The sequence below is a fragment of the Saccoglossus kowalevskii genome, chromosome 21 (genome assembly GCF_978046115.1).
Source record: "Saccoglossus kowalevskii chromosome 21, keSacKowa6.1, whole genome shotgun sequence".
Classification (NCBI taxonomy): Eukaryota; Metazoa; Hemichordata; class Enteropneusta; family Harrimaniidae; genus Saccoglossus; species Saccoglossus kowalevskii.
In genome coordinates, this window is record NC_140661.1 from 27402720 (window position 1) to 27515243 (window position 112524).

At 33.9% G+C, this 112524-nt stretch overlaps 2 protein-coding genes and 1 long non-coding RNA gene across 3 annotated transcripts; 2 read left to right on the forward strand and 1 right to left on the reverse strand.

Annotated features, from left to right (window-relative positions):
* Nucleotides 1-10664: 10664 nt before the first annotated feature.
* LOC144364034 (uncharacterized) lies at nucleotides 10665-14546 on the forward strand. The gene is made up of 4 exons (XM_078014314.1): nucleotides 10665-10713; nucleotides 11220-11292; nucleotides 13369-13508; nucleotides 14377-14546. The coding sequence occupies exons 2-4, from the start codon at nucleotides 11244-11246 to the stop codon at nucleotides 14497-14499; spliced, it is 312 nt and encodes a 103-aa protein (XP_077870440.1). The 5' UTR covers nucleotides 10665-10713; nucleotides 11220-11243; the 3' UTR covers nucleotides 14500-14546.
* Nucleotides 14547-28386: 13840 nt separating this feature from the next.
* On the reverse strand, nucleotides 28387-91968 carry LOC102801582 (uncharacterized). Its single transcript, XM_085495344.1, has 17 exons — nucleotides 91883-91968; nucleotides 68005-68056; nucleotides 54393-54460; nucleotides 51922-52276; nucleotides 51456-51708; nucleotides 50305-50363; nucleotides 41327-41353; nucleotides 40620-40664; nucleotides 40398-40471; nucleotides 38307-38393; nucleotides 37889-37948; nucleotides 36879-36974; nucleotides 34833-34934; nucleotides 34191-34295; nucleotides 33441-33578; nucleotides 29264-29356; nucleotides 28387-28698 (listed from the first exon to the last, which is right to left on the reverse strand). The coding sequence occupies exons 1-17, from the start codon at nucleotides 91952-91954 to the stop codon at nucleotides 28633-28635; spliced, it is 1752 nt and encodes a 583-aa protein (XP_085351470.1). The 5' UTR covers nucleotides 91955-91968; the 3' UTR covers nucleotides 28387-28632.
* A 140-nt stretch (nucleotides 91969-92108) lies between these two features.
* On the forward strand, nucleotides 92109-110894 carry LOC144364037 (uncharacterized). Its single transcript, XR_013422808.2, has 2 exons — nucleotides 92109-92240; nucleotides 110839-110894. It is a non-coding gene; the product is annotated as an uncharacterized LOC144364037 (long non-coding RNA).
* Nucleotides 110895-112524: the final 1630 nt, after the last annotated feature.

Here is a 112524-nt window from a genome sequence, read left to right on the forward strand (position 1 = left end):
GACTTTAAAATTTATAAACATTTCAACCAGGAGGATCACACATTTTATTATGCCTGTTCGCATTATTATGTACTATCAATAGCCCTACACGGAGTTCAGGATTCTGTAGAGAGAGTGAAATCTCAGATATTGGCAACTTTCAAGTCCAGGATGTAGTGAGGTCAATGTCATGTTATGTCTCTGAACGTCAAAGACAAAGTCATGGGCATAGATATTATCATAAGACAAAATTCAATAGTGATATCTAGTGAAATAAATTCAATATTTTGTTGGTACACTTTTGATCTTCATCTCATATGCACCTCACTATTTTCTCCTATTCAGAGACTCAGTGAAGCATTTTTGAGATTATGTATTTGGATTATCAGATTCATATACACTAAGATATACACTGACTGGTGTTGTTGCTGATATTTCACTGTGCAGACGTTTGAAACGTGTTCAATCAAAACCTAATTTGATAAAAAAAAGGTACTTTATGTACCCTTCTTTTGCAAATAAGCGAATCGATTTTTACACATCAACAATATACAACACAATAAAAGATCTCCATCATACCCATTCCATTTTATACAAGCAATAGATTTGTATGCTCCAGATTTACTGATTCCATTCAAACATATATTTGTCGTAATATTTGCCCCTTTACATGTACGATTTATTAATTCAACTTAGTGCAATCGTTACTAAAGTAAAGTTCCCTGATTATTACCAAACGCTTCAGCGTGGTATTAAGAGTTTGTTTTCAGGGGTGGGTGATACCAAGGTGGGAAATGGATGCAAATATGGGGTTAATTCCTTGAATTGCAATATAGAGGGTTCAGGCCGAAATACAATATATAGTGTTTTCATGTTTCGTCTGATATTTTTGTGGTATTCTGCTGCTGTAAGTAATGCACGATTTGTTCCGAAATTCAGTATTTTGTGTGCATTCCAGGGTTATTCGTTTTTTGCTGAAAACACCCCTATTTTTTAATGGCAGAGTCGAATAGTTTCACTCCCACTGGGAAATCTGCATTGTTGCTTGAATGAGAGCTAATTAAACACATTTCCCAGACCGGCGAAAGAGTATGCAACAGCCAATTTTAACAGCCTGTCACATGATTTTAGTCTGAATGTCAACATGAAAAGAGGCTAGTCCATTATACGCAGGAGTAATTGGGAGTAGAATATGTGAGGGATAGTATTAACAGAGATGTGTATACTGGAAAGTAATAACTATCATACTTTTGCACTCTGAGCATTCCTGTTTTAGTATATTGGTTTGAAAATGTTGAACTTGCATGATTTGCAATGTGTTTTTTTTACTGAAACTCCCCTATTGATCGAATTCCGGGTTTGAACGAGAACGACACACCACGTGATTCATTTGAATACAATGCTGAAGGCAAGCATGCCGTGATACTGTGGTACTCCACAGACGGGATGACTTACTAGTACTGCATGCTACAACTTCGCTTCTGATGTTGCTTGCTAGCCGTGGATTGAATGAATCTTGATTACCGGTTAAAATGTTGCTCATTTGGTGTTGGTAATCTTTATTTGGAACTGGGTAACGTCGCCAGCAGAAACCTCCTGGTACTTCGTACTATGATAAAACTCAGTCAACATACACCAAGTTCTGTCAATCGTAGTATTCCATGTGATGTACACCTAATATGCAAAAAATGTTGCTAAACTGGATAAAAATAGCAGACGAACATTTATTTACAAAATAAAAATACTTCGGTTGCCAATGAAAACAAGCCGGTAAAAAACAAGCAATATGTTTTCGGCTGTTACCATGGTAGGACATGAACGTGAAGCTAACGTCGGTTTATAACTAAAACCAGGCACCTTATACGAGGTTCGCAAAATAACATTCAGTCTTTAGAAGTCACTTTATTTTATTGCTAGGACGTATTCAGTCGTTAAATGTATTATTTCCAACCGTTTTGCGATAGTATTTTCTAGATTGGAGGCAGCATTTAGATTTTATTCAAAGTTCAATTGGGATTACGTTGACAGTGTAACAATGTCGGCGCCAGTGATCTCTTACCAGTGCGCAACGTAGCCAGAATAAAAGGCATGATCATTTGGCCACTGCTATTACAAGACTGGTAGGAGGTAATAAATTTGGGGCGAAAATATTCAAAAAACAGATTTTGGCTGTTGCCATGGTAGCGGTGGGTCAGGATTGTTTTTCCAATTAGTGATGGTACGATCTGCCTATCAAGTTTGAACAAAATAAGCCAAGCCAAAAAAAATTACAGAAGAGTTAAAAAGCCATTCCTGGTGAACAGTTACTCTAACTTTGGGGTCAAATTTCTCATTAATGAAAAAAGATATAAAAAATTCAAATAGTAACTTTGTACCCACACTCAAACAGAGTACAATGAGCTATGTATGAGGTGTTGTATCACAGGGAATTGGACAAACTTATGTATTTTAATAAATTATTGAATAATAAAATGTTACATAACTTTTCTTTTACCACCTCCCCTTCCTGGTATCTAAATCAAGTAATCACTATTTTTATTTTGTAAACACATTTCCGTCTGCTATTTTTGTCAGGTTCAAATCGTTCACCAATCGTTCATTTTTGGCATGTTAGATGTACATCACATAGAATACTAGGATTGGGAGAACTTAATGTATGTTGACCACCTGGAAACTGAGTTTTATCAATCTTGAAGGGCTCTCTGAACATCCACCCGCAGCCTGGACCCGCAGTAAAATCAGCCTTTTCACTTTGGCGCGTAGATGTTTTGACTTGACAAGTTGTTTGACAGCTAGCAAAAAGATTGTGCGACGCGCATCGTCGGCGGCGTCTTTTTTATGACGTTTTGATCACTTAGTCAATTTGAGCAGTATTTATTCGGACAATGACTCAAGTTTAGACGTCTGATTATTTTATTTTCACACGTACAGTGACACGCGTTCTACACTGACACGCGTTGCTAGGTCGCAGCACTGTCTTGGAGCATATTAATGGGCAATTGGGTTCCCCGACCTAAATTTCTATCCCGATTTGTTGCACGTTCTTTCTTTAATATGAAATAATCAAATATGGGACATATGTAATAATAACAGAACCCCATACCCTCCCAGTGGCTTCGCTCGTGAAAGTACGGCAGCAGGATACACCGCATCACTCGTGAAAATAACTTCCATACGCAATGAAAGCCACGGGGAGGGTATGGGGTTCTGTCATAATACTTCATTATCACTGAAAACATTTTCCCCCTGAAATAAATTCCAGTGAAAATGCCATTTCCCTCACACTCTATTGAGACACAGCACAGTGAAAATTGGATTCACATGTAATGCTTGAAAACATGTCAGCACAAATAAATTAAGTGAAATTCTACGTGACTTCATAAGAGTTGGAAATGAACAAATTACACCCGACCCTACCACTCCATACACAATGTAAACTACACCCCAAAACATCCTTTCGCCCATGGGTACTATCGTGTTTCACCAGTGTATTCTATTTGACTTCAGGAGAAATTGAAATAAACAAATTAATTATAATTTCAGCCTCTAGTTGAGCACTGATTAAATCATAAACTACCTCGTCTTTATGTCAACTTTAAGTTATTCATTGCCTACATCAGTGACTTCAAAATATATGTTTCAATCCCAAGAATTTAACTCGCTGTTAATTGCATGGAGTGCCAGTCTTTCATGAATTTCTATTGTCATGTCAATTTCTTGCGATTACTGGGAACATGAAGCTGTAACTAAATCCTGGTATAAGCACCGGTTAGGCAGGCTTGAACTATGCATCTGAAACCACCTGAGAGGTATATTCAATCCAATAGATTTCTCATTGTTTGGTAACTATTTGCTGCAAATGCAGCAAAAATCAATATAAAAATATTACCCACACAGCATTCTACAGGTTACTTGTATAGTTATATCTGTTGTTTGTCAAAAGCGGAATAGTTTTCAAGCTTAGACTTGAAGTGTGGCTTCTGGATGACTGTTAATTATGTATGAGCAAGACATCACATTGACCGAGTTCGCTACACTGGAATCAATCGTGGGAGCTACATGTCAACACAGCGAAATGTTTTATTATTGGGTTTTGTGGGTTAGTATCAGTTAGAAGTAACAAGCTATTGCAACACTGTTACATTGGGTGAGCTGATGAAAACTTGTAAGACACAAAGTTTAGAAAGTAGACAGCTGAATGCCAAGAAGCATTTGAAACACTCTGAAACTGTGTGCATCATACTGACGTGAACATTATGTAAGTTGGAACCTTCAGCATATAGCCAATCAGTTTTGGTTGGTTATCAAGATAACATGGAACATCTGGGTAAAGACTGCACTATTGATGTGATAACAGCAAGTAGCTAATAGCATAATGTGGTTACGTAAACCACATTGATCCATAATGAAATGATCATGGCGCCGCGTTGTGTTAGAATGGTTTTGTGACTATTCTTCATTTTACCATGTTAAAGATGTGAATTACCCCTAGCATATCCCTCCGTTTGAAGGTATGAATTATGTTTAACATAATGGTTACATTGTAGAATGAACAGAAGAGTAATTGAGAAGCACATCTCCTATATTGATTCAACAGGCCTCCTACGCAATGTTCACACGAGGAGTATGAATAGCATTGGACGTTCAGTTTGAAGACTCTAAAAGTAGCGAGTAGTTGACAATGCAATGTGATGTGATAGGATGAAAAATACACGAAATACGCACACAAAGCCACAAGCCCAATAAAAAGGTTTGAAAACTTGGACTGCGAAGACACTACAATAAATTAAAGTCAAGGCCACGGTGAACCTGAAACGACTATTCATAAACATTTAATTAAGCTTTGTTATGAGTTGTTACAAAACCATTTAAGAACATACTTAGACTAATGACAAGGCTAAAGTCATGTTAATGGCGAACCCCAAACAATGTAACCGGGGGGGATTTATGTTGGTGCACAGTTGATGAGGAACTTAGGCAGTCTGCTGACTAGGGTACAGAGAATGCAGGGAATGGTTACCTAAAGAAGAAGGTACAAGAAAGTGCTTATTATCACAACACTTTTAAAAGTACTTTCACTAGACACACATTTTGTGTGTTCATGATCACGACACGTGGAATAGTGTCTCAACCAGGGACATGTTTGATTGAAGTGTTTATTATTACAACACTTTGAATAGTGTTTTCACGCAAAGCATAATCTGATTGTTGAAAAGTGCTTGTAACAGAAACACATTTTAAAATGTATTTATACTGAAAACATAGTAAACAATCATTTTCATTGTCATTTTGGGAAGTGTTAATGAGCAAAATATATCAAATGATGCGTTTCGTTATCAAGCACTTTTAAATTACACTATTGAACATTAACCAAAACATACAATAAACAAATCACAAAATCTAGTAAGTATTTATTGCTAAATATAAATATTAATAAGGTTTAAAAGAACAGACGTATATAGTTGTTGTACTTATGTGCAGCTGAATAAGTGTGTTTACATAATGTATTTATTGTATTAATGACATTTCTAAATAACAGTTAAATGGTTATGTATTGTTAGAGACTTAGAGGAGCTCGTTTAGATTATACGCAAATTTACACAAGTATGTGTTAATCACCATATTAGATGAAATCAACATTGAGGCTCCGCCATTAGAATAATAGCTATGAAGGAAATGCATATATTCATTAGATCGCAGGGAATTAACGTTATTTAATATGTATAATATGCTGCACCACGGTTACTAAAAACCGTTGTAGTAACCGTGGCTGCACACAGTCGATAATATGCATTGTGGTTATTACTGATGCGTGCCGTATACGGCATACAATAGTGTCCTGTATAAAAATACTTATAATGTCCGTGTTTTAGGTTGAAACATTACATGTGTGTTTGTTTTCTGAAGTGCTTCACAATAAAACAGTTTGGAAAAAAGTGTTTTAGTCACTTTTATAAATCTGTGTACAGGTCGTATACATAAACACTTGAAACATTGCATGTGTTATTGATTTAGAAAGTTCTTCAAGATAAAAAAAAAAAGTTTGAAAGAAAAGTGTTGTAGATGCTCTCATGAACACATTTATTGTCTGGTGTTTTGGGTTAAAACATCGTTGGTGATTTTGTTTTATGAAGTGTTTCAAATTGAACAGTTTTCGAAAACAAATGTTTAAATCACACGTGAAAATGCGTAGATATTATTGGAACTACAACCACCGTCCCCCAAGTGCGGAGTATCAAAATCCATTTGGTCACGAGGTACTTAATTCACCACATGTCGATTTCGAGTTGTACCTATAGGTTGGTAAGAACATATAAACGTACTTACAATTAATTCATTCACTGCCTGGTATCACATAAAACTATTCTCTGAAGGTAAAGTGTTCGTGTCAGTCCGAGTCCCAGAATATAGTTCCACCCTTTTCACTAAATTGTTTTGCATAAAGCTGGATGCATTAATGACACATTCATGTCTCCGTAACACACTTACTTTTGTGTGCTTAGTTTCCATCACAACTGTTTTAATAACTCCCAAAAGCACTTTTCTAAAAATATTAAAACGCTACTATTTTGATAGAAAATACAGGTATTTTAATATATATATCATATGTTTTTAATTTGAACAGTGGAAAAGTGTTCCTAAGATTAACAGTGTAATTATAGCTGGTATAAATGCCTGCAACCATGGCTACAGCAACAATAATAATATAAACACCAACATCGACATTCACCAAGGTCACCTCGGCTGTCATATATCATTATAAAATGTTCTATACAACACACTGGCAATTTATCATTTAGCTTCTCGTTTTAACTATCATATATACAACCCTATTATATAATAAATTATGACAATCTGTTGACAAACAATACAACATATAACCAGCTACAACAAATCATATATCATGTATGGTTTGAGTAATGGCATTGACGTGTCATGGTGTTATAGGAACCCATCCATTCATAGCATTCAATGTACGAAGGCTGTCTTGAATTTACCAGTGGGCGGTCATACAGTAACCTAGTTACATATACAATACATTGACAACAAATTTAACTACAAATACTCACAGTGACAAATTAATTGGCCAAAACCTCACAAATTCGCCACAGCTGTGGTACAAATTATTTAAATCATAATCACTTGATGATTATGTAACGGTGACGTAATTATTTGCACCGCATAATATCTACCACTGAAGAGATCGCGTAATAATTGTACACTTTATTACGAATAATGATCTCGGTTATTGGGACACATGGTCGGCGATCGGTCGTCACTGACAGTATCAACACACTTCGTTGACTTTCAAAAAGCTTTAATAACAAATGGAATGTCCGATTGAAATGAAACTTTAAATACAACATATTAAATAATAATAACCAGATTGGTGTATGGAAAAATACATTGTGAAAACGTCAAATTATGGCAAAACTGTTCTGCAGGCATTATGAAATTTACTTTTGTACACCGTGACATGAACGCTCTATTAATGTTTGGTCGTACGTGATCAAGTATTACATTGGAGGGGAACACAGCGTTAACAATAATGTAACAAATTGCGTTATTTTTGAGCTTCATAAAGCGCCCAATCGAAAAATGAAAACCAAGCATCACTAGCTTGGATTACGACTATCACACAAATACATTATCTTAGAGCATTTAATATTTCCATAAATAAATAATAGTGTACAATTCCGAATGCAAAGAATTGCCGTCCCGAGTGATTCCGATTATACACGTAGTTGTGCTACAAAAAACAATGCCATGAAATATGTAGTGTTAAACATATATGAAAGTGTGTTATCCGCTGAATTTTATTATTATAGCAGTGAAAATATGACGTGTTACTGCAGTATTATATCAGTCACGTGATTGGTGTTATTTTATAGTTTCACCCTGATTGTCATGAAAACAGAATAGTTGGGTAGTGTAAATATTACGTAATCCATTCAGGACGAACATATTCAAATATTGTTCCCCAATTATGTGCAAGTATTTCAGATGTGCTTATGTCTAGTGTGTCGATGTCGGCTAGCTTTCCCTCGCTGCTCTTGCTGTAGAAGATAACATTGGAGAATGAGGGAGGTCGTGGTGTGTTAATTACACTGGAAGCGAAAACAATAGCAGTTGATGGCCTACATAGTCTCGGGATTTAGCCAATGAATACGTCACAAACTTTCGCTCATGTACGAGCAGCGCTGTGTCGACCTTATGTCACGGGCAGTAAGTTAGCTTCATCACCCCGGGGTATGTGATAGTCTGCACTTTTCCTCCTTCAAATTCGAACGCTATTTCCAACACAACGGTACAATATCACTGCTCCTTAAGTCGTAATGTCCGGAACAGTTAATGTAAATATTTCTTCCAATTTCAACCCTATCGAGAAAAAGGGTAAATTTCTTTCGCCCAGTACAGAAGGAATGCGACTTAAATACGTACCGCTGACTGACTGACGCTGAATATTTTGACAATTTAATTTCTCATTCAAGTATGAATAAATAACAATTTGAATGCATCTGTTTAGAAAATACCTGATTGCCAAAGATAAACTAAAATGTTATTAAACTCCAGACATCGGTTATGTCACGACTGCGTTATGTCAATCCGAGCGTCGGAGATCGGGCGTCTTCATTCAAGCTTTATTTTATTTTTAACGCTCTATATAAGCTGTCGGTTGTATAATAAAGAGGTTATTCAGCACCAACAAGGATATAACTTTTTTGTGGGCGGCGAATAACCTCTAATTTTACGACAATGTATAACATATGGTTCTATTATATTAATGATATGATTTGTTTGGCATCTAACTATAGGATGTAGGAAACCATTGACCTCACCTGAGGTACAGGTGGCGTGCAAATTTATTCCGACATAGTGTTTTTTTTAATAAATAATAAAAAAAAAACATTGTATTAATATTTTACTGCATCATAAGAAAAAGTGTTATCGTGTTGTTAGCAATATAAATGTGACAACAATTTTAAAAAAATACATGTGCAAGTACAAAAAATATTTCATTTCGTTTTATGAAGTATCTGTTTACAAAACTTTCAATGCTTTTGATATTTTATTAGATATTCAAGTTTCTCCAATGTATTTGTGATTTAGCAGGGAATACAATAACTGCCATGATTTCTTGTCGAACTGATATTAAGAACAAAAGTAAATATTATGATTATATGAGCATTTATCCAGTACATTGTGATGATATTGTTTATAGTAAAACTTAATTATCATAAATATAGGTTAGTTTAACAAAAAATTGAATATTGTATTCGGAATCTATAGATGTGTGAATTGGTTCGATGTTTTTGAAAAGTATACATTTGAAAAAATGCATATTTGTGAAAACGTCAAATTAGGGCAAAATTGTTTTGCAGCCATTATGCAATTTACTTTTGTACACCGTGACATGAACGTTATATTGATATTTGGTCGTACGTGATCAAGTATTACATTGGAGAGGGATACAGCGTTAACAATTACGTAAAAATTTGCGTAGAGCTCCATAAATCCTATAAGTGCCCAATCGAAAAATGAAAAGTTGGGAATAATATACTTACCTTGTTTTTAGAACTAAAAGTATTGTAACTGGCGTACCTGATTGCCAATTAACACTAAAACAAGAGTGTATAACTGTTGAAATAACTCCTTTGTGAACAAAGATCATTATAAAATTGATTTCAAATTTTAATATTTTTGTTTTGCCGTTTTTTTCTAATATTTCTGTTTTGTTTTATTGCTGTTGTAATCTATTAGTTGTAGCATATGTCGTTCAGTAAAAAATGCGACCGAGATATGATACAAAATGGGCGGAGCATTCACCTACATCAGTTTTTAATGAGATTGAATTAAAGAGACAACCTTTCATAAAACATATGGTTAAGTATGTGATACAAATGTTGCTGAAGATGTTGGTCACAATAGTGTACGACTGTCAAATAACGCATAAAAAAGTCGATGAAGTCATTTAACATCCGCTCACCGGAAATGGACGAATAATAAATACATTTTTGATAATATTCTTAAATTTAAAACCGTACCGAGTATTCATTAAATCTTAGAATGAATTTATCATATATATGTAATGTTTTTGAGTTAGATTTGTGACAAACATTTTACAGTAACTGTCCCAGTTGTACAGGAATAAATGCGCGACGTTTTCCAAAATACGTTGCATGTCATGTGGCGACACGAAGAGGCGGATGAATACACACATGCCCTCAAAAGTAACGTATGTTCAATGTTCATGCATGCATTAAATATTCAAGCAATTGAGTCATTCTTGCTTTGTATCCCCTAACTACGAATAAAGCACTTATGTTATGTTCAACAGAATCAACAATGTTGTTTGAAGTTGCTTTTATAACTTCATCACGGTTCTTGTATCTAAGATCTATAGTTCTAGCTAGTTGTAGTTGTAGTTAAATGGTGGTTTTATGAACAAATTCAATAATAATTAACTATTACACACCAATACACAGAGGTCAGGTGTGAAATAAATTAATACACTCGCTAAGTGATGAACAATTGACACTAAGTATTCGCCATAACTCCTAGATTATATTACTTATATCTTTGTTCCACTGAATGCCATATGGTCGCTAAAATATGACTTTATACAAATGAATTTTGAAGAGGATTAAAATTCTTTAAATAGTGTTGGAAACAGCTTATTGACTGTAGTGCGTTTTACCAACGGGATACAGTCACGTTTATAACTCCGTACAGGTATGTGTGTTTACATAATAGTTTCGGAGAACGTCCCGATTTTGTTATATATTGAAAAGCTGCAGTGTATTTGTCTTTTCTAATTAGGATGTTGGGAAAACATATTCGGTGGCGACTACATTAATTATATTCAACAACTGTGTTGTTACAAATGTCGCCGCCATTGGCGACGACACCTTCAGTTCTCAATCACGAAGAATCCGGGTAATGTACAATGAACAGCTACGAGTATGATATTAGGCTCTTCTGTTTCACCTATGGGTTTCATTGCTTTTTCCTCAGCACGTGAACTGATAGATGAAAAATGTCAGTTCGCGGTCTAGAGAATAGTTAATTGGTGTGGTTATACTAAAGCCAACGAATTAGTAAATACAATATGTTGCTTTTGTTGTTGGCTTGTTACGTTACGAAGGTCGAGTTGAACAGAACAAAGTGTGTAATTATAGCTTTTTATCACGTAATTAGGTATTAATTAGCAATGTGTCATTATATTTTTATTGTAACAGTTTTGACAAAGTCCAAGTGCAAAGATGAAGGTTTTTCTAATAGTTGCCTGTTTAAGTGTAGCGTGTTTTCTTGGTAAGTTGAATTTCTCGTTTTTAAGGGTAATTTTGTTATCTGTCGCTTTCCTGTTTGATGGAATTCCGCACTATGAAAACACATTTTTGTAGGAATAGAATAAATATCAGTGTGAAACGAAAACACTATCTCATCGCATTTCTCGCATGTATTAAATCCCTAAGTAATTTCGAGATTAAGTTGAAAGACTCCTGTTACGACGCTCCGTATCTGTATTGCATTCATCTTTAATGTGTAAGAAGATCAAGTTGCAACTCAAATGTTAGACACCAAAATTCCACTAAATATGCCTGAAATGTTATATTACACAGACGATGACATTGTAACACTTTTTACTGACATCAAATTTGTCGAGTTGGAGTGAAGTAATTTTCAACAATATGTGACACAATTTTTTTTGTTTTTGGCTGATATGTGTTTGTGGAAATTGATTGAAAAAAAAATCGATTTCTCAATTAAAATATATTGGTGTCGTCATCTAATTATTATATTCCAAGGGTATATTCAATTGAAATTCTTCTTTGTACATACTTCTAGTGGCCTTGAATTTGAATGGACAGTTTACGATAATACTATTTGGCCTTTATAGCAATAATTCAACAGCAGCATATGAGGTGTCGGTATCCAAGGTTATTCGATCTGCTATGTCACATACAACATATGCAGATATTTTAAAGTTTCTTACCTCTTCCAAACTAACGGTTTTCAAACGGGTTTGTTGCTGATGACCCGAATGATAAAAAAATAAAAAATACTGTTACAAACTAAAATGTTTATAAGATGTTATCAGCGACATTTGTTTGATGTAGACCTCAGCTCCCCTAAAGGAATTATTTGAGGGTGTGGCTTGAACAAATTCACAATGTCCCGTGGCGTTACCTACATATACACTATGTTTAAATTTATTAAAAATAGTAGGCGAGGTCAACATCATACACCCACAATTATTTCTTTGTGTTTCATCATCTGCTGGCACTGACCACTGATTAAATTAATATTCTTTTCTAAACGCAAATTTTCGAGGTAGCGGGGAATTATGACCAGTAACACTATTTTTTGGCTTGTTTCTCATCATTGCTGAAAATCACCAGCTGTAACGCCACCGCCGATTATATTGCCACAGTCTAAATATACTCACATCATACGTAAAATAAACAAATAACAAAAACGAATTACATCATTCAGCCCCACATGTACATGTGTCTTTCTCTCACTACTATTTTTTTTTGTGATACTTGTAATATTTAACTTAACTTGAAGAATTATGAGTGATGTTTTATATCTAATGCATGTAAATACTAATCTAATGCAAATCAACGTCGAAGGCAAAAATGATCTCATCTTGAAGCGCGGTGGTTGTGTGCATCGCGTGTTAAAATTTCATGTAAATAAACAATGTATTTTACACGCGTTGTATACGTCGCTATGAGTCCCATATCGAACAGGACGCGGCACGACGACCGCCGCCCTTTAATTTCACGTATGTTGCTCAGATATATTTCACAATACTATCTCTAGATTATTTAATACGCTTAAAATAGTTCATGTCTGTTAAATTTCAATTAAACATATGCCCATACTGTTTTAATAGCACTTTAAATGTGTATATTGTCACCCATCACATACAATAATTCAAGACTCTTGTTAACAATTACAGAGACTTGTTGTTGGTGTATTATCCATATTGAAATAATTGAAATGGAAAATGTTGACTAAAATGACTGTATACATTAGTTCTACTAAATTATTATTATTATTATTATTATCATCCTCGTCAGTTTTCTCTAGAGGCATGCTTTTATTAACAGTGTATCTACCTTCACATATTGTTGTTGAGGAACCGGGCTTTATTTTACATGTATTTTTGTGACTGTAAATAAAAAATAGATTTGCAGGGGGGGGGGGGTACGTAACGTACGTAACCATTGCCGGAAATTATTTACATTATCGCTGCTGGTAGAAAAGAAATGTAAAGTATTGTAAACATTTCACCGTTTTTTTGTGTGTGATTTGTTATCATTATTTTGGCCGTGTTAAAACAACAATGCTAATGAAATGTAACATTACACATTACAGTTGCCGAAGCTTGTAATTTTCCTTACTTTATGATACATGGGCCGGCCATCGATGATATATACGGAGATTGTAGAAACAGTGATCGACACAACGATGCTGAGGACATTGAAGATGTTTGCGCCCTCGCAAAGCAGCAAATGGTAAGATAATATACCGAGTTGTGCTAAACCATACGTCATTATATACACTGTAGTAAACATGTTTATGTTTATAACGTTTGTAAATCGAAATTTGAAATCAGTAAAACAAATTGTGATTGGTCAACATATTCCCACCTCACGATACCTACTTTATTAGTCCGCCAAATCTGTGACGTTATTGCGCAAGTTTATACACATTATTATTATTATTATTATTATTATTATTATTATTATTATTATTATTATTATTATTATTATTATTATTATTATTATTATTATTATTATTATTATTATTATTATTTTTATTATTATTTTTATTATTATTATTATCATTATTATTATTATTATTATTATTATTATTATTTTTATTTTTATTTTTATTATTTTTATTATTATTATTGTTTTTATTTTTATTATTATTATGTTAGATGTGACTCATACAGCGCATGCAAAATGTTTTGTATCACAGAAATTCGTGCACAAGTGAAATAGTCAGGGTTGCTTCAAAAGTAATATGAAACATTGATAACAGCGGTTTTCTAGTTTTTAAAAATCGGTGTACAAAAAAATCCTTGTTATGCTATGCAGTTCATGGGTGTTTTTTTGGTTATTAGAATTGAATCCAATTATAAAAACATTTACACGTTTACAGCCAGGCCTAAAGAGCCTTCGATTTCTTTTGAAGTTTTCTTAGTTTGCATATTTTTCTTCTATATTGTCTATGATTATGTAGCGCACTCATTGGTGACTTTTTCCCATAATTTTTTGTTGTCGGACCACTGTGGTGTTTCGCAGACATTTGATATGAGAAGCATGATATTAATAATGATACTCAAACTAACATTAGACTGTTTTGTTTCATTTTCAGTGGTATTGTCGATGCGTCGATCCTCAGATAAAGGCTTGCATGGCATTATTTCACAGCCAAGCCACTATTGACACAGAATGTGCTAACGCTGCGGACGTCTCTGACAATTTTGTATGTCCATAGACAAATGCCGTCATAGAAAATTTATTAATTATTCGTCAAAAAGTGAATTACACTTTAAATGAAATTTAAGAAAGTATGATTTTAGTTTCAAAAGATGATGTGAATGGTGTATTACCATGCATAATGCGGATTCAAATTATTCCATCCTGCACCAATGCAAAGTAAAATTATTCCTTCATTCATCGAAATCAAATTAACCCATCTTGCATTATGGGGGAATAAATGCTTCCATGATGCCACACTGGAATTTATATTATCCCAACATGGATCATGTTGCATTCAAATCACCTCACAAGCATCATGATTCATTCAAATTATCTTATCAAGAACCATGATAAATTCAAATCATCCCATCAAATATCATGATGCATTCAAATTTTCTCATCAAGCATAATGGTTCATTCAAATTACCTTATAAAGCATCATGGTTCATTCAAATTATTTTATCAAGCACCATGATAAATTCAAATTATCCCATTAAATATTATGATGCATTCACATTTTCTCATCAAGCATAATTGTTCATTCAAATTATCTTATCAAACATAATGGTTCATTCAAATTATCTTATCAAGCACCATGATAAATTCAAATTATCCCATCAAATATCATGATGCATTCAAATTTTTTCATCAAGCATAATGGTTCATTCAAATTATCTTACCAAGCATCATGGTTCATTCAAATTTTCTCATCAAGCATCATGGTTCATTCAAATTATCTTACCAAGCATCATGGTTCATTCAAATTTTCTCATCAAGCATCATGGTTCATTCAAATTTTCTCATCGAGCATCATGGTTCATTCAAATTATCTTATCAAGCATCATGGTTCATTCAAATTATCTTATCAAGCATCATGATAAATTCAAATTATCCCATCAAATATTATGGTGCATTCAAATTTTCTCATCGAGCATCATGGTAAATTTAAATTATTTTTTCTTTCATCATGAGAATTTTGCGGATTTTGATTCAAATAAACGTAAGTGGCATTGACTCTGCATTGTTGAATAAAGTGTAATTTCTTCCAGTGCTACTGAGTGGTTTATTTCACACAATATTCCTCATCTGAATGGTTTATACATACAACCGGTATCGTACACTAAGGGAATCACCAGTTAATCTGGCCTGGGGGGTGCCGGGCAATTCAAGGGGGGGCTTTCCATTTTCTGTATATGAAAAAGGGGGGGCTTGCAATTTTTCCAAGGGTGAAGGAGGGGGTGTATAATTTTCTGGGTTTATTCACATATATTGTATAGACGACGGCTGCTGTGATGAACATACTGCAATGAGAAAGAGTTATTGTTTGTTTGTTTTATTGCACAACAATAACTTAATCAAATTAGTATAAAACATGAAATATGAAACTTCATTTGTAAACAACAGTATAAACCTCTGTAAATGGCATGAAAAAAACTTACTGCACTTTCCACTGTATGAAGAAAAACAAATCTTTTAAACAAGTTTGTGAAAAGCAAACACACTAATATAACACAAAATATAAAGATAAAATATATTTATATAGTGTAATATTTTGTATGTATATAAATAAAATATATATAAAAAAAGTTTTCATATTTTTTAATAAAACACAACTTTCTGGGGAACTGTAGATATTGAACCTAGGCATCTATTTTTGATCTTCTCCATTCCCATCAATATCTCTATCCTCATCGCAAAGAATGTCAGTATCGGCACTATCACCAGGATCATTAGAACCACTTTCACCATCCTCATAACTCTCTCCACTGGAACTATCAGACAGGCACTGATATTTTAACTTCAGTTCTTCATACAGCTTCATCATCTGCTGCTTAGCTGCAGCACAGAAGACATTGCGATGAATGAGGTATTGCAAATATACTGCATCCATCTTTGACAACTTAAAATTGGCTTCAGTTTGATCTGCGATTTTAAAATCTACTGAACCATGTATACCATCAGGGAAACATCTTTGTACTACCTCAGTGGATGTCATCCTTTGTAACAAGGCTGTAACTCCTCTTGCAAAATGTTCTTCTTTTACTTACAACTGACAGTCCATGAAATACATTTCTTAACCAAGTCAGTGTTTTATCAAGATCTGCCATGAACTCAGTAGACTGGTTGCTAATTTCTTGCAGTTCACTCACCATGCTGTCATTGTAAGCCGTCTGTTCAGTAGCCCACTGTTTAGGTGTCTTCCATCACTGGTAAATAAGTCAGAGTAACTTTCCACAACCAGTGACAAACAGTGAGAGGCCGTACCACTTCTTAAGCGTGCATGAGACCCCATGTGTGAATAGTAATGGTGAAAGAAGACAGCCAGATGATTGGCAGCCACGTTTCAACATCACGCAGAATTTCAAAAATGGGCTTTTATCTTTGGAGAATACTGAGAGCATCAAAGAATGTTCCTCTAAGTATGCAGTGGAAGAGCAATATGTCATAGACTATTTACAACACCTTACCACACTAAAGGAAATGAAAACCATTAGGGAAAAAGGTAGAAAGAAACAACAAAAAGAGAAGCAGGAAAAAAGTCACAGTGATTATGACTGGATTTTTTTGGTGTTGAATGAGACACTAAAAACATTGACAGTAGCTGAGTTGGAAAAGTACCTGGACCATAATAAGCTATCAAAAAAAGGGAACAAACAAGACAAAATGAAAGCAATTACCAGTGATGTAATCAGAAAATCATATAAAGATCAAGCAAAAAAACATAAAATCACTGAACATTTACAAACTGTAAAACCAGAATGTGCAACACTGACGAAACTGACTCAGAGGACTCTGATGGTGATGATCTCGTTGACAGTGCAGAGGAAATAGAGACTGATGACTTAATAGTTCCTTAAACTGTAGTGACGAGGTCAGGGAGAAGAGCTGGAACCTGGAAGCATGCAACGATTCATTAATGTAAATCTTTATTGTTTAAAAAAAAAATCATGGGGGGGGGGGGCTACCATATTTTGTCTTTTTCTAAGGGGGGACAGCCCAATTTTTAATATACACCTAGGGGGGACTTGTGATTATTTAACAATAACATGTGAAATTCACCGGCACCCCTTCGGTCAAATTAACTGGTGACTCCCTAACTAAACGTGTATGTTTTCTTTGCCTTGTTCATCGTGTATGATAAGTCGAAAATATATCTGCAGGCAGCGATTAATGGGCGCCTATTAGACACAATTCACTATGTCGTGTGCTTGGGCATGGACTGTTATAAAACACAACACCCATATATTAGCAATTGTTTTGACATTGGTTTAGCGTAGCTTTAATGACGATTTTGTATTGATTTATGTTTGTATTGGAGCAAGTTTGTTTTAGATATTAATAATAATAATGGAGCAAACCAACACAGTGAAGGCAGACAGCTAGGGACTGCATACACTTTATACAATCTCATTTGTTGTACGAACTTTTCACTCTGTTGTAACCACAAATTATCTTATGTTAAATAAGACAGATTTCGTCACTGTTTTATTTGGCATTATTCTGACAGTATCTCCTATGTGTAGTTTGGTCCCTTTGATGTCGTAGTAGGCATGTCTGGCTTCGTTTTTTATCTGCTGTCACGATACTACTATGTAAAACAAGTCACATTTCTGAATGCTGTTCTTGAACTCATATATTATTTAGCTTTCTCTAAAACATTTCTCTGTGTAGATGTGTGATGAGTGAATACTGTGCATCATATCGATCATTTCTAAGTGACTTCGGTGTGACAGCTCTTTCACTTTTGAGGATTATACCATCTTATACACTTAAATCATTGCAAACACAAAAGTCAAAAGTAAAGAGATATTTTCACAGTTGCTGCTTTTATCGTTCGAACCGCACGGTTTCGCTAAAGCCGGCCATTTTGAGGCTTCGGCCGAGTAAATGGTCCTTTGCTGGCGAAGATGTGCTGCTTTGTGCTCAAAGAAGACTTTATTTATTGCACCTTTTTCAGTATGCAGTTTAATATCTTTGCAACTAGGCTCTGAAATGAGTATATCTGTTAATCAAATTGACCATCTCAATGTCTTTCTGTATACTACCTAATTGATTAGGTGAATATGTACGGATTAATGCACAGTCAGCTGGCGCACACTTGATAATAAAATAAATACGATATTTACTATATGGGGGCCGCTATCTTGAATGACGCATAAAACTAAATAAGAGACTCTTATTTAGTTTTATGCGTCATTCAAGATGGCGGCCCCCATATAGTAAATATCGTATTTATTTTATTATCACGTGTGCGCCAGCTGACTGTGGATTAATGTGCAACTAGATGCATTTGTCTTTTCTTGGTTACCTGTACTATGAAATGATTCTTTTAAAAGGGCATTTTGCTCAGACTTCGAAGTTCCTGCACAATAAATCTTGACGATGCACTCCTTTCTGATGTTGGTCTCGATGTTATCATCGAAAACAGCCTAACATTGGATGCCTACATTGAAAAGTAATGTGAAGGGTTAACCGGCCGTATTGAAGACTTGCGTAAAATTCGGCACTGTTTAAGTCTACTCGTATATGTAAGAATGCTTGTACTATGGTACGTTTCAGACCAGTAAACGAGAACAGTTGCGTTGTTAGGGCAATACAATTAATACTGGCGGATCCAGAAACTCATTTTTGGTACGGCTCACCTAGATCTGTTTCAGATACATTTGCTTGTAAGGTTAGCCCCAATCCATGTTATAGTATTTTAACAGCATCTGCTGTCTCCTGTTGTTGCAAGGCCAAAGTGCCCCGCACAGAGTTAAAAATTATTCAAAACGACCGAATTTGAGGGCCTTTAGCTCAGCTCAAAAACCAGAGTTTTCTCCCCAAACCGCTCAAATTAAATGGCAGAGAATCGGTCAAGAAAGATCAGCTCGACCGTGAAAACGGGGTTTAAAACTGATGCTTATGCCCGTACTCCAACTAAGGCCCAGTACATATGCTAACTAGAATGTGTAACCAACAAATCTACCAAATGACTTGGCCCAGTACATATGCTAACTAGAATGTCTAACCAACAAATCTATTATATGACCTGGCCCAGTACATATGCTAACTAGAATGTGTAACCAACAAATCTACCAAATGACTTAGCCCAGTACATATGCTAACTAGAATGTCTAACCAACAAATCTACCAAATGACCTGGCCCAGTACATATGCTAACTAGTATGTGTAACCAACAAATCTACCAAATGACTTGGCCCAGTACATATGCTATCTAGAATGTGTAACCAACAAATCTACTAAATGACCTGGCCCAGTACATATGCTAACTAGAATGTGTAACCAACAAATCTACCAAATGACTTGGCCCAGTACATATGCTAACTAGAATATGTAACCAACAATTATATTAAATGACCTGGTCCAGTACATATGCTAACTAGAATGTGTAACCAACAAATCTACCAAATGACTCAGCCCAGTACATTGAACATATTTCTTAATGAACAATCTTAATAAAAAAATATGCATCATTTTTCAATTTTCCCTGAAATGAGGAGAGATATCTGTGAAAAAGGTATCTCATTGTCGCATACGACTTATTTACCACTTCCGTGTCACTGAGAATGTTCTAGAACCGTACTGTGTCTGGGTGGAATATTCTATATTTTTTTAGAAAATGGTTGATTAGATAATAGAACACTGTAGGAGGCAATAGAAGGTAATGGGACATTCTAGAAATTTGTAGTAAGTTCCAGACTCATTATGTATGCTGATGTAATGGTCTATTTATAGACAGTGGGGGTATATATAGGGGAGTTGTTCAGCACTGAGATCAGATCGGATTTCTCGTTGAATTGTATTGGAGTTTAAGTATCTAGTTATTGGAGTAGTGGAGTTTTACCGCGTTATTGTACTTGATGTTTGCAGAGTATAATAATACCAGTACCAGTTGAAACCTCATCTGTTAGCTCCGTGTTCGTATGTTATCATCGCCGCCAGGGAAGTCTTTATGTTACTGTTGCCATTTTGGTATTTGAACCATCACACCTGTACTATACCAATTACGGTAATATTACGTTGCGTGTGACACTCATATAAACAAATGTTTTATTACCCATTCCTATATGTTAAAGAGATATTTCAACTCTGGAATATGCCTCAGTCTGGTTATACTATTTCAAAGTCATGATTTTCCATCAGTTTTGATCTGAAAACTGTATTGTGTTTATGTAAATTTCTTTATTTTGTTTATTAAATTGTACAATTTTTTTCTTATCATATGCAAATTAGGCACTCAACAATTTACCACTTGAGTATTGTACAATAAGGACACAGTATGCAGTGCATTGTGGGTAAATTTAATTATACATTTCAAACAAGACTACTTCTAGATATGAATAAATGCATTTACAGCAAAATAAAGACATGTACACACTGAAGATCCATCTTTTATTAAAACTGAAGGCTGAAAAAAAAACATGATAGGTGACCAGAGCAGTGTTTCCATCATCATAAAAATTGCAATGTGCTCATATGTGTCCAATGCAGTTAATACCTGAGTGAGACCTCTGACTACAAATGGACAATCATTTGTACAATCATTATTCTACATTCTACACCTTGTGATGCTATCTTTCAGACCTCAGTTTTTGAGAGAATAAATCCTGAACAAAACACAGACCAGACAATGGACCGTATTTGTTATATTGTTTGGAACCAGAGAACAATAAGACTTGTTTTTCATTCTCAAATAGTATTTCATTTCTCATCATCATGCCTGCTCTTCAAAATACTATAGTTACATAGGTAAAATAAAACAAGTCATTGTCAATGACACGTCCCTGTTCCGTTCATATTTGAGTGACATATACATTCAAAGCAGATCATGACCGAAATGCACCTGCATATGTACAACACATTGTGCTAAATCTGAACAAAATCCATCCATGCATGACTGAGATCCGGTTCTGGAATTGTGAAAATATGTGATTTTGATGCATTTTCGGCCTTAAAATGGCCATCATTCCGCTATTGTTAAGCAGATCATGAAACAAATGCACATATCTATTTGTGACATGATGTACCATGTGTGTGTGAAGTTTGAACTTGATCAATCCAGACATGTCTTGGATACGGATCCAGAACTGAATTCTTTAACAAAATGGCCGCCAGTCGGCCATTTCGAACTTGATCCGAAAAAAAAAAGACGTGCATCAAGGTCCTATTATGTTTAATGTATGTACCAAATTTGAACAAAATCCATCCATGCATAACTGAGATACGGGTCCGGAATGGTGAAAATGTGCCATTTCAATGCATTTTCGGCCTTAAAGCGGCCCCCATTTGGCTATCGTTAATGAGATCATGAAACAAATGCACATACATATTTGTGACATGATGTACCTTGTGTGTGTGAAGTTTGAACTTGATCAATCCAGACATGTCTCGGATACGGATCCAGAACTGAATTCTTTAAAACAAAATGGCCGCCAGTCGGCTATTTCGAACTTGATCCGAAAAAAAAATGACGTGCATCAAGGTCCTATTATGTTTAATGTATGTACCAAATTTGAATGAAATCCGTCCATGCATAACTGAGATCCGGGTCCGGAATGGTGAAAATGTGCGATTTCAATGCATTTTCGGCCTTAAAGCGGCCGCCATTTGGCTATCGTTAATGAGATCATGAAACAAATGCACATACATATTTGTGACATGATGTACCTTGTGTGTGTGAAGTTTGAACTCGATCAATCCAAGCATGTCTCAGATACGGATCCAGAACTGAATTCTTTAAAACAAAATGGCCGCCAGTCGGCCATTTCGAACCCAATCCCAAAAAAAAAATGACGTGCATCAAGGTCCTATTATGTTTAATGTATGTACCAAATTTGAACAAAATCCGTCCATGCATAACTGAGATCCGGGTCCGGAATGGTGAAAATGTGCGATTTTGATGCATTTTCGGCCTTAAAATGACCGCTATTCGGCTATCGTTAATGAGATCATGAAACAAATGCACATACATATTTGTGACATGATGTACCTTGTGTGTGTGAAGTTTGAACTTGATCAATCCAGACATGTCTCGGATACGGATCCAGAACTGAATTCTTTAAAACAAAATGGCCGCCAGTCGGCTATTTCGAACTTGATCCGAAAAAAAAAATGACGTGCATCAAGGTCCTATTATGTTTAATGTATGTACCAAATTTGAATGAAATCCGTCCATGCATAACTGAGATCCGGGTCCGGAATGGTGAAAGTGTGCGATTTCAATGCATTTTCGGCCTTAAAGCGGCCGCCATTTGGCTATCGTTAATGAGATCATGAAACAAATGCACATACATATTTGTGACATGATGTACCTTGTGTGTGTGAAGTTTGAACTTGATCAATCCAAGCATGTCTCAGATACGGATCCAGAACTGAATTCTTTAAAACAAAATGGCCGCCAGTCAGCCATTTCGAACCTGATCCAAAAAAAAAAATGACGTGCATCAAGGTCCTATTATGTTTAATGTATGTACCAAATTTGAACAAAATCCATCCATGCATAACTGAGATCCGGGTCCGGAATGGTGAAAATGTGCGATTTTGATGCATTTTCGGCCTTAAAATGGCCGCTATTCGGCTATCGTTAATCGGATCATGAAAAAAATTCATGTGCATATGTCCCATATAAGGTGTGATGTATGAGTGAAGTTTGAACTTAATCGGTCCATGCATGTTCGAGATACAGGTGATCACGGACGCACGGACGCACGGACGCACGGACGCACACAGGGCAAAACATAAGTCCCCGTTTTCGGACTGCGTCCGAACGGGGACTAAAAACAGTAAACATGATGCCAGGAAAAAAACAAAGGCACAAGATTCTATCATTCTCACAAAAATCTCTGCATCATTTGCACAAAATATAAATTGATATTCAGGCCTTGTCTAGTGCACAGACATTTGTAAAATATTCAAGAATATAATTCAATCATTAACTTTGTTAATCATACAGGGTCTGAATTTATGTTCAGGACTTGTCTGCTTCAAAAAGAAATGTGTGAATCGAAAGTTGTGATGATGGTTTTGACATTATCATGTTCAGAAAAAGAGAAAAACTCTCATAAAAGTTATCAAGTTCAGAAAAAAAGAAGAACTCTTCAAAAATGTCATAAAAGTTAAATGGTCAGATACCTGGCTCACTTACATAGCAAAAAGGCATGCAAGCAATCAAATTTGAGTACATAATTGTCTGAAAGTGTCACTTTGTGTCTCAGAATTCAAAATATCTTCATGCATTACAAAAAATACCCTATCATTCATACAAGTAATTTAAATTATACCATGAAGCATCATAAGTTTTGTTTTCAAATTTCCCAAGATGTGTCAAAATAATTCAAATTTATGAATTCAAAACTGTAATTTTCCCACTGTGCATCACAACACTTTTATATGCATGTAATTCAAATAATCAAATCAAACACAGTAAGAAATTCAAAATGCATCACAGTAATTTAAAATTATACAATTGTGCATCATGGGAAATTTAAATTAAGGAATCATGAATACAGTAAATGAGAACCCAGCATGCATCAGAAGAAATTTGAATAATCATAAAAAAATATGAACCAACAATGCACCACTACATTATTTACATACAATATCTTAGTGACATAAAATATTAATATTATTAATATAGTTCTATTTATATATATATTATACCAGTATGTCTTCTATAAAATGGGGTTAAAGGTATTGTCAAATATCAGCTACAGTTTATATCATAATCTTGCCATGTTTGGTTTTTGAATTTCAAATGATCTTTTTTCAAAAACTAATTAAGGCAGGAGGCACCATGTTGTATCGTATTCAATATGGGATCCAAGAGAATTATGCAATAAATGGAAAATACAATAATTATGATATTCACAGCCTTTAAAAAAAGTTATCATTGATTTACAAGGATGACTTTTTGGGGAATGTATGACACAATCGAATGGACCTAGGTGTAAAAAGTGATTTCAAAATATGAAACAAAACTACTATGAACTATTTATTTTTTGTTGCTAACCGTGTTCACTATTTGATAAATCTATATTATTTATGAAGACAAAATTTCACGAAAGTCTCAGACACTCTGTGTTGTAGAGCTGCTACAAAGTTTCATGATTTTAAGTGACTCACAAAAATAAAGGAGTATTCAAAGCACCAGTTGAATAAAAGAAAAAGAAAGTTACCCACATACATCACATAATGAATTTTAAAAAGTTGTTATTCTATTTAATGTAGTTTATTGCACCCATAATGCATCAGTGGTGTATATTTACCCCACAATGCATAACCGAAAATTAGAAATATGAAAAACATGCAGTATTTGGTATATCCCATCATGCATTACCAGAAATAGTATGTATCCCATCTTGCATCCTATGTAATTTATTATCCCATCATGCATCACATGCAGTTCAATATATCCCATCATGCATCACATGCAGTTCAATATATCCCATCATGCATCACATGCAGTTCAATATATCCCATCATGCATCACATGCAGTTCAATATATCCCATTATGCATCACATTCAGTTCAATATATCCCATCATGCATCACAAGCAGTTCATTATGTCCCATCATGCATCACACACTGTTCAATATATCCCATCATGCATCACATTCAGTTCAATATATCCCACCATGCATCACATGCAGTTCATTATGTCCCATCATGCATCACATTCAGTTCAATATATCCCATCATGCATCACAAGCAGTTCATTATGTCCCATCATGCATCACACACTGTTCAATATATCTCATCATGCATCACATGCAGTTCAATATATCCCATCATGCATCACATGCAGTTTATTATATCCCATCATGCATCACACACAGTTCAATATATCCCATCATGCATCACATGCAGTTTATTATATCCCATCATGCATCACACACAGTTCAATATATCCCATTATGCATCACATGCAGTTCATTATGTCCCATCATGCATCACATGCAGTTCATTATGTCCCATCATGCATCACACACTGTTCAATATATTTCATCATGCATCACATGCAGTTCAATATATCCCATCATGCATCACATTCAGTTCAATATATCCCATCATGCATCACAAGCAGTTCATTATGTCCCATCATGCATCACACACAGTTCAATATATCCCATCATGCATCACATGCAGTTCAATATATCCCATCATGCATCACATGCAGTTCAATATATCCCACCATGCATCACATGCAGTTCAATATATCCCACCATGCATCACATGCAGTTCATTATGTCCCATCATGCATCACACACTGTTCAATATATCCCATCATGCATCACACACAGTTCAATATATCCCATCATGCATCACATGCAGTTCAATATATCCCACCATGCATCACATGCAGTTTAATATATCCCATCATGCATCACATGCAGTTCATTATGTCCCATCATGCATCACATGCAGTTCATTATGTCCCATCATGCATCACATGCAGTTCATTATGTCCCATCATGCATTACAGAAATTTTGAGGTAACCCATCAAGCCAGAAAACCTCATCATATGGTTGTCATGGCAATAATGGTAATGGTAATCAAAGTGGTGTATACAGTATTATTGATTGCATGGGGATACACAAAACATTTATAACCAACCTCACATAGAAGTTGGTATCTACAAAAATCTATATGAAATTTCAAAAAATAAAAATAAACATAGTTGAACTCTGGTGACCTTGCCCTTTGTTATATAATATAATTCCCTTTATCATAGTTTGTTTCAATATAAATAAAAGTTTTGGGGTTGAACTAACAGTGGGGAATCAGTCTACCGAATGTCCTTAAAAGATGTAAATATCTTACAAAATTGTTGGTGCCTTATTTGTTTAATTATTTTAAGGGACATAATTTCCAGCTTTCTTCAAAGTAATTCAGATATTTTAGTATAAAAACAAATGTCTCATTGAAAAAAAAAGTGCTGCATTTAGATGTGAATAGATTCATAAAACATGCAAGATAACAGAACATTTTAGCTAGCTTTAGTCCAAGTATTTTGTACAGGTGTCTGTCAAAAATTAATGATTCACTAAGACAAATATGAACTGCCTCATTGTGTGACTACTGTATTATATAAAAAGTTAAAAAAAAAAAAAACACTCTTTATGAATAGCTATCATGTTGCAAGCTCTGCTTTGTAGGCAAATCAACTTAAATAGTTAAATAAATAGTCCAGTGGAGGGAGAAGTCAACAGTACTGTTGCCTCCTGAGAATCTACATCTTCAAACACTGCAATCTTTGAAGTGCGTTTTTAAACTAGTATTATAAAAACTCTATCATTCTGTTCTAATAGCTGAAACATATTCCTGTGAGTTTTCATTTGTCGAATGAACTGTTTGTCAAATACAGAATACATATATTTTAGAATAATTTTCTTTTTAAAATGTGGATGAAATGTTTTGCTTTTAATGTATTTTTTATGTATTGTTTTTGATTTGATAACTTTGAACTAAACAGATTTTCTATTAGCTTCAGATCTTGATCAAAGTTAGGCACCCAGTTCATAGGAGTGCTTATATTGATTTTCTGACATCTTGTTTTCTGTAAAGATTTTATTGGTAGGTTTGCAAATGTGTATCAGACTGTGCAATCTCTCCATGAGTTGGTTTTGAAACCCAGTGTGGGATTATGAGATACATTACCAAGGATATTATTACAAGATAAATCATTTGCTTCATTGAACACATACAACAATGCATATTTCCACTGAGATCAGTGACCTTTGATGTGTATCACCAGTGATCAGTCAAGTAGAAACAGTCAAAATATTTTATCAGATTTTCTCAAGTTTTGCATGATATTTTCATACAGGACATCTGTTGTTCAAACTCAGGGAAGACTTTATACTGATGAATATGGTGACCAAGTTTGATAAAGTTTGGAATAGAATTAGTAAAGTTATTATGCACACAATAACAATTATTAACGACGACGACGACAACGCCGGACAACATTTTTCCCTCAATATACCTTTCCCTTCCATCTATGATGGTACGGGCAAGGTAAAAACGAGGAAAAAAATATGATATAATGAAAGAGCTAATACATGCATTTTGGTTCTGAGTAAATAAAACTATATATAAAAAAAAAGTTACAATCGTTCTGATTGATAAACTGTTCGAATTTATACTTTGTATTATTGCTGATCTGTCCTTACACAGCTAAAATTTCTAACTACTTCTCGGAGCAGATCGCGATAGTGATCACTATTATATTAATCTGTCATCACAACTATCCTAAACTAAATTACACACTAATGTCAAGAAGACATGTGATATAAGCATTCACATGTATGTAGAATTAACATGTGCATGCTTATTCTGATTTATTCTGATTGCTAAGCGCATAAAGGACTCTTAAGTTATCAGTTATGATGTTAACTGAATGCCAATAGAAGAGTCTTGTTTACTAATCATTCAATAAATCTTTGGTGTGAACGTAATAAGGCCCCTGGAGTAGCTGGATTTTCAAATTTGTGCTTACTGATGTTTCAATTTTGTAAGCATGTGGTTCTGCAGTAAACATGATGATGAACCAATATACTTGAAAGTTGCAGTAACTGACCCCTTAAGCTTGTGCAATAAATACTGGTGACACTCAAAACGCAGTGTACTGTACTCTGTGTGCTTTGGTTTATGGTGGAAACATAAAATGAATGTGAACTATTCTGATGTGTATTCAATATGATTAATTCTGATATTTCCAGGGTCTTCAGTCAAGATCATTTGTACAAAAAAAATCATGAATATGTTTCTTTGATAGCAGAAGGCATTGCTATACATAGAGTCCATTTCTCTTAAGTTTCACTTATATTTCAAAACAGAAGCTTGCATATAATATCATAAGATGTCCATGGTTTCTGTCTTCTGTCTTTCTTTGAATATTTCAATTGTCTCATATGAATAGCAGAAGGCATTGCTATATGGAGTCCATTTCTCCCAATCTTGCAGCTTGTGCAAGTCAACATGACAATCACATGGTTCCCGCATGATAATCACATGATGTCTACATGATAATCACATGATGTCCACATGACAATCACATGATATCCACATGACAATCATGAGCATTAAACTTTGGTCACATTCCTAAGTTTTCTGAAGATATATTCCTCCCGGTTTGCTAGGATTTAATCAGCAAATTTGGCAGCATTCAGTCTTTTGACGTATTCGTCTCCCCATTCACGAATCAAACCCTGTAATATAGACAAATTTACCATGAATTTATAAAATATCAGAATGTGCTAACACCCATTCTTGAGTCATGTTCAAGTATAGTCTGTTTATAATATTTAAAAAAACAGATACCGGTACAATCACATCAAGTCCACTAAAAACGTGTTTAAAACACATATATCATCATAGTACTCCTTTGACCACATTTTAGGCATCGACAACATGTTTTTATTTTTCATCTGCATCAAAAAATGGCACTTTTAAATATGATTTGTAATGTATAAATGAAAAATTATTGAACAAAGCATTCAATCATACAATTTATAATAAAATTATCAATTTGACTTCAAATGTTAGGTAATAGAAAACAATCTTCTTTTTTTACATATTTTACATAATGTCTGCTATTGATGTCAACTTTGAGTCAATAATATGTTTTATTCAACACATGTGACTACGTTCTGACCAATCAGTGTGACAATTGAATATTAAGTATGATAATCTATTTTATTTCATCCCATTCTATACATATGTCAATAAGTCACATGACTATATGATCACCTGACTAATCACATGACACCTTACCTCAGCATAGTCTATAGATTTCTTCAATTTGTCAAATAAGTAGCTCATATCATCGTCACTGTACACCGAGTCCTTTAACTCAAGAGGCATATGCTGCAATGGAACACCACAAGTCAATAATTCAGTCACACAGAATGAGGTCGTCATTGCATGCTGATCACCTGATATATCTGTTTTTCATAGTACAGGTTGATACAAGTAACTTTCATATGTAAACACAAAAGAATATCTTTTTTGTGTCCAACAACAGATGAGACTTGGGTGCACCGATCATTGAACCTGATTCAACAACCATCACTATTTCAGTTTATACCAAAATTGCTCAGAGTTAGACTGAGGTCTATAATATTTCAAATATTGGATCACATGACCAATACAGTCATTATTATTTCAGTTTATACCAAAATTGCTCAGAGTTAGACTGAGGTCTATAATATTTCAAATATTTGATCACATGACCAATACAGTCATTATTATTTCAGTTTATACCAAAATTGCTCAGAGTTAGACTGAGGTCTATAATATTTCAAATATTTGATCACATGACCAATACAGTCATTATTATTTCAGTTTATACCAAAATTGCTCAGAGTTAGACTGAGGTCTATAATATTTCAAATATTTGATCACATGACCAATACAGTCATTTTTATTTCAGTTTATACCAAAATTGCTCAGAGTTAGACTGAGGTCTATAATAATTCAAATATTTGATCACATGACCAATACAGTCATTATTATTTCAGTTTATACCAAAATTGCTCAGAGTTAGACTGAGGTCTATAATAATTCAAATATTTGATCACATGATCAAAACAGTCATTATTATTTCAGTTTATACCAAAATTGCTCAGAGTTAGACTGAGGTCTATAATAATTCAAATATTTGATCACATGACCAATACAGTCATTATTATTTCAGTTTATACCAAAATTGCTAAGAGTTAGACTGAGGTCTATAATATTTCAAATATTTGATCACATGACCAATACAGTCATTATTATTTCAGTTTATACCAAAATTGCTCAGAGTTAGACTGAGATCTATAATAATTCAAATATTTGATCACATGACCAATACAGTCATTATTATTTCAGTTTATACCAAAATTGCTCAGAGTTAGAATGAGGTCTATAATATTTCAAATATTTGATCACATGACTAATACAGTCATTATTATTTCAGTTTATACATTTCATACATTTATATATTTCAAATATTTGATCACATGACCAATACAGTCATTATTATTTCAGTTTATACATTTCATACATTTATATATTTCAAATATTTGATCACATGACCAATACAGTCATTATTATTTCAGTTTATACGAAAATTGCTCAGAGTTAGACTGAGGTCTATAATAATTCAAATATTTGATCACATGACCAATACAGTCATTATTATTTCAGTTTATACGAAAATTGCTCAGAGTTAGAATGAGGTCTATAATATTTCAAATATTTGATCACATGACTAATACAGTCATTATTATTTCAGTTTATACCAAAATTGCTCAGAGTTAGACTGAGATCTATAATAATTCAAATATTTGATCACATGACCAATACAGTCATTATTATTTCAGTTTATACCAAAATTGCTCAGAGTTAGAATGAGGTCTATAATATTTCAAATATTTGATCACATGATCAAAACAGTCATTATTATTTCAGTTTATACCAAAATTGCTCAGAGTTAGACTGAGATCTATAATAATTCAAATATTTGATCACATGACCAATACAGTCATTATTATTTCAGTTTATACCAAAATTGCTCAGAGTTAGACTGAGGTCTATAATAGTTCAAATATTTGATCACATGACCAATACAGTCATTATTATTTCAGTTTATACCAAAATTGCTCAGAGTTAGACTGAGGTCTATAATAATTCAAATATTTGATCACATGACCAATACAGTCATTATTATTTCAGTTTATACCAAAATTGCTCAGAGTTAGAATGAGGTCTATAATATTTCAAATATTTGATCACATGACCAAATCAGTCATTTTTATTTCAGTTTATACCAAAATTGCTCAGAGTTAGATTGAGGTCTATAATAATTCAAATATTTGATCACATGACCAATACAGTCATTATTATTTCAGTTTATACCAAAATTGCTCAGAGTTAGACTGAGGTCTATAATATTTCAAATATTTGATCACATGACCAATACAGTCATTTTTATTTCAGTTTATACCAAAATTGCTCAGAGTTAGACTGAGGTCTATAATAATTCAAATATTTGATCACATGACCAATACAGTCATTATTATTTCAGTTTATACCAAAATTGCTCAGAGTTAGACTGAGATCTATAATAATTCAAATATTTGATCACATGACCAATACAGTCATTATTATTTCAGTTTATACCAAAATTGCTCAGAGTTAGACTGAGATCTATAATAATTCAAATATTTGATCACATGACCAATACAGTCATTATTATTTCAGTTTATACCAAAATTGCTCAGAGTTAGAATGAGGTCTATAATATTTCAAATATTTGATCACATGATCAAAACAGTCATTATTATTTCAGTTTATACCAAAATTGCTCAGAGTTAGACTGAGATCTATAATAATTCAAATATTTGATCACATGACCAATACAGTCATTATTATTTCAGTTTATACCAAAATTGCTCAGAGTTAGACTGAGGTCTATAATAATTCAAATATTTGATCACATGACCAATACAGTCATTATTATTTCAGTTTATACGAAAATTGCTCAGAGTTAGACTGAGGTCTATAATATTTCAAATATTTGATCACATGACCAATACAGTCATTATTATTTCAGTTTATATCAAAATTGCTCAGAGTTAGACTGAGGTCTATAATATTTCAAATATTTAATCACATGACCAATACAGTCATTATTATTTCAGTTTATACGAAAATTTCTCAGAGTTAGACTGAGGTCTATAATAATTCAAATATTTGATCACATGATCAAAACAGTCATTATTATTTCAGTTTATACCAAAATTGCTCAGAGTTAGACTGAGGTCTATAATATTTCAAATATTTGATCACATGACCAAATCAGTCATTTTTATTTCAGTTTATACCAAAATTGCTCAGAGTTAGACTGAGGTCTATAATAATTCAAATATTTGATCACATGACCAATACAGTCATTATTATTTCAGTTTATACCAAAATTGCTCAGAGTTAGACTGAGGTCTATAATAATTCAAATATTTGATCACATGACCAATATAGTCACAATTATTTCAGTTTATACCAAAATTGCTCAGAGTTAGACTGAGGTCTATAATAATTCAAATATTTGATCACATGACTAATACAGTCATTATTATTTCAGTTTATACCAAAATTGCTCAGAGTTAGACTGAGGTCTATAATAATTCAAATATTTGATCACATGACTAATACAGTCATTATTATTTCAGTTTATACCAAAATTGCTCAGAGTTAGACTGAGGTCTATAATATTTCAAATATTTGATCACATGACCAATATAGTCATTATTATTTCAGCTTATACCAAAATTGCTCAGAGTTAGACTGAGATCTATAATAATTCAAATATTTGATCACATGACCAATACAGTCATTATTATTTCAGTTTATACCAAAATTGCTCAGAGTTAGACTGAGGTCTATAATAATTCAAATATTTGATCACATGACCAATATAGTCATTATTATTTCAGTTTATACCAAAATTGCTCAGAGTTAGACTGAGATCTATAATAATTCAAATATTTGATCACATGACCAATACAGTCATTATTATTTCAGTTTATAACAAAATTGCTCAGAGTTAGACTGAAGTTTATATTTCAAATATTTGATCACATGACCAATACAGTCATTATTATTTCAGTTTATACCAAAATTGCTCAGAGTTAGACTGAGGTCTATAATAATTCAAATATTTGATCACATGATCAATACAGTCATTATTATTTCAGTTTATACCAAAATTGCTCAGAGTTAGACTGAGGTCTATAATAATTCAAATATTTGATCACATGACCAATACAGTCATTATTATTTCAGTTTATACCATAATTGCTCAGAGTTAGACTGAGATCTATAATAATTCAAATATTTGATCACGTGACAAATACAGTCACTCACAAGGTAAGTATTACATGACAGTAACATGTGGAATCTAACATACCATAATTGGAGACCCCTGTGGTACACTGGTTTTCCTTGCAATGTACAGTAGCAATGAAGCAACAACTTTCAGATTCCTAAGGGTAACTTCACCAAGTGGTTGCCGTGAGTAACCGTAATCCATAGGTCGTACAAGAAGCTACAAATAGATACAGGAGTCAACATTTTAACACTTCAAAAAAGTAATCAGATTCTCAGTAATTTTGAAATGTCGATCAAATTTTAATTTGAAAAATTTTCTTCAAATTCTGTTAATTTTGTAGCAATTAAGCAAAGAGAATATAATATTGCAGGAGTATTTGAATTTACTGTCTGGTTGCTATGTACATCATACAAAGTAAGTGTCGCTTCTGATAAGAATTATTTTTGTTGAACGTTGAAAAGGTTAATTATTGTAGGACAGTAAGTTTTAAACATCAAGATTGGTCAGAACGCAGTACATGTGTTGAATTAATATGAGAACATTATAAGGAAGGTGGACATCGAATCCATGTGTAATTAAATGGGTACGCATTTTGTGTTCTTATATCATGGTATGAAACCCATATTGAATTCATTGCCTTTCAAGCAAAAAACTATATCATAAATAGAATATTTTGTGGGTGAGTTTAAAGTTGGAACACTCTCATTTCCAATATATGTCATTTAATTGTTCTGTACATGCTTGATCCCATCCAGAACTCACACAAAATAATGAAATTCATAATCTCGTTTGCACCAGGTGATTTCAATCAGATTTATGTAGACTTACCGTTGCCACAAGACTTCTAGCAAAGAACAACATCACTATCATCATGTATGCCTTACTGTCATTCATATTTATATTACGACCGACATTGTCAAACTCCAACATATCCTGTCGAGACACATAAAATAAGATTATTTAGAAAATGTTTGTATAGTCAGCGTCTATGCCCCTAAATTCTAGGTTTTATTCAATCTTTTCAAAGGACACTGTTCTCAGTATTTTCTTTCAATGTGATAGGACATAATTTTTGAGTGCAATGGTCAAGCTAAAAACTAAACTGTTTACTTATTTGACTTAAAACACAATTGTTAAAAGTGTACTTGACATAATTTGTTATTTAGCATAAAAAAATGATGGCATTCAAAGGGTTATGTATCAAGTCAATAGCCAATCTTCACAATTTAGGTTACCGGTACTACTAAAATTATAAGAATTTTCTGTATTTCTGTGTTTTTTATGACAGAAACAAAGAAGAAAAGTTTAATTTCACAAGATTCTTAACATCTGGAAATTAGTTAATGGCCCATCCACTGGATATGTGGACTGAACCCAGTCACTGTTCATGGGTAGATCATAAAAGCAGAGCAATCTACTGCCATCAGTGTTTCCATGGCAATATTGTACAAAAGTTAGCATTACTCTTACCATTTCTGTTCCATAGAAATAGCCACTAGGGAATTGAACTCCTTCCTGTATCATTTCAAACACTGCCGCTTTCTTATGTGTTCCTAACACACCAGCTGCAGGCTATGTAAGAAACAAATAGTTTAGTTTTACGGACAAAATGGGAGCCGTGATTGCACCACTAGTGTAGGACATATGCATCATATATACAGAGATGGCGACTTCAATTGTTAGGAAGGTGAAAGAGTACAAAAAAAGAGACAAATGATTTCAGTGAGTTGATATGACACATTTTAAATGGACTTACCATGATTTCAGTAAGTTGATATGACACATTTTAAATGGACTCACCATGATTTCAGTAAGTTGATATGACACATTTTAAATGGACTCACCATGATTTCAGTGAGTTGATATGACACATTTTAAATGGACTCACCATGATTTCAGTAAGTTGATATGACACATTTTAAATGGACTCACCATGAGTTCAGTGAGTTGATATGACACATTTTAAATGGACTCACCATGATTTCAGTAAGTTGATATGACACATTTTAAATGGACTCACCATGATTTCAGTAAGTTGATATGACACATTTTAAATGGACTCACCATGATTTCAGTAAGTTGATATGACACATTTTAAATGGACTCACCATGATTTCAGTAAGTTGATATGACACATTTTAAATGGACTCACCATGATTTCAGTAAGTTGATATGACACATTTTAAATGGACTTACCATGATTTCAGTAAGTTGATATGACACATTTTAAATGAACTCACCATGATTTCAGTGAGTTGATATGACACATTTTAAATGGACTCACCATGATTTCAGTAAGTTGATGTGACACATTTTAAATGGACTCACCATGATTTCAGTAAGTTGATATGACACATTTTAAATGGACTCACCATGATTTCAATAAGTTGATGTGACACATTTTAAATGGACTCACCATGATTTCAGTAAGTTGATGTGACACATTTTAAATGGACTCACCATGATTTCAGTAAGTTGATATGACACATTTTAAATGGACTCACCATGATTTCAGTAAGTTGATATGACACATTTTAAATGGACTCACCATGATTTCAGTAAGTTGATATGACACATTTTAAATGGACTCACCATGATTTCAGTAAGTTGATATGACACATTTTAAATGGACTCACCATGATTTCAGTAAGTTGATATGACACATTTTAAATGGACTCACCATGATTTCAGTAAGTTGATATGACACATTTTAAATGGACTTACCATGATTTCAGTAAGTTGATATGACACATTTTAAATGAACTCACCATGATTTCAGTGAGTTGATATGACACATTTTAAATGGACTCACCATGATTTCAGTAAGTTGATGTGACACATTTTAAATGGACTCACCATGATTTCAGTAAGTTGATATGACACATTTTAAATGGACTCACCATGATTTCAATAAGTTGATGTGACACATTTTAAATGGACTCACCATGATTTCAGTAAGTTGATGTGACACATTTTAAATGGACTCACCATGATTTCAGTAAGTTGATATGACACATTTTAAATGGACTCACCATGATTTCAGTAAGTTGATATGACACATTTTAAATGGACTCACCATGATTTCAGTAAGTTGATGTGACACATTTTAAATGGACTCACCATGATTTCAGTAAGTTGATATGACACATTTTAAATGGACTCACCATGATTTCAGTAAGTTGATGTGACACATTTTAAATGGACTCACCATGATTTCAGTAAGTTGATGTGACTCATTTTAAATGGACTCACCATGATTTCAGTAAGTTGATATGACACATTTGAAATGGACTCACCATGATTTCAGTAAGTTGATATGACACATTTTAAATGAACTCACCATGATTTCAGTAAGTTGATGTGACACATTTTAAATGAACTCACCATGATTTCAGTAAGTTGATGTGACACATTTTAAATGGACTCACCATGATTTCAGTAAGTTGATATAACACATTTTAAATGGACTCACCATGATTTCAGTAAGTTGATATGACACATTTTAAATGGACTCACCATGATTTCAGTAAGTTGATATGACACATTTTCAATAATATATGTTAATTCTTGTATTATCTGCTTCTCATCTGCGGCACTGGTTGCTGACGTTATCTGGAGAGAAAATAATGTATTGGGTTATGACAATGTTTGAAGTTTCTCAAAATTACTTACAAGACACCATGTAACTTTCCAATTTTACCACCTTGACAGAAAGTTACCAGTCCTGCATTAAATTTCATTTTTAAATACTTCCATTCAAATTCAAAGTAAGCACACCAAATTACACATGAATTAAGTCAGTATCCCTCAGCTAATCATGTAATTGGTGAAGTTGTTCATGACAAAAAAAATGTGACCTGACCACCAGGCATGAAAGTTTTAATTGCTACAAGCCTGGCATACAAAAGACCATTGCAAAAAAGCTTTTACCATATTTTCTTATGTAAAAGAGAATGTAGGTCTATGTATGGTCAAACTTTGGCAGAGGGTTTTCAACCCACCTATTCACATAGTTCATACCCACCATAGACTCCGGTCAGTCAAAATGACTATTTTGAACTGTAGGCATTAATCTGCGATTCAGTCAATGACGGAGAGAGAAATGTAGGTCAGGGGAAGCCTCACGTCACTAACCACGTAAAAAAGAATGTGGGTCTCTATGTATGGTCAAACCCAGTATATATGAAAAGCAATTTTAAGTTTGAGTGCTATTTTTGAAAGATCTTTCATTGCCCTTTTATATATGAAATTTATATTTAACTAAATTTTCGACAGTTTTCTTATTCATGTAATACTAAAATGACACAATTACACATAAAATGCATTAACTGTATACTGGATTATTAAAATTAAAAATATGACACAGCTCTGTCATTTATCTAAGCACAAGATCTACCAATAGAGCAAATACATCATACAAAGTTTTCATTTATAATATAGAAGAAATTAAGTTATTTATTCTAATCTCAAAAAGTCAACTGCAAATTATTCATTTACTGTAACTAAGCATGATGGGAAATACTTACAAAATAATCAACACTGGTATTCTTGATGTCCGATAAAGTTTCGCTGATTTTCGTTTTATCCTGCAATGAAAAAAAAAATTAAAAAAGGTGAAAACAAACATTTTACTTTAAAGCGCACACACAAGAACTGAGTCCTGAGTGAGGACAACAATGTACGCTAATGCATGATAACAATGCAGGCATGCTATTCTGCAGAATATGCAGGTGATGACTTCCTCGCTTTAAGCAAAAATAAAACTCATTGAAATATTGGATGTTTTTGAATTTAAATGTTTATGTACAATCCCCACAAAAATAACATGAGAAAATTCTCAAATTATCATAATCAATTCAATAAATGAAAATATAATGGTTCACAGAATATTGATTGTAAAATAAATATATATTATATTTACTTTATTCTGTAATAAATACTCACATCTAAGAAGATTCTATGCAAAGCAGCGACGGCTTCTTTCAACATAATTCCAAATAAAAATACTTCTTTACTGTCACCATGTTTTCTCTGTCAAGACAAAAGCAAGTTTATTATTTCAGTTTGCTTTACAGCTTATATTCTTAACCCATAGGATACAATGGAATATTTTATATTATATCAAATATTTTTAGAAAAATTGTTTGGACATGCCACAATTATTTATTCATTTTATGTATCCGTAAATAAACTCAACTGAGATCCAATCTTATCATTGTTCCTGAGAAGATCTCAATGAACTCAACTGAGATCCAATCTCATCATTGTTCCTGAGAAGATCTCAATGAACTCAACTGAGATCCAATCTTATCATTGTTCCTGAGAAGATCTCAATGAACTCAACTGAGATCCAATCTCATCATTGTTCCTGAGAAGATCTCAATGAACTCAACTGAGTTCCAATCTCATTATTGTTCCTGAGAAGATCTCAATGAACTCAACTGAGATCCAATCTCATCATTGTTACTGAGAAGATCTCAATGAACTCAACTGAGATCCAATATCATCATTGTTCCTGAGAAGATCTCAATGAACTCAACTGAGATCCAATCTCATCATTGTTCCTGAGAAGATCTCAATGAACTCAACTGAGATCCAATATCATCATTGTTCCTGAGAAGATCTCAATGAATACAACTGAGATCCAATCTCATCATTGTTCCTGAGAAGATCTCAATGAACTCAACTGAGTTCCAATCTCATTACTGTTCCTGAGAAGATCTCAATGAACTCAACTGAGATCCAATCTCATCATTGTTCCTGAGAAGATCTCAATGAACTCAACTGAGTTCCAATCTCATCATTGTTCCTGAGATCTCAATGAACTCAACTGAGATCCAATCTCATCATTGTTCCTGAGAAGATCTCAATGAACTCAACTGAGATCCAATATCATCATTGTTCCTGAGAAGATCTCAATGAATACAACTGAGATCCAATCTCATCATTGTTCCTGAGAAGATCTCAATGAACTCAACTGAGTTCCAATCTCATTATTGTTCCTGAGAAGATCTCAATGAACTCAACTGAGATCCAATCTCATCATTGTTCCTGAGAAGATCTCAATGAACTCAACTGAGATCCAATCTCATCATTGTTCCTGAGAAGATCTCAATGAACTCAACTGAGTTCCAATCTCATTATTGTTCCTGAGAAGATCTCAATGAACTCAACTGAGATCCAATTTCATCATTGTTCCTGAGAAGATCTCAATGAACTCAACTGAGTTCCAATCTCATCATTGTTCCTGAGAAGATCTCAATGAACTCAACTGAGATCCAACCTCATCATTGTTCCTGAGAAGATCTCAATGAACTCAACTGAGTTCCAATCTCATCATTGTTCCTGAGAAGATCTCAATGAACTCAACTGAGTTCCAATCTCATCATTGTTCCTGAGAAGATCTCAATGAACTCGAATGAGATCCAATCTCATCATTGTTCCTGAGAAGATCTCAATGAACTCAACTGACATCCAATCTCATCATTGTTCCTGAGAAGATCTCAATGAACTCAACTGAGTTCCAATCTCATCATTGTTCCTGAGAAGATCTCAATGAACTCAACTGAGTTCCAATCTCATCATTGTTCCTGAGAAGATCTCAATGAACTCAACTGAGTTCCAATATTATCATGTTTTAAATAAATAAAAAATATTATTATAGCTCTAAAAAAATAGAATTTTGTTCTGTAAATATCGCTATTAGCACATGTCTCAAATTGTATCAGCACTCATTTTACCATTCAAATTTGTCCTTATATGGGGTAAACTATTTTACTCTCATACAATCACACTACTACTGTAAAGACTGTATAAGAAACCATGGCTTCCATTAAAATGATACAATGCACCATTAGAGCACCTACACATACGAGAAATGATGAATTTTGGTTCTCAATTATTCAAAAAGCATGGATGTGACTTCTATTAGGGGTGCGGCTTCTCATACAGATTTTACGGTACCTCATTCACTCTGCTTGTTAACATTTTGAACAGAAATTTCATTTCTCATCCATTCACTTCTAAATCACTTACCCTTGCCACCATTCTCTTAGCATGCACAGAAAACCAAGACATGTAAAACAGCTGTCGAAGTTTACGAGTTGCCCCTAGTTACAAGAAATAGATAACAAATAAGTGTAGAAAAAACAAGAGGTTTGTATACTAAATGAGTGAGGGCAGTATACTCTTTCTGTGCGAATGAACATAAATATTACCAATATTTGGTTGAGAACAAGAAACACATGATAGACTTACAATTTCCAGGAAATGGAATGATCACTTTCTTCTTTTTAACTGGTTCTGGAAATAATTTTGAAAATTAGTATGTTGCTGATAATGAATTGTAATCAAAATTATTATTATAATTTATGAGATGGAGTGTGATTAAGTATTGTAAAACATGTTGAAAAAGCAACATGTAATTTAAGCGAATTGTGGTAAAATGACATAATAGCGAAATGTTGATTTAGCGAATCTTTTTTGTCATTGTTGATTTCCTGTTTTTCACGATACTTGTCTGTCGCGTGCCAAAACAAATGTGCAGTTATCACCTCCAGAAAAACTGGCAAGTGTAATTAGGAAGCGCCACAGATATTTAAGTTCCGGATTACTGTATACAAATCCCCAAGCGTTGGCCATTTTGAATTTATAATGAAGTCATTAGTGACATCTTGATTTAGCGAATCAGTTCTTTCGCTAAAAAGACATGCTCGCGAAAAAGATATGTTTTACAGTATGTTTGGCATTGTGTCTAAATATTTATTGCACAGTGTTTGTAAGTTTACAAGATTCTTGAATCATGGATTAAGGATTAAATCAAGGTTTAAATTTAAAAAAATATAAAAAAATGTAACACAGATCTGTCAACAAGTACATGAAGTCTAGATTAGGTTTTCTTAACTAAGAAACTTCTCAAAAGGTTGGCATGACAACAATAAAGATAAAACATTTATGTGCCTTACCTGGGGTCACCGATTTCACTTTCTTTTCTGTTAACAAACAAATAAACATAGAAAAAAAGTAGCATGCAATCATCAGATCAGATATGGAAAAAAATGTTCTAATTCATTATAGCGCAGTTTCCTCAATTTAGTTATATATAATATAAGGGTTTGTACCAATCACATAAATGTTTTTTATCTTTTTGTCCAGTTTCAAATGATTATAACCAGGACCTGCTTTAAATTTATTTGTAGATCTTTAGGTGGACTCACTACTCATGAAGTGTGGAGTGCGCCCTCTATGGTCAGATTATTCCATTTCTTGTTTTACAATCTCACAACAGACATGTTTCCAAGAATCTTATGTGTCAGAGAAAATCAGGGAATTCGATAGTAGTGAAAATTTTCCCTAAGACAGCGAGCAAGTCCAGCAATGTTCATTGGTGTCACAGTGAATTTCACTGTGTCCTAGGGAGTTACAGCAACCCACACCATTGTCCTAGGGAGTCACAGTGACTTTCACTGTGTCCTAGGGAGTTACAGTGACCCACACTGTTGTCCTAGGGAGTCACAGTGACTTTCACTGTGTCCTAGGGAGTTACAGCAACCCACACCATTGTCCTAGGGAGTCACAGTAACTTTCACTGTGTCCTAGGGAGTTACAGCAACCCACACCATTGTCCTAGGGAGTCACAGTGACTTTCAGTAGGGTCCTTGGAAGTCACAGTAACTTTCACTGGGCCCAACGGTGTGACAGTGACTTTCACTGCAGACCTAGGTAGTCACAGACAGAAGTTTTCAATCAGGCACTAGTGATTCACAGTAACTTTCACTGTGTCCTGAGGAGTTACAGCGACCCACACCATTGTTCTAGGGAGTCACAGTGACTTTCAGTAGGGTCCTTGGAATTCACAGTTACTTTCACTGGGCCCAACGGTGTGACAGTGACTTTCACTGCAGACCTAGGTAGTCACAGACAGAAGTTTTCAATCAGGCACTAGTGATTCACAGTAACTTTCACTGTGGCCTGAGGAGTTACAGCGACCCACACCATTGTCCTAGGGAGTCACAGTAACTTTCACTGTGTCCTAGGGAGTTACAGTGACCCACACCGTTGTCCTAGGGAGTCACAGTGACTTTCAGTAGGGTCCTTGGAATTCACAGTAACTTTCACTGGGCCCAACGGTGTGACAGTGACTTTCACTGCAGACCTAGGTAGTCACAGACAGAAGTTTTCAATCAGGCACTAGTGATTCACAGTAACTTTCACAGTGTCCTGAGGAGTTACAGCGACCCACACCGTTGTCCTAGGGAGTCACAGTAACTTTCACTTTCACTTTCAGTAGGGTCCTTGGAATTCATAGTAACTTTCACTGGGCCCAAAAGTGTGACAGTGACTTTCACTGCTGATCTAGAGAGTCACAGACAGAAACTTTCAGTAACTTTTACTGTGTACTAGGGAGTCACAGACATTTATCAGTTATAGATAGTTGCAGCTAACACACTTTTCAGGAATTTCAAAAAAATTTGCAAAATTATTCGTTTTAATTAGTTGTTTCAGAAGAAAAAAAATAGCTTTTGAATTATGAACTTCAATTTGTATGCATTTTTTTTTCAAATTAGAAAAGGCCACCTAAGTAGAGTTTAATTCTTTAGGAAAAATTGTGTTGATTTGATGGATACAGTTTTGGGCTCCCAAAATTTGTATTTGCTTTGTTATTTATTTGATGGAATTTCCATCTGTTGTAGTGTAGTTGTGTTTTTAAATTTCCACCTTTTTTACTAGTTAGACTTGGAAATCTGGGAAGTCATTAACTTGATGTAGAGACTGTAAATAAAGACATGAACACAATAACAACAAAAATCAGGTAATTTGACAATGATGAAAGTTATTCCGTTTCTCATTTAAATTTTAAAATCTGCAATTATTTAAATACATAACTGACATCAGAGCCAAATCACATGACTCAAAAAAGATATTATTAGTAAGAGAAGAAAACTAAAATCAAGGGTAGGTGCACATGAAAGAAAGATGAAAGATGATCTCATTTAAATCACACACAAAACTATGGGACTAGAATAAATCCTGAATCTATGATTCTATTTTAATGTTGATTTGAACAAATAGAAATAAAAGTATAAATATAGAATATGTGTTGGAATAATATGAATGAACAAATCTAATACACTTTTCTCACAGGAATTTTCTGAAAAAATTAATTCATGACTGGATTTGAAAGCCAGAAACAAAAATCTTGTAACTGAAACAGTTTATGAATTATGGATGAATTATGAATTTCAATTGTATCAATCTCATCTAATTTTCATTTCAAATTTACAAGGGTTTTCAATATGAGAAAACTATTGTTTCCATGGAATATGTACAATTTGTAGTGCATTTATATTCTCCACATTTTTAGTGAGTCTATTTTGTATGTTGGCTCCAAAAATAGGTTTCATTACCAGAAACATTAAAGAACTTTTATAAGAAAAAAAAGTGCAGACAGATTTGGACAAGAAAGTCTGTTGGTTAAAAGGTTAAGAGAAGAAGTAGTGTTATAAAAAAATGGTTTTACTTATTATTATTGGTGGGTATGTCATGCATACTACTGAATATAATTAATTTCTTTTAGTTGATTTAATATTTAAGTTTGAATTTGTCCTTTTGTTTTTATAATGGTTCTTTTGTTTTTATCTAACTATAGAGGGCAGCATTACATATTGTATTTTACGATTTGGAGCACAAGAAATGTATCACAATTGTGGAAACTCTATATTCATTATCAACAAGTATAATAGTTTTATACCTCTGACAAATCAGACTACAAAACTATGAAATACTAAAAAAAGTCTTACAAATTTAATAAATACAACCATCACGTTTATACAGACAATGAATTCAGTATTTTTAAACATTAAATTACTAGCCATCCACAATAATTGTGCTGTGTGCTGTGACCATAGGTAATACTATGCTAAGATGCAGAAAAAAAGTTATTTCAAAGAATTGTCATTAAAATTAAATTTTTTTTATTTTTCAAGAAAATTGACTTTCTCTTTTTTTTTTTTTCAATTTCTGAAAAGGTGTCTAAGAGAATGCGACACACAAAATTAAAATTGGTATGAAAAAAAAATTGTCTGGGGCTAAAATTACATCATTGATAGTAACAGCATAGTTAGATGTTGCGACCTGAATTAAAGTTCATAATGCCAGCAGCAAAAAGTATGTTACTTACCGGTGAAAAGAGTTATTTTGTGCACTAACAAAACACAATGGATGACTTTCAATAGTATGCTTTAATGTGTTTTTATTTTCTAGCAAAAAGGAATACCATAGCGAGCATGGTCAATTGTTCAGACAAAAAACAGCAGTGTTTTAATCTTGCAAGAAAGTGTTAAGATACAAGTACGGATACCATCTTATTGGCAGGGTATAGTTCCTGGCATTTCAGAGCAATGTCTGATTTTATGAGTTGATCTTTACACGACATCTTGATTTTAAGGCAAGGCATGATATCACTGGTTTACATATTCATACATTGGGCCCTGAACATGCATAATCTTGAAAATGTAAATAATGATTAAATATACAGTTTCAGGTCAAAATAAGGTTGAAATACTTTCTGAAAAAAGTGTTATATATTATTTTTAGACAACAATTTCTTTGATAATTTTGAACCAATCAAACAATAGCTACTGTACTTATATCAAATATTTAAAAAAAAAAATATGAAACAAACGTTGACTTTGTTATAAAAAGGGTTGAATGAAAAGTCTTACCTCACAGTAAAACTTGAAATGACAAAATAATATCAATTAGTTTCTTGTGTTCATATAGATTAGATAACTGAATGATGCATGGAACAAACAGCCCAGGAACATGAATAAATATAAAACATAGCAAAAATTTGGGTAAGGCCAGACTTTTATTATCCCTTGTTTCACGAACCCGCCAAATGAACAGGAGCCGAAAATGAAATAAAAATAAAATTTTATTTCAGCGTAATTTCTCGCGCCCGCCGACTTGTAAGTGCAAAAAATTGCTAAAAAAAACTTATTTTTATCTTCATTTTTTTTTCGCCTGCCGCATAACAACCCCAAGTTGCATTTTCGTGGAAGTATCATGATCAAAGTACCAAAGTCTTGTGCAGATGAGAAACAAGGTTATACATGGAATGAAATTTTATTTCATTTCTTCTCTCCGATCAATGATCTCACTTACAATTCTTTGAGAATCACACAAATCTAATGGAAAAAAATAATTAATTTTATTTATTTTTCGCCCTCCTCAAAAAAATTGCCTTATAAAAACTCAAGAAACAAGGAATAAAAAAAGTCTGGCCTAACAAACAATGTATCTTTAATACACGCATGGGACCCACATCAAACACGAGTGCTGTATTTTGAAAGATTCACAGATTTATTAGCTACTGCGAGGCAAACTTTGACAGATGAAAGTACCGATACAACTGCGGTATACTCTTTAATTTTGTTATTTCACTTTTATGTTGTTGTTTTTTTAAGTTATACTTTCATCGATTAAACACATAAACATATATCTACTCTATAAACATATAACAATACTCTGCTAAATAAACAGGTACCGAACCTTTGACATGATGCCATCCTGCATATCTCTTTTCTCAGTGACCTAAGGTGTCATTACTTGAAAAATATGGCATCCTTTATTGGGGTTACTTTGTGCCATTTTATTGGCGCAGCATATTGTCCATAGTTCGTGAAAAGAAAAGACAAAAGTGTGTTTTTTTTAAAGTTTGTACTTATTGTAATAGAAAAGATTTGAACAAAAAGTGGGATGGGCTAAGAGTGAGAGTCTGAAAAGCTTTTCACCAATTTTTGGGATGACATAAACCATGTAAAATCCTTTCAATTTCCTAAATTTATTATTTCATTCATATGGTGTTAAGAAAGACCAAATAAATAATGCTGAATACATGTTTTATAGTTTTTCCTTGAATAGTTTTTAAAGTACTAATAGAAAAGAGTTCATTTACTATCTTATGGCATTTGTCTTTTTTTGTTGTTGTTCAAAATGGCTGACCGCTATTGACTATTGCTAAGTAACTCCTTGACAACCACTGTGGGTTAAAGGTCAAAAACCTGAATAGATGTGCTGTTCACAACCAAATCCTTTAAGGGGTTGACACGTAGTAGACAATGAACACAATTTATCCCACTTAACAGATTGAAATCTTAGTTTGTTTATTTTTATACAAAATTCTCCATGGATACAAGAAATTAGGTCCTTGGATTCAAAATGGAGGCAACAAAAACAAAATTGAAAATATTTCTGTATTTAAAATCATCACCTGAAGCTGCTATATGCAGGAAATATAGTAAAAAAAATGATCTTTTTTTTTTCCTTTAAAAAACATAAAGTGGAATACCTCTATCTTAACAAACTAACATAGTCTTCATGACAAGTTTAATGAAAATATACAAGACTATCAACTCATGCATTAATGGGAAGTGGGAAAAATATTTCTAAAAATATTTTCATTAAAATTGAAAATAATAATTTCCAAAATATTATACATTGTCATCGATATATTTACTTTAACGTCCTATCTTTGGCATTTTATTCTGGTATAAGGATGAATAAGTGAAGCAGATTGCGACAGCAATGTGAAGAAACAGATGATCACTTCTTGCAAAAAAAATACTAAATTAAATCACCAAGAAACAATTTTATTCATGAGGTGTTCATAGTGAATGTTCCTAAAATCCAGATTTGAGGAAATAGGAAATATGTTTTTCAGCACAAAATTCTATATATCGGTAAAATAAAAATTCACTTGCTTTTTTTATAGCAGTAATTTTATTTTGAAAAAGAATACAGAAAAATAAAGCTCTGCAAATTTTGGTGGGAAAACGTCTTTTTCATCTGTTGTCTGTCTGTCTGTCTGTCTGTCCGTCTGTCTGTCTGTCTGTCTGTCTGTATGTCCGCAAATTACAAATTTAAATACCTACAGTAACAGTAAGCTCATTTTATTTGTTTATGAAATCAAAGACACAGCAGTAATGAAGTAAACTGCAATGTGAAATTGATGAATTTTTCTACAGCAAAGAATTGGGGAAAATTTGCAGCGTGCAAATAATAGTTACAGCTAGTCTATTGTTCAGACATAATAGTTAAAGCTAGTCAATGGTTCAGGCATAATAGTTATAGCTAGTCTATGGTGCTAAGCATGTTCAATGATGAAAAAAACACAAGTGATTTAAACTAAATATTATATATTTAAGCTTTCTACATCAAATAAATAAAGTCGTCAAAAGTTTATAGAGGACGGATTGACCCTGTATATTATGATATTAACTGCAAAAAATGTTGGCAAGAAAATGTGACTACCACGGTATAATAAAATAATATATTTATTTGTCCTATTATGTGTAATTTGGTAAAAGAATATAATTAGGCCATATCACCTAAGTTAGTTAGCAAAATGTTTTTAATGAAATCTAAATAACCAGTGATTATTTATTTTTGAGCTAAATAAGGAGTGTTAGCAGCTTTATGGAGCAAAAGTTGAAGATAATATCTATGATTTCAAAATTTAACAGTTCACAATATTACTGGAGTAACAGTTTTCCTTTAAAGGTTGTACAGTCTGAAAGGCAGATACTTCAATAATGGTACCATCAATAATTAAGACCAAAATACTGATTGTCAGAAGTGGATTTTCAGATATTGAACCTACTGTAAAATACTTTATTTTCGCTTGGAATTAATTTTCGTCATTTTTGCTAAAGAAATGATTCAGTGAAAATAAAATCCAGCGAATATACCTTTTTTCCTATCTTTTACATTCAACTCACCAAAAATCAGTGAAAAAAATTTCATACAAAACACCTAAAAAGTCTTTTCAGCTAAAATTAATTCCAGTGAAAATAAAGTATTTCACAGTATGTAGTTTTCCAGTGTAATTAAGTTGGCCATTTTAGTATGCAAACCCTGAATATTATATTTTTATATATTTTTATATACACTGACATTTTTTTCAAAAAGTGATGGTTAACATAGTTGGTACCCAACAAAAAACAAACCCTCTTAGATGTATCAATCTTAAAATCCTTTGCCACCTATGGTAAAGTTTTCACTTTTTTTTTCAGAATTTCACTATGTTTGAAAAAGAAATTTATGTCCTATATGAAAAGAAAAAAAACCTCTTGCGAGTAAAATAAATGGCAAGACAAAAAGCAAATTTCAATTTTAATGAAAATGGATGGAATCTTTGATTACAAATATAACTTTGAATTACATACAATTCAAAATTTTAGTGTTCTTTCTGAAAGAACTATTTTTTATATACAACTATTTACCATACACATAGGGAGCTATGCTAATTTATGCAAATAAGCAAACTAGCCATTATCACATGACATACTTATTTGCATAAATTATGTAAGAGAAAAACATAAAATAGTAGAAAATGGACATTTTCATTTATGTAGTTTGAATATAATACATGATTATTTGAATACAGCTTTTGCCAAGCAGTAAAATTCACAGGTAGACTAACCTGAAATAAAATTGTATCTACAAATATCATTAGCATGTCTTGTCCTGTCTTACTATAAACACAAATCTTTTTTTTTATAATAATAATAAACCTGACTCATATTTTTGAGGGAAAGAAACAATAAATATATATTTTCAACAATTTCCTTTCAATGTTTTTATTATCAGTCTAGCAAGGACCATTTTCCTGATTCATGATTATTAAAGTTCAATAAACACAAAGCACTGCATTTTCACATCTTTCCATTTTATTAAAAAATATAGTTTTCTGTCATACCAGAGTATAAAACTGTTTTAAAAAATAGCATACTTCAATTTAGCCAGAAATATCAGGCTGTGTTTGGTCAATTTCTCTCTGAAATTTGAAATTTTGGAACATCAGCCGAAAATTGCAAAACATTTGGCTGTTACCTGTTAACTCCAATGATCAGACTATTCCATTCTACAAATAAGGGGTACAGCTCATTCAGTTGCTATGCCAACAGCAGCCACTATATATTTTGAGAATATGCTAATAACAGATTGCACAGGAATGATGTGAAACCCCATAACAGTGATTGGTGTTCACAAGTGAAAGCAGTTGAAGTATGACACAGCAGTGATATGTTTGTTTTCGTCTCTCTCCTCCAGTTATGTTATCTCTCTCTCTCGCTCTATCACACTTTCATCACTCGCTCTGTCCCTGTCTCAAAGGCATATCTTCGGCCCATGCTCAGTAGTAGTAGCCATAGTCTGAAAAACAAACAGAATTTCCAAAATGTCAGTATTCCGAAATTGGGGGATTAAACACTAATTTTTTAATGCCTTGAGCAGAGCAGAGTTGTGTGAGTGGTTACCATGCCGACTAGGCCTTGGCAAGTGCAGAGGAGAGAGAGAATTGTACAGCTTACATATGTGTTGCATTTGGGACTGGAGTCCGGTCGTAGCTGTGTCATACAACAACCTGAATAACTATAAAATTTAGAAATTAGTAGCGACACACAAAATAAACAAACATCTTTCAACTTGTAAAAAACTATTTTGTTCAGATTCAAAACATCAGACAGCATTGAAATATTATTATAAAAATTATGATCATTTTGAGATAAGAATGGAAACATTGTAGATGATGAATTAAAACAAAAAAATGAGTGAGCTACAATGCTTTGTGAAACGCCGATACTATAGCTACATTTTTTTTTTAAATTTCAATTAAAAAATAGTTTCAGAAAATGAAATAAGAGTTTCCTGTGATCGCATATTTGTAATCGATGTGCATGATAACCAGAAAAATGAATACCTTTTTAGACCCTAATTATTAATTTTCTAACGGCATGCATGACACGAAATGAGTTAGCAGAAAACGTGCATTGAGAAAGACAGGAATAAAAACAGAAGGACGCAGATAAGAAATATTGAATGATACCGTTACTGAGACAGAGAAATGGAGCAAGGCTTTTTGGAAAAGCAGTTGACTTACTTGGTGCTTTCAAAGGTTCAACTTCTTGTGGTCCCGTAGGAGGCGGCGGAACTCGATTCCTATTATATGTGCAGCATAACAATAAACAGAAAAAAAAACAGACTTATAATTAAATGATGCCTACCTTGTGGTGGCGGAGCTCTACGCCTATATCAAGTGAAAAAAAGAAAGAAAGGTGAATTGATGCAAAAGCATGACATAACTTTTAACCCTTTGAAGCCTTTTTCCTTCCTAAATCTAGTTGTGGCATTTTGCAAATTTTTATGAATTTTTGTAAACTCAGAGAATTTGTGAAAAAGTGGACATCATTTTCATTTGTCCACGGGTCTTGATGAAAATTGTTTAAAAGCGAAAAAAAAATTGATTTTGTTAAATATGACATCAAAAGTTGACTTTGTTATTCAAAGGGTTAAAAGAGCTAATAATTGGCAAACCAAACACAAATACCAGGGGTTTCATTAAGAGCCGGCCGCCGGTCATATGGCCTGCTACAAGCCCAAATTGGCCGTCTACTTTCTGTTCTCCATTGGCCGCATACACCGGTCTCGATGCAGCGCTTCCCACTGCCAAGTCTTTTTTTTTTTTTTTTTTTGCATTTATGAAACCCCTGCAAATACATTTTTTTTATTTATCAAAAATTGCATTTTGTTTCAGCATTAGAAAAACTATGAAAAATATATCAAATACCCATTTTGAAAATGGCTGATATGTATAATTACGACAAGAGCAGCATGCAGAAGCTGAAAAGAAAGCTGAAATTGAGACAATATGTAATGAACAGTGAAGAAGAACAAAGCATTTTTTCAGGAGTAACACTCAACATAAATGTAGTGACTCTTAAATAAGAATATTGTTGCAGTTTGTTCAGTAATTTTTAATTATTATAAAAATTTAAACAATTTAATAATTTTCCCTCCAAAAATTGTGCATGTTTTTATGAATATACAAGTACAAAAATTTCTTTCTTAATTTTTACCAAATAAACACTATTTTTACATTCTCCACAGGTTTCAATCCAAATTATTGTGGGTTTATTTTAAAGAAAGACACCAAAATATGACTTTCGTGTTTCCATTGTTTCAGAGTGACAGCATTTTATCCATAGTCTATAATTCAAAATTAGAAATATACCTCACCATCCTGATACTTACGTGTCTAAAGGAGGTAATTGATACATGGGTGCTCCTCTTGGCATAGAATAGTGGTGATGATGTACCGATGGTGGTCGCCGGGACGACCCGCCAATTGATACTATTTGTGGTACTGATGTTTCTACAGGTGCTACAAGAGGAACTGACGCTGTCGATCCAAAACTATGCGACTTCGGTATACTGCTTAACATCATTTGTTGCATTATAATTTGGTGCATTTGCGCATTTTGCATCATCATCATTTCCATCATATCTGGAAAAATGAAAAAAAAAAATATTGTTAATTCATTGATTGAGAACCACTCAGATATTTTCTCATTCTACTTTGTGTACTCAGGTTCAAACTTTTCAGTTTGTAAATATGATATTGGATTACATTTGTGAAAATCATGTTGCCATTGCAAATGATTCAAGACACATTAATGCATTATAAATGTTGTAAAATTTAGTTGTGTTTGAGACTCACCAGCCTTGGTGTTCGTAGGCATTGCTGGCGGCGGAATTTGTTGAATAATTGCTTGTGGGTGCTGCTGAGGTGCTGGTAGCTGCTGAATTATTGTAGGCATCTGATTAGGTGCGCCCTGAGGTGGGTTTAAAGACTGCAAATAGAGGCCATTTTGTTGTTGTCGAGAGGGAGCCGGTTGCGCCTGTCGTACTGAGTCGTTTCTTATAACATGCTCTACTATCTGCCTCTGAGGCATGCTGTAAATATTTTGATTATCTGGAAGCGATCTTGGAGATGGGAGTGGAGTGAGGTGCCTTCTGTGGTAGTTGCCGCCGTAAGAACGGGGTCTGTGGTTCATATCTTCACTCTGCTCAGCCTGTAAATAATAAAACAAACAAACAAATGAATAAACTAAATATTAAACTATATATTTATTTCGTTCTTTCAATAATAGAGAGAGGGATGAATGATTAATGAAGAGATTAAGTTTGTCTTGCACATTATGAGGTTTGGAAGTGATTCAATGAAAAATCTTTCTATCACCATGGAAACCTAAATATGTAGAACCCATTATTAACTAGTATGGGTAATTTCAGACTTAATTGGTTCATTGGTTGTTATTCAGTGAGTTCGCTACAATGTATATTTTTTGAAAGATGTATCCTAATGTTAAAGTCAACTTTAGGTACTTTTCATAGAATAAACCTGACAAATATTTTGAATAATTTCCAAAAACTTTAATCAAGATCTTGAGCCAATGGGAAACTATGTCTACTTGGGATTATGGGAATATGCATTAAAATGAGCATACTGTTGCACCTTATTCGTGTGAGAAAAATGTCACTCACAATCAAATGATGAATTTTTAACATCAATAAATAAGAAATAGAACTTTGCGATGTCTTAATAAATTAATTTACCCCCCCCCCCCACACATTTGTTTCATGTCAGCATGTACATCAGTTCGAAAAAAGCTTGCAACTTTTTTTGTTTCTGAAAAATGGTTAATAAAAAAGGGAGACAGGGTCATAGAACCTCTCAGAACTGGAAACAAATCTGTTTTTTTAGCCTTCATAAGATGAAGTGTAAAAACATCCATATCTAGAAGTTAACAACATCAGAAAGACGTTGGGATGAGTTGATAGTATTAAAAGTATAATTTCCTCTTGAATTGATCAACACAACACAGCATTAGATGCATCTTATCAACTTATCTACAAGACAAGATCACTAGTAATTAGGAATTTTAACCATCTATTATGTTAACCTGGAGATTTGATCAGTTTGACCGTTGCCGTGACAATTTATCTTGGGGCATTTAAGGTTCTCAATTCAGTGCGATTGGAGCGTGATGAACTAATTAGAAATTACTGACCCAACTGCAAAATAGCGAGAAAATACTTGATTATCATGCATGACCGCTAATGGTGTCACATCCTGGTATTTAATTTAAATAAATTTAAATTTTAAATAGTTTCTTCATTAAATTGTTCACAAATATATTTGTTTTTTGTTTTTATGCTTTAAAATAGAATGATCTTCCAAGTTAACAGATTTGCATTCAATTCAGCAATACTATTTCTTTCCCAAAAAGACAAAATTAAATTGGTCAGTTTTTCAAATAAGAGTTTGGTTTGTTATGAAATGCATGGAAACAAGAAATGTATTTTTGTAAATATTTTGCCAGTCACATTTATCTGTTCTATTTTTAGAAATTTGAAAAATGATGTACTACTACTCATGTTAAACCACACAAAAAAAGGATTCTCAAGTGTTACCTTGTAGCTATTAAGTGTCTGGCACTAACTAATGGACAACTAATATCCTCAGATAAGTTGTCACATAACACTAAGAACATAAATCAGTCGTCATGGAAGTGCTACAGAATAATTGGGAGTTAATTAATTGGACATCAGTTCACGATCGTTAATGTGTTTGGTACTAAAAAGACTAAACACGGGATGTCAATTATGTTTCGTGTGTGCAACAAAATTTAGAAAAATTCTGAAGAACATGAAAATGAAACAAAATGAAAGTATTGTATTCAACTTATAATTGATTTCAATTTTGTGTTAGTATTTGTTGCCATGGTAATAGTTCGCTCCTAAGAAAAATCTACATTAATAATAAATTTCTCACTGAAAAATAGTTATGCAATATTTAATGCATTTTTAAAACTTAATTTATGTTGAATATAAAGATAAAATGAAGTTGAGATTTTTTTAGATTATTTGTTGTTATGTGGTTACTATGGTTACGAGTGGTTGAAAAGTTTGTGTCAAGATGCTTGATTTCTAGTCATGATTTTTTTTTCCCGTTTCTACCAAAATACCGATAAACTTAAAAAAAATTGCCAAAAAAAATGCACCGTTCCATTTTGATAAAGTCCTAGGACCAAAAGCGAAGCCTGTCATTTGTTTAGCCTTAGTATACATACATTTGTATGTTAAAATGAATGTGTTTGTTGTGGTGGTGAAAGATGCAATACCCACCCTTATTTGGTTTAGTAAGGCCTGCCTTCTGCTCAGAGCGTTCTGTAAATGTAACTGACTGCCTGCTCCTAGGAAAATAAAAAAAAACATAAAAATGTTGAAAAGTTAATTTTTCATTTTGTTTATGATAAGTTTATTCTTGGATTGAATAACAAAATTTCAGTATAAGCATTGGAGAAGTGAAATGTTGTAAAATCAAACAAACTGAAAACAAAATTTAACTTAAACAGAGAGGATAAAACAAAATATTATTTCATCGCATAACTTTCTTTAAGAGATTCATTTTCATGTCGCACATAATAATTGAAATTATTGATTGAGTTTTGTAAACAACCGTCACTAAGCGTTTATTTGATGGTTGTTTACTTATTAGTCAACATGTAAACAAAATGTAAACTAGATTAATCACAGAAAACTAAAACAAGCCTGACCAGTAGTAACCAAAAGTTGACAAAAAGAAGAATGTTGTGGGAGAAAAAATACACAATTCATTTTGCATCTCTAGTAAATGTTCTATTTGTCCACCATGGTTGAACGGTTAAGCTTGTCCGCCAAAAAGTTCCCTTTTTCACATAACAATCTAATAACAAAACTGCAGATTATTGTGACAAAATTTTAAATACTTACTTGGCTAGAAAAAAAAGGCTTAAAATAACAAATATTGCAAAAGTGTGAAACCCACGACAGAACTTATGTCTCAAAGTGCTGCTAACTTAAAATGTAGCAAATACAAGTGACGCAGCCATAGAGACCAAGTCACCTTGGAAACCCCATGAAAACATGTGACCCGAAAGCTCTGATTGGTTAACACAGTCTCAGATCAACAGGTGTTACTCTGTTATAAATCTGTCGAATATCAACGCTCGCTTGTTTTGCTCCATTGAAAAATTTGTTAGTGATTGGTAATGGAGAAGACTGTCGATTCTGAGTAAAAAGCAATAAAGAAACTAAATAAATAAAAAAAGGTGGAGAAGCAGGGTCCTACCAAATCACTTTGTAGAATGTGTCACACCTGTTTCTGGGCAAAAGCTGTTCCAGTGGAACTAACACATGATAAACAAATTCTTTTAAGCTTCAGTCTTGTCAACATGATAAGAGTCAAGTTCTGTCACCCATCGATGAATAGAAACTTGTATAATCATTGTACTTGGGCACTCTTTGAAAACTTTCCAAACTTTGTAATTTTTGAGCAACATTGGAATTCAGTTATGTTCGGTGTTTCTCTGTATAACAAAAGTTATTCAGGGCATCTTAAGGTTACAATTAAAAAGTTAGGCTTATCCGTTTAATGTTTTGACTCCATGGCAAAAGTTAGGCTTATCCGTTTAATGTTTTGACTCCATGGCAAAAGTTAGGCTTATCCGTTTAATGTTTTGACTCCATGGCAAAAGTTAGGCTTATCCGTTTAATGTTTTGACTCCATGGCAAAAGTTAGGCTTATCCGTTTAATGTTTTGACTCCATGGCAAAAGTTAGGCTTATCCGTTTAATGTTTTGACTCCATGGCAAAAGTTTCTTCAGTGAATAACTTTTCATCAAAGTCATTCACAGAAAATGGAGCTTTATATTGATCTGACAGCAAAGACTTACCGTGTGCTCTCCGCCGACCCATTATAATGAAGGTGACATCGCTTGTTTTATAAAGCCTAGCTCACATTTTAGCCAATACCTGTGATCACTTTCTACACTGTGGTTGAGGGACAATTGCATTAAAAACATGTAATGAGGTATTCCAGTGTCAATGAGAAGCAATTTCGGTAAGCAATTCAAAATGAATGTCTGTCTTTCGTAAGACAAGAAGTTGACGATAATATAACATTCATAGCAATAGAAAGCAATTTGTTACGTAGCTACATGTATCAAAACTTTTCAGTCACTTGCTTTTCAAGTGACACCTACAACAAAAATTCTTAAACAAGGTGAAACGTTACTCCCCTGTATATTGAGAAATTTGTTAAGCACTGTAAACGAACAAATCTGATAAAATAAAAAAAAGAACATTGGCTTTTGTTCAGCAAATTTGATCAACAAAAATTTCAGTCCTTACCTCGTAAATGTCATCTCAGACTCAACCGAATCATAAAAACAAATGAATTTCAAATAATTTTAAAACGATTCCAGTGAGAAAGATTCCCCGTCATGATAACGCTTCTTTAGTTGACTCGTGTGTTTCCCTAATGATCAAATACCAAGTAACTAGGCATGATAAAAGAAGTCCCACATAATGGGTATTCAAATTAGGAATTTGCTCTACAAGCTCCAGTCTTTGTTGGCATGGTAAACAATGAATGTTGCTTTTTGTCATATCAAATCACGTTCACAATTGAAAGGGTGTGGAGGCTTGAGTGACTCTCAATGGAACACAATTTAGTAAATATAAGTGGCACACTATAAAACAAGAGAAAAATCACTCCACAAAGCATATTTAACTTCTTAAATGCCAGATTTTTTCCCGCCCAAAAAGTCAGTGCAAATATTGTCACATGTAACATTTTCAGTACATTTCATAACTAATTTAGGCCATATAGACAGTTTCAGATATTGCTTTTCACTTTTTGATAAAAGGTTGGTCAATTTTTATTAACATTTCATGTGGGGCAAGAGCAGACTATACAAAATCAATTTGTAGTTGATGCCAAAAGTTGACAATGATGCTCAAAAAGTTAACATTCGTAGACAAATAAGAAGTTAACGTAAAAAGGATCACTGTTGTTTGTTGAATGTATGACGGATCTTAAGCAAAGACGAAAGAGACAATTAACGCTTTTGAAATATTTGGCATCCATTGTGATTGTACACTAGGATTAGATGTTCAACTATTTAAAAAGGTTATCAGGTGATCGTAACTCAATACCTCGGGATAACAGTTATCCTTAGGTTGTTATATTTCATGGTCATCAAGAAGCCGCAGCGGTCTTATTTCTCATTCGCTGAAACAGATTTCTGATACAGAAATAAAAATAAAAAAATCGCTATTTTTTTTAAATTGCTGTGTATTGGATTTACACATCACAGTATGACATTTATTTTGACTTCAATTGAAACAAGTATTTCGAAATTTATGAGAAATAATCTTAAACTCTATAAAAATGGAAATATTAAAAAGGTTTAATTTTGGATGTTTTGATACTTCAAAGATATCAATAAGGTTTCAAATTCACTGGTGTGTGAAAGAAACAATAAATTCTATTGTAACAAATGAATATCTCTGATTCTTAATTTAGAATACTGTAAAATCTGTATTAGAAGCCGCGGCTTCTATTAAAATGGTACAATGCAACAGAGGGGATGCGGCTTCTATTAAAGCATGTACTCATATGAGAAATGATGAATTTTTTATTCTAAATTATTCAAAAAGAATGGGTGCGACTTCTATTAGGGATGCGGCTTCTAATACAGATTTTACGGTAATAGCTATCAGCTGAATAAGTGAAAATAAAACCAGCGAATGAATACGCGTAAGGCCTAGACAGTACTCTATCAATTTAATTTATAACGAAAAAGTTTTGTAAGTCAGATAACATCTTGTAGATCCTTGTATCAAAAATTGAAAAATATCATCAACAGAAACCAAATTTCCTGCCATATTTGGCACAATTTTTTTTTTATTTTCTATATTTCATATCAACTCATGTTGTTACTGATCATGATTATTACTTTTTTAAAAATGCTGCAATTCCGGTTACACTCTGCAAAAGTAAACAACAGCGGACAAAGCTGATGACAAAGTCAAGCAATAAGGAATGACATAGCAATAATATAGCTCAGGTAGACATGTTTCATGGCATTCATAATAAAGGCAACAAACCTCTTTTAATATGTCAAGTGTGATTAAAAGCAAGTACATCTGTTAAGCTGGAGAGTACAACTAAGTTGTCAGCATCATGACATTTTCATTCAAATTGGACTGTTAGCCCACTGGCGGATTAGACCTATGTATTGTTCAAGTTCGTTCAAGTTTATGGTTAAATCCCTCACACCCTGAAATGACCCCAATAAATCTACTCAGGAATCTTTTTGTCCTCCATTGAAATTTTTTGCCCTGAATTCAAAATTAGGCTGGCTAAACAAACTTGGGACTTCTGAAGATTAAAGTATTTTCACAGTAACTGAACCAGAAAATACAGCTCGGTATGTTGTGAGTCATGCTACGTCTTATCACGTAAAATACAGCTCGGTATGTTGTGAGTCATGCTACGTCTTATCACGTAAAATACAGCTCGGTATGTTGTGAGTCATGCTACGTCTTATCACGTAAAATACAGCTCGGTATGTTGTAACTCATGCTACGTCTTATCACGTAAAATACAGCTCGGTATGTTGTGAGTCATGCTACGTCTTATCACGTAAAATACAGCTCGGTATGTTGTGACTCATGCTACGTCTTATTACGTAAAATATAGCTCGGTATGTTGTGGCTCATGCTACGTCTTATCACGTAAAATACAGCTCGGTATGTTGTGAGTCATGCTACGTCTTATCACGTAAAATACAGCTCGGTATGTTGTGAGTCATGCTACGTCTTATCACGTAAAATACAGCTCGGTATGTTGTGACTCATGCTACGTCTTATCACGTAAAATACAGCTCGGTATGTTGTGAGTCATGCTACGTCTTATCACGTAAAATACAGCTCGGTATGTTGTGACTCATGCTACGTCTTATCACGTAAAATACAGCTCGGTATGTTGTGAGTCATGCTACGTCTTATCACGTAAAATACAGCTCGGTATGTTGTGACTCATGCTACGTCTTATCACGTAAAATACAGCTCGGTATGTTGTGAGTCATGCTACGTCTTATCACGTAAAATACAGCTCGGTATGTTGTGACTCATGCTAGGTCTTATCACGTAAAATACAGCTCGGTATGTTGTGACTCATGCTACGTCTTATCACGTAAAATACAGCTCGGTATGTTGTGAGTCATGCTACGTCTTATCACGTAAAATACAGCTCGGTATGTTGTGAGTCATGCTACGTCTTATCACGTAAAATACAGCTCGGTATGTTGTGAGTCATGCTACGTCTTATCACGGCATTATCATGGCATAGTTAAAAATGTGTAAACAGCATCCAGACTAATTTAGGAAAACCTATTAATGTTCGGAAAATTTTAATTTTTTATGTGTTCATGTGTAAGTAAACTATATGTAATATTGTTTGTCAATATAATAGTTAATGCTAATTTTTTAGAAAAAAACCACACAAAAAAATGTTCCCAAAATTTCAGAATTTTTTTTTATTTCCAAAAAAATGGGATTTGTCTTTTCTTGTTTTATGAGTTTTAGAACTGATCTGCTTATCTAGCTAGAACTTTCATAAACTACAGTACAATGCCATCTTATCATTAGACTTCCTATCATAAACCTTGACGATACTATATTTTGTTACTAAAATGACCCAAACACACCTTTGTATACCATCCTATTGTGTTGATATGTATACTGCCCTCTGTGGTGAAATACAGTCCTTCTATATATAACCCTGTTTAGTGTTATTTATTTTCCATCAGGCATTTTTTCATCATTTTAAAAAACAACTATTTTTCTGAGGTCAACATGAACTGCTAATTAACATAATTTTATAATTTAAGCAAGATAATGCACAAAAACGGATTACTACTTATTTTAATACTATATGTCAACTATATATTTGGATTGTCTTGTGTGATAATATATTACGACCTATGGAGCCAAAGTGGTAACTCATCACATACCTAGGGAGACAAAAGTGGCAATTTACCACTACTTAGGGGGACAGAAATGATAATGTACCACTGATTAAGAAGACAGAAATGATAATGTACCACTACTTAAAAAGACATAAGTAGTAATTTACCACTACTTAGGTAGACAGAAATGATACTTAGGGAGACAGGAGTAGTAATGTACCACTACTTAGGGAGACAGAAATGATAATCTACCACTACTTAAGGAGACAGGAGTAGTAATGTACCACTACTTAGGGAGACAGAAATGATAATGTACCACTACTTAAGGAGACAGGAGTAGTAATGTACCACTACTTAGGGAGACAAAAATGATAATGTACCACTACTTAGAGAGACAGAAATGATAATGTACCACTACTTAGGTAGACAGAAATGATACTTAGGGAGACAGGAGTAGTAATGTACCACTACTTAGGGAGACAGAAATGATAATCTACCACTACTTAAGGAGACAGGAGTAGTAATGTACCACTACTTAGGGAGACAGAAATGATAATGTACGACTACTTAGGGAGACAGAAATGATAATGTACGACTACTTAGAGAGACAGGAGTAGTAATGTACCACTACTTAGGGAGACAGAAATGATAATGTACCACTACTTAGAGAGACAGAAATGATAATGCACCACTACTAGGGAAACAAGAGTAGTAATCTACCACTACTTAAGGAGACAGGAGTAGTAATGTACCACTACTTAGGGAGACAGAAATGATAATGTACCACTACTTAGGGAGACAGAAATGATAATGTACGACTACTTAGAGAGACAGGAGTAGTAATGTACCACTACTTAGGGAGACAGAAATGATAATGTACCACTACTTAGGGAAACAAGAGTAGTAATGTACCACTACTTAGGGAGACAGAAATGATAATGCACCACTACTTAGGGAGACAGAAATGATAATGCACCACTACTTAGGGAGACAGGAATGATAATGTACCACTACTTAAAAAGACATAAGTAGTAATTTACCACTACTTAGGTAGACAGAAATGATACTTAGGGAGACAGGAGTAGTAATGTACCACTACTTAGGGAGACAGAAATGATAATCTACCACTACTTAAGGAGACAGGAGTAGTAATGTAATTGTCTTGTGTGATAATATATTACGACCTATGGAGCCAAAGTGGTAACTCATCACATACCTAGGGAGACAAAAGTGGCAATTTACCACTACTTAGGGGGACAGAAATGATAATGTACCACTGATTAAGAAGACAGAAATGATAATGTACCACTACTTAAAAAGACATAAGTAGTAATTTACCACTACTTAGGTAGACAGAAATGATACTTAGGGAGACAGGAGTAGTAATGTACCACTACTTAGGGAGACAGAAATGATAATCTACCACTACTTAAGGAGACAGGAGTAGTAATGTACCACTACTTAGGGAGACAGAAATGATAATGTACCACTACTTAAGGAGACAGGAGTAGTAATGTACCACTACTTAGGGAGACAAAAATGATAATGTACCACTACTTAGAGAGACAGAAATGATAATGTACCACTACTTAGGTAGACAGAAATGATACTTAGGGAGACAGGAGTAGTAATGTACCACTACTTAGGGAGACAGAAATGATAATCTACCACTACTTAAGGAGACAGGAGTAGTAATGTACCACTACTTAGGGAGACAGAAATGATAATGTACGACTACTTAGGGAGACAGAAATGATAATGTACGACTACTTAGAGAGACAGGAGTAGTAATGTACCACTACTTAGGGAGACAGAAATGATAATGTACCACTACTTAGAGAGACAGAAATGATAATGCACCACTACTAGGGAAACAAGAGTAGTAATCTACCACTACTTAAGGAGACAGGAGTAGTAATGTACCACTACTTAGGGAGACAGAAATGATAATGTACCACTACTTAGGGAGACAGAAATGATAATGTACGACTACTTAGAGACAGGAGTAGTAATGTACCACTACTTAGGGAGACAGAAATGATAATGTACCACTACTTAGGGAAACAAGAGTAGTAATGTACCACTACTTAGGGAGACAGAAATGATAATGCACCACTACTTAGGGAGACAGAAATGATAATGCACCACTACTTAGGGAGACAGGAATGATAATGTACCACTACTTAAAAAGACATAAGTAGTAATTTACCACTACTTAGGTAGACAGAAATGATACTTAGGGAGACAGGAGTAGTAATGTACCACTACTTAGGGAGACAGAAATGATAATCTACCACTACTTAAGGAGACAGGAGTAGTAATGTAATTGTCTTGTGTGATAATATATTACGACCTATGGAGCCAAAGTGGTAACTCATCACATACCTAGGGAGACAAAAGTGGCAATTTACCACTACTTAGGGGGACAGAAATGATAATGTACCACTGATTAAGAAGACAGAAATGATAATGTACCACTACTTAAAAAGACATAAGTAGTAATTTACCACTACTTAGGTAGACAGAAATGATACTTAGGGAGACAGGAGTAGTAATGTACCACTACTTAGGGAGACAGAAATGATAATCTACCACTACTTAAGGAGACAGGAGTAGTAATGTACCACTACTTAGGGAGACAGAAATGATAATGCACCACTACTTAGGGAGACAGAAATGATAATGCACCACTACTTAGGGAGACAGGAATGATAATGTACCACTACTTAAAAAGACATAAGTAGTAATTTACCACTACTTAGGTAGACAGAAATGATACTTAGGGAGACAGGAGTAGTAATGTACCACTACTTAGGGGGACAGAAATGATAATCTACCACTACTTAAGGAGACAGGAGTAGTAATGTAATTGTCTTGTGTGATAATATATTACGACCTATGGAGCCAAAGTGGTAACTCATCACATACCTAGGGAGACAAAAGTGGCAATTTACCACTACTTAGGGGGACAGAAATGATAATGTACCACTGATTAAGAAGACAGAAATGATAATGTACCACTACTTAAAAAGACATAAGTAGTAATTTACCACTACTTAGGTAGACAGAAATGATACTTAGGGAGACAGGAGTAGTAATGTACCACTACTTAGGGAGACAGAAATGATAATCTACCACTACTTAAGGAGACAGGAGTAGTAATGTACCACTACTTAGGGAGACAGAAATGATAATGTACCACTACTTAAGGAGACAGGAGTAGTAATGTACCACTACTTAGGGAGACAAAAATGATAATGTACCACTACCTAGAGAGACAGAAATGATAATGTACCACTACTTAGGTAGACAGAAATGATACTTAGGGAGACAGGAGTAGTAATGTACCACTACTTAGGGAGACAGAAATGATAATCTACCACTACTTAAGGAGACAGGAGTAGTAATGTACCACTACTTAGGGAGACAGAAATGATAATGTACGACTACTTAGGAAGACAGAAATGATAATGTACGACTACTTAGAGAGACAGGAGTAGTAATGTACCACTACTTAGGGAGACAGAAATGATAATGTACCACTACTTAGAGAGACAGAAATGATAATGCACCACTACTTAGGGAAACAAGAGTAGTAATCTACCACTACTTAAGGAGACAGGAGTAGTAATGTACCACTACTTAGGGAGACAGAAATGATAATGTACCACTACTTAGGGAGACAGAAATGATAATGTACGACTACTTAGAGAGACAGGAGTAGTAATGTACCACTACTTAGGGAGACAGAAATGATAATGTACCACTACTTAGAGAGACAGAAATGATAATGCACCACTACTTAGGGAGACAGGAATGATAATGTACCACTACTTAGGGAGACAGAAATGATAATGTACCACTACTTAGGGAAACAAGAGTAGTAATGTACCACTACTTAGGGAGACAGAAATGATAATGCACCACTACTTAGGGAGACAGAAATGATAATGCACCACTACTTAGGGAGACAGGAATGATAATGTACCACTACTTAGGGAGACAGAAATGATAATGTACCACTACTTAGAGAGACATGAGTAGTAATGTACCACTACTTAGAGAGACAGAAATGATAATGCACCACTACTTAGGGGGACAGGAATGATAATGTACCACTACTTAGAGAGACAGGAGTAGTAATGTACCACTACTTAGAGAGACAGAAATGATAATGTACCACTACTTAGGGAGACAGAAATGATAATGTACCACTACTTAGGGAGACAGGAGTAGTAATGTACCACTACTTAGGGAGACAGGAATGATAATGTACCACTACTTAGGGAGACAGAAATGATAATGTACCACTACTTAGGGAGACAGTATTGGTAATGTACCACTACTTAGGAAGACAGAAATGATAATGTATCACTACTTAGAGAGACAGAAATGATAATGCACCACCACTTAGGAAAACAGTAGTGGTAATGTACCACTACTTAGGGAGACAGAAATAATAATGTACCACTACTTAAGGAGACAAGAGTAGTAATGTACCACTACTTAGGGAGACAGTATTGGTAATGTACCACTACTTAGGAAGACAGAAATGATAATGTATCACTACTTAGAGAGACAGAAATGATAATGCACCACCACTTAGGAAAACAGTAGTGGTAATGTACCACTACTTAGGGAGACAGAAATAATAATGTACCACTACTTAAGGAGACAAGAGTAGTAATGTACCACTACTTAGGGAGACAGAAATGATAATGTACCACTACTTAGGGAGACAGGAGTAGTAATGTACCACTACTTAGGTAAACGGAAGTGGTAATTTACCACTACTTATGAAGACAGAAATGATAATGTACCACTACTTAGGGAGACAGAAATAATAATGTACCACTACTTAAGGAGACAAGAGTAGTAATGTACCACTACTTAGGGAGACAGAAATGATAATGTACCACTACTTAGGGAGACAGGAGTAGTAATGTACCACTACTTAGGTAAACAGAAGTGGTAATTTACCACTACTTATGAAGACAGAAATGATAATGTACCACTACTTAGGGAGACAGAAATACTAATGTACCACTAATTAAGAAGAAGTAGTAATGTACCACTACTTAGGAAAACAAAAATGATACTTAGGGAGACAGAAGTGGTAATGTACCACCACTTAGGGAGACAGAAATGATAATCTACCACTACTTAAGGAGACAGGAGTAATAACATACCACTACTTAGGGAAACAGAAATGATACTTAGAAAGACAGGAGTAGTAATGTATCACTACTTAGGGAGACAGAAATGATAATGTACCACTACTTAAGGAGACAGGAGTAGTAATGTACCACTACTTAGGGAGACAGAAATGATAATGTACTACTACTTAGGGAGACAGTATTGGTAATGTACCATTACTTAGGGAGACAGAAATGATAATGTACCACTACTTAAGGAGACAGAAATGATAATGTACCACTACTTGAGAGATAGAAATGATAATGTACCACTACTTAGGGAGACAGAAGTGGTAACGTACCAGTCCAGAAGGGGAGGGTAAATAAGTACCGTAGATAATTGATGTTGGATATTTGCAAAATGAGAAAATAGTCTTAAGATTTACAAGATATAACTGCAAGAAACAACGTTTGTAATATGTATACCAGTAATATTGTTATCGGGAGAAGATAAAAACAATCAACAGGTGGCAATTCACTGAAATTTTTTTTCTGCTAAAATTTTTACAGTAAATTTTACATTTTTGAATTAATTGGACCTATATTCAAACCCAAATTATAGAAAATACAATCAAACTTTTAATTCTATCACTGCCATTTTCAATTTCAGTGACTTTTCACCAAAAGAGACTTGAATTTATAAATTTGTTTGCATCAATTAAAGGTGGTGTACATTAAAAGAGAGGTAGTCTATGCATAAATCATGCCACAGACAAATTTATGAAATTCCCAGTTCAAGAAAAAAACAGAAATTTTAGGATTACAATGACTTTGTGACAATCAGGAGCATTCATAGCAGTAAAAACTTTGTGTTCCATGGTATTTTGTGATGACAGTGGTGATTAAATAGCTACAATACATATTCAAGTTTCAAATTCAAGTACAAAGACTTTAATTTATCATATATACTAAATGTTTTAATCATACTTACCTTGAAATTTTAATTAAAAATTAAAGAGGTCCCAATCACATCCAAGGGTACAAGTCTAGTGTAAAATCGACAACAATTGTATTCATACCCACCTGGAGAGTTGTCAGCCAACAAACAAACAAACAAATTTCCATGACTACGTCATGCCATTATCTCAGTTGAAGTGAATAATAACCCTATCACTGCTATAGTGAATGGTTATTACCTTCCACAAAATAAATAGTCCATGACCGTCAAAATCTAAGTACTTCAATACAAATTTAAATAATAAATTCCATCAAAATTTGAAATCGTTTATTCAAGGGGCATAAGCTTCTCACAATTTTTTTTATATTTTTAATTCCTGATATACAGAGGAAAAATTGTGTGTGTGTGGCTCAAGATTTAAATCTCTCAGCTGTAGTTCATTTAAAACATATTATGTTGTGCATCATTTTAACTCAGTTTTACATGAAATAAAAAAAAAACTTTTTTCAGATTAGATTTAATTTTCGCTGAAAAATTTTTGCTGGTTGTGTTATTTTCACGGATTTTTGATGAGTAATGTAAAATATAGGAAAAAAGGTATACTATTATTCACTGGATTTTATTTTCACTGAATCATCCCTTAACAGAACAGCGAAAATAAGTTGCAAGCAAAAATAAAGTATTTTATAGTAAGCAGAGGTTCCCATATAGGCTGCAATAGAAGATTATAGTTACCAAAAATTGCACTGTTTTATACTAAACCACTAGAATATTGCTTATTTTGACCATAGAAACATTTCTACAATTTTAAATAAGTGTATGCTTCTAACATAGCAAATAAGGTATAAAAAATTACCAAATTCAGCTTATTTGGTTATTCAGATTTGAAATTTTAGCGGGGACAAATCTTGGTAATTTCCTGTATGTACATCATTTATTTTTTTCAAATATTGTATATGTCAGTTCAGAACACTGAATGACACTGATACTACCGGTACTCCTGTCTGGAAATCTTCATAAATTTTTAATAATTGTAATAATAAGTAAAATCTTGTATCAAACTTAGATATGATCTGATTAAAATTTGATGCAGGTAGTGTCTTTGTTCACTTTTATTCCGTTTTACAGTGTGCATCCCCTCTTACTATATCTGACCATCTACCACAGCAAGTCATGCAGATTTCATCTCACGAATATAGCCTGCTTAACTAGAAAGCAGCTCATAACACCAGTTCTGGTTTATTGCTGTTCCTGTGGTATTGTTTGGTAACACAAGTTTCGAGCGGTTGCTGTACTTGCAATATCATCTCATAACACAAGTTCTGAAAGTGGCTGCTGTTCCTGTAAGATCATCCAGTAACACAAGTTCTAATTGATTGCTGTTTTTGCTAGATGTTTTGCGACACAAGTTCTGAAATAGTGGTTGTTCCTGCTAGATTGTTTCATAACCTATGTGCTGATTGGTTGATATTCCTACTAGCTTGTTCCGTAACACAAGTTCTGATTGGTTGCTGTTCCTGCTAGATTGTTCCATAACACAAGTTATGATTGATATTCCTGTGAGTTCTTTCCATAACACAAGTTCTGATTGGTTGATATTCCCGCTAGACTTTTCCGTAACACAAGTTTTGATTGGTTGATATTCCTGTGAGTTCATCCCATAACACAAGTTCTGATTGGTTGATATTCCTGTGAGTTCATCCCATAACACAAGTTCTGATTGGTTGTTGTTCCTGTGAGATCTAAACTTGATTTGTTGAGGTAGTTGGTCAGACATAATTATTATACTTACCAGTACATCAGGTTTGAGTCACACTCAGAAAGATATTTAGATTATAGTTGCTTACCTGATTTGGATCCTGATCCCGCTGTTGACACGTCTCTTTCTGTGTCTAACTTCTGAAAATAGAAAACCAAAATAACAAGTCAAAAAAAATAATTTGTACATTTTGTAAACAAGGAAAAACAAAAAAAACAAGGACAGAACAACATTCGCAAATACCTTTTAAACGATTTAATTGATTTGCTATCTCTATGAATTTCTCTGAAACAAGCAAATCATTTAAACTATTTGGTTTCTGTTAGTTTTGTAACAAACTATCAACCATTTAAATAATCTAAATTCTGATCCTGTCATCAACAAACAGTTTTTTAAATTGAAGAGTACAGTACATCAGGCTCTTTGCACATCCAACAAGGCCATGACACCAAACATACATCACTATGTTACTCAAAGACATATGAATCAAACCATTAACTCGGGATACAATAGTGTTGAAAAGCTTAACAAAAAGACATCATTAACTACAGTACGATCAAAGCATAACTTAACATTCAGCTGACGCTAGCTTAGTTTGTTTTCAAAACTGACACATTTCTAAATAAAGTTAAATTACGCCAGGACTGCACTCTATGTCACAATATAAGGAAACAGTTTTAAAATATTACGATAAATTAACAATCATGGGGCTATTTCACATCACAATAAAAACTTCATACATAATTGTTAACACTTATAAACTAAGGTCGAAGATTTTCAAAGTTAGCTTAGTTTGTTGTACATACTTTCTGAAAAATGTTGATCAAGATCTGTCAGAAATTTGAAAATATGTCCATTTGCACATCCAAAACTTACAAATAAATTACAGAAAAATACATACATGTAGAAATGTGAAAACAGGAATACAGGGAGTTTTGACTCAAATCAAAATGTTGAAACAAGTTTAACTGCATAGTAGCTATCTCTATAACCCCACTAGACAATTGAATAAAGAAACAGAACAGTGAAAGCAATGAACGTGCTGATTAAAAGATCGAGCAAACAACGGGTGCTCCGTTGTTGTGTATTCTCTTCAGGCTATCACAGGTATTGCTTACTCTTCTTTTGATACCAACATGTCCGATATGGTGAGTTTAAATTATAAGCAGTAAGTCATGGCGTTGCTATGTATATATAGCTACTACTTGATCGCAGCAGATGTGGTGAGCAAACATAGATAAAATGGGAAATGTTTAGATTCGCTTAGGTAAGTTGAAGGTGCCACAAAGGTTCAGTATATAGCATAAAGCTTATACTACCTGACAATGCTAGAGAGCTTCACAACAACATGAACACACACAAATCAAACTTCTACTGATCAACGGCAAATGTATTTTTTTGAGAACTCACAAAATATTACACCAATCCAGCTATGAAGTGACATTTTGATAAATGGTATTTTTAAAACTTTTTTGGTTTTAAATAGAAACTTTTAATCTTTTTTTATTTTTAATCATGAATCTTTCATTGCAGTCCCCAAAAAAGCTAACATTGTGGGGTAATTTTAACATTTAGCAGAAAGCATCTTTTACCTGAAATTAACTACTGTAAAATGACTAATTTTCACTGGGTTGCCCTTTCAGGCATATTCAGTGGATTTTAAATTCACGGTTTTATCATTTAGATAATGTGTTCTATGCACAATTTTATATATTCACTGGGTTTTAATTTAGCGCATTTTCCAGTTAGCGAAATAAGCAAAATTTAAAACCCAGTGAATAATTAACCCCTTTACAGTACATTATACTTAAAGAATATCATCAAGTATACTAAAAACTACACAGACTGATAAGTGCATTCCTGACTGCATAGAAGTTTTGACTTCGACAACGTACGCCATATTCAAACAAAATAATAAAGAAAGAGCAAGAAAATGACAAACCAAAACAAGTAAAAGTTATGTAAGATCAATATTGATTCATAGGGTGTTGATCTAACCATGATTTAATTGAAAATTTTACCCGAAACAGGTTCAATATATACCCAAGTGGGAAGTATAATATTTAGATTGGCGTTAAACACACACATTGAGTGTCGGTAATCTGTCTTTTCAGTTCTCATATCCCACCCCCAAACTTTTAGGAACCACTGCAAACATTGAAATAAAGACAGAGCTAAGACATGAAATTTGACAACTAGCAAGTACATCTGTATAGAAGATAAGTACCGGACATTTCAAGCATGAGTGATCGTGTTTAAAATTTCGTACATAAAAGAGCTTCACAGTCAAAGCAAAACTTAACGGTTTGAATGGCTTCTTGAGTGAAACAGCATGAAACAATACATTTATCAACACAGGTGACACAACAAGATAACAATATGCAAATTTGTTGCGGAAATTTTCTTTGATGCACCCACCAGCTGCTCTGTTACATCGACGTTTGACATTATGGGTACATCACGGCTCCACAGAAGACAACAAAAATTGGTAAAAAGTCCTCATAATGCATCAAAGTCTTGAGTGCCTCAATCACAATAAATGCCACATTGTTGAGCAAATAGGGATCAGTTTCAGTAAACAAGATCAGAAGAGAGCAGCCGACCAGCAAACATGCCCGATTTTTGATTATGTTGTCTGTAGCAACTAGGAACAGCAAACATACATCGAGTAAACTACGAGGCTACATAAGTACGTCAGCAGTAGGATGGGTGGTAGCTGGCTTTATTCAGCCCATCTTATTGTTATTCAAACAATAACAGTCTATTGTTGTCTGTTTTCTATAGCAAGGTTATAAATAGACAATAGTTGGGAAGAATAGTGTCCCATCATACAACAGGCTTAAACCTAACGGTCCTTATTATGAATAGCATGCCTTATAGTATCTTAGCGAGAAATATGCTTTCATTAACCAACAAGAACTTGACAATTTCTAATTTTTTGGAAAGACAGAAAAAATGTAAGAAACTACTGTTCATTCAAATATAAAAACCTTAATAAAAATGAAATGATTATAACAAAGTAAATGTATTGCAATGTAAAGTTAAAGTTCAAACAAAATAAAATTGGACGATCAGTAAAGAAAGACAAATGTGTTAGTGACAGCTTCCTGACAAGTGAAGGATAGATCAATATGAATGGTAATTCAACAACTTACCCACCCTTGTATTAGAATAAACAATTTATAAACGACTCATTAGTCTCAGGGCCGTGTGTGGCAATTCCCAAAGTTTAAATGTCAGCTCGTACTCACAGTTCGGCCATATCTTCCGTTTTCATGACGGGAAACAAGGAGAACTCATAAATGAGTGCTTAGTAGAAGACTGTGACTTTCCTTTTTTTTTTGACTGAAATAAAACTTGGCGCATAAAATATAACAAAAGAAAAACCTGTAAAAGACAGGAACAATCATTTACAGTGCCCCTCCTTTATAACAAAGTGTTTAGAATCACAGGTATAGTTATTCATTCTTGTGATAAATACAGGACTTCTGAATGACTGCCTCCAACATGTCGACAGATATAGAGGCAAAGAAAGATATCACTAAAAGATTTTAACAAATGTTTTTAATCTTTTTCTAATCGATTAAATCTATTTTGAAACTACAAAACGTTTATATTAAATCTGATATATTTTTAAATCAATTCCTTTCACATCCTGGTCGGTCTCATGCTCAAGTTAAGCTCCTTATATGAAGTTGTACTGCCCTCTAGTGTTGGTTCTAATACTAGATGGTGACCATAGCAACCTTGGTGTTTACACACCTACACTCCACAGATTCAAGCCAGTGTCACTCACAGTTGGACCATGGAGAATCATAAATTGTTATATAGTGATAATAAAACCTCACTAGTTGTATATTCAATAACAATTTTTAATAAATAATGAAACAGATTGTCTTTAATATTCGCCAAGGTCTGTTCTCAGGAAGGGTACAAAACTATTTGACCATGCCTTAGTTTTTTTGTTTTGTTTTCTAGGAAACTTTCATAGTATCATGGTTAATTTGCATAACACTATAATATGTAAAACATCTCTATTGTTATGATAACTGAGGCCTGTCCAACTGTCCCAGACAGGCAGATTTTAGCTGGGACTGGTAAATATACAAATTGCCTGTCCCTTTGGACAGGTGGATAAAGATATAAAGTTTTGCTAACTGACCAAATGGGGTTGCTAATATCCAGAAAATTGCTTTCAGAATTGTTAAGACTTTTAAAATATCATGAGCCAATAATTAAAATTATATTTTAAATAATAAATCTTAATTTATCTTCACAGGTACATCATCAAATGGGAAAGGTACTTTCATTCACCAACCTGTCTGATAGATAGGCGACTTTAATTTTTAATTTCAAATCCTGTATTTGAAATGTTATTTTGTTGGCAAATGGTTTCATGAAAGTAAAGCGAAGTACATGTAAACCAAAATATAATATAATATACTTAGTCTTATATCTGACTTTAGGAGATCTGCCCCAAAACTGAATAAATATTCATTCTGCCCCAAAACTGAATAAATATCCAATCTGTCCCAAAACTGAATAAATATTCATTCTGCCCCAAAACTGAATAAATATTCATTCTGCCCCAAAACTGAATAAATATTCATTCTGCCCCAAAACTGAATAAATATTCATTCTGCCCTAAAACTGAATAAATATTCATTCTGCCCTAAAACTGAATAAATATTCATTCTGCCCTAAAACTGAATAAATATGCATTCTGCCCCAAAACTGAATAAATATTCATTCTGCCCTAAAACTAAATTAATTTGCAAGAATTTCTAACTGAATAGAAAATACAGCTCTGTACCAAAACTGAAAAAAATCAACATAACTTAATAGTGATCATCATTCAGTTTCAAAACTGAATAATTTGGCATAAAATAGAAATTACTAGGACTATTCATGTGGTATGACATAGATGCCTGCTAAATATAATAATAACGTGTTAAAATTATTGGAAATTAAAGCAATCAAACTTTTCACCAAAATTAGAGAATTAAAGATATCATCATGAAATGAACAAATCTAAGAGAGGTCTACCCAGGTGCACACATACCATTCAGGCTTGTAGTTTTCAAGTAGAAGTCGAAAAAGTAAAACATTGACACAGACGACGGTCGATGGACGACGACGGACGCCGAAGAACAATCACTCATATGTCGACTTTGTCGCGCAGAGCTAAAAAACCTTGCAAGGAATGTGCTCATTCTTTGCTTTAAAACTTATTGAATTCATGACATCATGTTTTATCAATTTGCAGAAATAATCTTTTACCACAATTTAGTCGCTCAGTGAATTTTTAAGAACAAATATGAAAGGCTACTATAACCTGAAGTTTAAATATAATAGTGTAATTTGAAATGCTATTTTTGGTTTATGTCCATTTTTTGGAGATGCGCTTCTACATGAGCAAACACTTGATAAATTGATTTTTATCAAAATCTAACTACAAAGTCAGTTTAAATAATGGTGATCTGGTCGGTGTCTCCCCAGATTCTCTACATATTCATGTCACAAAGAAATTCATTGTTGCCGTTTATAGAAGCAACATCATATTGCATCCTGGCAACAAATTGTTTTCATTCGAGAAACAACAGAAATCTAGCCAATAATATCATATGCACTCTTCCTCATAGTACGCCAAGTGTAAGTTAACTAGCTGGTCCATTGCTAGGCGTATTATCTATTTGGTTAGACATGCCACTGAAAAAATACTCGTAACAAACAGCAACTCCCCAGAACAATAGAAAAGGACTGAATGGATGGTTTAAACTTTGGTTGCCTCGGGGGTAGAAATCAATCGTAAATATTACTCATTTCTACAAGAGTGACTTTTAAGAATGAGCGATATTTGTAGACGAATTCGTTATTTGTGTAATGATCATGCAATCTTCACAATAACGGTAAATCAATTAAATGGGCAGTCATGCTTAAGGGAAACAAGACAGAGTAATATTCGGTTGACTGATTATGATAGGTGATGGAAGATTGTGCTCGTATGCCATGTCATGGTCTATAACACTCGCGCCATTTTCTTTATACCATAGTCACCTTTACCTAGTTATTAAAACCTTAGTAACGTCCGTTGCTATGGTAAAGTGAAATATAACATATGATGCCATACAATGTATATTTATGAGCGAGCAGCGTTATATTACGTTAAAGTTACACCAACCATTAAAGACATATGGGGTTAAAGTCACACTATTCCCATTGGGGATAAAAAATAAAATGTCCATTTTAGTGCTAAATTATCTCTCAAAACATGTAGTTCCCATAAAAATAGAAAGAATAGAAAATATAAAACAGACTACTACAATAGTTGTCTTTTAACGATTGTCCAATCAAATTTGCATTCCACTGCGTAAATGATTGTGTCACTTTTTGTACTTTCCCATTCAGCACAAGGTAAAATACACTTCAATGTTTTTATTTAGAAACATCTGTTGGTGTTTGGAAAACATAATTTTTTGTATGCAAGTAAACTATTTAGATGAATACTATGTAAAGCCAAAATAAAAAAACAACTTATAAATATGCAAATTTTTGGCACAATAAAAAAATATTTCAAACTTTAGGGGCTATAAAGACAATTTTTTTTTGGAGGCTGTGGGAATGAGCTTCAACCAATTTATGATAACTTCTTGTCACATGAACATTGATCAAGGTAAACTGTAGTCATGTTAATTAGGTTATTGCATAATGAGATGAGAATATTGTGTTGACAGCTTCTATTCTCAGATAATTTGGACTCCGAAAGGTAACCTCTATTTTTGAATGAGTCAAGAAACAACTTTCATGATTTAAAAAAAAACATGCATATTTGTTGACCCTACCTCAATTTTGTTTCTAAATAAGCAACCTTACAGTAAATCGTGTTCGTGTCAACAATGTTGATTATGTTTTGATTATGTTATTTGTCACGGTTATTGTTATCACATAGCAGTTCATATGTTTGTTGCCATGGTGATTGCAATTGTTATCACTAAGTTACAAATTTCAAAGGTACCTACATATCAAGTATCAAAGTAATTTATTTGTGAAAGAGATGAATTTTACAGGTGAGAGAAATTTTAATTATCCGTAATATATACCCAATTTGGGAAAATGTCAGAAATGTAATGCTTTGTATTCAATGCAAAGCAGAAGTTGTCAACAGGCAGCAAAAAGGTTTGAAAACTACATGGCCACCACAACCATTTTGGAAGCAACTAAGAAACATTGGTAATTTTATTTAATATCAGTATATACACTTTTTCTTCAAAAGAATTCTTAATTGGTAAATTCATGTTAAAAAACTTTAAACAAAATACTGTGGAATACTTTATTTTCGCTGGAATTAATTTTCACCGAAAAGGCTTTTAGGGCGTTTTGCTTGGAATTTAGTTTCACTGATTTTTGATGAGTTTAATGTGAAATATAGGAAAAAAAGTATATTCGCTGAATTTTATTTTCACGGAGTCATCCCTTCAGCGAAAATAGCGAAAATAAATTCCAAGCAAAAATAAAGTATTCTACAGTAGTCAACATAGTACCAACAAAATCTTATGATTCATGTTTGTGGAATGCAGTCATGTAGATGGACAGACCATCTGTTTAAGACTAGAGTCAAAAGGTGACTACAAATTATGTTCAGCGAAAACAAATTCTAGGTTTGTTCAATCAGCTCTGTCTGATAGAGGGCAGTACGCTCTCTGCCCTGATGAAACTACCTGAACTAAGTTAATGATATAATACCAGTACTCAAACACCTAGACAACTAAACAAATGTGTTTCGTTCACACCCTGAAATTATAGCTTACAGTAAAAATTCAACTCAACTTAAATGCCTTGTTGTCTTGGGACACTCAAAATGGTAGAAACGCTGCCATACCCATGCAACCATTGCAGCAGAACTACCGACCAATTAAATGCCTTGTTGTCTTGGGACACTCAAAATGGTAGAAACGCTGCCATACCCATGCAACCATTGCAGCAGAACTACTGACCAATTAAATGCCTTGTTGTCTTGGGACACTCAAAATGGCTGCCATACCCATGCAACCATTGCAGCAGAACTACCGACCAATTAAATGCCTCACTGGGGCAATTTTTATGGACTGTTATCAGAAGCCACAAAGTCTATGACTATAAACTTTTGTTAAGCCTGCAGCGCTTTTCAAGTAGCACACTATAGACCACGGGAGATATAAACAGATTGGTATTTGGACTTGTTGATAGACTTGGGCGGAGAAACAACCTTCAACAAAGAGGTCTTTTCAATCCATAAAGTACACTTTTTAGTTTGAGACTTTATATTGAACACAAGTTCAAATACAGAAATTCCATGCCTGCCTAAATGTTAAATATATTTATCTGGATTAGGCCTGGAGGGTAGTAAGTGTAGTTCAAGAAAGAAACATGACATTTATACAAAGTACTGGGTCGTTTTAATATACTTATTTCGACACCTACATTATTGAATCTATTATCATGAGTACACATGTACATTTTTTTATGTAGCGTTTAATATTTCTGTTAATATCAGGTGATATTGACAGATTCAGACATTGAATGTCACAGCTGTTTTAAGTTCAAAAAGCTTGTACGAATATAAAGCATTTTGTCACAGTACCCAGTAACCACATTCCATAGTAGGCACCAATTTTCTATCAGAATGGCATTATTTTAGTTATTTATTATTAACTTTATTACATTTTAAAAACCAAATTAGAAATGTAAAATTTTCTACATGGTTGTAATAAAGCTGTTATCTATCTTATGGCACTATCCCTGCATCAACCTGGCCTGATCTAACAAAAGCATCTGCAGACCCTCAACCAAGGTTACCCCATACTTTAGTGTAAGAATTCTGCTTGTGGCCAAAATCTCACTCCTGAGTGATGCTCATCAACCCCACCACCCCCACCCCCATTCCCAGCACCAGGTAGGATTTGAACGTAGATTTACTGAACATGCTTCCAACACAATCACCGCTATTCTGCCGATCAACTAGTAGAATCACTTGTAAAGAAAAATGGCTGTTATAAGCCGACATGTAATCCTTTACGACTACAAAACAATTTAATGCATCACTTGGTTCTTCTGTTATGTGTTCACTTCATATCACAGGATATCTAATCCTTATACAGTAGAATGGGCAGAGGTTGTTTTCCGTTCTCACTTTATGGACAGTGACAGTGTGCCTTCTAAGCCAATTTGACACGTTACTGATGCAAGAAGATAATGCAGCAACCAAAAATAGTGATGCGTCAAGAACGTAATCAAAACTTATCATAATTGTGAAGAAAAAGCATGAATTTAGTGATTTTTTTGTACTTAAACAGCGATAGATACCACCTAGAGTCCTGCAGACATTTTAAACCATAAGTGTGTTTAACACTTAGCTGTAATTTTCAGAGATTTGTTGTGAATCTCGTGTCCAAATAAAACATCCTCATGAATACTAAATCACATGACATAATGCTTAGTAACATAATTACAAATAAACGTTATTATTTTTCTAATAATTGAGCCACCTTCAAAAATAATTCATTAATAATTAATTAGTATTGCAGTATATGTGTATTTTATGATAGATATAAACAGACACACCTATGCGTATCTTAGTGTAATATTTGTTGTAAACAAATGTGGTTGTTGCTACCATGGCGACAACAATCACAGCTGATATGGTGTTGTTAGAATAAAAGTGGGTTGGAATGGCTGACTGTTAATGCCGTAAAAAGACAAACGGACTAGCACAAAGAAATGAGTGCATGACCAGGAAAATGTCAAAGCACTACGACAGGCGAGTACTATTAAAGAAAAAAACAAATTGTACAGTATGCACTATAGTTCAATGCTCCTAATAAGACTACAACAGTATAAAGAAGAGTTGAAAAGAGCAAATGGTTTAAAAGCAAGTGAATTTCTATGACCATTCACACAGTTAAGGGAGTGATGATAAAAAAAAACATGCAGAGAGATGGGGTTTGAGAAGCTATTGAGATAGTGTGCCCTCTAACAGGACTAATATTTATAGGAATTTTGAGTTAAAATAGAATCCCACAAACCAAGTTGGGTCAGCTTGTTGACTACTGGGGAAAAATATTTTTATGTGACTTATGTTTATAAAATATGAATTTTCCTTTACCAAATTGCAAATTCCTCAACTATAAAATTATATTTTTCACATAACATGTTCAATGTATTATTTTCAATTATTGTATTTTGCATGTTTGATTCAAAATTTATCATGATTTTGGAGAAAATTACTGAAAACATTTGCAACAAGAAATTGGCAGGGAAAATATATGGGTGTGAAAAGGGTTTGACAATGGCAATTTGAGTGAATTATGCTTGTGTGGCGAGGTGTAAGAATACATTATTCATATACGTGATCAAGCTAAGAACGACACACTATGGTATAGGAACTATGTGACCCACTATGTAGAGCTTGAACTTCTGGGGCCATCCAATCTCTAAGCAGAGACAGAAATTGTGAAGGAAACTATTTTGAAGGGCAAGGCGTTCAGGTGGGGGCATCATGCACTTTTATCCATGTGGTGCTCCCAAAATGCATTGCAAACATGAGTGAGCAAGTTTCATTCTCAAAATTAATCAAATTCGCTTCATCTATGAAAAAAATGTGGAAACTTATTTCTTCAACATGTAGTTATTATTAGCTTTTTGAATTCCAAAGTCAACAATTGCCATGGTTCTATACTTTTCTGGCATGAAAAACACACATAACTTCAGTATTTTTAGAATAAAAATTTATCAAAGATTGTAACCGATGGTAAATTTAAATCTGTAAATCTAAAACTAAGCAAGAAAAACCAACTTTAAAGGAGAATATATATAATGAGGAAAACCTAACACCAAAGTTTGGTTTAGCAGGAAATATTATTGTTCAAAGGGAACAGAACCTGATAATTCAAAAAGGTAAGGAACACTATAATTATCAGAGAATTAGGAGATTTCATAACAAAGAGCAGTTACCATGACAATGAAGACCAACACACAAGATAATATGGATCAAATGTAATCGGCTTAACACTGACATGATGAAGGTGCACTTCTGCTGACGAATAATGTTATTGCGAAACTGTTAGCGACCGAATACTTTAATTTGAAATACCGATAATACTTTGATACCTGAATAGAACTGTTATAATAGATGAGAGTTGAAAGCATAAAGCTCAATACTGAAAATACTGTTTGTTTGGCTAATAAAATAATTGTGCGAAGAAACCATTAAATGAGCAGGGGGTAAAGGGTTTTTTAAGAGGGACATTTAGCTGCTTTTATAATTTAATGTCAGCATGCAGCAAGTTAAAGTGGATTTATTTAATTAAAAAACACTGTTTTTATTAAACCTAAAATTAAAAACTTGTATTTGGAAAAATAATCGGATTTCAGAAGACTTAAATAATCTTATATTAAAAAGGAATTAAATTATTATAAAGCGACAAGTTTATATAATATCCACTGAACAAAAACAAAATATCAAATTCATTTTTTTAATCAGTAATCTTTTTTTTTTAATTACAGATTTGTTCTCAGTTTTTCTGTGTTCAGTCTTTATTTGGAATGATATAACCCTTATGCCAATTCAACTTAGGTCATTTTATGTAAGATAAATCTAATTAACTTTTTCCACTTAGTCGACAATTATTTTACCATTTAATCCACAATTATTTTTCTATAATCGACAATTACGATTATAGAAAAATACACCAACATTTTTGTCTGAGAATATTATGGTGTTCAAACGGTTTATACTTGGTATGAATGAAAAAAAGAGAATGAATTGGCAATGCAGACTATTTGGCAAGCAGAAATCTAGTCATTGGTGACTTGAAGGGTATATAGAAACCCAGACTAATATAACATGTTATTAAAAGGAAGTTATCACATGTATTTGATATGGTCCCATTATATGTGTAACAATTTGGGTCAAATATGTTGTTTATTTTGATTTATACAAAATCTGAACGCATGACAATGCATGTTGCCGGGGCAACCATTGACTGTTTATTATTTGTCAGGTCGTTCGAATGAAACAACAAAAATTAAGTAGAAAGAAAACAGATATTAATTTTAGTTGAAATTTATGTTGAGAATACTATGTTCACATAGGAAGCATCCATCAGTTGCCATGGTGATACTAGGAAATAACATGATAGTTGATTTCAAAAGCATAGTTTCCGATTCGATATGTTGTTCCACAACACAAGCATGCAATATTAGAAGTGTACATAAAACCAGAATTGCATTCATTGTATACTGGATTATTAAAATATAATTAAGTTTTTGTCTTTATATACATATACATGTAGATGCACATCTTTCATTTACGTAAGTATATGCACTACTAATAAATCAAATATGGTACATGAGTACTGTCGGCGATTATTTACTTGATATTAACTGCTCAGAAAACATCATGTTTCAATATCCCCTTTCTATCTTTAGAAGCAATAAGCAATCAGACATTGATTTAGCCAGAGCTTATATTCTGCAGTACAGAGATCTCTTGTGAGTTGTGAGTAGACTGCTATTAAACTCTAGAATTCCAGTGTCAATTTTTGTCTCCATTAAGAAAATAAACCCACATAATTTTCCCATTTGTTTTCAGAAGGTTTAATCATCAACATGTTCGGTAGTCAAATGGAAATGTTGATGGGAAAAATTCTAAATTCTGATAGACTACAGTGAATTCAAGAAGGTTATGAATGTTCTTTATTGAAATTTATAAAATATTTATAAATCATTACGCTGGAAAACCCTTTGCGCATAATTCAAATCCAAGGAATATGCTTTCATTAGATACAGCTAAAAGCCATTTGGGTAATGCCTGTGAGTCTTTGTCAGTTTCCTACAACCATTTGATTGGCTGATTTACTGCCATGCATTCAATAACATGTTGAGGTTGGTCAAGTTGTTTCCACTTGTCATTTGAAATTTATAAAGTATTTATAAATATTTCATATGAAAACATCCATGCCTTCGTGAAATTCACTGTTACAGTAGTATTTTGTAGATAGATAGATTATTTTTTATAAAATAATGTAATGTAGCTAATACAGTGTTATTTTTAGCCAAAAAAATTTAGGAGTCATAAATATGAGAACAAAAATAAGTACATTTTTTAAAATCAGTTATTAAAATAACTAACATTCATTGAACAAAGCAAATTTTATTTAATTGTATTTAAAGCATCTTAAAACTGTTTTCTATGACACTGTTTTCAGATATATTGAAAATAAGCCTGTGTTCAGCGGCTTACAAGGCGAATGGGGGCTTATTAATAGTCTACTCTCATCCTTAATAGCTTATTAGCACCTACTTTTCTAAGATCTATGTGTGAAAGAGACACATACTCTCCTGATTGAACATCTCTGCAAAACCTGAAGTGTTGTATGGTATAACAAATTATATATAGCAGGGTACAAAATTGGTGGTTGTCAGGGTTCCCCGGGAAACACCTGTCTGCATGGGACAACCAAATCTTCAAACTGGTTGCCTATTTTCTTTAGAAATCACAATTTGTCAGCAATATTTACAGTTCAGTGCAAGAAAAATTGTTAAGTTTTAAGCATTGCTACTTACCTCTAGATACGTGTATACTAACAAACCATTAATTTTAAAAATTTGTTTAGATTAAAAATCTATGAAAATTGTTGAACAACATTTTCATATGAACAACTAGTTTTTTAGCGATGCTGTCCCACTGCACAACCGTGTCTTTTTTTAATTTTGACTCCTGTATAGGCAGAGACAGTCATATACAGTCTGTACGTACTTGAGTGTAGCCAATGCCCAAATACTTAACTGTATAATGTTAATATCTAAATATGATACAGGATTGAAATATGCTACATGACTGAACACATATGTGCATGTAAAGAAAAAGCAATTTACAGGCACAATTAGTAAAGTAGTCAATTTATATTCGAAAGGATTTATTTGTAACCGAAGAAAGAGCCCTTGTAGCCCCTGACAATCTACCGTGACATTTTTCAGTCACTTGCAAATATTCATACATTTATCCAACAAAATTGGGGTGTAACACTTAATATTAATATGAAAATCTGATTAATTATTTTTTGAAATTTTGTGAAAAAGTTGTGTTTGTAGAAAGATGCTATGATGACCAAAAAAATAAAGAACTGGCAAAGACAGTTTGTAATCTGTTGCTATGACACCCTGATAATGCCTAAGTTATTTGTGTCGAAGTAGCGACTTTACTCATGTAATTTCTCGCTATTGGCATCTCATGTAATCCCATAACTGGTAGTCGTACGTGGCCGTAAAAGTGCAAACATTAATAGTGGATATTTACAAAACAGAAATTACTTGTATTTTGGTTGCCAAGGATAAAGCCAAGTTGTATTCTTAAGTATAAGTATAAGCATCAATTTGTCGTACATTACTGACAAGATAAAATTTGAGTATGTTGCTGTCACACTTGGTTTCCATGGTAACACATTGTTATATATTAGTCGAAGATCATTATCAGTACAGAAGGATTTTTTTTAACAATTTGATGATGAGTATTTTTCCTCACCACAATGATAATTATTTACGATTCATAAATTCAATTACCACAAAACATCAATACATACCAGCTTACATACAGAGGATTTCCACAACAAATAAGAACAGTAAATGAAATATAAAAAAAAAAACACAAATCTGTTAAAAATGTAAAAATTCTGTCATAGTAAATGAGAATTCAAGGTCATACACTTACTTGAGATAGTGGAATTCCTGAATTGCAAAAAATAATGTACTACAGGAAACTCAAATTAAAGATGTTACAATGCTGAATCCTCAGGCTGTGAATGTACATACGTGTATAAGACCCCCCAGGTTAGTGCACATTCTCAAGCACCCACTAACTATTTGAACTGTATGAGGTAATATCAGTACATGTAATAAAGATGGATGACTTGATATTAGAATTTACTTAAAGAGGCAGTGATCAGAACTGCGCATACGCATGTTTAAACGTTGGATACTGTTGGACATCACACACATTAAATATGCAGCTCATTCAAACACAACATAGCAGTAAGGGAATAAAGATGCATCGATTTTTTTTGTCTGTATGCACTGTGTGTCAGCACTAGCACTTGCAATTTGCAGATACAAAAAAAAAAAAGTCAGGAGAGACAACGGTGACATTCAATGTCCAGAACTGTCACCTGACACAAAAATATTTTTTTTTTTTTTAAAATAAAAAAAAAAAAAAAAAAATTTGCAAATACCGATCATCAGCTATAATTATAATTCAAATATTCAACTGTAAAAGGCTCAAGAGCTAAACATTGTCTACGTACATGCCTTCACATGACACGGCAACTGCAATTTTTTCAAAATGTCCGCCGTCTGATTAAATAATTTTGAAATAAATCGTTAGAAGTAAGAATGATGTCACAATACCATTTCTAGATTGGTCAATTTGAATACTTACATCTATTTTGATTTATAAAAATATATAAATCATTTGTAACGACCCAGCTTTATGTCCATCAGTAGATCATTTTCATAGTTTTAATTGTTTTCATAAGAAATTTATAAATTCTTGCTATTTATTTTAAAAACAAATCAAATTAATAAGAATCCTTTTGGTTTGTCATTTTCCTTGTAACAAATACACATGTATTTTTAATTTCACTGACTTGTTTTTTTTAAAGAAAATTGAATGAATCTTAGAAAATCAAAATCTTTTAAGATCACACTAGGAAAACACTATTAATGCAGTAATAATGCAGAGCAGTAAATATTGTGGGTTACTATTAGGCAAATAAGAGACAGTTACTATAAATAAAATGGATGACCTTCAAGTTGCCATACAAATCTCATTGAATAAGTTGTCAAGCTTAACCTTCAAGACCATTCATCAATTTACCACAATATACTATTGATATCACAAAAAACACATTTGATCATTACGATAGAAAAAAAGAATGATTATCAAAATTCACTCATTTGATGAAGTATTTAACAAGCCATGAATTGAGCTTAACATTCCTCAATAAATTAATTCACAAACAATGGATCTGTTACTGAAATTTAGAGCAGTTTAAAAGAATTTCTCCTTACCTTTCTAACAACCAATTAAATCACAGAAAAGCACAAATTACGTTCAGCACAACCAATTCAAAATATATTTTTCCCTGTCACAATCTTGGCATTTTCCTACATGCTATCTACGCTGTTCAATGCAAGATATAAATGTTAGCTCAAAATTGAAATATCATGGCTGTTTCATAATTGTTGCCATGGCAACTGCTTCAGCAACATATTTTTACAGTAAAGTGACAATGCACTATATCCAACAAAGCTGTGTCCGCAGGAGAGATGAGAAAATTTACTTGCAAAAAATGTGAAACAACCTGGCACAAATTGCTACTACTCTAAAGACGCAGACTAAAGAAAGAAAACAAAATAATGTGATAATTATTTGTCAAGTGACAGAATTATTCCCATTAAGGAGACACTGTCCTCATCACATGTGGGCATTCCATTATTCTGTTACTGTATTTTCTCTATTAGTACTGGTAGTACATGTACTTATAAACAACACGGGTATGTCTATCCTCAAAATAAGTCATATTTTAATGATCCAATAGACACTTAATGCAATTTTTGATTGATATTCACTTCTATTAGAGCTAATACAATATAGCATTCTCTTGTAGAATTAATACCAACATTACAAGCACTGTGCAGTCCATTCAACGACAATTGCTTTGAGAGTGATAAACAAAGCTCATGGTAAATCGTTTCTAGTTACAACGAGAGTTACCGGTACTCAAATTATTTAGTTTTTCTGTATTTTCTCACTTCCCTGTTTTTATGTAAACATTTGTGATTAGGTGAGCCTCACTCTGCACACATACATGTACTGTTTTCAAAAAGTAATGAAATGTACATATGTTCACTAATAATGAATCCCCATGTTAATCGTTCATGATGTTGAATAGATAGAATTCCTTGTTACCAACATAATCAGTGCAGCCATCCCTATAAACTGCCGAGTGATGTCGCTCTCAACTACTTCATATTTGGAATACACTAAATCCTTGTCCAATTGTATTTATTTTGCAAAATTTATTTGTTACTTTTGATTAAATGGGTACAATTGATCAAAATTGTTGAAAAAATAGTACCGTAATCTATCATCCTTTCTATCACATTTTGGTTCTCATTGGATTGCATACATCGTCTGCTGAAAGCCTTTATAGATGGATGGGTAGAAACGGTGTCAGCAGGCAATGAATAAAGATAAATTCCTGACTATTCTGGGATATTATCATATAAGTCTGACCCAAAATAAAATGTGGGTGCAAGTCGAGACATTCTATCATGGGTAGGACTTATATAAGAAAAATCAGAATTCCTTGAAACCTTTTATAATTAGTGGATATTTTCATACTTTTAAAAGCATTTGTGAGTCCTGTCAACAATTCTGCAGGAGTAATGGGATAGTAGGATCATGCCTCTATTTTCAAATAGAATATGCTAGAAAAGTTCAAAAACATTGACTACACAATGTGTAAATGCAGTACATGTGTGCATGAGCATTGACCTTTCGGAATTTGTAGTCATCGTTTTCATAAAATGTGAATACTTTATCCAAGATCTGCATATGATCAACTGATGAATATTCATTACCCAACAAAATTATATCCTAATATCCAAAGGCTTATACCATCCAGATAGCTCAATATACATATTGTCTGTCACATCACTCGTTTGTGAGATCTGAGTTTGAACCCATATTTTGTGATTGCTTTTTAGCACAGATTAACTTAGTCAGGTTTCCTCTTTGATATCATGTGATCTATGACAACAACGGTGTATAAAATTCCTAGAAATTACTAATCACACTTCCAAACTTGCAGGCAAGCAATTTAAATCATAGCAATAAGGAAACAGCGCCCTCTTGAGATATTATACCGCCCCTCATCAGAAAAATACATTTAGGTACATTTTTGTACCTCAACTTGCAGACTAGTTGAATCCGACCTCTTAAGTTACATTAAAAATATTAATGCGTGAGGTAATAATAAGTATACTGATATTACGGTTCAATTATTTATTTTTACATACCTAAGATTTATGACAATGGCTCAACTATAAAATTTTAAAAATGTCTGCTATTATCATAACACCTCAGAATGTTATCAATAATCATAAATAATCATAAATAATCATAAATAATTAAGTCAACCAACAGCTTCATGGTATGTATTGCACAAAAAATAATGTTATCACAAATGGAAATTTAATAACATTTTAATAATAAATCAATTTTCTCTTGACATGATGAATAGAAATTAAAGTTCAGTACTTTTATCATGGTTTGACAGTTTTTATTCACTAAGACATTATAAATTAATATACATCATATATCACATCCATGATTGCTTTTAGATATGATATTGACAAGTAAAATCATAATTTCACACCACAATTAAAACCTCCCAAATGATTTGAAAATGATGCCTGGGTTAAATAAATATAGTGTGTGTCTGGATCTCACTTAGATTTCGCATGCCAAACTGTATATTTTTATAACCAAAGTGGAGAGTGGCCACTGAACGTTATTCACTTCCTGTTTCTAGATGCATGCTGGATATAATTTTCTACATGAAAATGGTGGCTTATCATCATTGGCTGATGTATTGAGGTAATTTATTTGCAAAATCTTCTATGTAACTGTATGAATCAACATGCCCAGGATCTTTATTTTTAAGATAAATTGGAATTAAAAATATATGACAAAATATCAATCTTATTACTACCTACCCTTCCTATTTTCAACTTTTTTTATTTTGTTCTCACGATAGAATTATTAGAAAAAAGTGATTTCCAAACTGTATGGAGTAGACCATAAACAAATTGTTTTTAGATGAATGAATTTGAGGAACAAAAAATAATTTGCATCTAAGTCCAATCTAAGTTTAAACAATGTCATATATCTGAATAAAGTATCCAGAAAGACAAACATGTCTTCAGTTCCAATATGTCTGATTATTATCTTCCCTGTATTTGCACAAACCTTTTCCCACACAAGGGGATAAATTTACATTAGATTACAAAACGTGATCATCTGCTGATTCCAACACATCAGACTGAGAACTAAAATGATCATGACATACAACATTCTATAGCTATGACATTTAGAATAACAGCAAAATCATAATAATACTATTATTGTAGTCCCAACAACTGACAGCTTGAACTTTCAAACTGTCAAAAAACACTTTACAATCATATCATCTTTGGAATTTGAGATTATAGTATTATAAAGTTTGAACACAAGCACTAATAGAAACAGACGATACAAATCAAAATTACAAATCAAAAACAAAATGTTAAATAATTTAGGACAAGCTGGTGCTTTATGTTTAATATGGTTTGTGTGAAACAGGATAAACGTTATATCTTTAACCTGTCTATCAATTGCATTGGTTACTATGGATGCCATTTTTCATTGTCTTTTAAAAAGTGTGTTTCATTCAACTTGGTAATTTTTACATCTAATCAAAAAATATTCTTCATCCTATTTTTTTTAAATCACAGACAAATTCTGTTTGTTAGTTCTATGCTGTTGTGCCTATCGGTATCAATTTTTAGAACATAGGCACTTATTTTTAAAAACCTATAAATAAGGTTTTCTGGCTTACTTTAGCTATAAGTGATAACATCTACACCACAAAATTAAAAAAAAACTATTTTTTTCTTCTTCTCAGTCTGGTTCATTTAAGTAATATTTGATAGCGTCTAGTACACCTCAAAATTACGAGAAAGTCTGTTCCCTTTTTTCGGTCCGGTTTATTTTGGCAACACGTGATAACATCTGCATCTCAATATTATGAGAAAGTTCAAAATTTTATTTTGTCAGCCTGTTCACGACAATGAGTGATAACATCTATAACATAACTCAATCGTTAATAATTTACTTATGATTCCTGCACACAAGGGTAGCATGAAAACTTTGGATAGTGCATTTGAGATCCACTCATCCACGATACACTTATTTCTGCTGTTCTGAACAGTCCGCAGAGATAAGACAACTGTCTTTATCACCTATCAGTGATGCAACAACAGTGGAATCAAAATTAGAAAATATTTTCAAGGACCAACCTAAACAGTCTATACATAGTGTCACACTGACTTCCTTGGCAACACTTCTTCCTAGCAAATAACAATACAATTTAATTCTATCCACTGGAGGTATACCAACTCCAGTATGAGTATCTGAATTAAAGGTCACCATAACATCTATAAATTTATCCCCAAGTTTGTTAAAACCTGTATTCTAAATTAATGTTCATGTTTTTCAAAATATATAAATGTATTTTTTCTCTGGACAAAAAAATTGTCAGACTTTACATACAACATATAATACAACCGGCAGTGTATATAATATATATGTATATGTATTTGATAGTTGAATTTTTTGTGCCAGTTATAATTTTATAATAAAAAAAAAACATTTTCAGTCATATTATGGTTACCTTAATTTCAATTTATTTGTTCACAGATTATTAGCTTTACAACATTTTTTTTTTATAATTCCATATGAAAAACCATGAATAGCTTTTTGCTACAATTCAATAATTTCAGAACAAAAAGCCATTATGGTTTTGTGCTTCATGCTGTGTTTTCCGTGACAGGCATGGCCAGCAGACAATTTTATTGGTTGCATCTTGGTATGGTATTGGTATTACCTTGGCATTACCGGGGTGTATGAAAAAACAGAAAAGCATTCTAAGCCTTTTTTAAACTATTTTCAGTAAGTGAGAGAAGATAGATCATTATGTGTTGTAATCCTGTATCACAAGCAAGAATATGTCAAATTTCAGTTTGAAAATAAATGAGTATCGTACAATAAACCGCATTTCCGACACCAATGTGGCTGCCTTTATACAGGAAGCATGATACATGTAAATGCATTAGGCTCACAGCTGCAGCTTTGAATTTAATAACTGACACAACACCCATCACATATGCTACAAATGATTTCCAGTATTAAATATTAAAATGAATTATCGTAATAACTGCCTTTGTCAACTTTGAACACCTTTCAAAGAGACATCCGATGAAAAAAATACCAACCAAAAATCTGCAAATTTCTGATCAAAACTTGTAATGTAAACATTAACAGAAAGTATTATCGGGTTGCAGAAAGATTTAGAGCTGGAAAATTCCAATAACAAAATGAAACTGGAAAAAAATGAAAAGAATCTGAAGCTTCAAAATAAATCCATCAAACTTTTGCTGATTTTGAAATTAAAATGTTTACTATACCTGATAAAACCATGGTTCGAATGTCATCATTCCAACTTCAAAGTATCAAATAGTAGGACAAGCAAGTAGTATACAGTAAAAATAGCATTTGAGTTAAGAAATAACATCCAAACAACTCAATGATTATACCCTTTTTGATTGGTCATACATAAATCACCAAACCTTCTCGTCAGGAGAATGAACATTTTTTTAGCTCTGAACTTGCTTTTCTATTTAACATAAAAACTATGAATTGCCATTCCACAAGAAAACTTGATGTTCGAACATAAAACTGTACATTTTTTTTTCTTCTGTTCAAACTGTAATAGCTTGCCTAGCAACCAGGTCAAGGAGAGGTCACACAACTTTTGTCCACTGCCAATAGTGAATACATGAACCAAAGCACGAACAAATGGGAACCTTTAACTTGCTAATAACTTTTCTTTATAGCAACCCACATGTAATAATATATAGGGCAGCACTTTCAATCTAACTAACAAACATGAATAGCATTAGATTTATAACCTTATAGCACAGTCCCTCTATCGACAGAAGGACTTTGCTTATAGTAAATCAGGTTATTAGAGTTTTTCAACAAAAATAATCATCAATAATATAACGTTTTAAAATATAAAACAATTAATTTCTTTAATTTTGGATTTTTTTCAAATAATACTGCACAGCCAAATGAAGTTAATTCTCACATTTGTTTTATTGAAAGCAAAAAATGTAATTTTCCCAAAGATCAATGTGTCATTTATAAATGGAATACCCACTATCAGGCCCGGAAAGAAAAAGGTTTCTTATCAATTTGGTTTCCAAAATTGATGAGCATGTGATATATTGTAGCTTTCAATAAAAATAATCATAAAAAATATATTATTTATGAAAAACTCTTTAATTTTGTGAATTTTTTAAATACTAGTACTAATTTATTCACAGTCAAATTAAGTTTTCCTTAAACCCCATTAATTTTTTTAGGGCAGAAATGTATATAGTTTCTCCATATCACAAAGTTGGTCAGTGACATCACAAAGTTGGTCAGTGACATCACAAAGTTGGTCAGTGACATCACCAACTTGGTCAGTGACATCACCAACTTGGTCAGTGACATCACCAACTTGGTCAGTGACATCACTAAATTGGACAGTGACGTGGGCATCACCAATTTGGTCAGTCATGTCTGACACAATAATCTTAGTGACTTCACTGTCAACATTCTCTGAGTTTATTTGAATATTTCAGTCAAAAAATATTAAATCAATTGAAGAAGCACTTTTTGCTAAATTTGTCAATAAAAAATTTAAATACATGCAGTTATTATTATTTTTTTAGATGGAATTTATTGTTATCTTGAACAGCAATATTAGGATGCTTACAGTTGATCTTTAGCTGTGATATATTGCACCTGACAACATTACGTAACTTTACATTGTACTTTTTGCATTTTCTGTTGTCAGCCTTAAAGGGGCACCTTCCAGTTAAGTCTAATCTCACAACAAATTTACTTTCTGGATTAAAATAACAATGGATAACAAAAGATAGATTAACATTGTAAACAACATAAACAATAGTGTCCCATGATTCTTTGGTGCAATCCATGGGATTGAGCGGTTCCCCTTTAAGATAGATCCAACCACCAGTAAGTACGTAAATAAAATAATAAATAAATAAATAAATAAATACAACTGAGTACAGGATCTAACGAACCACATGCAAATTGACTGGCGATAAAGTATTTTCACACGATTTTAACAATAAAACAACTTTTGAGTTGACTTGGTTCAACTATATATATAACTCATAAGTTGTTTGTTATTTGTTGTGAGGTTTTTTCAAGCTGAGCAAGCTCTCTCACAAGAAATACAAAGTAATATCCACGTATTGTTGAAAGTCTCTTCTTATACAAAGAGAACAATTGTAACGGACTGATCGCTACTGTATTTTGATATAGAAACACATTCTAAATGTGTGGGTGAACAGTCGATAGTTCACGGTGTCTCGGTGCCCACAACCTTAGGCAACCTCTGAGCCACAAATAACGACGAGTTAGAGCACTAATTCGAGATTCAAAAGTAACTGTTATTATTGCGAGATCGATCGATTTCTCGACCTTCAAATAGTTAATCATCTGTTCCAATGCCCTCGGCACTTTTGAAACTGGTCTGAGACTACAGCCGTAAGTGAAATCGTAATTCCACTCATTATAAAGACGGTGAAGTTGTTATAGAAATTATAGGTAGTACTGCGATAATCCGTAATTTATCCGCTTATGTTATTTAAATAGTTAGAGCAAGCGGTCGCGATACTAGATCAAACACTAGACCGTTGCGGGAATTTAGTCACTCGGCTAACAGGCGTACGATCTCCGGTAAATTACCAATCACAACAATTCATTATATCGATCAACGGATCCCTCCAAGGTTATGTGAGGGTGAGCAATAAAATGACCAATCACTAGAAAATGCCGAATAAAAGGTTGCCAAATACGACATCATGAAAGGCGAAATATAAAGGGAAGATCGGACTAGTAACACATAAGCGGTCGCCAAGATCCGTGCCAGAGTTGCTGCCTTTCTGTTTGCGTTCCGCGCTCATCAAATAAAAAATACCTTTCCGTATTTACAGTAAACATGATAAACAAAAGAAAGTGAAGTGTCACTTACTCGTTGCAGTAATTTAAGTCTGACTCTTGCCATATGATCAACTACATTGCCCGGGTTGTCTGTCGTAGCCATGTTGAATACCTGATATGTTTATCCTTGCTACGCTACGTAGTGTCAAATTAGTGTCCCTAGGGGAACAGTTATTAACATAAATTAGCATAATATTTAAATACTACGTTATAATTTGCATATATTAATATGATTTGCATGTAATTAACGCCTTCTGGCCTCATTTGAATCTCTCTGTCTAGCCGAGGTCGGCGTTGGCGAGAAACGGCGGGTGATTTGCAAAATCCGTAGTTGTCATGTTTTGAAGACCATGGACGATATGTGTAGGAATTCAGTCGGCGCCTTTAAGGTTTGTCAAACATTTGTTCCTCGGTGTTTGTATTTCACAGTGTTCTTCTTGCTGTTTTAACAGGCCCTGAACTACCAAACGGGCAGCGAAGATGCTCCCGGCCAGTTTTGTCCCGGGAGCTTCTAAGGGGTCGGGCATGAACATTGTGGAAAAACATTTTGCAAACATGTATTTGCTAGAAAAACATACTGCAAATAGAGACAGTTGAAAAAATTGCAAACAATGTATGTTTTAGGAAAAAAAAATATTCTGCCAAAATTACAAAAAATATTCCCTCTTGACGAAAGGTCAAACAAAAATATAAATGTTTACAAAAAGTTTCACTTTTATTAAAAGTAATAAATATAATCAGTTATATTACTATTTTGACATACCCAGTGAGTATGATGAAATCTTCTGTTGTCCTGTAAACAATGCATTGCCTGGCACAATCACAATTTTATGGCAAATCTTGAATAACTGAGGTCACATGAATAACCTCAATCACAGTCTTTCTATCAAGTGATAGAGGGACTGTGCCTCAATTAAATGAGAAAAAAGATAGGTGAATTGCTCCATAAATAGTGAGGGATTCATATAGAACTTGTACCCTGAAACATGTGTATTGTGTTTGAAGGCCAGGTATGGCATATGAAACAAGATGAAGGTTTGGGACAAAAATGGCTACTAATTGGTCAAAGGTCATCAAAATGTAAAAATAACTAGAAACAACATTCAACCCACAACATCTTGCTTCTGTAAAAAATGGAAACTAAATTTGTGAAAATATATCTCTGAGAAAGTTGGTCAAGTCCCAGTCCCTCTATCACCAATCTGGAAACAACAGACTTGTACAGGTAAACTGATGATTCACACCTACCATAAGCAGTGCTCATCCATGTAGAGTTGTTAAATATTCATAAGGGACAGAAAAATCCCAGCATATAGACTATTATATAGACTAAAATAGTACAATGTGTTATTGAACATGTTAACAATGTTCGGATTCTAAAATTACAAATTGTAATGAAAAAAAAGGGATAGCAAACCATAAATCGTCGGAACTTCCGATGTTGGAAGTCGAAAAAATCTTGCATTTTATAATTTATGCTGTTTACGATAAAAGAAATGGTGAAACCGCACAAATTTTAGTGGTCTTAAAACCTATGGCCACACTTTCTATTCGAAGATTACCGTACTCGACCGTGTTAGCGCGTCAGGGGCCTCAACTCAGAAAATCACGATTTTGTAGGGATGGGCGCTTACCCGAGCACCCCCCTCGAAAAAGAGTGCAAATGAAAATTTTGATTCATCTAGTGACAGATTACGTCTTTGAGGGAAAATCAAATTACTAAATTAGTTGTGTCGTGATTGATTTTCACAATGAAGAAACAGAAATGATCACAAAAAATACGCACATTTTATTACAATATTAATTATGTACCACCAGAATTTACGAAATTAAAAACATTTGAGTCTGTTGGAACACAGTCGAAGTCAAAATTGTCATATTATTTCCACTGACAAAGTTGTTGGATCGTATGCAAACTCTCGATGAAAATCACTTTCCGCCATGATGCAATTGCAGATTTGACCTACAGCAGCGTCCTTTGACCTAATGGGTCAAGTTGGTTATTAACTAATCAGAATGCTGTGTTGTACTGATGCAATTCTTCGGAAATTCCCGAAGACTTTCCGGTAAACGCAATGCGGAAGTGAATAATCGATGTTGAAGTACGATCTGTTGGAATTGATTTCAGCGAATAAATGACATGGTTTTTCCAAAAAACTAGTAACTAGCCATTTTTGAGAGGTAAACTGAATATGGCATGAAATATTTATCGCATTTTACTTGTATTAACAGGTCATTGTCGAAGCGTAGTTTACGCACGGTTACCGTGTTCTACGCATTCACAACATGTTCACAGCGATCGATATCCACGCTGTATCATATAAAAACGATTACCAAGATTAGTTACGCAAGACCAAGTTTTAAATTAGTTGCATTTTGAAGGGGTGGGCGCTTTGCCGAATGTGACCACAAATATAAAAATTGCGCAAAAGTGGGGGGTGGGGCGCTTGCCCGGGCACGGGCGCTAACACGGTCGAGTACGGTAGTTGTATAACTGAAGTTGAACATGCAACACTCTATGATGAACATCTTCTATGTATCCCAACATTGTAAAAATTATGTGACGTCAACTTTGATTTCGTAACCAAGCTCTATGGGTTACTGGAATTGGCCATGTTGGTTTCCAACTCTTTTACAAGAAAAATACAACAAACCGGCCTACAAGTTCCTAAAACTTGTTGGAACTTCTGAAAAGAAAGTTCCTTTGGTGTTAGTATATTTTCCTTGACTTGCACAGCAAATGCATGGTTGCTCTCACTGTATTATGTGTACCTGAAAACAGAAAAAACTTTGAATCTTAAAAAAAATACTACCGTAGCGTGCTACTGTATGAGAAAAAAAATTGTTATTTTATAGCTAGAGGTAAAAAAATACATTCAAAACAATGATGGAGTGTAAAGTCCACACATTTGAAAACTTGGTTGGATTTTTATAAGGGAGGGGGGTGGAGCTAAAAAAAAAAATGAACAATATATATATATAATTTAAAACAATAATGGAAATTATTTTGACAATTATCAATGTACCGGTACTAATTTCCTCTAGCTACCCCCCCCCCCCCCCAAATTTTCAGATTGTTGTTGTTCTTTGTTTTGTTGTGCATGACCATTTTTACTTCTCCGGGAGATAATGATTTAATAAATATTATCTTATCTTCAATAACGTTCAAGTTTAATGGTGGGGCTAAAAGATTTATGTAAGTTGCCGGTTCCAAAGACCAAATGTTATGGATGTACTGGTATTCTACATACTAAAATTAGGGAGGAAAATGTTATCAAATTATACACTAGATTTTTGATTTGATCAAGAATTACATATATTGTAAAATCATTACTCATGTGAAGCATTTTGATTGGACTTACTCTCTGCCTTCTTGAGTTGTTTCCTGTATAGCCATTAATTTGGTCTCACCCATCAATTAGTATTCTAGTATCGTACAATTTTCTGATCATCTTCTTATTCAAATCTTATAAACCTATGGCAATCAAATGAACATGTATTCATTGTATGAATGAAAGTCTTGATGTTGATAACTTAATTTTCTTGTGTGATAGTAGGAATCTTGCTCCTGCCGATTTCCTTCTTTAGTTATTACTTCACTGACATGGAGATGGATTCATTTAAGGAGTTCAGAACACTTTACTTTAAGTTGTTGTGGCAGCAAAGCATGGAAAAATGTGGAACGAGATAACGTGACCTGTCTTGTCTGTCTCAAGAACCAATTATCAGATTTCAATGTACATACATAGATGCTCTGGGATAATGCACAAACCTGATGTTTTCTATTGAAATCTATGCATAATAATGAAGCTTGGTACATAGGTGCTTTTGGGTAATACAAAGATCTGTTTACTTTATACCGCATGTCCATGAATGGTTATGTGACTTCATTTTTATGAGTGATTGTAGTATCTGACACACTCACAATAAACACAACTTTTGCTTTATGTGTTTTGAAGATATGCTTTGAATAGTAAATACAGTATGCCTCCAATACATTCAGCACACGAGAATTCTTTCTAAGCTTTCTTTGATTTCACAACAGCATTTGGCTGCTATATGCATAAGTGTAATAATTAAGGGTCAGGAAATTTATTTTAAATTTTTTGTTTATTTTTATTGTAAAAATTTTGAACAAGAGAAAAAAAAATTCAACTTTCATGAAAAAGCTAAATAAAAACACACTGTGCATCAATTGTTTTCGTGGCCTAAAAATGTGTTTTCACTGAGTATTTTTACAGTTTCATAACACTAGTTTAGATGTGTTTTTTGCAAACATGGCTGCTCAAACCATAAGTAGCTCTACCATAATCCTCCTATTAATTGGACCGTACAAATGTTTTTGGAAATAGTGTTTTTGTAATAATGGTTCGTAGTCAATAATACTGAATACCTATTCTCTACCATAGTCTGGCTCTCAGTCTCTCCTTTGATTTCACTCATTATGTATGTAAGGACACACACACAAAATATGTATACTTCTAATAACCCTACTATACTTAAAATTGTCTTCCCTAAAAAAAATTTGGCCAGCAAGAAAAATTAGTTTAAAACTGAATTTGTTTTATCCAGAATTTTGGCCTAAATGGGAAAACTTACTGTAAATATCATTAAACATGGGTTTTGTTAATCTAATCAGTATAGTAAATGTCTGAAGAAAAAAAAAATCTGTTCTACCCTACCAGTTCTATCTACATGCAAGTGCATGTTATCAGAACCGCATATTTTTTCGCATTTTGGCTGCTGTGAAACAAGATCAATTCATATTACAGAATTTGGAAAAAAACGTGAAACTGTTATCCATATATTAGCATATTCAGATTAGCTGTGTGCTATAAATATATATCGGCCAATCACCATCACTCACTCACTCACTCACTCACTCACTCACTGACTACGTGGATGAAATCTTAGGAGCAAGTTTAAAGTTTAGACTATCGTGGAGTGAGCAAGCAGTGGAACAATTTTGATTTTGAACTTGAATTTCATTTTATAACTCATGTCAGTGCTGATCTTAGACTAGTTTTGGCCATCACGCTAAAAGGACTATAAAACAATTATTAATTATTTCTTTTTGTAAAACATAAAAGAAGTCCCGACTTTGCCATTGCATTGAAATAACTTTCCTTCGACAAAATTGATTGTCATCAAATGTGTAGAGCACATTATTTAAGCATGGAAGAAATGCCTCAAAAATACTTTTGTGTTTATCTAATCCCACCAATATTTTGTCACCACAATGATGCAACAGCCTTTGTTAGTCTTGTTTTTATATTTGATGTGGGATCCCGCAGTGAACTGAAAATGGTCTATTATTATCAGCCATGTACGTCTATGGTCTATACCTATTAGGTTGGAAATTTTGCAAACCTGACATATGTTTACAATTGTCTTCTTCTAGACATGTTGGCACCAATTTGTGGTGATGCCAACTCTGATTAATCCATACATTACACAAACTAGGGAGTAACTACGTATTAGCAGTGTTTTATTTTTTTGTATTTCTGTATGTAGTATATAATGTACATGAATGTGGTCCACAAATTATAACAAAAGATTATGGCATTTGTAAAGGCCAAGACAGTGTTACTTCCAATCGTCCAGCTCTTAAAGTGGGGTAGTCGTCACCTGTGTATGTGGGGCAATAACGTAGTAGATTTGACAGGGTCTCAGTGGGATAGTTGTATTCATTTTTCAAAGTTGAGAACACCAAAAAATGTAGCTGTTACTAAACATGATTTGTTCTAGTTGTATACCCAATACCCTATATATAAAATATGTTTTCGAAATTTAGTCCCTTACCCCCTTGGCTATTTTCATTGCTGGAGTGATTTACTTTGCAAATTTTGGTTCCCAGGGCGTCTCTAATAAATAACTTATCTAACTTCTGGACATAGAACATCAAGAAAAATCATAGAAGTTTGGGTGAAAATCTGTTGTTTTTGGCATTGACGTACAGGATTTTGATATGTCAATCGAACAATTTTAACAATTACTTACTGGAGCTTCTCATCTATAAATAGTCCTCTACTCTCCAAAATTTGGAGGTATGTATGGGTGCCTTAAAACAGCGTTTGCGACCACAGTTGCGACTCGCCAAAGTGGTAGCAAAGGTGCTTTGCGACCTGAGAAAAGGCATTTTGCGACTTGTAGGACCATGCTGCTACCTAGTAGCAAAGCGCCGACGATTCGATGGCCGTTTATCATCTGTCACATAGTGACGCGCTACAGGGAATAAAAACATTCTTCATTCATTGAAATCAAATTTTTTCGTAAATAATTTTCAAAATTATCCAATCGTCACAATGTCTAAACCTAATGCATTTACAGAGCATAATAGTATCGTACTGTGGAGGAGATCACTTTCCCGGCCAAGCGGTTTTAAATAAGTCCAAAGCTGCCCGGGTCGATGTCCCCTGAGATAAAACAAAGTGCTGCAGATGGAATGGCTTCCCAAACTAGTTTCACTTTGGGTTTTGGGTTACTGTTTTGTTTTACTATTTGAACTAATTTCATAATAGTTATATTTAGACATTGAATTAAAATTCTGATACATAAATGCGTACCAACAAGCCTAGTAGTAGGGGAAACGGCCTTTTTTAATTTTTTGTATATAACGAGTACAAATATATCTAAAATCAGGATGTCAGTAAAACCTGTCAAAATCGACCATGACAGGGACTGGTGAAGACGCCGATATCCGAGGTCATACTGCCAGACACAACGCGATGCGTGGGCGTGTGATGTGAAAAACTTCTGTTGTTTTCCATGGGCTCAGTGCAGTGTGAGATTAGGTATTGTTTATATGACGTTCAAGGTAAATTGAACACAATGTACACTTTTTAGGTTGGACAGACCGGATTACTAGACAGCGGATGTGATGCAACTGGTCGGATGGTTGATGTATTCAATGTGAATATTGGAGTTGGGGCCGATCAATGCGGTCGGAGGGGTCACTCTATCTGTGCTCTCGCTGTCGCTCGCAAATGTCGTAAATTACGAAATTTTGACAAGATTTACGAACAAAATAAATATATATTAGTAGGATTTACGAACACATTTTGTACAAAATACCCTTTGCAAATCGCCCTCATTTAATTGTCAAGACTCGACTGTGATCATCACGCGTGTTACAGTTTGAGTGATTGCCATTTTAAAGTTAAATAATGTCCCGTTACTTCTAAAATTGTAACAATTGTTACATGGTGATCGCGATCAACACGGAACTGCCACTACCCCAGACCATTCGTCCCGGTGTGATAACACCAGGACGAATGGTCTGGGGTAAACTGCCACTGAATGTATTTTTCCACTCTAAAGTTATTTTGGTGTCATCGCACATGCGTAGTTTAGTCGACATGCGTTTCAAGAAACCCCGCGACAATTACTCTCAGTATGGTATATAGAAGATAATATTTGGTAATCGTAGTCCTAAATAACTATTAAAAATAGCTAGACGTTTCGAGCAATGGCTCTTTATCGATAGCATAGAAGAAACTCTCAGTATGGGACGGTTTCATGTCGCCCTTATCAAACACGTGATTTGTTTATTTATTGAAAATGGAGACTACGTCAAAAAAGAGCAGACAACTGCTCGACGAGTATTTTTCACGACGAGATGGAGAAACCGCTAAATCGTGTTCAGAACCAGAAACCCATGGGTGTCCTAACCCTGACAGCACCAAGAAACGGAAAGTTGATCGTACTGCAGCACGATTTCAGAAATAATGGAAGGTTAGCTGCGGTTCCGTAGCTCTTCGGTGCGACATACAATCTAATTTTGCCCTAACAATTTCATTCGGACGTCTTGTTTTTATTTTTGCTGTTGTATGTCGAACATGGGCTGGCCAGAGTCTGACACGTAAATAATGCGGTCGGCAACATAAGGCTATGATTCCACAGCTAATGGAAGGTGGGACAATGTTAGCGAATCGATCGACAAATACTATAATTTGTGTAACATTTTTACCGGGCATTCTTATCATTGAGATCGAGTTACCGAAAGTTACTTTAGTTACTTTTTCACTTTAATTCAGAAATTTCGATGAAAATAAATAGTCATAGTACATGATGAGCATGGGAGATTACTTCATAATAATATACAGCTTTTTGATTGACATAGAGTTTTTTTCTGAGAAATTTCCCGTGAAAATTTATTCACAGGATGACTTGTGTTCTTGGCAGTGAACTTAGTAAACTTTTGAATGATGACTATTTTTCCCACTGTTAACAATGTGAGCTTAATCATGAATATGTTTAATTAATACTGAGTTATTCAAATAAAGGTTCTGGTGTCTACATTGCATATTTTGTTGTGATGTTTTGTTGTACCATCATAAATGGTACATTTTGTGTAGCAGACTGCCTAATTTGATGTCATGAAATTACACACAAAATTAGAGCTCAGGTTGCACCAGCAAGCACCATTTTCAGCATGCTGTTCTTGTTTTCGGCGGACGACAGAGGGGACACCTCCTTCTCTCTTCCCCGTTGTGCTCGGTCGCGGGAAAATGCTCTGCAGTTTCCAGACAAAGTTTACTAATACTTTTTTTTCTTGATTAGTAAATTTACTATTACCAAGCAAATTTCAGAGAGAGCCCAGTCTATATGCTGTTACTACCACATGTGCATTCCAAATTTAGCAGCAGGGTGTTTTTCACTTTCTAAAGCGGGCCCGCGTGGGAGGCAAATGCTAATGTCTGCTATAGGCCCCCTGTGGGCCCCTCTTGCAACAACCACTCCCAGCCCCGAACAGGCCGCAAACGTTCGCCTGAACTTTTCCACCAAGACTTTCCTGCTACTTCCAACACTTTCCTGCCACTTTTACACAGTCAGCGTATCGGTGTTGATACACTTTTACACAGTCAGCGTATCGATGTTGATACACTTTTACACAGTCAGCGCATCGGTGTTGATACACTTTTACACAGTCAGCGCATCGGTGTTGATACACTTTTACACAGTCAGCGCATCGATGTTGATACACTTTTACACAGTCAGCGCATCGATGTTGATACACTTTTACACAATCAGCGTATCGATGTTGATACACTTTTACACAGTCAGCGCATCGATGTTGATACACTTTTACATAGTCAGCGTATCGATGTTGATACACTTTTACACAGTCAGCGCATCGGTGTTGATACACTTTTAACACAGTCAGCGCATCGGTGTTGATACACTTTTACACAGTCAGCGCATCGGTGTTGATACACTTTTACACAGTCAGCGCATCGGTGTTGATACACTTTTACACAGTCAGCGCATCGGTGTTGATACACTTTTACACAGTCAGCGCATCGGTGTTGATACACTTTTACACAGTCAGCGCATCGATGTTGATACACTTTTACACAGTCAGCGCATCGGTGTTGATACACTTTTACGCAGTCAGCGCATCGGTGTTGATACACTTTTACACAGTCAGCGCATCGATGTTGATACACTTTTACACAGTCAGCACATCGGTGTTGATACACTTTTACACAGTCAGCGCATCGGTGTTGATACACTTTTACACAGTCAGCGCATCGGTGTTGATACACTTTTACACAGTCAGCGCATCGGTGTTGATACACTTTTACAGTCAGCGCATCGGTGTTGATACACTTTTACAGTCAGCGCATCGGTGTTGATACACTTTTACACAGTCAGCGCATCGGTGTTGATACACTTTTACACAGTCAGCGCATCGGTGTTGATACACTTTTACACAGTCAGCGCATCGGTGTTGATACACTTTTACAGTCAGCGCATCGGTGTTGATACACTTTTACACAGTCAGCGCATCGGTGTTGATACACTTTTACACAGTCAGCGCATCGGTGTTGATACACTTTTACACAGTCAGCGCATCGGTGTTGATACACTTTTACACAGTCAGCGCATCGATGTTGATACACTTTTACACAGTCAGCGCATCGGTGTTGATACACTGCTGACAGAGCCTCACTGACAATTGTTCGTGAATGTACATTACTGCTGACAGTTGTGTTTGGCGTGAAATGATACAGCACCACAGTTACTGAGAAATGTACAACATACGTAAAAATAAAATGAACAGCAAGCCTGGAAGACAGAGCAATTAGTGTCAAATAAACAAAACAACATGGCAATGATTCGCTGGCGTGGCAATGAAGCCAAACAAAGTTTCGCTATAAATATTGGAGGATGAATATTGGCCATAAAAAGAAAGTTTAACGCTGTCGCAAACGCTGTCCTACAAGAGCTCTCACCTTTGCTACCACTATGGTGAGTCGCAACTGCGATCGCAAACGCTGTTTTGAGACACCCATACATAAATGAAATTTGACAATGGTACTAGACCAGTATGAACTTCCTGTTCAACGCGTTTTTGATTGTAGCAATGTTTATGACACTGTACAAAAATTCGCACAATCACGAATTCGACAATATTCACTTGAGCATTTTAAGGATAGTGGGAATAGATGGAAACACCAGTTACATCACACATGCTGACAGGAATTGTTGTATTTAGTGTTCAATTCAATTCTCAATTTTGATGTGTAAAATCATATTGCTGCTGTGGACAGCAATGGTTGACAGATTGTTGTGGTTCTGTAATTTTAGCTTTCCATTTTTACTATTCTGATGCTTTCTTGGTCGCATTTTATATATACCAGTCAGACACTGACAGTAAGTACAAATCTAAGTAAATGATCAAGGACATAGTCAACATGGGATTCTGAATAACAGATAAGCCCAGAAGCGGCTACACAGTCAAATCAGTAAGAAAAATGATACTATAGACTTCTCATAATAAATGTCAGTGAATATATAATATTTAAAAAAAACAATCCTGCAGCCCCCATTGACAAGTTGAAAACAGTCAGTTGTGAACTTCAAATCTCATTTATTAGGATTTTCACATGAAGTTACATAGATCAGAAAAATGCATCATTATGACAAGGAAAAATTGTGGTTTCTTTTGTCCAAATTGTATAATAAATTCTCTTATTAATGTTTTATGGATATTTTTGACTCCCATGTGCGAAGCACAAAATGGGAGTCTTTGCAGTTAGTGTGTCTGTATGTATGTGTGTCCGACTGTTCCACTGATATCTAAAGAACCACTCATTGGATTTTGATGAAACTTGGTACATAGATGCTCTGAACATATGCGCAGATTTGATTAATTTCTGGTAAAAATCCGTGCATATTAATTACCTAATTTGCATGATAATTAGCTATTTTTTAGTGGTTCCATGACTGTTCCACTGATATCTAAACAACCACTCATTGGATTTTGATGAAACTTGGTACATAGATGCTCTGAACTAATGCTAGGTTTTGATTAGTTTTTGGTAATAATCCGTGGATACTAATTACCTAATTTGCATAATGATTACTCAATTTTCGGTTTTTCCACTGATATCTCAAGTACTAATCATCACATTTCAATGAAACTTGGTACATGTACATAGATGTCATACGACACTGCACAGACCTGATAGTTTTTATGGTAATATCAGTACATATTAATTACCTAATTTGCATAATTAATTAATTTTCAGCATTTGATATAAGTAGTTAGCATTACATTTCAATGAAACTTGGTACATAGATCCTTTAGGACTATGCAGAGACCTGATTAGTTTTAGGGTAAATAATTGTGCATATTAATTACCTAATTTGCATAATTAATTTTCAGCTTTTCTACTGATATCTAAAGTACTAATCATCACATTTCAATGAATCTAGAATTATGCAGACCCAATTAGTTTCCAGTAAATATTTGTGCATATTAATCACCTAATTTGCATAATTAACCAACTTTCACACTGATATCTCAGGTACTATACATCACATATCAATGAATGTACATGGATGCTGTAGGACAATAGACAGACCTGAATAATTGTGGGTTAAAATCTGTACATATTAATTACCTAATTTGCATAATTAACCAATTTTAAGCTTTCACACTGATATCTAAAGTACCGTAAAAACTCCAAAATTTCGACCGGTTTTAAATGATTGGTGTTAGAAATGTGACGTGTTTTTAGAGTCAAAATTAAGGTGCATTTTCGGACGGTCGAATTTTTCAGAATAGAAATCAGCAAATGAAAAAATGGGAATGATAGACAGTGTGCTTCATTAGTTTTTAAAAAATGCAATGTCCGTCAATTGACGTAAACTTCCTCATGTTTCACGGTAAAAGCAAAGGTCGTGGCCGAGTTGTAACTCAAAATCTAAACAAAGTCATCAATCAGTGAGTATTATGACAAGCAAAACAAAACATCAAGACGCGCAGAAGAGGTCAGCACAAAACTAATAGGTCAAAAGACAAAGCTGTCTCGCACTACCTAGGAAAACTTGCAAATGTTCGAAGTACAGGTACCCATTGGACAAAAGATACATGGAAGTTTAGCAAACTATCTCCCCGACCCAGTGCAATGTATCCGGTTAGAATCAAAGCTCACGTGTCCCTTATTTGAGGGACCAAATTCTGCCGTAAATTCGCCCTTGGATTAAAAAATAAAATGGGATTTAAGAAAATAAAATGGGACTTTTAAGGTGTATTTTGGCGTCATTTTTCGGACATTTCAATCAATCCTGCCGGCTAAAATAGAGTCTAAGTTTTACCGTAGTCATTGACGTCTGTCTATTCAAGAGTACACGTGTATGATTTTTATCGTGACTAGCGTGAGCGGGTAAGCTTCCTTTCGAGAATGAGCTGTTATCACTGTGAACAATGTTAAATTATTTTTCAGATGACCAGTTTATTTTTTAAAAACAACTAATTTTTTTATTTAAAAAAAATCATGCCGTTTTCGCATCAAAATCCAAGCCAAAATATCGTACTACAACATCAATCTCTTCCGCATTGCGTTCAATAACATTAACATATTTAAATAAGCTATGGTAATTTGAACACGTTGGCATCATCCAGCTTTTTGATTGGTTAATTAGCGATTTGACCTATTTGACCTAAGAGAACATGGCGGATACCCTACAGCATCAAACGTTTATACGAGACCGGAATCATTCGCTTACGATGAAACTAAGTTGACTTTTATTTGTATTTCATAACCATTCAACAAATTTATTTTGTGTACATTATTATAATCACTACTGAGTACAGTAATAATCAACAATTCAGAAACGCAGCATGCCGAGAATTTTGTGTTCGTTTTTATTTGAAACTTCGTTTATTTAGAATATATTTTCATTACCAATAAAATAAAAATCTCTCAGTCAATCAGAAACCCGGATTCATGCCTTCGAGGAAGGTCCCGTTTGAACGCTCACATCGGTTTTTTTTTTCGTTTGGGGGAAAACTAAAACTGGTCGCAATTTTCGAATAAGAATGAGTCGGCAATTTTTAGTGGAGTCGAAAATTTGGAGGTAAATAAAACACCGAAACCCGGCAAATAAATAGGCGGTCGAATTTTTAGAGGGGTCGAAATTTTGGAGTTTTCACGGTACTAATTATTCCATTTCAATGAAACTTAGTACAAAGATGCTCTAGGACAATGTACAAACCTAATTAGTTTGGGGTAAAAATCTGTTCATATTAATTCCCTAATAAGCATAATAATTCATAATTTTTTGGTTCTAATCACATTTCAATTAAACTTGGAGACATAGATTTTCTGTTACATTGCGCAGACCTCATTAGTTTTACACTCAAATCTGGTCATATTAATTTTCTGATTTGCATAATTAGTTTTCAGCTAAGTAATTTCGAATTATATTTAATGTGTCTCCAATACTCTCAGCACATGGGAGTTCTTTCTAAGCTTTCTTTGATTGTGTATGTATTAAAATATGTACACTCATTAAAATTATCAAAACTTCAATCACAATTAAAGTAAATAAAAATATCAAGAGTGATGTTTGGATTTATTAGAAGGAAAGAGTCGAAATGTCACACCATTATCTAATTCGTGCACAGTCCCTCAACAGTTCAGGGAATTACCCAACCAGTTTATAAAATTGTGAACAAATATTTTCAAGTGTCTTGTATTACTACAAAATCTTTGTAAATGTTATAATTTATTGACCAGTGCTAATGCAGAATATAATAGTCATGTTAAGAGAATGGTTTTATGCCTAAGCACAGTCCCTCAACATGCCTAAGGCTGCAAATTGGGGGGAAACCTTGTGTTGCCAGTGATATGTTAGTATCCATTGTTATGTAAATGTACCAATCCAGAGATAATCCATTGTCAACTGTTCAACAGCATTCACTGACTGTTTGAAATACACTGTACCGTAGTTCAAGTGCATCTGATTAGACAAAATAAATACACACTTCAAATACTCGCTTCATTTCAGCAAAGACACTAGAGAAGAGTGTCTTTGATTTCAGCCTCTCCAAAGGCAAACATTATGCGAAAATGTAGCAGTGCTAGTTTGTTTAATGTTTCAAACACCCATTTGATAGTGATTCATCAAAGTTGATGAAGTGTTTTCATTTTTCTAAAAAAATATAAGGAAATATTTTTTCCTTCTTGCTATCTTTAATTGTAATAACTGGTAGAAGTGCGCCCTCAATAGTTGTAATAATGACTTTGTTTTTAATGTGACTCTTGGAGATAAAATAAGTGGGATTCACAGAGTATGTTTGTAACTGGGCTATTGATATAAAATAGTTTGTTTCCATGGTTACAGTGAAATAAAACAAGGTAATCACATTTTTCATTCTTTTCATGTCAACTATCGGTAAACCCAAACTCGATCCACAAATAAAATAAGTGTGGCCAGAGGTACATTACTTGGGGTTTGCAAGTAGCATAACATGATACCAGGATCCCGTTTCAATCTCGCTCTCACAATAGCTGCTCACGATATGATGGATTACAATGACTATATTTTCTGAAAGAGTTTGTCCCAAGAAAAGTGAAATAATAGACAATAGATGGGACAAAACACCAATTGAACAGTTACATTTGAAATTCTGCAAAAAAATACTGGGTGTGAATAAATTCTCTTCAAATGCAGCATGAAAAGTGATGTCTAGATATTTAAATATATTATAATTTCAAGAGAAGACGTATTAATTAGACAAGTTGGTGAATACTTATACAAAATATTTGAAATCAGAAATAACAATAACTGACATTTTACTTTTACTCTAGTTTTATATGTATGGTACATTATTACTAACATTTTATTGCTGTCAACCAATGGACACTATTTCTAAGGATGCAATCAATTCATTTATTATTATTATATAACAGGCAGTTGTAAATTGATGTAATCTCTGCCAGTTTTGGTGAATTTGTGATTAATCCTCCTTAAAAAAACTTGATCCATTGCTGTCTCATAAGTGTATTTTGAGAAGATCAATTTGTGTTAATTAATAATAACACACTCTTACATTTTGTGTAAATTAAATTTTGTGGTCGTTACATGCGTTATGCATGCATTATATGGGACCCACATGGCATGTTGCTATGTCCACATCTTTTTGAAAGTAAGAAAGAAGGAAGGCGTGTCATTCAATATCTAAATGCTTGATTCACTTGTGGCCATAACAAAAGACTGAAATACCAGACAACTACAACGATTTTACACTGATTTGTAACAAGAAATAATGGAAATGTAGGTGATCCCAACAAAACTGACTGGCCAAAAAAAATAATAAATAATAATAATCCAAAAAAACTAGCTGGTATTTTATTCAAATTAGGTGAACGTTTAAATCGGCTACCATTCTTTTTCACATCACTTCGTTCATGCCATGCAATTTACAATGGTGTTTGTACTGAAATTAGCATTCTTCACTGTTGGCCATTGTTATACCTCTTTACTCAATAACTCATTATCAAACATTAAGACCTGAAGTGGATGGCACATATAAAAGGCTCCTTTATGTAATCAAGGAATGTTGATTCTATAAAGTGTTTCAGGTAACGTAGCAAGGTGAAATGATGCAAATGAGAGCCCCTACGAAACAAGGTCATACCAGTGCTGTCAGGGACCTACTTCAGTTTGTTGGTCCATTGCGTGCTCAGTAATAATAGACCATTTGGGAGATTTACGCGTTGTTATTTATTTTTATTTCATTTTTCAGATAAATCTAGATGTCGGCTGCTAAAAAAATACCAAAAAATGAAATATTCTGTTGGATGATTATGTTGGCAACAAACGTTTTATGATACACAAACCTGAAGCTAGAGTGTTGTCTAATGAACTAATGTGTTAATCACTATATACAGGACTTGAAACTTCCCGTTTCAAGGCCGAATTTGATAAATTGATCTTTGTATATCAGAATACATTGAAGGGCAAACCTGTCGAAACTGAACCCTGTGTGAACCTGTCTAAACTGAACCCTGTGCAAACCTGTCTAAACTGAACCCTGTGTAAACCTGTCTAAACTGAGCCCTGTGCAAACCTGTCTAAACTGAACCCTGTGCAAACCTGTCTAAACTGAACCCTGTGCAAACCTGTCTAAACTGAACCCTGTGCAAACCTGTCTAAACTGAACCCTGTGCAAACCTGTCTAAACTGAACCCTGTGCAAACCTGTCTAAACTGAACCCTGTGCAAACCTGTCTAAACTGAACTCTGTGTAAACCTGTCTAAACTGAACCCTGTGTAAACCTGTCTAAACTGAGCCCTGTGTAAACCTGTCTAAACTGAGCCCTGTGTAAACCTGTCTAAACTGAGCCCTGTGTAAACCTGTCTGAACTGAACCCTGTGCAAATCTGTCTTAACTGAACCCAGTGCAAACCTGTCTAAACTGAGCCCTGTGCAAACCTGTCTAAACTGAGCCCTGTGTAAACCTGTCTAAACTGAACCCTGTGCAAACCTGTCTAAACTGAACCCTGTGCAAACCTGTCTAAACTGAACCCTGTGCAAACCTGTCTAAACTGAACCCTGTGTAAACCTGTCTAAACTGAACCCTGTGTAAACCTGTCTAAACTGAGCCCTGTGTAAACCTGTCTAAACTGAGCCCTGTGTAAACCTGTCTAAACTGAGCCCTGTGTAAACCTGTCTGAACTGAACCCTGTGCAAATCTGTCTTAACTGAACCCAGTGCAAACCTGTCTAAACTGAGCCCTGTGCAAACCTGTCTAAACTGAGCCCTGTGTAAACCTGTCTAAACTGAACCCTGTGCAAACCTGTCTAAACTGAACCCTGTGCAAACCTGTCTAAACTGAACCATGTGCAAACCTGTCTAAACTGAACCCTGTGTAAACCTGTCTAAACTGAACCCTGTGTAAACCTGTCTAAACTGAACCCTGTGTAAACCTGTCTAAACTGAACCCTGTGTAAACCTGTCTAAACTGAGCCCTGTGTAAACCTGTCTAAACTGAGCCCTGTGTAAACCTGTCTAAACTGAGCCCTGTGTAAACCTGTCTAAACTGAGCCCTGTGTAAACCTGTCTGAACTGAACCCTGTGCAAATCTGTCTTAACTGAACCCAGTGCAAACCTGTCTAGACTGAGCCCTGTGTAAACCTGTCTTAACTGAACCCTGTGTAAACCTGTCTAAACTGAACCCTGTGCAAACCTGTCTAAATTTAACCCTATATAAAACTGAAATCATTTCTGTGTTCTTCATTACTGACATAAGTCAGTTAGTACCATTAGATACTATTTTATAAAATGCTTTTATTAGTGATTTATGATTAAAAATTTCATGTATATATAAAATACAAAAGCTTTTCCTAAACTGCAATTAAAATTACTAGTACTAGTCAAACGCCCTCTATAGTCAATGTATTTATGACACCTGTTTTTATTTTTCAACTTTTTTTTTCAGAATGGATAGATAGCTCAATACAAACAAAAATTGACATGAAAAATTGATAATTAAGACATAATTTGAAATAAAATTTTTATTCTTTGTTCATAGTTTTCATTTCATAAGATTTAAAAAACTTTCAATTTTTCGCCAACATTAACAACTTGGGACTTCCCTACTTGGCTAGTAAATCTTTATTTAGTAAATCTTTATCTTTATCTTTATTCACCAATCCACAGGGACAGGTCATTTCAACATTCGCCTGTCGGGCAGAGTTCATATATATTGTTAACTTTGCGCAAACAGTTGGGCGCATTTTAACTTGTGTATCAGCAAAATAAGGGAAAATAAAACTTGGCTAAAAATGAAGCTGTTGTTCATGTGATGACCAATTCTCTATTGTCTTTTCAGGAATGTATTAAGTACAGTGGGATACATGTGATGACCAATTCTCTATTGTCTTTTCAGGAATGTATTAAGTACAGTGGGATACATGTGATGACCAATTCTCTATTGTTTTTTCAGGAATGTATTAAGTACAGTGGGATACATGTGATGACCAATTCTCTATTGTTTTTTCAGGAATGTATTAAGTACAGTGGGATACATGTGATGATCAATTCTCTATTGTTTTTTCAGGAATGTATTAAGTACAGTGGGATATATGTGATGACCAATTCTCTATTGTCTTTTCAGGAATATATTAAGTACAGTGGGATACATGTGATGACCAATTCTCTATTGTTTTTTCAGGAATGTATTAAGTACAGTGGGATACATGTGATGACCAATTCTCTATTGTTTGTTCAGGAATGTATTAAGTACAGTGGGATACATGTGATGACCAATTCTCTATTGTTTTTTCAGGAATGTATTAAGTACAGTGGGATACATGTGATGACCAATTCTCTATTGTTTTTTCAGGAATGTATTAAGTACAGTGGGATACATGTGATGACCAATTCTCTATTGTTTTTTCAGGAATGTATTAAGTACAGTGGGATACATGTGATGACCAATTCTCTATTGTTTTTTCAGGAATATATTAAGTACAGTGGGATACATGTGATGACCAATTCTCTATTGTTTTTTCAGGAATGTATTAAGTACAGTGGGATACATGTGATGACCAATTCTCTATTGTCTTTTCAGGAATGTATTAAGTACAGTGGGCTACATGTGATGACCAATTCTCTATTGTCTTTTCAGGAATGTATTAAGTACAGTGGGATACATGTGATGACCAATTCTCTATTGTTTTTTCAGGAATGTATTAAGTACATTGGGATACAAGTATGTATTATTCAGAATAAGAAAAATAACTGCATGTGGGACACAAGATTGGGACGTCGACTCAAGGTATGCAAATATGTAAGCCTCAAATTCACTATTTTATTCTCTAACCCTAAATACAGTTACTGTCACAAGTCACAAAATAGAACCCATGTGATTGTTTCATATTTTCTCAAAAAATTATGTTGATTTAGTCCAAATATATCTCGTGTTATTATTGGGAAATACATTAGGATATGATGTAAAAATTGTGGAGACTGAGTTTCTGAGTGCAGCAAGGTCAATGGACTTTTAGCTAAGACGCTGTTCAAAAACTGGGACTTGTGGATTGACTTCTGTGCGTGTGTTCATGTGTCTGGACCTCTATCTTAGAAATGCCCAAACCAATTACATTCAAACTTCACACATACATCATACATAATATTACATATATGCACATCAATTTGTTGCACGATCTGATTCAAGATGGCTGAATGGCCACATTTTTGTGCTGAAAAATTAAGCATTGCCATGCATTTTGTCATTAAATATGATCATTTAATTACCCTGAAGTTCATAAAATGTTGAGAAAAACAGGATCAACTTGTATCGATAGTGCGACCAAGATAGACATTATGCTAATTAGCCTTGCATATGCGCTATGGTGTTTGTGTAGCGTGAGGTCACTGGAACAGGGTCAAATAGACTTTTAGCTTTTTATCGGTTTCGTTCATTCATTCAAATTAGTTAAACTTTTCTAGTCATTGCTGTTCCAATACATGCAGTAATGGATGTTTGCTGCAAAGCTGTTCAGCTAACATCAGTTCATAAATAATGGTTTGCAACTGTTGACCATCAGCATAATGCGAAGTGCAAAAACATTGGCATTTACCGTACTCGACCGCGTTAGCGCCCATGCCCCGAGCAAGCGCCCACCCCCACTTTTGCACAATTTTTATATTTGGGGTCACATTCGGCTAAGGGCCCACCCCTTCAAAATGCAACTAATTTAAAACTTGGTCTTGCGTAACGAATCTTGGTAATCGTTTTTATATGATACAGCATGGATATCGATCGCTGTGAACATGTTGTGAATGCATAGAACACGGTAACCTTCGACAATGATCTGTTAATACCAGTAAAATGCGATAAATATTTCATGCCATATTCAGTTTACCTCTCAAAAATGGCTAGTTACTAGTTTTTTGGAAAAAGCTGTCGCTTATTCGCTGAAATCAATTCCAACAGATCATACTTCGACATCGATAATTCACTTCCGCATTGCGTTTCCCGAAAGTCTTCGGGAACTTCCGAAGAATTGCATCAGTACAACACAGCATTCTGATAGGTTAATAACCAACTTGAACCATTAAGTCAAAGGACGCTGCTATAGGTCAAATCTGCAAATGCATCATGGCGGAAACTGATTTTCATCGAGAGTTTGCGTACGATCCAACACCTTCGTCAGTGGAGATAATATGACAATTTTGACTTCGACTGTGTTCCAACAGACTAAAAAATTTTTAATTCCGTAAATTATGGTGGTACGTAATTAATATTGTAATAAAATGTGCATATTTTTGTGATCATTTCTGTTTCTTCATTGTGAAAATCAATGACGACGCAACTAATTTAGTAAATTTAGTAATCTGTCACTTGATGAATCTAAATTTTTATTTG

Bases quoted from the DNA above. Each gene is read 5' to 3' on its own strand.
- LOC144364034 (XM_078014314.1), top strand. From the start codon at position 11,244: ATGAAGGTTTTTCTAATAGTTGCCTGTTTAAGTGTAGCGTGTTTTCTT. The intron at 11,293-13,368 runs GTAAGTTGAATT...TACACATTACAG, and splicing joins AAGTGTAGCGTGTTTTCTTG to TTGCCGAAGCTTGTAATTTT. The intron at 13,509-14,376 runs GTAAGATAATAT...TTTCATTTTCAG, and splicing joins CCCTCGCAAAGCAGCAAATG to TGGTATTGTCGATGCGTCGA.
- LOC102801582 (XM_085495344.1), bottom strand. From the start codon at position 91,954: ATGGCTACGACAGACAACCCGGGCAATGTAGTTGATCATATGGCAAGA. The intron at 54,461-68,004 runs GTAAGCAACTAT...TTATTTTCCTAG, and splicing joins GGGATCAGGATCCAAATCAG to GAGCAGGCAGTCAGTTACAT. The intron at 29,357-33,440 runs GTATGTTAGATT...GTTCCATTGCAG, and splicing joins CACAGGGGTCTCCAATTATG to CATATGCCTCTTGAGTTAAA.